The sequence below is a fragment of the Leucoraja erinacea genome, chromosome 23, assembly GCF_028641065.1.
Source record: "Leucoraja erinacea ecotype New England chromosome 23, Leri_hhj_1, whole genome shotgun sequence".
NCBI classification, from domain to species: Eukaryota; Metazoa; Chordata; class Chondrichthyes; order Rajiformes; family Rajidae; genus Leucoraja; species Leucoraja erinaceus.
Window position 1 is genome coordinate 20,338,596 of NC_073399.1, and position 143,838 is coordinate 20,482,433.

The window sequence follows — 143,838 nt, forward strand, 5'->3', positions numbered from 1 at the left end:
AAAGGGCCATGCCATGCCAAGAAGTCGGGATGGGAGACAGGGCACCGACCCTCTCCCACAAGTGCAGCAGCACCGAGGACGACGGTTCCCCGGCCTCCGCGTAAAACGATCTACCACTGTCAGTAGATGCGACACAACGTGGGATGGCGGCAGCGGCCCCACAATGTTCACATGCACATGATCGAACCGCCGGTGTGGCACCAAGAAATCTTGTATCGGTGCATGGCCGTGCCGAAGTATCTTGGACGACTGGCATGGGATGCACGCCTGTGCCCAGCGACAGTGCCAGATGAGCCTTGCTGCCACCATGGCAACCGTCGCCCAAACGACGTGTGGGCCAGACCGTGGATCACCTCAAAAACACGACGGCGCCAGGCCCAGGCCGCCGGGATAACCGGCCGCGGCTGCCCCATGGACACGTCGCATAAAACGGAACCACCCGAGGGACGCATGGCACATCTTCCAGCACCAAATCGGTGATCGCGGTGCGGTAACCTGGCATTCCCTTGTCCGTCAGCTGCGCCGCCGCCAAGGCGGAGTAGTCTATCCCGACGGCCGGGTTGAGTAGTTGCGATCTCCGAGCGGGACAAGGCGTCCGTCACCAGGTTGCATTTACCGGCGATGTGCCGGACGTCGGTAGTGTATTCCGATATGGCTGTTAGCTGGCGCTGCTGGCGGGCGGACCAAGGATCCTAGATATTCGCGAACGAGATGTAAGGGGCTTATGGTCCGTGAAGGCCACGAAGTGCCGGCCCTCCAAGAAGTACCTGAAATGTTGCACCGCGAGATGCAAGGCGAGCAACTCCCGGTCAAAGGCATTGTAGCGACACTCCACTGGGTTCAGCTGTCGGCTGAAGAAGGCGAGAGGCCGCCATTGACCGTCGAAGCACTGCTCCAGGACCCCACTGACCACGGAGTCCGAGGCATCCATGGTAAGAGCTATGGGGGCCTCAGTTCACGGGTGCCCCAGCATAACCGCCCGAGCCAGGGCATCGCTTGCCCCTTTGAACGCTACCACATCGACGATTTCAACAGAATGCTATATGGCAAGCATAGATCTCCAAGATGCACATTATTCTGTTGCGGTGCATGTGCAACATCGCAGATATTTGAAATTTGTCTGGATGTCTCAAATGTGGCAGTTTAAAGCATTACTAAATGGATTGACGTCCAGGCCTAGATTGTTTACAAAACTGTTGAAGTCAATTTTAGCATTGTTAAGAGCTCAAGGCCATTTTATAATGGCTTATTTGGATGACATTTTAATTGTGGGAGATACTGAAGCCATGGCAACAGCTTCAGATGTCCAAATGTGGCAGTTTTTTTAAAATGGATTGACGTCCAGGCCTAGATTGTTTACAAAACTGTTGAAGTCAATTTTAGCATTGTTAAGAGCTCAAGGCCATTTTATAATGGCTTATTTGGATGACATTTTAATTGTGGGAGATACTGAAGCCATGGCAACAGCTTCAGTTTTAAAAGTAAAGCTCACATTTCAAAGAATGGGATTTGTCATTCATTCAGAGAAATCCAGACTGATACCTAACAAAATAATTAATTACTTGGGGTTCACTATTAATTCACACCATATGACAGTGAGCTTACCCGAGGAAAAGAAGTTGCAATTGATTGAGGGTTGTAAGGGACTAATTGCAGGCAAACAACCATCAATCAGTCAAGTGGCTAGTTTGCTGGGCAAGTTAATTGCTTCGTTTCCAGCTGTCCAGCTGGGGCCACTACACTATCAGCAATTGCAGAGAGCTAAAATTGCAGCATTAAAAAGACATGCTGGACATTTTGATAGACCTATGCAATTACCGAGCACAGCAATTGAGGATATAAAATGGTGGATTAAAAATGTGGCTTGTTCCTACAGGAAAATAATGATTGAATCACCAGCTACCATTTTACAAACAGATGCAAGTGCACTGGGATGGGGAGCTGCGGATGCCAACTCAAGCAGTGGAGATAGATGGAATGCAGAGGAAGAACCTTTGCTCGAGACACATTGCATTAATTATCTTGAACTGCATGTACAGGTTCAAATTGACAACACTACGGCAGTGGCATATGTCAATCACATGGGTGGAATCAAGTCAGAGGCATGTGACAGATTGGCAAATAGTGTTTTATGGGAGCCAGATCCAGGTGTGACAAGGGGTAGATGCGTTTACGTTAAATTGGGGTGGAATGTTTTTGTATGCATTTCCTCCCTTTTGTCTGATCAGTAGGTGTCAAACAGAAGATCAAACAAGATTATGCTTCACGATTGTTGGTGGTTCCAGATGGCCCACACAAATATGGTATCCATTGGTGTTAAAAATGGTGACTGAACCCATTATGAATGTCTTTAGACAAGAACACCTACTTGTGCACCCTGTAACTGGTGAATTTCATCCTTTACATGATCATATTGATTTGCAGATTCTAAAAAGACCATATGTTGGAAGAAGACTATCAGATCACTCTATGGATGCAATTACAGGATCATGCAGGGATAGTACATTACATTAAGAAATGGGAACAGTTTGATCAACACAAAATATTTCTTACGACACTGCAGACACTTCAGATGTTATAGAATTTGTGTCAAAATTACATTTTGATGATAACTTAAGCTATAATACGATCAATACAGCAAGGAGTGCTTTGCCGGCATATTTATCAAGACCATCGGAACGTGAAGTTCTAGGATCACACCCTTTGATTTGTAGATACACGAAAGGCATCTTTAATGCTAAACCTCCCAGACCGAGATATACGGAAATCTGGAATGTGAGGGATATACTATCGCTACTTAGGGACTGGGATCCCATCTCAAATTTGTCGTTAGACAAAATTATGATGAAAGTAGTCATGTTAATGGCTTTAGTCTCAGCCCAAAGAGTACAAACATTACACAAGTTAAGGATAGACAGAATGGGAATGAAATCAGAGGAAATTACATTCATTCTATGACCTGCTAAAACAGAGCAGACCAGGAGTCTCGGGGTGTAAATTGATTTTCAGCATATCCTGCAGATCAAAGACTTTGTGTAGTTGCATATATAAAATACTACATTGAAACTACCAAACATCTGAGAGGTGTAGAATCTGGATTATTCATCAGCCATTAAAAGCCACACAAAAAAAGTGACAACACAAACAATTGCAAGATGGCTGAAGAAGGTGCTATTGGATGCAGGAATTGATACTGACAAATTTAAATCTCATTCCACAAGGGCAGCGGCAATATCGGCGGCCAAGGATTTGGACGTGCCAATAGACCATATCCTCATGGCCGCAGGATGGGCAAGTGAAAGGATGTTTCACAAGTATTCTCACAAAGAAATTGCAGACCGTGGTGTATTTGATGGTACTAGTTTGAATTCAGTATTAGATGTCCCTAGTGATTAAAATAGGACACATAATGTTTATCATAATATAAACCATTAATTAATTAAACATGTGTGATGGTTTTGCATGTTATTGACTGTGTTCACTCATAGAGTCAAGCAAAATGCAGTGATACGCTGCCTGCCAATCACAGAAACTTTAAAATCTTCACGTAGTCACTCACGTGACTCTGAAGTAAAATAGTAAGATTAAACGTGAACTTACCAGTTTGAAGTTTTATCTTTATTTTATGAGGAGTTACGTCGAGGGACTACGTGCCCTCCGCTCCCACCCTAATAAGATCAAAGGTAAGTTACTTAGCTTACTATTATGCTTCGGAGTATATCATCTGTGATTTCATACAGCTGCTTTGATGTTTGACGTGCATGCTCCTGGACGGCCTTCTTCACTAGTCCCTCGACGTAACTCCTCACAAAATAAAGATCAAACTTCAAACTGGTAAGTTCTCGTTTAATCTTACTATTCTACCTGACGGAACCATACCCCCTGCTGCAAGGTCCAAAAGGTAGGCAGCTTCAGGGATACCGCTTTGAGCTCAGTGTTGTAGGCGGCTGCGGCGGGTTGAGCACTGTACATTTTTCCGTGAACTTTGTCCAGGATTCCACTCCTGGTCGTCGGCGTCACCAGTGTAGCGGGGACTCGCAGGAGTCCAGATAAGAATGAGGCGAAAACAAAGTTATGAGAACGAAATGTGTTTTTATTACTTACCGTGCTGCTTCCAACTTCAACCCTGTGACCGGGCGTTACCCAACCTTAAATACCCCGGGTCAGACCCCATGACCAAACGCCTCCCACTCCGGGACGCTGAACTCCTCCTTCCTGAGCAGAGGGTTCGCTGTGCCCATGGTTATCCACCAGGTGCCGCCACAACGTCATCTATTCCTTCACTCCATAGATGCTGCCTCACCCGCTGAATTTATCCGGCATTTTTGTCTACCTTTGATTTTTCCAGCATCTGCAGTTCTTTCTTAAACATCTCAAATGAACATCGGTCAACGAACTGCATTTGGAAAATACACCAGACATTCACGTGAAACATAGAACAATACAGCACACCAACTGGCCCTTCGACCCACAATGTCCATGCCAAACTACATTAATCTCCTTTGTCACCAGGTTACCCATCTATATATAACTAAAAGTCTCATCTTGACCACTTCCTGTCTGCGCTGTATATTGATTTTAGAAAAAACGCTACCCTATATCGCTATGATCTTTGGCCATCTTACTCACAGTCCTCCTCCGCTGAGGCAGCCCCGAGGATTTTTCTGTTTGATGAAAATAAAAGTTATGAGTGTTTAAAAAATCTTGAGATCAGCTGATTGGTCCTCTCACCTGTCAATCACCACGATGAAGGTAATGCCCCTTCCATATAAAACCCTGAATGCCTGGACGCGAGTCACTCTGGAAGATTGCAAGGCAGAGACCACGACTGTCATTCTAAGCTGTGAATCAACTGAACTGTGAGTCTGCAATGCACTTGCAATAAATTATTTGTCATCCCTTAATGACAATGCAATGAGGTCCAGCTGTGTTTGGAAGGAATAAATGTTTTGTTAGGTCCAACTGTGTTTGGAAGGAATATATGCTTTATTAGGTCCGACTGTTTTTGGAAGGAATAAATGCTTTATTAGTTCAGACTGTATTTAGCCCGAAGGTCCCGCTCATTCCTTGACTTCCGCGTAGTGGACAGGTCGCGCTGATTGCGTCATTTTCGGTGAATGCAGAGGTCATGCTGATTGCGTAATTTGTGGTAAGTGCAGCGGTCACACTGATTGCGGAAGTGCTGCTGACTGTGGAAGCCCCACAGTGGAGAGGCAGCACTCAGCCATGTGAGTAAATTCAAGAAAGTTTACTGTCATATATATGGTGTGTGTGTGTGTGTGTTAGATTTACTGGCCTGCACTCTGCTTGAGGCGCTGTGAAATTGGATTTGCTGGCCTGCACTCTCCTTGAAATTGGATTGGATGGCCTGCACTCTGCTGGAAATGCTGTGAAATTGGATTTGCTGGCCTGCACTTTGCTTGAAATGCTGTGAAATTGGATTTGCTGGCTTGCACTCTGCTTGAAATGCTGTGAGATTGGATTTGCTGGCCTGCACTCTGCTTGAAATGCTGTGAAATTGGATTTGCTGGCCTGCACTCTGCTTGAAATGCTGTGAAATTGGATTTGCTGGTCTGCACTCTGCTTGAAATGCTGTGAAATTGGATTTGCTGGCCTACACTCTGCTTGAATTGCTGTGAAATTGAAAGTGAGTCAGTCAGTGAGTCCACAAGCTGTGGACTCAGTCAGTCCAGAGGCCATGAGTGCGTCAGTCAGTCCAGAGGCCATGAGTTAGTCCAGAGGCCGTGAGTCAGTGAGTGAGTCCAGAGGCCATGAGTAGGTCGCTCAATGCCCCCCCCCCCCACCTGAAGGCGCTGCCCTCCGTCCGGCTGTAGGACGCTCCCCTTCCGGCCCCCTACTGACGCCGCCCCCATCCCCGCTGCAGAACACCCCCCTTCCTCATCAGCCCACGACAGTCCCCACCTGAAGCCGTCCCCCTCCATCGGCTGCAGGATATATGGTCAAGCAAGCACGTAAAGGGACTTCGAGAAGCAGCCAGAATCAGAAAGGAACAAGAGACACAAGAAGAAATATCTTAACGTCTCGCAGATGACCGGGAAAGACTAAGAAGAAAGCATCAAGAGGTGCAACCAAAAAGAACTGAACGTTTTGAGGATCAACGAGAAAGAACTCAAAGCACAAGGGATGAAGAGATGCCACGAAGAAGAAGTGAGCATCTCGATCGACAAGAAAGAACACAAAGAAGGGATGAAGAGACACAACCAAAAAGAACTGAATGTATCAATGGTCAACAAGAAAGACCACGAAGCAGTAGGGATGAAGACACACCACAAAGACAAAGTGAGCGTCTCGAGGAACAATGAGAAAGATCGCAAAGAAGAAGGGTTCAAGAGACAGGAGATGAAAAATCAAAAATACTTATTTTGTGTGGCGTGCACAGTCTAAAGTTGTTGCACAACTTGTTCTATTTGATCTTCCGTTTGTGCACGTCGAGTTGATTGCTTGTCGAAACAGGGCGGACCACGTGAAGTTTGCAATATTCCACCCCAGTAAAAGACTAGCTGACAGCAGGCCAGAGATACAAGACAAAATGCACAACTGGGAAGGGGAAATCTTTTTGCTGATGCATTAAAAGACAATGATAATTTGGAAAACATCGGAAAGCGCATCATCTTCTCCTCGACATTTGTCGGTGGACCAAGATACATGATGAAACGATGCCAGGACACCATGATGTACGTTCGGAAGTATGGCAATGCTTCATTCTTCATTACGTTGACTTGGAATCCAAACTGGAGTGACATCCGACAGTCCCTCTTTCACAATCAGCAGCCGTGTGATAGACCAGACTTGATTGCAAGAGTATTCGATCTGAAAAGGAAGCTATTCATCAAGTACATCACTGGACCAAATGGGCTCTTTGGCAACTGTATAGCTTTTGTCTCCACTGTGGAATATCAGAAGAGAGGCCTGCCTAAATTGCACTGTCTGCTGTGGCTTGACAAAACAACTAAGCCATAACCAAATGATGTTGACACATTTGTGTAAGCTGAAATACCAGACCCGCAAGTAGATCCTGAGCTGCATAAATTGGTACTCAAGCACCTGATTCATGGACCATTCTGCAACCACACCTCTCCATGTTGGAAGAAAGGAACATGCAGTAAGAGATCCCCAAAGCCATTTATAGCGAGTACAAGGTGTGCACATAATTCATATGCTCTATACAGGAGAAGATCTCCAGACCTGGGAGGCATTCGGGGACATCAAGAGGAACGCATACATCAACCTATCATTTCTGATTGGGTGGTGCCCTATAATGTTCAACTATTGAAGATGTTCAAATGTCACATCAATGTAGAGATATGCTCCTCTATAAAATCAGTCAAATACGTCATCAAGTACACCATGAAGGGAAGTGATCAAGCATCTTTTAAAGTTAATAGGGATGACGAAATTTCACAGTACTTGACTGGCAGATACATTGGTCCATCAGAAGCAGTGGCATTAATCCTGGGATTTCCGACTCATGAGAGACACCCTGTTGTCTTTCGACTCCAGGTACATCTACCAGAACAACGAGTTTTTATCAGACCCGATGCTGCTGAACAAGGGACCAATGATGCTATGACAAGAACGACTTTAACTGAATTCATGGCATTGTGTTCTCAAGAGCCATTTCCAAGAACACTCTGCAACTCTGACGTTCCCCGCTTTTACACATGGAACAATAAGAGACGGCAAAGAAGGAAGGTTGGCAAGAGAGTGCAAGATCATCCAGGTACTTTTGAATCCAACGTCCTGGGACAAGTGTATACCATGTCTCCAAAATGTGGTGACCTTTACAGCTTCAGACTGCTTCTCCATCACATAAAAGGTCAGTATCCTTTGATTCATTGAAGCCACATGATGGAGAAATTCATCCTTCCTTCAAAGACGTCTGCAGATGTAGAGGTTTGTTGCGGACTGACGACCTCAACCTTGCTTAGATTAAATTCCATCTGCCATTTCTCTGCCCATTTCCCTAGCTGATCTATGATCCTGTTATATATACAATACAATAATACTTTATTAGCCAAGTATGTTTTGCAACATACGAGGCATTTAATTTGTCAAATAAAAAGCAACAGAAGGCGCAAATTACATTTTACCATAAACGTCCACCACAGTGACTCCTCCACATTCCTCACTGTGATGGAAGGCGAAATAAAATTAAATCTCTTCCCTTCTTTGTTCTCCCGCGGTCGAGGGCCTTGAGCCTTCCGTTGACGGGGCGATCTTACTCCTGTAGCCGACATTCCTGCCCTCCGTGTTGGGGCAATTAAGCTCCTGCACCGGGGGGAATCTCAGCTCCCCCGCGCCAGCGATCGGACAAGTGGGAGGGGGCTTGTCAAACCTTCTGCGTCGTTGGAGCTCCTGACATCGACGGTCTCTACCTGGGACTGCGAGCTCTCGATGGTAAAGTCCGCAGGCCGCGGTTGGAGCGATCCAAGGCAAGGGATTGACTCCGATGGTATGTTCACACCGCCGCGGTGGGGCCCAAAGTTAGTTCCGATCAAGGCCTCCAGCTCCACGATGTTAGGCCGCAGAGCGACTGGAGGTACGACCCGGAAAACAATCTCCGGCAGGGTAAGAAATTGAAAAAAAATATCCCCGACCCCCTCCCCTCCCCCACATGAAACAAACCAGCAAACATTTACACGTACTTTTAAAACACTAAAAATAACAAAAAAAAGTCGAAAAAACAGATTGTTGATGAGGCTTCTCCCCTGCCTATCTTACAGGTCATGGTGATTTGTCCACAATGCTGTTCTAGAGCCTCAAGACCACCTCCTTTTTGATCTCAAACTCCTCAACATATTAGTATTCTCCACATCAATTTCACTCTGGAGTGTCCACCCTGCACTGGACCACTTGGACAACAAAAACACATACATCAGACTGTTTTTTATAGACTACAACTCAGCGTTCCAACACCGTTCCGACGCCCAAGTCGGGGCGGCCTGATCCGGGGGAGGTTCGGCGCCCAAGTCGGGGCGGCCCGGTCCGGGGGAGGTTCGGCGCCCAAGTCGGGGCGGCCCGGTCCGGGGGAGGTTCGGCGCCCAAGGTTCGGCGCCCAAGTCGGGGCGGCCCGGTCCGGGGGAGGTTCGGCGCCCAAGTCGAGGCGGCCCAGCCCGAGGCTGAAGACGGCACAGTACTCGCGTGAGGGTGGCTGGGACGGTGTTCTGGCGGCGGTGGCCTGAGTCCGGGGTTCAGCCGCGGGCCAGCAGCTGCTTCTGCAGAACTGGTGGGCGGCAGCTTCAACCACCCCGGGCCGCGGTGTTTGAGCCGCGGGACTGTTCTTAACATCGCCCGGGGGGGGGGGGGGGGCATCGCCCCAGCGCAGAGGGAGAAGAGGAGGGAAGAGACTGCGACCTAAGACTTTTGCCTCCATCACAGTGAGGAGATGCTGGGTGGACTCACTGTGGTGGATGTTAATGTGTGTTTATTGTTGTTTTATTGTATGGTATTATATGTATGACTGCTGCAATTTCGTTCAGATTTCTGAATGACAATAAAAAAGGCTATCTATCATCATCCCCTCTAAGTTCACGAAACTGGGTCTCTGTGCATCCCTCTGGAATTGGATCCTCGACTTCCTCATCAACAGACCACAGTCTGTTTGAATTGGCAGAAACATTTCTTCCTTAATAACAATCAGTACGAGAGCACCTCAAGGCTGTGTGCTCAGCCCCCTGCTCTAATCACTCTATACTCATGACGGTATAGCTGGACAGTGCGAACTCCATCTTCAAGTTCGCCGACAACACCACTGTTATTGGACAAATTACAGATGGTCATGAGTCATAATATAGAAGTGAGACCGATCGATTGACCAAATGGTGCCAGCACAACCTGGCTCTAATATCAGTAAGGCCAATGAACTGATTGTGGACTTTGGAAAAGGAAAGATGAGGACCCACAATCCTGTTTAAATCAATGGTGAAGAGAGTAAAAAACTTCAATTCCTAGGCGAGCATATTTCCGAAGATCTTTCCTGAATTCAGCACACTGAGGCAATTATAAAGAAAGCACATCAACGCCTCTACTTCCTGAGAAGATTTTGTTATGTCAGAGAGGATTCTCTGGAACTTCTACAGATTTACAATAGAGAGCATATTGACTGGTTGCATTGCGGCCTGATTTGGCAACTTGAATGTCCAGGAGTGAAGAAGTCTGCAAAAAGTTGTGAACACTGCCTAGTTCATCATCGGCTCTGGCCTCCCCACCATTGAAGGGATTACTGGAATCACTGCCTCAAAAAAAGCAGCCAGCATCATCAGAGACCCACACCATCCTGGCCACACACATTTCACCTCTGCAATCGCGAAGGTACAGGATCCTGAAAACTGCAACGTCCAGGTTCAGGAACAGCTTCTTCCTTTCAGCCATTCGGCTATTAGAATTTCATTATTCTATCTGGGACATGTGACAATAAAACACTCTTGACTCTCTCTCTCTTGACTGTCTTCCGTGTCCTTCTCCGACATGGAGAAGTACTCATTTGGTATCTCAATTACATCCTCTGACTCCTAGCATAAATTCCCTCCTTTATCCTTAAGCTGTGGTCTCGAAATGAAAGAGAGGAGTCAGGTATTTCGAGAGGCACCTTTATTTGTGTTCCTCCCGGTTGTAGGGAAGTCCACACGAGAGAAAGATGCCACCCAAACCCCTGCCTTTAAACCCTCTGGTTAAGGGCCGCCTCCGGACTGAACCACTCCCATGCCGAGGGGTTGGACAGTTACGATGGCCCGACCCTTGGGAGCAGCCACAGGACCCCCCCCCCAGAACCCGAGGCACGAAACGCACCGGTGGGCCGCATGCGGAAGTCAGCCAATCATGGGGCTGGCGGAGGCATAGGTGGAGGGACAGGTCGAGGGACCGGCATCTTCCCGCGGTGGAGTGACAGGCGGAGGGAGCCGTGAAGGGGGTCGCCCTCGAGGCCGAGGTTGGGCAACCAGCTGGACAATGTCCAGGTGTGCCGGCTTCAACCAGTCAATCGACACGGCCTCTGGCCGGCCCCCCATGTCCAGCACAAAGGTCGTCTGCCCGTGTTCCAGCACTTGGAACGGGCCCTTGTACGGCCTCTGGAGTGGCGTCCGGTGGGCATCACGGCGCAGGAAAACATATGGGCAGTCCCGGAGGGCTGATGGCACATGTGGGCAAAATGTCCCATGGCGGGACGTCGGGACGGGTGCGAGCCTGCCAACTTGCTCGCGAAGGCTCTTTAAGGTGGATAAGGGCGTTCCCTGCTGCCCCGGCGCCGACGGCACGAACTCCCCGGGCACCATGAGTGGCGACCCGTACACGAGCTCCGCTGATGATGAGGCCAAGTCCTCTTTAGGAGCAGTCCGAATGCCCAGCTTGACCCACGGCAACTCGTCCATCCGGTCCAGGCCGGAGAGTCGCGCCTTCAGCGCTGCCTTGAGCTGCCGGTGGAACCGCTCCACCAGACCGTTAGCTTGCGGGTGATAAGCCGTGGTGTGGTGAAGCCACACCCTGAGCAAACGAGCCATGGCCGACCACAGCTTGGAGGTGAACTGTGGCTCCCGGTCCGAGGAGATGTGCGGCGGCACCTCGAAACGCACAATCCAGTGCGCGGACAACGCACGAGCGCACATAGCTGTTGAAGTGTCGGCCAGCGGAATAGCCTCTGGCCACCGCGTGAAGCGGTCCACCATCGTGAGGAGGTGGGCGATGCCCCGGGATGGCGGAGGAGGCCCACAATGTCCACGTGGAGATGGTCAAATCGCCGGTGAGGTAGACCGAACTGGAGAGACACACGGACATGGCGCTGGATCTTCACTGTCTGGCACGGAATGCAGGTGCGAGCCCAGTGGCCAACCTGCTTGTGCAGACCGTGCCACATGAAACGAGCGGCCACTAGTGCCGGTGTCGCCCGGATTGATGGGTGAGACAGTCCGTGGATAACCTCGAAAACCCTCCAGCGCCAGGCGGCAGGGCCGATGGGGCGCGGCTGACCGGACGATATATCGTACAGGATCATCGCTCCTCCAGGACCGAGAGGGACATCCTCGAGGCGGAGGCCGGAGGTGGCAGTCCGGTAGGCGGGCATCTCACTGTCCGTGAGCTGTGCCTCCGCCAGGGCAGAATAGTCAATTCCGGGCGCCACCTCGAAAACGGCGTAGATAGCGGGGCGGGACAATGCGTCGGCCACCCGGTTTTCTTTCCCCTCGACGTAGCGGATAGATGTGGTATATTCAGAAATGTAGGCCAATTGCCGCTGCTGTCATGCGGACCAGGGGTCGGAAATCTTCGCCAGGGTGAAAGTGAGCGGCTTGTGGTCCGTGTAGGTGGTGAACGGGTGGCCCTCAGGAAGTAGCAGAAATGGCGCAAGGCCAGGCACAGAGCCAGGAGGTCGCGATCGAACGCGCTGTATTTGGTCTGCGCGCGGTTGAGGTGCCGGCTGAAGAAGGCCAGGAGCCGCCAACCTCCGTCCGGCGGTTGCTCCAGCACGGTACCAACCGTCGACTCCAAGGCGTCCACCGTGAGAGCAGTCGGGGCATCTTCCCGCGGGTGTACCAGAAGTACGGCCCGAGCAAGGAGCTCCTTCGCGCCGCCAAATGCTGCCACTGCCTCGTGGTTCCACTCAACGCTCTTATGCTGCCCTCCCGCCAGAAGTTGATTCAGTGGCCGCATGATGTGCCACCATCTCGACAAACTCCTGCAGGCCGTGCACCGTGCGTGGGTGGGGAAACCGACGGATGGCGTCGACCCTGTCCGGCAAGGGAACCGCGCCTTGCAAAGTCAAGCGGTGGCCGAGGAAGTCGATCTCAGTTACCCCACAACGGCACTTGGCGAGGTTGATAGCCAAGCCATGCTCGCTGAGCCGCTGACAGAGCTGCCGGAGGTGGGCGCAGTGCTCCTGCTGCGAGCGGCTGGCCATCAGGATGTCGTCCAGGTAAACAAACACAAAATCGAGGTCGCGACACACCCCGTCCATTAAGCGTTGAAAAGCCTGTGCAGCGTTCTTGAGGCCGAACGGCATCCGCGTGAATTCATACAGTCCGAACGGCGTGATGATCGCCGTCTTGGGTACATCCTCCGGGTGGACTGGGATCTGGTTATAACCCCGTACCAGATCCACTTTGGAAAATATTGTAGCCCCAGCCAAATGGGCGGTGAAGTCCTGGATGTGGGGTACGGGGTATCGATCCGCGGTTGTTGCGGCATTCAGCCGCCGGTAATCCCCACAAAGTCGCCAGCCCCCGCTTGCCTTAGGGATCATGTGGAGTGGAGACGCCCATGGGCTGCTTGAAGGGCGGATGATCCCCAAGGACTCCATCGTGCAGAATTCCTGCGTGCCAGACGCAGTTTATCTGGCGACAGGCGGCATGCTCGTGCATGGATAGGTGGGCCGGTAGTCTGTATAAAATGTACCACTCCGTGACTGGGGATCGATGACCGAAACTGTGGGGTCAGGATATCCGGGAACGCGGCCAAGATCCGAGCAAAGTGGGAATCCACGGATGACAGGGGGCGTCCCACCGGCTGATCCAAACATAACGTGATCGGCTCCATCGTAGCGGCGTTGACCAAGCGCTGAAGCCTGACGTCCACCAGGAGGGAATGCGCCCGGAGGAAGTCGGCCCCGAGCAACGGCTGGGAGACATCAGCAATGGTGAACCGTCATGAGAAATGGCAGGAGCCGAACATGATCGGGACCATGCGCGCTCCATGCGTGCGGATGGGGCTGCCATTTGCCGCGGTGAGGACGGGCCCCCGCTAACCGGAACGATTGTTGGCCAGCGAAGGGGGCAGAACGGTGAGCTAAGCTCCAGTATCAACGAGGAAGCGGGTCCCGGAGCGCCGATCGCAGACGAAGAGACGGTGAATTTGGCCGGCCGCGCGGGGACTATTGGCAGCTGGCCCAGGCTTTTCCCGGGAAAGTGCACGGCTGGCGGCATTGTCGTGCTGCAGCACCCCAGCACTGATGGTAGTAGCACCAGTGCCTCCTGTTGGTGGTACTTGGAGCTTGCTGGCTCCTGTTGGTGGCACTTGCAGCTTGCTGGCGCTGGACTGCAGGTGCAGTACCCGACACGCCCACGATCTTACAGTAGCAATGTTACAAAATTTTGAGATTTAAAAAATCAAGTCTGCAATTTATCCCATCAGATAAAGCATAACAATAAGTTTAATTTGACACATAATTCACTTTCATATCTCAAGTAATAAAAAAGTTATGGCCATTTTCATACTCGGAAATTAGCATCTTGTTCCCTATTGATTTTCTATGGACATAACAAAAAAGCTGTGATCATGGACAGTCAAAAGCCCATAACCTTCTTAAAAATTAAGAGAAGTGAATGAAATTTTCAGTTATCATAGATTGAAGCATTCTGAAACAAATATAAAATAATCTTACTTGGATGACCTGAAATTAAAGCATATAATTAGTTAGTTACCCAATTGTAGCTAATTTCAAACTTCAATTACTAGATCTAAACATCTATCCATTTCTTAATAAATGATTAACAGTTTTAAATAGCCCAAGTTTCCAAATAATATTCACAAATAATTCACAATAAAACATGATTTTTAAATCTCATTTACATCAATTTATAGGCCAAATGGAAGGAATTTAGTGTTCAATTGCTGTAAATTAAAGTCAATTTAAATCAGCTTTAGAGTGGGTTCCTGTGAACGCGCTGGTTTAGAACGTTCACATTGCAGTGGATTTGTGCCCTCAAGTGCCCAGAAAAATACTGTGGGATATAAAGAGTCCAAAATGAACTACTCGCTATAGAAAACTTTATATACAGGGTTCTTAAGAAGCCCCATTTAATGTAAAAATAAGGTACATACCTTTAATTGTTTGCTTTATAAAACCTGGGGCTGAGAGGTTGCGAGTTTAGAGAGTGATTTTGAAACTACTATAACTATTATACAAGGCCATAAAAACTAATAATACCTTTTGCGACGGGGTCTTTCAACGATTTTCCGTTAATGATTTACTAGGCTGAACATTTTCGATTGCAACAGCCTAGTAAAAATCGCGTTTTAAACCCGCCCCCTCTAAACAGCGCCAAAATCGCACACACGGGGTAGGGCAGATGCTCAGCCACGATTCAGGTAGGTTTTGTAACATACCTACTTACAGGCCGCCGGGCTGGAGCTGTCATTCCTTCCACAAATCCCCCGCCCCACCGGAGGAAATCGGGAGCTGCCGGGGTGACGTCATCAGTGCGCCTGCCGGGGGCCAGCGCGTCATCAGGGCGCGTCATCCTCAGCGCGTCCCCGTGTCTGCTGATGGCCAGCGCTTTGACGTCATCAAGGCACGCCATCCACAGCGCGTCGGCGCGCCTCCCGAGGGCACTGATGTTGGCGAAGGAGGCGTCCGTGAGCTGAAGACGGATGTAGGCTGGCAGCAGATGGAGGTAAGTATACTCAAACAATAGGCACTGTGTGCCCATCCAGGAGAGCAACCATCTCCTTTAGGAGGCTTGATGGCCGTCGGTCGCCTAGGCCCTCCATATGAAGGAGCCTAGCAGCACGCTCCATCCTGCTGAGTCCATAAATCTGGAGCAGGGGCTCCTTAAGGCCGAGGTATTTATCGGTGGCCGGGGGGGCTGCGAGGAAGTCCGTGACCTCTTCAACCGTGTCCTGGTCGAGGGCCCCCCACTAGATAATAGAAGCGGGTGGCATCGACTGTGATGCCCCGCAGGTTGAATTGGGCCTCCGCCTGCTGGAACCAGATGTGCGGCCCGGTGGTCCAGAAGGTGGGCAATTTTACAGAGACCGCGTCCAGAGACAGGGCCGGGCCGGCCTGTGAAGTGGTAGGGTTTTCTCCTTTCTCCATCATGACGACAATGGAGCGTTGGGGTCACCAATGTGGTGCGTAGGTCTCAAAACGAAAGAGAGGAGTTAAGTATTTCGAAAGGCACCTTTATGTGTGTTCCTCCCAGTTGTAGGGAAGTCCACACAAGAGAAAGATGGCACCCAAACCCCTGCCTTTAAACCCTCTGGTCAAGGGCCGCCTCCGGACGGAACAACTCCCGTGCTCAGGGGTTCGACAGTTAGGATGGCCCGACCCCTGAGATCCTACCTTCTCCGTGTTACTTTCTTGTTCTTAATGTTCGTATAAAAAGCTACCGCACTTTCTTTAATCTGACTTACAAATAATATTTCTTAGCCCCTTTCGGACATTCTAATTGCCCACTCAAGTTCTTTCTCGCTTGCATTATAATCCTCAAAGACCGCATCTGATTTAATATTTCTAAACCTTACATACACTTTTCTTTTTCTTTCTGGCCGAATTTATAACCTCTTTGGTCATCCAATGTTCCCTTACCTTGCCATCCTGATCCTTCTTCTTAACCAGAACAAGCCAGTCTTGCAGTGGCCTTTAAATGACTCCCACAGTCAGATGTGCACTTACCCATTAACAATTGCTCCCAATTTCCTCTCACTAGCGCTTGCCTAATAATGCTGCTGTACCCTAATTTAGTCATTTTCCCCCAAGGAATAGACATCCTTAGTCATAACTATGTTAAGACCTAAGGAGTTGTGATCACTGTTCCCAGACGTGCGCACAAAGAGGCAGGAGATGAAGGCTCAAGAGAGGGTTTGTACCGCAATACTGCTGGGTAACCGGGATTAGTATAGATGAAGACCAATGGTCGGCATAGACAGAGTGGGCTGAAGGGCTTGTTTCTGTGCTGACAGTCCCCACCAGTAGTGTACCTCAGGAATATACATTTTATTCTTACAGATTCTCACCAACTCCTCCCAGATTGCACCAATCAACTACACACTAGAGACAAATTAAATTAACTTGCCAGCTCGCACATCTTTGGGATGTTGGCGGAAACCAGGGTGTGCAGAGGAAACCTACATGGTCATAGGGAGACCATGACCTCACAACATCCAAAGTCAGGATTGAACTAATGCCTCTGGTGCTGTCAGGTAGCAGGTCTACCAGCTGTGTTACTGTGCTGACTGTGCATCATGCATTAGGATCCCAGATCCATCTGCATGTCAGAGATTCGTAATAATCCACTAGTTGGACAATAGATATTTTGATTATTAATTTAATTTAGAGATATAGCGTGGAAAAGAAGCCTTTCAGCCCACCAAGTCCACACCGTCCGTCAATCACCTATTCACATTAGTTCTATCTTATCTTACTATCTCATCCACTCCCTACACACGAGGGGCAAGATACAGCAGCTCACCAGCGTCCACTCCACCCTTGTATTCAGGTTAATTTTTTCAAAGACACAAAATGTTGGAGTAAGTCAGCAGGACAGGCAGTATCTCTGGAGAGAAGGAATGGGTGATGTTTCGGGTCGAGACCCTTCTTCACACTGAGAGTCAGGGGTGAGGGAAACTAAAGATATGGAAGGGAAAGGTGTGGAAAATGACAGATCAAAGCAGATGGTGATAAAGGAAATGTAGAATGGCTCATTGTTGGCTGAGTGGAAGGTGACAACAAGGCATACAAACTTAATCAGATGGACAGTGAAACTAGTCAGAGAACTAGGATGGGGAGGGACGATGAGAGAGAGAAAGAAAGGGTTACAAAGTTAGAGAAATCAATATTCACACCACTGGGTTGTAAACTGCCCAAGCAAAATATGAAGTGAAATGTCTTGCATAATGGCGCTCAACACACGAAAGTAAACATTGCAAGCACTTAAAAAACTGCGGGCAAATGTGATTAGTGTGATTTAGTTGGACCAAATGTGATTTAGTTGGACAAATGTTTCATGTGGATCAAAGGAGCCATTTCTCTGCTGAACCTTTATGACCATGTTTTTTAATGTCGAAGATATTCCTTGCAGGACACCACTGCACCACTTCCAGTTTGGAAGATGTCTATACCCCAACCCAATTGCAAATCCACTCTATCACTTTAGCCACTTTACGAATAAACAAACCATAACAATGGCTTGGAAATTACATCTTGAAAATAGGCTCTTTAGCCCCACTAGTTCAGCCTTCTTCCTTCACATTGGATGAATGCAAAACTTTGAACCCACAGGATTCTTGGATGCTCCATACCCTTCTTCGCTAACATGCAGGAAAGGTCTCTGCTTCCAGCATTGACGCATCAAATTTGATGGCATCACTTCTCCCCTCCGTAGGCTCCCTCTGAAAGCTCCTCTTCTCTGTTCTGAATGATGGAATTGGCAGCAGGAAACCAGCTTTGGACCTTAGCCTAATTAAAAATTTCAAAAATAATGTATCTGTGTTGCATTCTATTCGTTCAACATCATTATATATCGATCGTTATATTATAACATTTTATTTGATGAACCTGCTTTACAAAGTAATATTCCATTATTTCAATGGGATTAACCATTTGAGGTGCTGCTTTAACAATCTGTAGAGTATTAACAACTTGGTTCTTCCACATGAAGCAACTCAATTCCACTGAGTGACAATGTTCTCCCCATGTACCTATGAATATTGCATTTTCATTGCTGAAACAGTGCAGTGCTTTCAATGGCAGAGCAGCAAAGAAATGTCTATAGCAGATCAATCACATATTTTAACAATGTATTCATATATTCCAGATGATGAGGGTTAACACTGATGCAAGAAAGCTACAGTCGAGGCTTCAAAGAGCAGTATCAGTTAAAAAATGTCTTATAAAGAAATTAAATGACAAAAGATATTCTATCAAGAGACTTAAATAACTTCATTTCTGGCCTATACGAACAGTAGAGGAAGGGCTGATATGCAGTGTCCATAGTTCCACCCTGGGGTTCAGAGCTGATGTTGCACGTCTCCTTTTAGTCTATTATCACCCGCCGATCCTGTTTGATGCTGGACTGGATCTTCTTCTGCCGCAGTCGCTCCCGGTGCATGGTCTCCACCCTGGAATTGCCACAATTCAGTAAAGTCTCAGTGTTTGTCCTCAAGACATTCCCACCTTTCTCAACAAGTAACTACCCTCTAGCTACCCTGCTCAGCACCTGTTAAGCCATGCATGGCCATTGCACACAGACATTCCAGTGCTGAAGTGGGCTCTGAGTCATGGCTGGTTAATTGAGGGTGGGCTGCAATGTGGAATGACTCTGTTCCCTTTCCCACAGAGCCCAATGGGCAGGTGGGAGCAGGCTGCGGGTTCATTGATCATCACCCACACCCTGAGATCAGGAACACTGAGGCCAAACCATGAAGCAATGTTGGTTCCAGATGAGCCAGAAAATGATCAGTCAATGCCATTACATGTTGAGAAAGTATAACCCTTCTCTGAAATGGCCATCTCTGCAATTGATTCTCTTTAAAACTCAGCGACCCATCACCTTTCACCACCACAGCATTTTATAGCCAAAGACACTGGCTGTAAAGTAATATTACAATGCAAACTCCCACAAACAGCAACTAATTTTAGCCAAGAAACGAGGCAAGATCTCCATCACTGTGAAATGACAGCGTCTCAGTTAAAAATCTCATCCTAAAGTTGACACCAGCAACAGAGCTGCAGGTCCCGCGGTGAGGTGACGGGCTCTGTCTCTGCAACGAGGGTTCTGATCCAGAGGTAAGAGTTTTGCCACTGAGCCAAATGGACAAATAAAAGTTCCTGCTGCAGGATACATCCAGCCTCCTCATAGACCCCCCCCCCCCCCCCCCTCCTTCTCCCTGTGCTTTGCAGCATTACCGCATTCGACGGATTTCAGCGGACTCTTTGGATGGTTGCTTGGGCGTCTCACTCGCTGCTGTCACCATGTCCCGAATCTTCCGCAGACAGTCCGCCAGGTTTCTCATCTGGTACCTGCTGACCTCCGACGTAACGATCAACTGGCCAGCCCGATTGATGCGGTTCTGGTACTGAGGGAGTGAGGGAGCAGATGTTAGGTACAATCGTTCAGTGTTATCACAGTTTACCTTCAGATGGAGCAGTCTTAAATTCAATAGGACAGAAGCAGCATGTCTCGTGTCACCCCGTGTCCAATGAAAAGACTCGCTGAAAAAGTTTGTACTTTCACTCGCTTTTCCTTTCTCAGTAACTCTGCCTGTTCTTTATACTTATCTTATTCCCTCCTGAAATCTATTGTTGAATGTAGTTCCAACTCTCTCTCAATCTTCCAAACATCAGATAATAATGATCTTAGGCAGTGAGTGACCTACGGCTGCTCCTAACTGGTGTGCAACTCAAAGACAATCAAGGCGTACATTTAATGTCGAGAAGAAACTGAAAAAGGAAATAAGGACAAAGAATAGGTAGACTGGCACACAACTCACCTTGGCAGTGATCACATTTTGCACGTCTTTCGAGAGCCAGTCTGCAGTCGCCACGTGGAACCTCACCTCCGCTTTCGTGTTCACTGGCAAAACATCCAACACAGCAACAGGGGAGCGTTAAACATGAACTCATACTCGCAGTATCAAAAAAACTTGACAGTACGGTTACTACCAACCCCACCCCCTGCCTGGTCCAACGAAGCTCGGCATTGAGCCGGCGTGGCAAACGCAGATTACCTGGCACTGACAGGGCCTGCACCAGGAGACTTCCCTCACACAGACTGGCTGCATCCTATTAACAAAATGAGGCAACTGGTTGGATGCCTGTCTGCACAGGTCAGTAAAGGTCTTTGCCACACAAACATGAAGTGGACAAAATCAACCAGAAATCAAGCTCCTCATCACAAATAATTTGTCCTCCACTCTAAGACGTGTGGCGTCGACAGACGAGAAGCCAAAGCAAAGAAGTGAAAGCCATGGAAACTAATGGAAACTAAGCCAAAACGCCAAATAACCGAATGGAAACGAAGCCGAAACGCCAACTAACCGAAAGGGTGGGACGTCTAAATGCAAACTAACTGAAAGGGCTGGACGCCTAAAAGCCAACTAACCGAAAGACTGCGTCGCCTAAAAGCAATCTCACTTAATGGCGGCTCTGCCGAAACGTCACCTACCCGAAAGGCGGCGTCGCCTACAAGCCAACGAACTGAATGCCGCTCAACAGAAAACTCAACCAATAGACATGACGTGCCGGGGGGGACTTGTCAGCGATTGGTCCAGACCCCCGTGTCCATCACATCACTGTGGAGGGATGAACATTGTTTCACACCTCCGCTCCACCCGACCCACAGCCCGCAGAGGGTGGCCGTGGGAAAGTGGGGGATGTCCCGAGGGATGCGCACCTTTGGCCGCTTTCAACTTGGTGCTTGGGTTCAGATTGCCCAGTCACGCTTTCGGTTAGTTGGCGTTTCGGCTTTGTTTCAATTCGGTTATTTGCCGTTTTGGCTTTGTTTCCATTTGGTTAATTGGCTTCCACTTCTTTGCTTCGGCTTCTCGTCCGTCGGCGCCACGTCCGGGTACCGTCAAAAACAACCATCCCAGAACAAAGGGCAGCTGGATTTTCAGTCTGTACCAATATTTGGAAGTTGTCACATGCTTTAGTTTAGTTTTTTTAGTTTTGTTTAGTGATACAGCGCAGAAACAGGCCTTTCGGCCCACCGAGTCCACGTCAATCAGCGATCCCCGTACACTAGCACTATCCTACACACTATGGACAATTTACAGAAGCAACTTAACCTGCAAACCTTTCATTTTTTTGGAGTGTGGGAGGAAACTGGAGCACCCGACAAAAACCCACATATGGTTATTTTTTTGGAGTGTGGGGGGAAACGGGGAGAACGTACAACCTCCTTAGATATAGCAACAGGCAGCAACTTTACTGCTGCACTACCGTGCTGTCCATACAAGAACAGGCAATGGTCTGGGAAGTCCTCTGGGACTGTTAAGAGAATAAAAGAATATGTTGAGAATATATTAAGATGGTGCAGTTAAGAGAAGTCTGAGAATGTATAAAGATGAATAATTCCCTAGGCACGATGAGGTCCATTGCAGAATGCTATGGGATAAAAGGGAAGAGATTGCCCTGCTCCAAAACATAAGCAAATTAGTTAGAAAGGACTTTGAGCCCCGATCTTTGCATCTCTGTTAGCCACAGGCATGTATCAAGAAGACTGGAGGATAGCTTATGATATACTTTTATTTAAGAACAGCAAGGATGTCAGGTAATGAAAGGCCAGTGATCCTTACTTCAATGGTAGGGAAATTACTGGAGAACATTTTAAGGGATAAGATTTATGTACATTTGGAAAGCCAGGGACTGATTAAGAGAGTTAGCATGACTTTGTAAGTGAGAGGTCCTTTCTCACTAATTTGCTTACGTTTTTGAGGCGGTTACCAAGGAGATTGATGAAGGAAGCAAAGTTGATATTTGACAAGGTTCCACACGGTAGGCTGGACTAGGCGTTTAAGGCACATGCAATTCGTGGTGAGCTGGTGGAGTGAGGCGGAGGAAAGTAGTGGAATATTTTTTTCTGATTGCAGGTCTGTGGCCAGTGGGGAACTGCAGAGATGGTTGCTAGGACTTTTGCTGTTTGATTAATAGAGGTCAGCATGGCTTTGTGCAAGGGGAAATCCTGTCTCACCAATTTGATCGAATTATTTTATTGTGACTTGACTGCGAATGCAGGAGGAATTGTTAGTAAGTTTATGGATGACATGAAAGTTGCTGGTATTGTGAACAGTGAGGCTGGTTGTCAAAGTCTGTAGCAGAATACGATAAACTTTATTCATCTCCGGAGGGAAATTGGTCTACCAACAGTAACAACACACAAGGTACACAAAAACTTGAAATTAAAAGTGAAAAAAAGAAAAGGACAGGCGACTGTTGGCTGGCTGCCGTGTGCACAACGACTAAACCGGAACGAACGAACAAACAAACAAATGAACGTTGACTTATCCCCTGGGCTGAGGATTCCAAAACTACAGTGCCTCTCCCCCCACCGGGTCCCCCGTTGTTCTCCCACTGTCCCTCACGGTGGTCCCCCCATGCCGGGGCCTCCATTGTCCTTCATGCTGGCCCCCCATGTTGGGTCCCCATTGTCTCCCCCCCCACCCCCCTCATGCTCCACCACCACCGAGGTTCCCGCCGCCGCTTCAGCTCCGTTGCCGCCTCGACTCGCATTACCATCGAGGCTCCTTCGGCCCAGATAGGCCTCGCCGCTCGGCTTCTCCGCAGTTCCCTGGGAGGCATGTGGGCGAGTCCGGGGCGCATTCCAGTCGTCGGTTGTCACCGCAGGTGTTTGGCGGGTGGATCTGGCCCACGCGGCTCTCTCCGGGACACTCCCGTTACGCGCGCAGCTCCCCGAGATTTGTTAGATCACGTAAAGCTGAAGTTACACAGCACCTGCTTTCCTTACCTTTGTTGACGTTCTGTCCCCCAGGCCCACTGCTCCGACTGTACGTCACTGTGAGACGGTCTGAGGACAGCACAACACAGCAATCACAACTCTTGCTACAAACCAACTGCAAACACATCTGACAATAGCTCTGCTTACAATCGCACTCTACTGACTTTGTTTTCCAGATGTTGCATTGCCAGCAAAACTAACATTAATTGTTCACCTTAACCTGCCCTGGGGAAGGTGGTGGTAGCACCCACTGCAGTCCTCGATAATAAATAGTCAGATTATTTTTGCCAGGGTGGAAATGTCAAAAATGAGAGGGCATAGCTTTAAGGCTTAGTTTAGTTTAGAGATACAACAATGAAACTGGCCCATCAGCCCACTAAATATAAGACTCAGTGCTGTAGTACCTCAGTGGGTCAGACAGCATCTCTGGAGAAAAAGGATGGGTGATGCTTTGGGTCGGAACCCTTCTACACACAGGAACAATGTGTGATAGTAGCATCAGCGGATGGTCCAGTTAACACACACAGGCCATGAACCAGAGGCCCTGAATCCAGACACACAGCTGCGGCTATATCTTTTTCTACATTGTCCTGTTAGAATCTTGTCCTTTTCAATATAGTCACTAATTGTTTTTCTAAACTCCACACATGGGAGATGCCACCTATGTTCTACTCACTCCACCACGAAACATAACTCTCTGTTTCTCGTTCCACAAATGCTAGCCAAAAGTCTGAATGTTTCCAGCAGTGAATGTTGTTAACTATCAATGATTTGCTTATAAAAATGCATAGCTCCTGAAATAAATATTTTTTCAATCTCTCATTTCGAAAATACTATGGACCTTGAACATACAAGCCTCTAACGAGTGGCGAGGTATCTAACCAGGGAAGCATTGAGAGGTGGTGGAATTTGCCACCATGGAGGTAGCAGTGGTGGGGGCAGGCTGGGATAGAAAGGAGAAGATAAAGATCAACTGGGGAAAAAAAGTTAGAACAAATGAAACGAGAGGTGGATCATAGAAATATACTCTAGCACAAGGATGAACATTGATGTATTTGACAGGATTCAGAACAATCCATTATTTGATCCACTATACTAATGCAGACACAGCTCAGGTAGAGTCCTGCTGATCCTGGAAGCATTCCTCAGGACTTGACTATACCTTTCTAACTTGGCATCAACACCTGGTGCTGAACACTGCTTAAAGATGAAACTTCCCCTAACATCATCCCAAAATTTTACTGTTACAGTTTCCAACTGTTGGCTCCCGATTTAACATTTCATTAATTTATACAACTCTCTAATATATTCTGCCTTGGACTCAACAGTACAACACAATTATATTTTCATATTTCCTTATGACACATCAAGTCTGTGCCAGCTCACAGCCCATGTCAGGTTGAGGTTGTCATGTGAGGTTGTAAGGAATTAGTGTTGTACTTTAAGAGAGGAACACCCCTGTCCCCTGTCTCCATCAATGGTGCAGATGTGCAGTTTACCAGGGAGTACAAATACCTTGGGGTGCACCTGGACAGTAATCTGGACTGGTCCAGGAACATTGAGGCCCTGTACAAGAAGGGGCAGATCCAGCTGTACTTTTTGAGCAAGCTGCACTCTTTCAACGTCTGCAGTAAGATGCTGCAGATGTTCTACCAATCGGTGGTAGCCAGTGCCATCTTCTTCGCTGTCATGTGCTGGGGCAGCAGGGCGAAGGCTGCGGACACCAATAGGATTAACAAACTCATCAGGAAGGCTGGCTCATGGATTCATGGGAGGCGGTCATGGAGGGGAGGATGCTTCTCAAACTGCAGAGCATCTTGGACAATACAGCTCACCCCCTTCATGACACTCTGGTCAACCTGAGGAGTACCTTCACTAACAGACTGGTTCCACCAAGATGCAGTACAGAACGTCACAGGAGATCCTTCTTCCCAATTGCTATCAAACTGTCCAACTCCTCTCCCTTCCGTCATGGGGTAGACCGACTCCCCTCCCCCATATTTGCACACCCCCAATCATTTTGACTCGTCACTTCAATTTCATGTTTCATATATTTTGTGTTTTATGACTGGCAGCAGATCAATTTCCCGCCTGCGATAAATAAAGTTCTATTGTATCGTATGCACAATTACAGTGAAGGGCAGGTAGAATAAAATTCACACAGGCGTACATACCAATGGGGATATCTATGTTACTTGGATTTGACGATGGTTCATCCTGTCCAAATAAAACAAAGACACAGTTAGCCAATGAGGAGCGCCATGACCCATGGTATCAGTGTATCGCAAAATGCACTTGATTAGTCAACACAAAGCAGAGACACAAAGTGCTAAGTAACTCAACATGTCAGGCTGCATCTCTGGAGAACATGGATAGGTGGCGTTTCGGGTCAGGATCCATCTTCACTCTGAAAATGTCTCCAGCACTTTGTGTCTTCTTTTGTAAACCCGCATCTGCGCTTCCTTGTGTCTGCAAAGCAGAAATAAACCATCCGACTGCATTTACCTACTGTCATCGTCCCATCTGAATACGTGCTCAGCAACAAGTGGGAAGGTCTGATGAGAGCTGAGGGGAAACCTTTCAGAGTGGTTGAAACTTTTGAAAGCAATGACTGGAGATTGGTGCAGGCACGTCCTGACAGCATTTAAAAAGCCTCTGGATGAGCCCTTAGATGGCCATGGTATGGAAGGCAATGGACCACATGTTAGTAAATGGGATTGGCAAGACTAAGATATATCGGTTTGAGATATACACAAAATGCTGGAGTAACTCGTTGGGACAGGCAGCATCTCTGGATAGAAGGAATAAGTGATGTTTTGGGTCAATAGACAATAGGTGCACGGCCATTCAATGTGATCATGGCTGATCATTCACAATCAGTACCCCATTAGTCGATGAGGAGTACCCCAACAATACCCTGTTGACACTCTTCTTCAGACTGTCAGAGGAGAGGGAGACTGAGATATGGAAGGGTAAGTTGTGAAAACGAGACATCAAAGGGGACAAAGTTCAAGGAAAATGTAAAATAGATCATCGTTAGCTAGGGGAAGCATACAAATATAACATTTAATCAGGAGGACAGGCAGACTGGTCAGAGAACTAGGATGGAGAGGGATGGAGAGAGAGGGAAAGCAAGAGTTACTTGAAGTTAGAGATGTCAATATTCATACCGCTGGGTTGTAAGCTGCCCAAGCAAAATCTGAGGTGCTGTTCTTCCATTTTGCTTTGGGCCTCACTCTGATAGTGGAGGAGGCCCATGGCAGGCAGATGATCAGTATGGAAATGGGAGGGGAGTTAAAGAACTGGGAGATCATGTAGGTTTAGGTGGACTGAGCAGAGGTGTTCAGCAAAATGATCGCCGAGCTTGGTCTCGCTGATATATAGGAGTCTACACCTGGAACAGTGGATACAGTGCAGATGGTTGAAAGGGGTGCAAGTGAACCGGTCCTTTGACGGAGTTGAGGGAGGATGTTTGAGATCCTGCATCAGGAAGGAAGAAGAGATTGGCAGCAAATGGCAATAGGGTGATTTCACTAAAGGTCACTGGAGCGTGGATCCGCACCCACGTGACCAAAATTCTCAGGTGGAGGACATGCTATCCATCCGGTACATGTTAGTGGATGGGAAAAATCGCATTTTCCCACCCGTTAAAAACATAGAAAACGGCGAGGTTGAGAGCTGCAATTTACTGTGCCAGTCGGGGTGACTGTGAGGCACAGCTACCTAGATTTACAGGGAAAAAAAAAGATAGCAAGTAAGGTAAATTCAAGAGGGAACTGAAGGTGCCTATCCACCGGAAGTCAGGAGCCGACAATTGCCGAGGATATTTAAAGGTCCAAAATATCGGGAAATATCGCGTTTTCCCGCTGAATTTCATCAAAAGTAAGGCATTATATACTTTTTTATCTTTATTCATTTGTTAGATGAGAATTTTTAAAAGTGAAAAATCACTCAGTAAAAGTTCAAAATCGGCCATGGTTCTCAGGTTGGTTTTAACATGCAAAATCAAAACGCCTCTGAAGCTGCATTTACCATTTAAATAATGATAAACTATCAATGCATTTTTAAATAAATTTCACTCAGATGCAAGCTAAGGAATGTGATAATTATCAGCTGTCAGTTGGACAAAATTAGGACATTTTATTATTTGCCAAAATATATTTCTCAATGTTTCTTGTTTAAAGCCTGCACATTCACCCAAACAACTTATGTATTAATTGGGTGAATGTGCAGGCTTTAAACAAGAAACATTGAGAAATATATTTTGGCAAATAATAAAATGTCCTAATTTTGTCCAACTGACAGCTGATAATTATCACATTCCTTAGCTTGCATCTGAGTGAAATTTATTTAAAAATGCATTGATAGTTTATCATTATTTAAATGGTAAATGCAGCTTCAGAGGCGTTTTGATTTTGCATGTTAAAACCAACCTGAGAACCATGGCCGATTTTGAACTTTTACTGAGTGATTTTTCACTTTTAAAAATTCTCATCTAACAAATGAATAAAGATAAAAAAGTATATAATGCCTTACTTTTGATGAAATTCAGCGGGAAAACGCGATATTTCCCGATATTTTGGACCTTTAAATATCCTCGGCAATTGTCGGCTCCTGACTTCCGGTGGATAGGCACCTTCAGTTCCCTCTTGAATTTACCTTACTTGCTATCTTTTTTTTCCCCTGTAAATCTAGGTAGCTGTGCCTCACAGTCACCCCGACTGGCACAGTAAATTGCAGCTCTCAACCTCGCCGTTTTCTATGTTTTTAACGGGTGGGAAAATGCGATTTTTCCCATCCACTAACATGTACCGGATGGATAGCATGTCCTCCACCTGAGAATTTTGGTCACGTGGGTGCGGATCCACGCTCCAGTGACCTTTAGTGAAATCACCCTATAAGAGGGAAAGAATAGATGTTGGTGGGTGATAGGTGGAGCCAGATATGGAGAGGATAATGGGCAGATGGAACCAGCTGGAGAAGGGGGAGGGAAAAGTAAACAAGGGAGAAGTTCAAGTTCAAGTGAGTTTATTGTCATGTGTCCCTGTATAGGACAATGAAATTCTTGCTTTGCTTCAGCACACAGAACATAGTAGGCATTTACTACAAAACAGATAAGTGTGTCCATATACCATGATATAAATATATACACACATGAATAAATAAACTGATAAAGTGCAAATAACAGAAAATGGTTATTAATAATTAGAGTTTTGCCCGAGCCAGGTTTGATGGCTGTGGGGAAGTAGCTATTCCTGAACCTAGTTGTTGCAGTCTTCAGGCTCCTGTGCCTTCTACCTGCAGGTAGCAGGGAGATGAATGTGTGGCCAGGATGGTGTGGGTCTTTGATGATACTGCCAGCCTTTTTGAGGCAGCGACTGCGATAAATCCCCTCAATGGAAGGAAGGTCAGAGCCGATGATGGACTGGGCAGTGTTTACTACTTTTTGTAGTCTTTTCCTCTCCAGGGCGCTCAAATTGCCGAACCAAGCCACGATGCAACCGGTCAGCGTGCTCTCTACTGTGCAGAAGAAATATTGGTGCTATATCTAAAATTGGTGAATTCAATGTTCATGCCATTGGGTTGTGGATCATCCAGGTTGAATACAATGTGTTGTTCTTCCAGTTGGTGTGGGGGGGAGGGTCCGACGGAGACGAGCGGAGGTGGACTGGTGACAGGAACGGTTGGGTCTGGTGGGAATGGGGACCTGAGGGTTGTGATGAGGACAGGATGTTCTTACGGTGACATGGGTGTGTCCCCGCCAGTGCTCCCAAGCGGTGCATCCCGGTGAACCATTTTATGGCACCCCCTTCACCTTCACCCCCACCGGTCCCCAGCAGTGCAAACCTGGTCCTGGCTGCGGGTTGTGCCTCCGCTGTCCGGGTACAGCCGGTCCAGGCTGTAGACGCTGCGGTATTGCCGCCGCAGGAGCGCGGTCACAAGGCGTAGATCACCGACCGCAGCCCCCAGTAACCGGAATCCGCGCTGCATCATGACTCCCGCACCGGGCCGCACGACCTCCACAAAATGGCCGTTACCAAAGATGCTTGACCGTTACGGCCGCACGACCTCCACAAAATGGCGCCTGTACGGCCGAGCGACCTCCACAACATGGCGCCCGACGTCCTTCAAAACATGGCGCACGAATCAAAATGGCATCGGCTCCGGCCAAAATAATTCACGACAGGGCGTTCTGCACAACATGGTCCGGCCGATAACCTCTATAATCATGGCGGCCTACACAACACGACGCTTGCCCCGGACCGATTGTTCTTCACAACACGGTATACACCCCAAGAGCCTTTCACATTATTGCGCTGCCCCTGTCCCAGATGTCCTTCACAACATGGCGTTCGGCTTTACTTCTGCCTGTATAGCAGCATTCGGAGTTTTACTTTGGATCAGGGTGGTCCGTTAGCCCGAGGGCATCACTTATTGGGAAATATTCAGGATTGTGGGTATTTTGTTCATTTAAATGTTATCATTGGCCCCGGCGTACCCTCTTTTTGACACTTGTCATTGTCCACAGCGAGCCCTGTCTTTGGACATTCAATCACAGCCATGTCAACGACGGTGGGACAATACGGTTCTTCATAGAGTCCCCACTAGAGACGTCAATTATTCCATGTTCTCCAGTGATGCTGCCTGACCTGCTGAGTTATTCCAGTTGTGCAAGCAATTACCCGGCCAACATGGACTGGCTTTGCGACAGTCATGCACAAGTAAACGCGTGCTGGGGCATCTAAAAAAATCGTTTTCTCACACCCCCAGTGTCCACGAGGGTCTTCAGTCTGAAAAGTTAACTTTATTTCTTTCCCCACAGACGCTGCTTGACCAGCTAAGTGTTTTGGCAACGGTTCCGCCAAGGCTCTGTAAGGAAAAAGCAAAGATCATAGAGCTCTTTGGGGAAAAAAGGACAGCAATCCAGGGCAAAGATACTAGAGTAGTATCTTTGATCTAGGGTCCTTCCGCTGCTGGATATTGAGGGGCAGAGTCGGTGGAGGCATCCCATTGGGTGAGTTTTCAAAGTGTAACTGACGGATTTACAGGCTACTTCTCCGAACACATAGGGAAACAGGCATTAGGTACTGTACCCAATGAAAGTTAGATATCTGCTCCCTTCCAAAATTCTAAGGGGACCTACACATACGCTCCCCATCTCACGGAACCTTCCTGCAGAGCACTGACTAAGTCTGCAGGAATGACCCCAAGGTTCCAGAACCATATCACTTTATTTCCCATCGCTCACACGTTGTGACTGTTTGTCTCAATTTGGGGGGTTTCTGTCTAAAAGATAGTTTCTAAAGTAACTGTTACCTCTACAAATTCGGGCTATCCAAATCAAACATTTCTTTCTGCTCTCTACAACTTAAAACTTGCTTGTGATCTGACTCGCTCTGATGAAGGATCTTAGACCTGAAGCCATTCAGCACCTCTTTTGTGATGCTGCCTGACCTGTGGATACTTCCTGTTCCCTTCGTTTTATTCTGGTGATAAAACCCAGAACATGCAACTGCAATTGTCGAGTACCTCTAGGTAAGGACGGCATGCTCCTGCATTGTTATATTTAAAATCACCGATGCAATTGTATTCAAATCAGCTTCTTCAGCATCACATTTCAAGGTCATAAGAAACAGTTCTAGTAACTTAATCAGTGCTGCAATAGCAAATTGGTGCGATTGGACCAATTCTGAAGGAACCTCACCATCTCCTGTGATGAGACTCTGGGATGGTGCAGCACCTAGCACTTTTCTTATGTGATCCTTCAGTATCAAGGTGACTTGCTTCCACTTTAAGAAGAGGCAGCATGATCGAGCAACAAGTAGAGCTGCTGCCTCAGCTCATGATCCAGGTTCAATCCAGTGCTGCTTGGTGAATTTGCACATTCTTCCCAAGATCACGTGGGTTTCCTGGAAGTGCTTGCTTCCTTCCACATCTAAAAGATATGCTGTTTGGCCATTAATTGCATCTTGGCTTGCAGGTGAGTGTCAAATGAACCAACCTTGGGGGCATACGAGAAAGAAATTGTTGCAGGGCCACAGCAAAATGGCAGGGACTGATTGCATTGATAGCATGCATCCAATGGACTGAATGGTCTTGTGTGTTACAGTTAAACAGGTAATCTGGAAATAGGGGTGGAGTAAAGGCACAAGAGAGGAAACATATTAGCTGGAAAAAAAACAGAAGTTGTTTTGGATGAGCTCAATATTAAGAGGGGCAGAAAGCATTGGAGGGATAAGTTCTTAGCCCGTTTCAGATGGTGATCCAGACACACAGGACCCATCAAGAAATTAGAGGTGCACACAACTCAGAACATAATGTACATATTGAACAGGAAAGCAAACTGAGCAGTAATAATAATGAGTAAAATTCATGGTGTTTATGAGAGATTGTTTACCAAACCAGTACATCAAGGGACCAGACTATTTTAGACTTAATATTCAGAAATAATTAATCTAGTCGGTAAAAGGGATTGCAGGAAAAAGCTATCATAATATGACAAACTCAAGTTATTTAGTTCATTCTGAACCTGGGCATTGAATGCAAAATAAAATGATCCACGAAGGCATGATTATGTTAGGCTGGGAAACTACTTGAAAATTACAACAGTGGATAAACTATAGTGAATATCTGAAGTATAGTTTACAAATAATGTATTTCCTTTTCAATGGGAAAATGAGAAATATCATCTAGCTATGAGCATCAAAATATATGAGACTGTTTTAAATAAGGCTAATGTTGTTTCCAAAATGCAGGAAGTCCTGCATTATAATTATGTAGGTAAAAGATTAGTTAAAATTAATGTGGATAAGAGATGAGGAAAGAGCAGAGAGAAAATATTTTGTCTGTCTTCACAGAAGGTGCCAAACTTGGATATATTGGTGAAAAGCATGTATACAATGAATGAGGATCCGAATTAGCTTTAGTAAAAATATTAAGATTAATAAATAAATACTGATCCTGACTTACCACCAATTTAAGAGAAAGAAAAAATAATGGGAAATACAGCCTAGTTCTGGACATTAGAAAGTAAAATTCTAGAATTTGTGACTAAGGAAGTCATGTGAACCATGAGATAATCTTAATGAGATACGTCTTAACGGGTCATAAGTAACAGAAGTGGAATTAGGTCATTCAGCCCATTGTCTACTCCGCCATTCAATCATGGCTGATCTATCTCTCCCCCTAACCCTATTTCCTGCCTACTCTCCATAACCTCTAACACCTGTACTAATCAAGAATCTATCTATCTCTGCCTTGAAAATATCCACTGACTTGGCCACCCTCTGACTAAATAAATTTCTTCTCATCTCCTTCCTAAAAGAACGTCCTTTAATTCTAAGCCTATGACCTCTAGTCCTAGACTCTCCCACTGGTGGAAACATCCTCTCAACATCCAATGGGACGAACTAGTTGAAGTGGTGAATTTGAAATGTTCGAAAGTCTTTGTCAAGGTTCTACACAAGAGATTATCCAACAAAGTTAGAGGACACGAGTTTTCTGAATCTTTTGTGAATACAGACAAAACATTTGTTTCATTTCTCTTGTCATTTCCAACCCAGGGTCGTGGGGGGGGGGGGGGGAGACGGGGAAAGATGAAACTGGTCCTAGATACCCGATTGCACAGAGGCATTGGCTGGTGGTTGTGGAGAACGTGTTCAGTAGAGGAAGTGGAGAAACTGGTGCGCTGTTACACGTGTGTGCGCACGCATGCATGCAGCCAAGAGTGGAACTCACTATCAAAACATGGAGGGGACGAGGGACACAATTTTTTGACGGCCGCGCGCGCATTCGCACTCACAGACGCGTGCGAGGCTTCGGAGGCTCAATCCAGCGCTAAATGCAGCTCAACTCTGCCTGTCTCACCCGGTTAACTACAGCCCTGGCTGGACTGACGGGATACCAGCGCTGCTTCTCCGCGCTGGCCATATTTTCCGCAAGCCTAGGCAGGTTAATCTGGCGGGGATGTCGTCCACCTCTCAAAACATGTGGGGGACATGTCCCCTCTGCCCCCCCCGGGTTTTCCGCCCCTGCATGCAGCTGCTTACAGTCCTTGAATCCATTCAACAAGTGTCCGGCCCAAAGATACAAGTGAGAGCACACCAAGCAGTAACAGTAACATTGTTTTTTAATGTCCAAATGACAAAAGGAAAAGTTTAGTATCTCATTTGAAAATTACATTTTTTTAAGTTAAAAAATGCATACATTTTGGCACTTCTCATTTAGAATATGGAGAGGAAGCAGTATTGGTGACAGGGATCCATAACAATCCCAACTCCCATCATCAGCTGATTGGGTTCCATCTGATCAATTCCCAACCCCTCAACAATCCCAATTCAGACCAAGTGTTTTTCAATCTGGGTACATCACAGTCAACTATACAGATCTCCTACTACCCAGCAGAAACGAGAACCTTGGAATGAAGAAGACACAGACCCTGGGACTATCTCTGCCCTTAGCCTTTCCCTTCATTTTGTTCTGCATTATATAGCCATCAGCATAGTTACAGAAAATATGTTTTGTTCTTCAACCTGTGGTCCACTGAGAATTAAGGCCCTGGACTCCATTACATACCCGATGTCACCCACCATCTCCCCATTGAGGAGAAGAAACCAATATTCCTTTAAGAATTATGTTGAGAGATGCCAGTCCAGCGAATGGGTCCATCCAAGTTTCAGAACCTCTATCGTGCCTCATGTGGGTGAAGTCACCAGATATCACCACAGGCTCAGAACAGAGAAAATGAGATACTCCCTGACATCTGGGATATCCAATTCCATGAAACTAATGCAGGCTTGTGGATCTGAAACTGTAGTTGGTAGCACCACACAGCAGAATAGTTAGTTGAGCTCTGAAGACAAATTATACAGGAGTTTCCACAACCAACACAGATGAAGTACTGTGAAACAAGAGGTCAGCAGTTGGTTAGGCTCCGTTTTAGTGCAGGCCTTCTCCAAAGATAGCACACCAATCCCTCAGGCAGAGATAGGCAGCACATTAATATAATACTGACTATTTAACTATTGCACATTAAGCAAAATAGAAACCCCAGCAGCAGCAACACTGGCCCAGATGGAGAGGGCAGTAGCAGGATCTCTGGCCGATTTACTTCAAGGTCAAACACTCAATCTGGGCTCATCCAGAGGCATCACCCAGAGGAATGGCTGCATTTCAGCAACTTCAGGAGGGGAAATACAAGACTGGAGAGAGGTGATGGGCCATGACATCTCATTATATAAAAGTCTGGTAAAGCACATCTGAAAACAAATATCTATGTATCAGGAGTGGGCAAGAATCTCGTCAAACGCCATTTTAGTGCTTATCTCTCCCATATCAACAGATACTTACATTTCTTAAAGCAATTACATTATTGCATATTGTCCCTAACACCCCAGCCCAATAAGAGTCATTTATGAGGAGGCCTGGTCTAACAAATGCACCACCACCCATCGTACCCCTGGCCCCAGGACGCAGTCAGTCCGCTTGCGCAGTCTTGCCTTGGTGTTGTCAACCCCAACAGCAACAGAATACGGTGTAAAGTGTCATTGAACCTGTGGTACGTTTCAATGAAGTTCTCTCCAGCCTCCCGGCTCAACTTTAGAACATAAGACAAGCGTGTGCCGCGGTGGATCAGCCACAGTCCGGGGGAGCAGCCAGTGAAGGGGACCCAGGAGAACAACAAGCCATCGACCCCTCGGCCTGGCTGCAAAGAATGGATATCTCATTTGCACAAAGACCCAGAGAGATCCGTCAGCGCTCCTCCCACTGACGGCGCTGGGCGAGCAGCTCAGTCCGAGGCCTTGACCTTGCACTTGGAGGCGCTGATGTCAGCCTTGGTCTTCTGGATGCGGGAGAAGATCTCTTTGAAGAGGGCCTTGTACTCGGGTTGGGAATGTCCCAGCCGCTTGTCCGCCGCCTCCACCTGCTGGCTGAGGCTGAGGCTCTTCTCGGGCGCCTTCACCTCGGCCTCCAGGCACTCAAGCAGGAAGTCGCGGCACGAGGTGTCGCGCGAGACGGGCCGCGACGTCTGCACGGCGGCATGACGCAGGCCCTCGTCGTGGCGCCGGCACTTTCCCAGCAGCTCCTCATACTTCTCCAGCAGTGCGTGGTACTGCTCGTCCACCTCGCGCAGGATCGACATGCCGCGCTTGCGCACGCTGTTGGCGTGCAGGGTATAGTTGCCCTCGTGCCGGCTGACGTCATCGCGCGTGATGATGGCGCTCAGTGCTGTGTCGCTGCAGCTCTTGCGCACGCGCGACACGCCGACCTCGAGCTCGGCAGCAGTCGCATCCGAGGGCGCGTCGTCCGTCTCCGGGGCCGAGGTGAGCGGCTGGAGCAGCGCCTCGGTCAGGCCCTCGTCGCCGCTGATCAGATACCTCCTCGCCTGCTTTAGCTGCTGCAGCTCCCGCAGCTCGGCCTCCAGTTCCTGCACCCGTAGCTTGCAGCTCTCCAGCTGGCCCAACCGCCGCTCCAGCTCGCCGTACTCGCCCAGCACGACCGTGCACTCGCGCTCCGCCGTCTCCCGACGCTGCCGCTCCTGGCCCAGCTGCAAGCGCAGGGCGTTGGCGCTCAAACGCAGCCGCTCGTTCTCTTTCTCCAGCCGCTCAGGGCTGGCCAGGCTGCCCGACCCAGGCGTCGCGTCGTCCAGGGAACTACACCTGTGAGACAAGAGAGAGATTACGTCATGGACACCCGTGGTCCTCGCCACATCGCGTGCTCCACCCCATATACCAGACCCTTCGGACCAACACTTCCTTGCAGACCATGAGTTTCCGTTTACCAGCACTTGTTCGATACCCCGGATCATCTGGACCCAATAAGCCCCTGCCTCCATCTTGGGGAGCACACCTCAAACTTCCCTACGAGTACAATTCACCCGCAAAACTTCCGATCCCTTACCTTGTGCTCTCTAGTTGTAAACATCAACAATTAATCAATCTATGCCTGTCATATTTTCTTGCCTGTGCGAAGAAAACAACCCAGTCTATCCATTCTCTCCTCATAACAGAAACACTGTATTCCATTGACACTCGTGTGAATCTCCTCTGCACTCTCTCCAAATGCAACTACATCCTTCCTATAGTGGAGTGATCAGAACTGTTTACAACACTCCTGTAAAGCAATGCTTTAGGTAATTGTATTATAACCCCCCACGCTTAATTTACGACCTTATTAATGAGGTAAGTATCGTGCATGCCTTCTTCGCCAACTTATTGACATGCACTGCCACTTTCAACAATCCTTAGACAAGTTTACCTATCTTATCCACCTACTTAACTTCATCTTGTAACCCAAGACTTTGCTCCTCACTGTCAACACAGCACCATTTGTCATTTGTAACGTCCTAATATATTTTACGTTCACATCAATGTACATAACATGTGACGAATAAACCCGTATTGTATTGTATTGTACATAACAAACTGGAAGGGTGCCAGCACTGATCCCTTTGGCACTAAACTGGTCACTGGTTTCTAATCACAGAAACAATACTTCATTATCATATTTTGCCTCCTACTACAAAGTCAATTTTACATCAATTTGCCAACTCATCTTCGAACCCATGGGCTCTAACTTTTTGCACCAGTCTCGCATCTGGGAACACATCAAAGCAGTTTTCATAACGGCTTTCATCAAAATACACAAAATATCGAACACAAAGTGCTGTACTAACTCAGCGGGACAGGCAGCATCTCTAGAGGACATAAAGGCAAACTTCAGTTTGGGACTTCTTCAGAGTTTGATGTCCTCCAAAGAAGCTGCCTGACCTGCTGAGTTAGTCCAGCACTGTTCTGCACAAGATTCCAGCATCTGCAGTTCCATGTGTCTACAGTTTTTTTTACCTCCTCAAAATCCCCGTCTAAGCGGTCAGATTAATATTAACCACTTGTGCCGAATTTATTCCTCATTTGGGTTGTCTTTGCCAATAAACTCATATCCTTTTTCTTGAAGACCACAATCAGGTTGGTCAGGTATAATTTAGGCTCAACTAATTCATGCTTACTGCCTCTTTTCAACTGATGCTTCTAATTATCCTTGATAATGGTGTCTTGTAATTTTCCCAGCACTGGTATTAAACTAACTGGCCTCCAGTTACCATGTTATTCATTTTTTCTTTTTTGAAAAGGTATAAATTTGCATAACTCAAATTCTCCGACGGCAAGCCCAGATTAAGAGAGAACTGAGAGATGGTTCAGAGTTTTGTCCATTTCTATTCTCAACAATGCAGCTCACTTGGAAAGGTTAATTTTGAGTGTTGCTTTTCTATTATCACCGGTTTGCTTTCTTATCCATACAACACCTTGTCACACCTTCACTGCAACATTAACTTTACTCTCATTTGTGAATACACGCACAAGATTTAGTTTAGTTTAGACACAGCACGGAAACAGGCCCTTCGGCCCACCGAGTTGACACCAACCAGCGATCCCAGCACATCAACTCTGTCCTACACACATTTGGGACAATTCACACTTATACCAAGCCAATTAACTTACAAACCTGTACGTCTTTGGAGTGTGGGAGAAAACCGGAGATCTCTGAGAAAACCCATGTGGTCATGGGGAGAACATACAAACACCGCACAGACAACATCCGTAGTCACGATCGGACCCGGGTCTCTGGCGCTCCAATCGCTGTAAGGCAGCAACTCTACTGCTGCACCACCGTGCCGCATATGCTCAATCTACAGGTTTTCTGGCTTTGGTTCTTATAAGCACCACCATTCCTTAAAAAAATCCAACTTTTTTTGTTAATGATTAGCAGCTAATGTAAATCGCCAAATCTCTGGTTGAACTTGTTATATTTATTTTCTATTCCCCCATTCTCCCTGCACTGCTTAATTTTCTCTCGTATTCCTTGGTTAATCTTTCCTCCAAACCTTCACGTTTTTCTTATTAGTTGGGTAATGTAGCTCAATGTCCAACACTAGGCCGTGTCTGGAAAACTAGCTTTGAGGAAAGACTGGATAAATTTGGATTGTTTTCTAGCAGTGGAGACGACTGAGAGGAGACATATATATAATTATATAAAGATATACATATAATTATGCGCATAATTAGTAGGAAAGAAAAGGGTTTAAAAAAAACCGGGGTATTAATAGGATTAGAGTAAATGATTTGTGCGGACTTGAAGGACCACGTGCAAAACTTGCTGCCTGAACGAGCAGATGCAGAGGCTATCATATTTAAGCAGTACTGGGTGGATACATGAAAAGCCATGACAGGATTGTTAAACTTGGAGGGCACTTTGTTGACATGAACCAAATGGGCTTCTGTGTCCCAAAATTTTAGATGTTTCTCTGACATTTGAGTGTTTTTGGAAAGTGGTTACAGGACAGGCACCAAAGAGTTTACTTTGTCCATCCTCACACCATCTTTACCTCGCTCCCCCACTTCCATAACCATTAATACTCTCCATGCCTCTCAACATTTATAGTATCCTACTCAAATAGCAATTATTTCTTTAAATAGCCCTTGAGTAGTGACAGCTATTCAACTACGTTAGACTCACTTTCCTATTTATTTCTCTTCCTCACATTACAAAATTGTCTCAGGAGGAGAGATAGGGAGGGATCATTACTGGCAAAGATCCAGAGATGAATCCTTGGCAATAGTTTCTTGCTACTCCCATCTCTCAACCAAATTGTCTTGCTCAGCGTCATGAAAGCGAGCATGGCTTCGGTTTGTAGGCAGGTTTAGGAAGCGCAGAAGTAACCCACTGAGCAGTTCTTTACAGAGCTCCTTTTTACAGAAGTTCACTTGTAGATTTTAGAATAAAGAACCATAGAACTGTTCATTTGTGTGCTCGTGTGTAGGTCTACCTAAGCTTGCTTCGATTTACACATGAAGTAATTCGTCACTCCGATATTGCAACAATCTTAAAACATTTGATAGACGTGATACATTACCAATAGGAATGCCAGGATTCACTGAAACTGTATTGAAAATCCTAGTCACAAACTCAGGCCCAAAGATGTAACTTCAGTTTAATCCGATTTAGAACTGTTTCTAGTAATCTCAGTTCTTGTTCCTCCAGTTTACATTTCATAGTTCATTTACAGTTAATTTAGATTGTCAAGTCCCAGCATTGGACCACTGCCTGTACAACACATTCTTGAGAGTTCTGTCTGTAGGTATTTGAGCAGAGTGGGAATCACATTGGAGACTTATTCTGTCACACAGTATCCATAGACCGCCAGCTTCCAACTGCTTCTGATCAACAGAATGTACATCCGGCTGCCTGTATAACCTTGAGCCCATTGTGCCTATGCTGACCATCAAATTCCCATTTATGCGTCTAAACAAAGGGGTGCTAATGCCGATCATTTGCCTCTCTAAAGTATCCCAGAAACCGATCCTGGAACCAAGTAAATCAATTACTGCCTCTACTATATTGCCTTCATCAGAACGTTACCTGGGCTTAGCACAAAGCTCCTTCAAGCAGGGAAAAGTGTGGATAGTTTTCCGGCGTTCCCGTTTATCCCTGCGAACGCGCAGCTGATCCATATTCCTCATTTCATGCACTTGGCTATGAAGCATGTCCACTTGGTTCTGTAGACCTTCAATCGTCTCCGTCAACCTATATCAAATCACAGGGCACAAGATGCGGTTACTAAGCCCATCCACAAATTATCGCCAGTGCAGGTCAGGTGCAAGGTAAAGCTTCCTTTACAATGTCGTACCACCCAATTCTGGGGTGAGAACAACACTTGCATTCTCCACTTGTTTGCTCTCATCTGACATTTAGATATGACATGCAGTTCACGCTGCCATCTGGTGGCAACAAAGGGTCTCTGAATGTCACTACACAATAAGTCTTTACCCTTTACCTAGGAGACTTGAGGTGGAGTGTGATACGCAGCAGTGCCGTGCAATAAGTATGTGCAATAGGCTCATTCATGGATTACTTATGTGTCCTGGAGGATTCTCAGCTCCACGTATATAATGGATATGGACGTGAGAGGGTATCTGAAGCGGCTGCTCCTCAGGTTCTGGTTGCACTTCAGCCCCACGCTCCTGATCTTTGGGCAGTGTACAGAGGGGACATCCTCGGTTTGCTCCAGGGATGACCAAGATGGCCATTCACTTGTCCAGGAAGCACATTGGTGATGTGGTATGCCTGAGCCAATTGCCTGTTCCTGAGTTTAGATCCATGCCAGGATGAATTTTGAGTGACAAAGCTAGTGTCCAATGGCTTTCTGAAACTATGGGCATTGCAAGGGCTGGAGTACATTCTGGATAATGACAACAGTGGTTTAAATTAACTAAACTGTAATTTAAGTTATTTCAAAACAAACAAACCCCCACAAGAAAAAGATTAGACAGAGTAAAGTTCTACACTCCCATTAACATTCTCAGGACAGGCTGTCTGGGACTGCCTTTACCTTAAACCTGGGCCTTGCTCTTGATCTCTGGCCTTGCCTCAGGATCCTGCTGTGTTCATAGTCCCCTAGATGTTAGGAGATTATGGGGGGGGGGGGGGGGGGGCGGGGGATGAGGGGAACGCTTTCATCCTCTCAGGTTTTGTGGGTCCCGTTTATATGGGAGTTGCAACTGTTCCCATGGCCTCATAATTATTTAGACATTACATCAAAATATGAGGTCATTGGAATGTTAGAGGTCAGGGTTATGGCATTAGCCGAGGTGGGGACCCACTGTAACAACCTCCAAAATGAACAGAAAGTCTGTCTTCCTTAGGCACCAATGGGCTTAATTCCTGGCTCATAGTTATTTTCCTGCTGTTCAACCACTTTGAGGACATTATGCAGCAGTCGGGTTCATTCAGTGCCCCAGCCTTCAATCCTAGCGAGCTAGTCTACCCCAACCTGCTAAGTCTGGGGAAGATAGGGTTCCAATCATGCTCAGTCTTCAGTGAAGAAACTCTATGTCTTCTCCACCCACCACCAGCTTTGCATATGACTGTCATTAAACGAACAGTAACTGCCATGTCCAGTTCCAGGGCATGGCCTCCCATCGTGGACAGAGCATGGTGACATACATGCAAGGCGGTGGGGCACGTTTACAAAAGATATCTCGACCTAAAGGATGCCAATGCCATCACAGCAACCCAGAATGGCGCTGCTGTCCCACCCCTTTACCCCACGGCAGTAGATCCTCCTGCAGAGTTCAGGCAAATAAAATATGCAGAGGAAATCCAAACTTCCCAAGGCACATTCCATGGTCACTAAGGAGTAGCCCAAGATCAAGCTCAGCCTTAGCCTTAGGCCTGACCCTTGGGAGCCCAATGTTCCAAGGTAGTCAGTGGAAGAACAGGTTTGAGGAGGTTGAGAATTTGTCTGTGATGGCAGGGCTCTGAATCCCCAGGTAGAGGGCCTGTCAGTGTAGGGGCCACCTGATGAAGGCAGGTGATGTTCTGATGTGGATCCCTGGCCATCCACCACATTATCATGAGCTCCAGAGGCAGTTTTGATTGTATGGGGAATGCAGAAATCACCATGAATCCATCCCCTCCTGCGGGATGAAGCACGGCTGCTCCGGTGGCGGGAAGTCTGTGAATCCCTCAAGGCTGTTTCCTTCTGCCGTTGATTCGGCTGCTCCAAGTGAAGGGAAGGACGTGTCTGGAAGGATGAGTCCCAATAGTTGAATACTGTGCACGTACTGTCCAATCCAGCAGAAGCTAAATCAAACAAAAATAATGTATCTAGTTTCCTGACTGCTGGAATGTTGGTGCCGTAGTATGGAGAGGGTTGACCTTCTCCAAGTCTTAGAACATAGAAATAGGCCCTTCAGCCCAAGCCAACCATCAACCCCTCATTTACTCTAATCCCACTTTATTTCCTCCACGTTCTCATGAACACCTTCCAAATTCTCCCATTCACCTATACACTCAGGGCAATTTACAACAGCCAATTAACCGGTCAACCAGAAATCTTTGGGAGATTACTGGTTAACTAGCAAGTTCTCAGGTACATAGTGACACAGACAGTTCCTGTAATTTTTACATGGTGAAACCAAAATGTATAAAAATGGCCTTTATCATAATCTGACAATGTGCACTTTAACCACATGCGATTTTTTTTCTATTGTAAATCTCAAATTGTGGAGTAGAGGCAAATAAATAAATGATGGGTCTTGGTCCCAAACATTATGGAGGTCAGTGTAGATACATCACAAACAGAATTCTCCATCTCTCTTCCCCCCCCAACCCCCCCTTGTTCCAATTTCCCTCAATACCCTATCAACCAGATGGCTTGATCAACAAGGCTATCCTGATCTGGCCACAGAGACAGAGACATTCTCTTTGTTTTATCCAAACAGTCTTCATCCACTCTGCAAGTTGTTTTCTCTCTTTTTTAGTCCTGCCAAAGGGACTCCCACTTGAAACTCTGCTTCTCGTTTCACAGATGCTGACTGAGTGGTTCAATTTTTATTGCACCAGAGGGTTTTGTGAGGTTCAGATGAATGATGTTGGAGGAACTGACTGGATGTCCTACGAGAGTCAGGTACTAGGGACACTCGGGATGGTCGCACAGCTTTCTGAGACATTGCAGGGTGACTGCAGAGGTTCTTTGGAAACCCGAGAGATTGGAGAGCGGTCTCACTCATGATACAGGAGGTCACCATTCTACTGCTTAATAGAAGAGGGTCACCCTTCTCCGCATGGTTTGCAAGATGTTTAGCTGGTCCATCCACCTTTGCTTTTGGAGAGGAGGATGTCAGGGGTGTCCACTAATCAGCTATTTGCATGGATCTGGTCCTGTGACCTCTCATTTTGAGACTGACAGTTTTAGCTCCATGCTGAGCACACATGTTGGCCTCCCAGCTTATACCAATTGCACGCTTATGATCTCCTTGACATACCAAGGGTGCATGAGTGCCAAGTCTTTCTTTGCGGCATTTTCTGCAAGGATCAGTGCGGAGAAATGTTTCAGATTCCCAATAAGTAAGTGGCTGGTTGACTCCATACCAAAGGAAGGGAGACTTCCTGTGGGACCAACTTCCTGGTTGCAAAGAATTTCACTGTGACTTGTCACATGTGACAATAAAGCATTCATTCACTCATAATATTCACTTACTTTCCTTTATTAATGGAGAAGATGTTTCTTTAATAGACAGTGAAAGTCTTTTCTGCAAGTGGGATGAGCTATGCCTGGTTGTTCCTGTGCCAAGATACATACCGCTCTACCTTCTGTTGTGAAGCCTTGCTGTCTACCACCAGCCTCTGGTTGTTAAGCTCCAGGTCACGTGCCGTTACATCCAACTGCTCGTATACCTTGGCATGCTGCTCGTTCATTTGTCGCAACATCTCCAGTTGTTTGCTGAGGTACTACGAGACAAAAGTGACATGCAACAAACTAAATTCAACAGCAGAACTAGCTTGAGCCACTGGATGCACAGTTGTGTTCTGAAGGAATTCCCAACCTGATTTGATCAAAAACTACAGTCGGGCACGGATCTGGAGAATTTTGCCCCTCTCACTAGCTCAGGAACCCAGGCTAATTATTGAACCTCATGCTACAGGCCAAGATCACTGGGCCCAGTGCACGAAAGTCAATCTGGGCAGCAGTGTATTATCTTTTACAGCCTAAAACAATGGTAGACAGATCTTTGTTGTCAGAGAATGGTTGTTTGGTTACAGAAATTATCCAATGTGGGTTCACCATGAGCAGGTGACAGAATGTGGATATCTTCATCCCCAAGGGTACTGCAGCCAAACCAATGAAAAACGAATAATAAAACACCAAAAGCCCCACCTATGTGACTTCTGACTATGTTCGGTTCTTGATCGAACCTGCAAATTGTTCTGTTTCATGCCTATATCCAATTCCATGGTGGATTGCTATAAACTCTGTTTCCAGCAATCTTTCAAATTGTGCATACTCTACCAGAATGACATTCTAACCTTCAAGAGTAGCCTATCAAGCAGGACTTTATCAAAGGCCTTGCTAAAGTCGATACGATAAAACTTTATTCATCCCCAGAGGGAAATTGGCCTGCCAACAGTCATGACTCACAAGGTACACAAAAACTTGAAATTAAAAGTGAAAACAAAAGAAAAAGACAAGTGACTGGTGACTGGCTGCCATGTGCACAGCGCCTTCACCGGAACAAATGAAGAAACAAACAAACACAGATCCACCCCCCCCCCCCCCCCCCCCCACCATGCTGGGTTCCCCAGCATGCTTCACGGCAGTCCCCCCACGTCCATATAGACAACATCACTGCCCTGCCCTCATCAATCCTCTCACGTCTTTTAAACGGTGTAATTGTAATCGCTTCTATAGCTTTCTCTGGCAACTCACTCTAGACTAACCCCCGAGTACAAAATCTGCCTGAGTGAAAATCTCTTACCTTAAACATATGCTCTCTTGTTTTAGAATCCTCTACTCTGAGAAAAAGACTAAACATTTATTTTATCTTTGGACCTCGTGATTTGTACATCTCAATATGGTTACCCTTTAGTCCCCTACGATGAAAAGAGAAAAGTCCCAATTTATCCAGCTTCTCCCTACAACTGAAGCCTAAGATAGTGAATCTCTTCCTTTCGGCTTGTTGACATCTTTCCTATAGCTGTGCGATCAGAATTGCACACTACTTCAAGTGTGGTCTTACCAACAACTTACACGGCTGCATTATGATGTGCCAACATTTGTACTCAATAGCCTTCCTAATGAAGGCAGGCACATTCCTTCTTCACCACACTGTTTACCCAACTCACCACTTTCAAGGAACCATACACCTCTACTCCCAGATCTCTCTGTTCTGCAACACTCTCCATGGGCCTACCATTTACTGTGCACATCCTGTCCTGGTTTGACATACCAACGTGCAACATCTCATACTTGTCAGCATAGATTCCATTTGCCATTTCATGAATCACCTTCCAATTGATCTAGATCCTATTGTAAACTTAGATATCCTTCCTCACGTTGAAGAGGATTCACCTAAACATCTACAGGTGCACGGTAGAGAGCATTCTGACTGGTTGCATGGCCTGGTTCGGCCACGATGCAACGGTTCAGGAGCGAAAAAGACTACAAACAGTTGTGACCACTACCCAGTTCATCACCGGCTTTGACCTCCCCACCATCGAAGGGATCTATCGTAGTCACTGCCTCAAAAAGGCAGCCAAAACCCACACCATCCTGGCCACACACTCATCTCACCATTGCCATCAGGAAAAAGGTAGAGGAGCCTGAAAACTGTAACGTCCAGGTTCAGGAACAGCTGCTTCCCTTCAACCATCAGGCTATTAAACATACCAACAAATAAGCTCTGAATTGCAAAAGACTATTATTATTGCACTACATTTGTTATTTATTGAACTTTTTCTTTTTTTTCTCTTTCCCCTATTATGTACTATGTTTACATATTCACGTATTCTGTTGTGCTGCAGCAAGTAAGAATTTAATTGTCCCATCCGGGACCTATGACAATAAAACACTCTTGACTTGACTCTTGACTCACTGTCTACTATACCACCAATGTTGGGTTCATCTGCAGGTTTACTTACATTGTAAACAATATTGTCATCCAAATCAGTAATGTAGATAACAAACAGTAGTAGACCCAGTACCAAATCCTACAGCACTCCACTGGTCACAAGTCTCCAATAACAAAAAAAACAACCCCCCACAACTGTACTTTGAATCCAATTGGCTAGATCACCTTGATGTGTAAAACTTTGCAGAGTAGTCCTGATACAACATTCACTGCCCTGCCCTCATCAATCTTCATGGTGACCTCTCTCATTTTCAAATATCATGGGTTCTTCTCTACCCACTTCACGAGGCCGACTTTGCTTCCGTTTAATATTTCAGTCAGTCACACAACATAAACATACCCTTCAGCCCACCATGCTGACCATTAACTATACTTTCTGTTACCAATCCCATTTTTCAGACCTGGTCTGCAGTCTTCTGTTATGACAATTTATGTGCTCATCTGGATAGTTAAATGTTCAGTACTTGCTTTTACCACCCACTCCAACTGCAATTCAAATTCTAACCAGTTTCCAGATAAAAAAAATAAATGATTCCTTAACTGTCCTGTACATTTCCTACCCCTTAAACCAACACTCTCTCGTTATCGTAATCTAGACTATGGGGAATAATTTCCTCCCTCAAAATATCAGTCTTATAATTTTGTATAATCGGGTCCTCAATCAGCCTCCTCTGCTCCAGTCTCTCATTACTGAAATACTCCATCCCAGGAACATTCTCCTTCACAACTTCTCTGGTGCAATCAAATGCTTCTTAAAATGTTGTCCTGAGAACTATATACAGTGCTTTGGCTGTGGCCTAACCAATGTTTTATAAAATTCTTAGCCTCACATTCTATGCTTGGCTAATGAAGGCAAGTATCCCATATGCCTTCTTCATCAGTTTATCCACCTTCAGGGATTGTTAGACTTATACACCAAGATCACTCTATTCTTCAGTACTTCCAAGGCTAGACCATTCACTATTTATGTCTTAAAAATCCTCACAAAATGCATGACATACACTGTTAAAGTTTAGGTTCCATGTGCTATGACCTAGTCCATTGTATCCACTCATTAATATTATTCTATAAATTACCATAAATCAACCACCACTATTTGTGTTCATCTGCAAACTTACAAAACATGCCTCATAAGGTCATAAGGAATAGTAGTAGGATTAGGCCATTCAGCCCATCAAGTCTAATCTGCCATTCAATCGTGGCTGATCTATCTCTCCCTCCTAACCCCATTCTCCTGCCTTTCCCCCATAACCTCTGACAACTGTACTGATCAAGAATCTATCTTTGCCTTAAAAATATCCACTGACAGCCTCCACAGCCTTTTATAATGAAGAATTCCACAGATTCACCACCCTCTGACTAAAGAGATTTCTCCACATCTCTGTCCTAAAAGAACATCCTTTAATTCTGAGGCAATGACCTCTAGTCCTAGACTCTCCCCCCCCCCCCCCCCCCCGACTCCATCCAAGGACCCAAACAGTCTGTCCAGGTGAGGCAGAGGTTCACCTGCACCTCCTCCAACCTCATCCACTGCTCTAGGTGTCAACTGCTCTACATCGGTGAGACCAAGCGCAGGCTTGGCGATCACTTCGCCCAACACCTCCACACAGTTCGCATTAACCAACCTGATCTCCCGGTGGCTCAGCACTTCAACTCCCCCTCCCATTCCGAAACCGACCTTTCTGTCCTGAGCCACCTCCATGGCCAGAGTGAGTCCCACGGCACATTGGAGGAGCAGCACCTCCTATTTCGCTTGGGTAGTTTACACCCCAGCGGTATGAACATTGACTTCTCCAATTTCAGGTAGTCCTTGCTTTCTCCCTCCTTCCCCTCCCAGCTCTCCCACAGCCCACTGTCTCCGCCTCTTCCTTTCTTCTTCCCGCCCCCCCCACTCCCACATCAGTCTGAAGAAGGGTCTCGACCCGAAACGTAACCTATTCCTTCGCTCCATAGATGCTGCCTCACCCGCTGAGTTTCACCAGCATTTTTGTCTACCTTCATACTTACATCAGGAACGTTCACATAAATAAACGGGGCATAATATGGATAGTGCAAAAATGCTGCAGACCCTTGGGATTGTTCTGGAGTACGAGTCGAGATTTATTTTTGTTTAAGACTGGATTGGGACTTTCAACCTACAATCTACTAACAGAGGTGATTAAGTACCTTAAATTTGCAGCATCATCCTTGGCACTCTGAGGTTTAAGGCAGCAATCAGCAGTGCTCAGCATTTAGCCCCGACTCATGCCAAAGGAGTTGCTCAGAGGAATGATAGCAATTGATCGTTCAGAATCTTTCCCCCAACACCAATTTGGGAAATTGAAGGAATGTTTGGGTGGGGGTGTAGTGGGATCAATTGTTCCAGCTCAAGTTTACCTGAACGCGCCACCACACGCTTCCCTATTGTCAAAAAGTGTCAGTATTTGCAGTGCTAATTGGTATATTTTGAGCTTGTGGAGCAAGCACCGTGGAACCAGTCCCCTCCACTCTGCTTTAGCAGAGTGATAGTAAGTGTTCGGCACGGACTAGAAGGGCCAAGATGGCCTGTTTCCGTGCTGTAATTGTTATATGGTTATATATGATGACAACGAAAAGATAATTCAAGTTATGGTTGGACAAGCATAATAATGGAGGAGAGTTAAACACAGATTACATAACAGAAGATCAGAGGAGGGCCAAAGCCAGCATGGACTAGTTGGGACAAAAGCCTGCTTCTGTGCTGTATATATGAGCTAAAGCATTTAAAATATATATTTACTCACTAATTTCGGGCTTGGTTTCAAAATTGAACAGGTCCAGCAAAGTCTGCTTTCACCAGAATATTGTAGTAAAATAGATCAGCTACTGGGTGAGAGGAGCAACAAACAACTGGAATGGAAAACATCTGCAGGATGATTCTGACAACAGAATATCTTGAGCAATTCAGTTGGACAGACCCTTTCATTGTTAACAATCAAGTTGCAGAACTGGTGGGAGTGGGACTCCAGCAGCACAAACTAGCAAAACAGCCAGTTGGCATCAGTTCAATATGTGATGCATTCTTTCTGCTTCTCAAATTCTCTTTGTATTCTTGGGTTCAGACCCACCATTACTCAATGCTAAAAGCATCAAGCCCCTGTGCAATGGATCAGGAGCAGACTCGCACTAAGCTCACTCCTGCATTGCTACATTTGTCAGCATCCAGCCACAGACACAAAATGAAGAGTGTCAAAGGCCCAGTCTTCACAGCTGCCTGCCTTCTCATTGATAACCATGTGCAGTATCTTGCTCATGGGCCTGTCCCACTGTACAAGGTAATTCAAGAGTTCTCCCACGTTCTCCCCATATTCAAGCTTGTGTAATGTACGTAGTGGGTATGTAGGGGCTCGTACGAGTAAAAAGTAACCATTTTTTTCATCACGAGTATTTTCTTTGCTCGTGGACATTTTTCAGTATTGAAAAAACGTCACGAGTTTACTGGATTTCCCGAGTACCTACCGTTACTCGTACGAGCCGCTACGTGACATCCACAAACACCTACGTACCCGCTATGTACATTACCGGAGCTCGAATCAGGGGAGAACTCGGGAAAACTCTTGAATTACCTCGTACAGTGGGACAGGCCCTTTAGCATGGGGGCTTCTTGCTAAACTGAAGATATCATTTGTACAAATAAATGACAGGATGGAGGAAGTCTTGGCAAATCTCTTATTCCTCTCTATTGATGACCAATTTTCATGTCTATCAACAAGATGATTTCAATAGCTTATCCCCAGCGCAACCATTGCCTCACCCTATGAGGAGATGGAGACTATAGATGCTACCAGATCAGCTAATCCTTTCTAGTATTCTGTTATTAATTGCAGATTTCCACTAGCTACAGATCTTTTGATTTTCAAATAGAAGTGAATTGTGATTTGGAATCTGTTACCAAAAAGGCAGCAGTAAGTAAATGTTATGGTAAACCCAAGACCAATTGGATATGGAGCCAAAAGGGAAGACAATGCTGTAGTTGGGACATGAGACTAGTTAGACAGCTCTTTCAGAGATCTAGAATGGACACAATGAGCAGAATGGCCTGCTGAGCTGTAAAGTTGTATGGTTGCTCTTTGTGCAAAGCCTTTACTGGAAGAATTTGCGTTACTCGTGGATTCTCCTCATTCACTGTTGATAACTCCATGAAAGAGAAGATAAAGTTGCCAGCCCTCCAGAACATCTGCAGATGTTTGATTAATTTCCTGTACACAGGGAAACTCAGCCTCATCCCACAAAAGCTATCCAGCTCGACACAGTTAGGGGTTCTGGCTGACGCATCCATCTTCATCCCTCCATCCAAACACTACCTTCTATCCAATTCAGGGGTACCGAGACAATGCAGGTAATTACCAGCAGGGTCCAATTAGGCTCATTATAACCATATAACAATTACAGCACGGAAACAGGCCATCTCGGCCCTACAAGTCCGTGCCGAACAATTTCTTTTTCCCCTTAGTCCCACCTGCCTGCCTGATAGTGTCCCATCTCCATACAGACAAGAAACAGAGACTCCCTACCCCTCCTGGTAACTGAACTTGTGTCTTGCAGCCTGAACCCCCCTCACCTCTATCTCCTGGACCTGCTCCTGGTTGGTTGTGTACATTTGTTGCAGTGAATCTTCCAGTTCCTTGTTGCGTTCGAGAAGAGTCTTCCCCAACTCTGCTGCCAGGTGCAGATCTGCCGGAAAGAAAAATACTTGTATTTGCATGGCACCTTTCTTCCCTCAATGCGTCCCAAGGTACCTTACTGCAGCACTGCATTCACTGCTTGAGGCAGGGAACAGGTGCGCACAGTAAAACACTGCGGACAGATCAGCAACTATGGGGAGGTGCAGCCAGATGGAATACTGCGTTGAATAAACTCTCTCAAGAACAATTCAGGATGGACAAGAGTCCAGGCTTTGCCAACAAAATCTACATCCCAACATGAATAACACTGGGCAAGGCCAATGTTTGAGCCAAGTAACTCCAAAGTTGTAGCACTCCAACGCTGCAGCTCTCCAGTTTTTTGTACTTATCTTCGGTTTCAACCAGCATCTGCAGTTCCTTCCTCCACATTTCGTACTACTTATACCAAATACTGACATGACTGAAATCAGCATTCTCCTTTTGCTTACCTACCTTTAAACTTTCAGTGATATGGTCACCATCTCCAAAATGTTTGTCCACTGACACTCCAACCACTTTCCTGATGTCATTCCCTACAATTAAGTCCAGTACGGCCCCCTCTTTAAAAATTCCACCTGAACCACACTAAAGCGAACCCAGTAAACATTGGGGAAGCTGAAATCCCCTAATGCTATAAACTTATTACTCTTACATCTCCCTGAAATTTATCTACAAATCTGCTTCTCTTATCGTTAGAGAATGGGTAAGGTACAGCAAGGGCAGGTTGGTAGAAGCCTTTCCCTAGTGGGTGTTCAGTGCATGGCTCAACCCCTTCTAAGGTTCATTGAGCGAGCTGACAATGACCTGGAGAATGGCCTTACAAAGCTCCACGTAAGCAGCCCCATGACTGAAATTGGGGACACCTCAATACTGGAGAATATTTTCTGGGGTGCATTTTCACCTCTATTACTCAATTCCAAACAGATTTTGTCCGCAGTGGTTCCAGGACATCTCCAGTAATTTTCTCTTCAGCCAATGCTGACAATCTTCCATTTCTTTTGTGAAATCAGGCCTATTTAGAACTTGTTCCTGCCTATTTTTATCCAGGTCTGTAATATTGCAACATCATCAAAATCCCAACTGTTCTTACAGTTGAGTCACTGTTTAAAACACTTCTGTTCACACATATGCAGTGTAAATCTTAGACCTTCTTAGTATATTCCTGTTTAAACATATTTGTTCCCCTTTTGATGTTAGTTAACATAGAACTAGTGTGAATAGGTGATCTGACGTATGACATGGACAGTGGGCCAAACAGCCTGTTTCCATGCTGCATCTCTAAACTAACTTAGGTTGTGAGTTGAACAGACTGCATTGATATTGGTAGGGAAAGGAATGAGATCCGTGTGGTCAATTTGAAATAATTGGAAAAGAGTTTAAGAAGTGGGACCTCAGACACAATCCTCACCAGATTATTCTGAGCCACATGCTAGTGAGTACGGAAGGCACCTGACAAATGTGTGGAAGGAGAGATGGTGCCAGTGGAAGAGCTGTAAAATGCTGGGGTGCAGTACTAGTTCTGTCAAGCCATATTGGTGGAAGTTGCTCTATCACACTGGTGGGGACAATTCTTTCACGATGGCACCAGCGTACAGTACTGGTACGGAGCGGTACTGGTATGGGAGTGCGGATGAATTTGTCACTCTAGGATATTGGGCCTCAGTACTCGTGTACTCAGTACGTCTTTGCATAACACTAATATACAGTAGTAATCGGGGCTGCCACTGTATATCATGAGCAGGGTAATTAATGGTGATGGATCCATAACTGTGTAACACTGGGGTAGAGTACTGGTCAAGAGAAGCCTATAATCCACTGCAGCAATGTCAAACACACTGGTGATACAGATCTGTCCACACCAGTACTGTACCCCAGTATTGTACAGTGACAAACCATCCCCAACCAGTATTGCAACCAATTGTTAAACATGACAGACCCATCCCCACCTGCACATAACCTGTTCCCGGGTGCTATATGGCTACCAGCAAACCTCAGTGTTTTACTTTGATGGACCCATGCCCACGATTTCTGGGACTGTGGCATGCTGGGAAGAAATTTCAGGGTCCGTGGCAGAGATACTCATATCATGGAAAATCATGGTTGAAGTGTTGGAAGACTGGAAGGTGGCAAATGTTGTGTTTCTATTTATGAAAGTCTGTAAGGATAAACGGGAACTACAGGTAAGCCTAGTAGTAGTTGTGTTATTGAAGACATTTCTGGGGCACAAGATTTATGCTTTGGCAAGGAGTGATCAGGGAGAATCAGCATGGCTTTGTGCATACGAGATAGTTATGAATTTGACTGTGGTTTCTTTTTTTTTTAATTTAAGATTGATGAGAGCAGTGCGGTAGACATTATCTACATGGACAAGGCCTTAGACAAGTAGTCTGGTTTGGAAGGTTAGATCATGTGGGATCCTTGCAAGCTAGCCAATTGGATGCAAAATTGGCTGGAAACTTGGATCAGAGAGTAGGGGATTATTTTTCAGCCTGTAATAAATGGTAGCAGATGGTGTTCAGATAATGTGATGTGTTGCTTTTTCAGTAGGACAACCCAGGGCAGAACTTTCACAGTAAATGATAGGGTCCTGGGGTGTGTTGTGGAACAGAGATCAAGGTTCATAGTTCCATGAAAATTGTGGCACAGGTAGTGAATAAAGCACTAAGCCTTTATCAATTAGTGGATTGAGTATAGGAGTTGGAATATCATGTTACAGCGATACAAGATATTGGTAAGGCCATAGTTGGAATACGATGCACAGACCAGGTCGCCCTGCAACTTGAAGGATGTCATTAAGCCTGAAAGGGTGCAAAAAAGATTTATGAGAATATAATCGGGTCTAGATTATTTGAGGTTTAAGTAGAGGATTGATAGACTGGGACTGTCTTCCAGGAAGATGTGTCGGGTAATGGGATGACATTGCAGCCGTCGGAAATGTTGGGAGAATCATGTACCGGATGCGAATGCAGGTGGGATGAAAGGTGAGGACCAAGGAAAGTCTGTCCTTGTTCTATCTGAAGAGAGGCGGGGCGATAGTAGATGTGCGGGAAATGGCGGAGATGCGATTGAGGCCTCCATCGACCATAGTGTTGGGGGGGGGGGGGGGGGGGGGAGCCCGTTTCCTGAAGGAGGACATTTCTGAAACCCTGGAATGGGAAAACTGACCTGCAGAACAGATACAGCAGAGGTGGAGGAACTGAGAGAAAATGCTAGCATCCTCACAGGGCCATCGCTAGTACGTAGTTTACTGTCATCGAGTTATTTTATTATCCGTTATGTGTGACAGGATTTGAACGGCATGCAGAGACGCCGGCCTCAGTTTTGCATAAATACTACACGAAAATCCTTTGCCTTTTCTTTGTACACATCATGTGACTTTTGGAAAAGCGGATTGTATGTTAAGAAGCGCTGGGCGGATTTGTACACATGAATAACTGGATTATGAAGGTCAAGTGTGTTCTACTTGAAAAGTGTCGGCGAGTGTGACATCGCCAGGTCCCGTTTGATCCCTGTAGCTTGAGTGAGCGTTTGAGCAGAACCCAGCACAAATAAAGCATTAGGAGTAGCGGTCAAATGGACCTCTCCACACAATATCACCGAAACTAAATTCTGGGGAGTGTTTAAACCGCTTCATGCTCAAGAACGTTAACAATAATCCACTCACTACAACCCGTCGCTTTACAAGCACAATGAGTGAAACAAGCCTTAACCTACAATCCGCATTTTACTGCCCGTCGCAACATCCTCCGGTCCAAACTGACCCGTTCCCTTTACGGTGTCCCTTGTCGCCAGAGAGCCGACCGGTGTGAATGCGGCAGATCCTCTCCCGCCGCCTCTTAAAACGGCTTGCCGGGTCTCCTCGCCGGACTCCTTCCCTCCTCCCTCTACCACTGCCTCACCGCACCTCAGAGTTCCTCTCCCCACATTGTCCTCCATGGGGAACAAAAGCAGATCATGGTCCTCTCCCTCGCCTCCATTCCTTTTGTCCCTTCCTCGCCTCCCTTTATTCAACTTCCCATCCCGTCGTCACAGCCTCTCCCGTCTCTCCAACACGCATACTAGTTACTGGACCCGGGTCTCGGCATAAATCACTCCTGCCCCCTTTCACCTCATCTTCAAACCTTGCCCACTCCCTCTTTTCCATTCTCTCCTCTCCCCTCGCCCCAGCCACCCCCAATGTTCACACTCCCCCCCCCCACCCCAGCCCCGTCACCCCCAACGTTCACACTGTCCCCCCCCACCTTGCTGCAGGTCCTGTTGGTCATACCACGGCTCGTCATCTTCTGTCTCGTAGTCCTCCATGCTGCGCTTCATCGGGCGGCCCGAAGCCGGCGGCGGCCCGCTGTGGTGTGGTGTGCCGGCCGGGTGCCGAGCGCTGTCTGCCTCCGACGTGGCGGGCGCTATCAGCGCGGGATGACCCGGGCCGGCACGGCTCGGTCTGGCTGCAGCTTCGCTTAACCCTTCAGCGGCCACACCCCGCCTCCCAGCTCCTCCAGTGACAGCAGCGAGGGGCTCCTGCCCATCAACCGCACTTGCAAAGACTGCTTCCTATCGGCGGAACTCAGGGCCGGATGTTTATCGGATTATCCAAAATGGAAGGAGCCAGGGATGTGGCATATTTGTGTAGTGAAATCATTCAACCTGCTTGTGAAAACCTCAGATTCACAAGTCCCGTTGGGCTATGCAATTTGTTCAATAAATAGTCTGAAGGGTCCAGACAAGAAACATCACCTAAGGGTCCAGACCAGAAACATCACCTATACATTTTCTCCATAGCCTGGAGATAGACATAAAAAGCTGGAGTAACTCAGCGGGACAGGCAGCATCTCTGGAGAGAAGGAATGGGTGACGTTTCAGGTCGAGACCCTGTCCCGCTGAGCTATTCCAGCATTTTGTGCCTTCGTTTTGTAAACCAGCGTCTGTTATTCCTTATGTCTCCACTTTACCGACTACAATCGGTGCGCAGTTAATAAGTGAAAACAGGCCTCACGACAGAGGCCTGTAAGATGATGTCGTCGTTTCTGGAGACTCCCCAGAACCAGCAACAGAAAAAGAATGAATATTCACTTCGTTCACAACCCGAAACATCCCGATGTTCAAACCCGATGACATTCGTCAAACATCAACAAATTTGCATCACAGACCTGATTGAGTTTTGTGATTAATGACGATAGGAGAGTGGGTGTTGTACAAGTGGACTTTAGTAAAGCTTTCCACAAGGTCCCTCATGGTAGGTTGAACCAGAAGATTAAGGCACATGGGGTCCACACAACACACAGGTCTCCCCACCAATTTTCCAGCAATTGGTGGTCCGCCCTCCTTTAATCCTGACAAAATGGATAATCCAGAAAGGATCTGGAACCCAGAATGCTGGAAAATCAGTGGTGGACCTGTACATAATTTGCCCAAAATTCTGAGTGGTCTGACTAGTAAGTTTGCAGGCAATACAAACATGAATAGAGAGAAGGGTCGTCAAAGGATAGAGGAGAGTATAGATCTGTTGAACCATTTTGGTGGGAAATAGTAATCAGGGAAGCAATTAGCAAAATAGGGAAATTTATTTTGAGGAGAGAAACTGGCAGGACCCTTCAGAGAATTGTTGTACAGAGAGATTGTGACCTCATAGCAACTGTGGCCTCATTCTGTTAGAAATATTCCATCTGTCCTATCCATCCCTGCCCACCCGCTCTGCAGCTTCCAACTAACCTGTTTTCTCTCTTTTCCAGTTCTCTGGGCGGATCTCCAACCCGAATTGTTAACCCTGTCCTCTCTCTGCATATGCTGCCTAACCTACTGAGTGTTTTCAACATTTTCAGATTTAATTTTTTGATCAAAGTAGTCTTGCCACGTCCAGCCAGAAGTAGCTATTAGATTATTAAGTGGATATCCGAGGAGGGGCTCCAAGAACGTGCCTCTCTGTAAACATGCACATGGCAGAAACATTCAGCAAAATACAATCGGGTGTGCTGGAGAAACACAGTGGATCTGTCTGTGGAGGGAATGGATAGATGATTCACCACCAAGGTCAACAAGAAGTAGCAAGTAATGATTCATCCTGACTCCACCTGATGCCCACACCATCACGGCAGACAGTCTCCCGCCAATTCAATTCACTCCAAGCGAAATCAGTGAACAGCTGAGAGCACTGGATACAGTAAAGGCTACAGGACCAGACAACGATATTGGTTTAATATTGTCACATGTACTGAGGTACAGTGAAAAGCTTTTGTTTGTGTGCTATCCAATTAAATCAGATCATACCATACATGTGTACAATCAAGCCATACACTGGTACAATGGGTAGTACAAAGATAAAAATACCAGAGTACAGAATATAGTTTACAGTAGTGCAGTGTCGCAGTTCCAGAGGAAAAAGTCCAATGTCTGCAGTGAGGTAGGTTAGAAGATCAGGACTTCACCCTTGCTTATGGGAGGACTGGTCAATAGTTCGATAACAGAAAAAAAAACCTCCCAGCAGGTCCAGAATAAACTAAGACATCAAATAAATTAATATCTAATAAAAACAATATTGGAGAAATTAATAGATCTGAATGCTGATAAATCCGAAAGCCATTCAGAACCGAAATAAGGAGACACTTGCTCATCCAGAATAGCTGGAGAAGGCTACCTGGCCAATCAAGCTGCTCTCTGCCTGGCCTCAAGCCCTCCTCTGTGCCAAATCCCCAGAGCTCACAATCCCCCAATCATTCAAAAATTGATCTGCCTCCACATTACATACTTCGAATGATCCAGCCTTCACAACTCTCTGTGACAGAGAATTCCAGAACTACTTTCTGCAAGAAGAGAGTATCTAAGTTTTAGGGTGAGGGTGGTGCAGTGGGGTTGTGTTGCTGCCTCACTGCATCAGAAACCCGTGTTCGACCGTAACCTCTGGTGCTGTCTGTGTGGAGTTTGTACGTTCTGCCTGTGACCATGTTGGCTTCCATCAAGTATTCCGGTTTCCCAAATCCCACATCCCATGCTAGTTAGTGGCTATAAATTGTTTACAGTGTGGAGTGTGTGGTGCGGTCTGGGGGGGGCAGACGGCTGTAGTATGGGGAGAATAAAGAATGGTATTAACATAGAATACACAGAGTACCTCAGCAGGTCAGGTAGCATTTGAGGAGAACTGTTGTCCGCCATGCACCGGCAGGCCCTCGCTCTGTATGTATCGCAGCTCCGGGCCTCACTCACCCAGACCTGCAAAGGACCTCAACTTTACTTTTCATGCTTCATTAAACGCTTCCTCTCTTACCTGACCAATCGAGGATTGGTGCATATGGGTGAATTTATAATCGGCATAGATATGATGCACTAAAGGTGATTCTGTTTTGTTTCTATCACTCTCTGACTAAATGAACAGTCCCTTATTTTGAAACTGTCTCCTCATTTGCGATTCACCCACTCGTTTCCAGTCAGGAGCAGTGGAAGTAAAACCTACATTTTCAGGAGCAGGGCTGGAAGCTCATTAGCCAAATAAAGGAAAGCAATTGAGAACAGAGTGTTTTTTTAAGGGGGTAGCTTCGGCTTGTGAGGTTATTGCGAGGAAGTTGAGCAGAGGTATAGGTTAGCACCTATACATCCCTTTAATGGTGGGGAGGTAAGTACCTGTGATGGTCTGGGCTGTGTTACCACTCTGTAATCTCTTTCATTCCTGGGTATTCGAGTTGCCAAACCAGGCTGTGATGTAATCAGTCCTCATGCTCTCTAACATACACCATAGAAGTTCAATAGCGTATTTGTCAACATACCAAATCACAGGCGTCACAGATAGACAGAGTGGAGAATAAGTCTTTTGGTACACTGGTCCTCAGCAGTACGTTTTGCTGCAATTGTACAAGATGTTGGTGAGGTTGCACTTGGAGTAGTGTGTACCACTTTGGTTACCCTGCTGAAGGAAAAACATCATTAAGCTGGAAAGTGTAGAGATAAGTTTTATGAGTATGTTGCCAGGATCCAAGGGCCCGAACTATAGGGAAAGGTTGGTCAGGCTGGGACTTTGTTCCTTGGAGTAATGAAGATGGGGTGTGGGTGGGGGGTGATCTTAAAGAGGTGCAGAAAATTATGAGTGGAATAGATAGTGTGTGAATGCATTTTTGGAGTGAAGTGGAATCACAGACTAAAGGGCATGGATTTAAGGTGATAGGGTAAAAGATAAAAGGGAGCAGCAGGGCGAATTCAACATAAATGGGAATAGTTGACAGAGATATGAGTAAATCACAGGCAAATGTGCAACATAGATGGGCATCTAAATCAGCATGGATCGGTTGAGCTGCAGGGTCTTTTTCTGCGCTTAAGGCAAGTTTCCTCGTGAAAACATCTTGACTACTACGTTAAGCCCCCTTATGATCTTACATGATTCAATAACAATGCCTCTCAATATTTTAAACTCCAGGATTACTCAACCTATTGTATTTAGCTTCTCTTGATAAGGCAATACTCTTGTTCCAGGAATGAACCCTGCGATATCCTTTATTAGGTAATGATACTTAGACTGGAGGTGTGGCTACACTATCAATTGATGCTGGATCTTCGGAATTTTCTATCTGAAGGTTATGGAGGCTTATTGCTGAATAGAATCAAGACAGAGGGATATTGAGGTAGTCAAAGGACTTCGGGTTGGTGCAGGAAGTTGGCACAGAGGAAAAAAATAACTATGAACTTGCTGCATGGTGGAGCAGACATGCGGGACTGAATGCCCTTGTCCTGCTTCTAGTTCTTATGTTCTTATCTTCATTGTTGAGCAGTTGCAGCCTGAGCTTCACCCTGCACGATGCTGTCCAACTGCACACAAATGACTACATAGTTTTGGAAAGGAGAGAGAAAGAAAAAGTAAAAAACTAGTGACATGTCATCTAATGTCAGTTCTAGGGCAAATACTGGAAATTAAATAAAAGGATACAATAACAGTACACCTGGAAAAGATAGTCACATGGAGTATAAATGCATAGAAACAAGCCATTTGGCCCACCACCACTGCACTGACCATCAGGTCTTATCTATTCTGATCCCATTGATCAGCCACTTAATCCCATTTTTTTGTTCTCCTTACCTACCCATCAACTCCACCAGATTCTACAAGACCCAATATACAAGGAACAATTGATGAGAGTCCAGTTAACTATCAACCCAGATGTGGGATCAAACTGGAGCACCGATAGGAAACCCGTATGGTCACAGGTTAAACGTGCAAACTCCTCATATATAGCACCTGAAGTCAGGAACCTGGATCACTGAAGCTGTGCTGCCCTTTTATTTTTAATCTTCATTGGGTAAAGACAATGTTGAACAGGATCCGCTTGCAGTGAAGTTCAGCAAAACAAACTGTTTTTGTTTTCCCCAGTGTGGAAGAGATTGAAATGTAAGCTGTAAATGCAAGATTCCAAGTTGAAATAAATAGAAATTATCTTTCAGGAGTGTTTAGGAAACACCTTAACTTGTGATATTGATTTGGGTTTTTTTTCTGGGGAACTGTCCAATAAGGAGTTAGTGAGCAGATTAAGCCTCGGGTCCCTTGAGCTGTTGAGAAATGAGAGGACATCTCATTGAAAACTATAAGACTCTCGTGAGGCTTTATTGGGCTGATGTGGAAAATATGTTTCCCTGGCTGGGTTGTCCAGTACCATGTATCACTGACTCAAAGTAAGGGGCCAGATATTTAGGATTAATATGCAAAGAGATTTGGCAAAGAGGAAGGCAATGAATCTTTGGAATCATCCAAAGAAGATGAGGAACTAAGTCACTGTACATGTTCAAGACAGATATTGATAGATCTTTGGGGAATCAAGGGATCCTGGTTCAGTGCAGGGAAATTATGCTCCTTTGCCAGGCCATTACTGCTTTTGACTTTTTGATTTAATTTTAGAGAGACAGTATGGAAGCAGGTCCTTCGGCCTGTCGATCTGTGTCAAATAATGATCACCCATACTGTAGTTCTATTTTATCCAGGTTTTGGATCCTACATACTGGGGACAATTTACAGAAACCTACAAACTTACATATCTTTGGAATGCGGGAGGAAACCGGAGCGCCGAAGGCGGTGCAAACTCGACACAGGCAGTACCCTAGGCTAAAGATGAGAGGGAGGGAAGAGATTTAAGAGGGATCTCAGGAGCAACCTTTTCATTCAGAATGCAGTTCGCATCTGGAATGAGTTGCCAGAGGAAGTTATAGAGGCGGATACAATTACGGCTTTCAAAAGACATTTGGATAGAAATATGTTCAAGAAGGAACAGCAGATGCTGGAAAATCGAAGGAAGACAAAAGTGCTGGAGAAACTCAGCGGGTACGGCAGCATCTATGGAGCGAAGGAAATAGGCAACGTTTCGGGCCGAAACCCTTTTTCAGACTGAAATAGAACAGGAAGGGTTTAGAGGAATATGAACTAAATGCGGGCAATGAGTCGAGGCCAGAATGTCATTTTTGTCAGCATGGACAAGGTGGGCCAAAGGGCACGTCCTTAGTCCATCCAAAACAAAAACCGTCAGGGTAATTGGGGGGGAGAGGAGTTGGAGGGGGGTACTAGTCAGGCACTGTTGGACACGCCGATGTTGGTTTGCACAAAACGCTGAATGACTCACCGAGTCAGGCAGCATGACCAGGTGATGTTTCGAGTCGGGATCCTTCTTCAGACCGTGGGAAGATCCGCAATGGTCCGTGAGGTTGGAAGGCGGTTGTCGCCCCTCCTTGGGCGGGCGGTGGACGGGACCGGGCTCGCGCTGGGCGGGGAAGTGGGCGGGACCGGGCTCGCGCTGGGCGGGGAAGTGGGCGGGACCGGGCTCGCGTTGGGCGGGGCAGTGGGCGGGACCGGGCTCGCGTTGGGCGGGGCAGTGGGCGGGACCGGGCTCGCGCTGGGCGGGGAAGTGGGCGGGACCGATTTCGTGATGGACGAGGCGACAGTATAATGGGCGTGGTCCAACCACCATAGTGGATGGGCGTGGTCATGCAGTGGGCGTGGCGGCCTCGGGGTGGGCGGGGCAGCGCTGTGTCAGTCAGTCGAGCGGCCGAGCGCTGGCGGAAGGATGGGGAGCGCTGACTCCAAGCTGCACTTCAGGAAGGCGGTGATCCAACTCACCACCCGGACTCAGGTGGGTGAGGGGAGCGGGAGGTAGCGAGGGCTGGAGCGAGCGGTCGGTATCATCGGCTTGGCTCCCGTCTCCGGGCCTTCGACTGGCGGCAGCAGGTGTCCGGAAAGGCCTTCAGGGACGGCGGCGCCGAGCGGCTGTCCATCCCGCCGCGGTCGGTACCACCTTCCCACTGCGCACTACCTTGCTGCCCCTCTGGTCTTCGCCTTGCCCGGTTCTCCTCTCTCTCTCTCACCTCACACACAGCCCGCTTCATCCTCTACCGGGATGACAGCTTCCAAGCGGGATAACGCAAGGTGGATACAAAAACCATCGGGCCCAGAGCCAACCAGAACCATTCTCGATTAAACCTCTGAAACTCGTTTACTGAAAATATTGTGCGAATTTGCTGCGTTTTGCATACACCTCTGGCAGTAAAATATTTAAGATTAGTCTGAGCAATCTTAGTTGCCGGAGGTTCTTCCTGCTGATTTCTACCGCGGCTTGCTTTTCTTTTTATTCTATTACATATATTGAATAGCCTTTTCACTTTTGTTTTCCTAGTCGGTTTGGCAACTGTGGACATTATCTATACTAGGATCCGTCAGGACAGAGCATCTGTCAGGGTACATTGTCCATCAGCAGAGAACAGGCGCTGCCGTTTTACACCTGCCACGTAGATTTTTAGTTTGTCACCAAATCGTAAACAAACTGTTCACTGTGTACTTAATTGCTTTGTAACAAGGTTATCACTGGGATTTCTGTGGCTATGTAAATAGTGAAGAGCAACTCACTGCAGGTATTGATAATGATCAAGAAACTTGGGTTTTGCCCACTGAGAGGATTTCTAGATGTGTGTATATTGTGTTAATGGTTGTCACTGTGTAACTTGCTGGTACAGTTTTGCTAGGGATGGCTCCTTCACCAGTACTGGTGGGGTTGGGTCTGTCACTTTACAACATTGAGCAGCAGCACTGGTGAGGGTGGGACTGTCCTTGGAGCACATTTATGGTTGGGACATGTCTATCAGTGTAAATATTGGCATAGTATGTTGGAGATGGATCTTTTCACTGTAATACTGGGATACAGTACTGGTTGGGACAGATCTGTCACTATTTAACATTTGGTGCTCAGTACTGGTGGGGTCCAATCTGCCATTGTAAAAGACTGGGGTCTGCTACTGCTTTGGATGGTTAGTTAATGTTTTAGACTGGGATCCAGTACTGATGGAGATGTCTGCATCTGTATAGCACTGGGTCCAGTACCGGTGAGGATGTTTCTGTCACTTAAACACTGGTGTGTAGCACTAGTTGTTCAAGTCCGTCATTGTACAACATGGGTATAATATATGGGACATGATATAGTACACTGTGGAACCTACCTAGGAAGAGGTATTTTGGATTTGGACGTGAAATGACGAAGGATTAATAGGCAATCTTGTGGTTTCGAGATCTCTTGGGAGTGGTGTGCACTGTATGAAAGAATTCCAAAGGCAGTTTTAAGATGATCACCATTGTCCGTAACCTGTTTCAATTTAGAATGAGGGCAATTATAATGGTATAAGTGAGTAGTTGTCCTAGGTGGTGCAGGTAAACAAGCTTAGAGACACAGTAAGCAAGAGATATTACAACTGTTGATCTGGGAATTTTCCAGCAGCAGAAGACTATAAGGTTTATAACATGGGAGAAAATGAATTTTGAGAGGAAACTGGCATGTATTATAAAAACAGTTGACCTTTCTCTAGATATATAAATAGAAAGAGGATGGCTAAGGCAAATGTCTCTGGCGAATGAGACTGGCAAATTAATAACAGCAAAAAAAAGAAATGGACGATGTATTGAAAATTTGCTTCAGTCTTCACCATGGAAGACATCGCTGATATGTCTTGTCTCGAATAACATCGCTAAAATAATTATGTAAAAGGATGGGACTAGTTCAAAAGTTGAAGTCCTAGTCCAGTGACATGAGACAGGACCATTCAAAAGTTGATTGAGGGAGGCTGCTTGCTGGTAATGGGACATGTGGCAAATGGGAGGGCCAGCATGTTCATATTGGAGTGAATGACAAGGCTGGCAGAAGTAGAAACTCCTGGATGATGAGATATTGAGTCACAGGTCAAGGAAAAGAAGGGGCTATATGTTCGGTTGTGGTAGTTGGAATCAAGTGAATCCCTTAATTGAAGGGTGGGGGTATAGTAGTGTACAAGAGGGAAATCAGAATGGCATAAAAGGGACACAAGATGGCATTGACAGGTAAGATAACGGAAAATTCAAAAAAGATTCTACAACTATATTTAGAGCGAAAAAAGTAGGGAGAGAGTATAGGACCCTTAAAGGTTAATGCAGTTGACTATGTGAAACTGTTGGAGATGTACGGTGGATTTTTATTGTCTGTATTTACTGCAGTGAAAGACATGGATGCTGGGGATCTCTAGGAAGTTATGTGATGTCTTGAAGAGAGGCTAAATTACGGAAGAGGAGGGCCTGGAACTTAAATTACATAAAAATAGATAAATCCAGAGACCTGATCAAGCATATCCTAGGACATTGTAAGGAAACTGGGGAATAATTTGCAGAGCCCCTGGCAGAGATATTTCTATCATCGATAGCCAAGGGCAAGGTGTCAAATGACTGGAGGGTGGCTAATGTGCCCCCATTTAAGAAGGCTCAAGGAAAAGTCAGGGAACTACAGACTGGTGATCCTAATATCGTGATGGGAAAGTTATTGGAGGAGATTCTGAGAGACATGTCCTACATACATTTAGAAAGGTGAGGACCAATTGGGGATTTGTGCATGGAAAATTATATCTCATGAATTTGATTTTCTTTTAAAAAGGTGATCAAGACGATTGAGGACAGTATGTACAATTTAGATGTGAATGTTGGTGGCATGTTGATAAGTTTGCTAATGGCACTAAAACCTGTGGTGTAGTGGATAGTGAAGGAGACTATTTAGGATTATAACTGGGTCTTGATTAATTGGGCCAATGTGGAAAGGAAGTGTCCCATGATACAGGGCTGTGCTTTTCACAGTCTGATGTATTTGTATATTTTGTATATTTGTGACTCTCTTGTATATTTGATAGAGCTTGTCCACCTTCCTCTGTCCCAAACATGCCGGGCGAAAAATGACATTGTTTCAAAAACAAATATGCACCTGCAAAAGTAGCAATAAGTGTTTTGATAAGCAGGGGAAAAAAGTGCTTCCACTCATGAATATTGTGGTTAGTATTGGGAAGGGAATGTGAGGGAATTTTTTTTCATCTTTAGTGGCATCTGGAATGCTGTGCCTAAAAGTGTGGTGGTAACATACCCAGTGGTATATTTCAAGAAGAAAGCATGAAGGTTTGTAAGATAGATTATGACTACCAACCGGTAGCACTAATGCCTGTGGCGATGAAGTGGTTTGAGAGGTTGGTTACGGCGTATCTCAACTCCTACCTCAGCAAGAACCTGGACCAAATACAATTTGCCTATTGCCACAATGGATCAATGGGGGATACAATCTTGCTGGCTCTTCATTCTGCGCTGGATCACTTGGACAATAAAAACATACGTCTGGCTGTTGTTCACAGACTATACGGCGTTCAACACCATCATTCCCTTCAAACTGGTTACCAACCTCATGGAACTGGGTCTCTGTGCATCCCTCTGCAACTGAATCCTCGACCTCCTCATCAACAGACCACATCTGCACAAATTGGTAGTAGCACTTCCTCCTTGATGACCATCAGCACAGGAGCACCTTAATGGCACCACAATTCCATCCTTGCCTACGTTGGATGAATTAAAGATGACAAGGAGTCAGCGTATAGGAGGGAGATTGATCGACCGAATGGTGCTAGAACAACAGCCTTGCTCTCAACATCAGTAAAACCAAGGAACTGATTGTTGACTTTAGAAGGGGAAGGTCAAGGATCCACAAACCTGTGACAGACACAAAGCTGTCTTCATTGATGGTCAAGAGACAGACGGTGGAGAGAGCCAAAAACTTCAAATTTCTGGGCATGTATATTTCTGAAGATCTGTTCTGGACCCACCTTATTAATGGAATCATAAAGAAAGCCCTTCAACGCCTCTACTTCCTTAGACTGAGGACATTCTGTATGTTGACGAATACTCTCTTGCACTTTTACAGATGTAGGTAGAGAGCATTACTGGTTGTATCACGGCCTGGAATGCATGAGATTTCCCAAAGTTGTGAATACTGCCCAGTCCATCGCGGGTACTGACCTCCCCATCATCGAAGGGATCCATAAGAGGTGCTGTCCCTAAAAAGCAGCCATCATCATCAAGGACCCATGCCACCTTGGCCACCCTCGAATTTCACTCCTGCCATCAGGAAGAAAGTATACAGTGCATTGAAAAAGTATTCAGACCCCTTCACTTTTTCCACATTTTGTTACATTACAGCCTTATTCTAAAATTGGTCACAGTCATTTTTTTTAATCGTCAATCTACGCACAATACCTCATAATATAAAAGTGAAAACTGGTGTTTAGTAATTATTGCAAAATAAATAACTGAAAAAGCACATTTATGTAAGTATTCAGACCCTTTGCTGTGACTCTCTCAAAATTGAGCTTTGGTGTATCGTGTTTCCATTGATTATCCTTGAGATGTTTCTACAACTTGATAGGAGTCTACAAGTGGTAAATTAAATTGATTGTACATGATTTGGAAAGGCACACACCTGTCTATATAAGGTCCCACAGTTGACAGTGCATGTCAGAGCAAAAAACAAGCCATGAAGATGAAGGAATTGTCTGTAGACCTCCGAGACAGGATTGTGTTGAGACACAGATCTGGGGAAGGGTATAAAACATTTTTTGGAGGTCCCGAAGAGCTCAGTGGCCTCCGTCATTCTTAAATAAAACTTTGAAACCACCAGGACTCTTCATAGAGCCTGGTCAAACTGAGCAATCGGGGGAGAAGGGCCTTAGGATAGAGACTTACTAACATATTCAGGGAGGTGACCAAGAACCCGATGGTCACTCTGACAGAGCTCCAGAGTTCCTCTGTGGAGATGGGAGAAACTTCCAGAAGGACAAGCAGCACTCCACCAATCAGGCTTTTATTGTAGAGTGGCCTGACAGCAGCCACTCCTCAGTTAAAGGCACATGACAGCCCGCTTGGAGTTTGCCAAAAGGCACCTAAACAAAATTCCCTGGCCTGATGAAACCAAGATTGAACTCTTTGGCCTGAATGCCAAGTGTCACGTCTGGAGGAAAACAGGCACCGCTCATCACCTGGCCAATACCATATCTATGGTGAAGCATGGTAGTGGCAGCATCATGCTGTAGGGATGTTTTTCAGCGGTAGGAACTGGGAGACCAGTCAGGATCGAGGTAAAGATGAACGGAGCAAAGTATAGAGAGATCCTTGATGAAAACCTGCTCCAGAGCGTTCAGGACCTCGGACTGGGGCAGACGTTCACCTTCCAACAGGACAACGACCTAAAGCTCACGTCCAAGACAACGCAGGAGTGGCTTTGTGACAAGTCTGTGAATGTCCATAAGTGGCCCGGCTAGAGCCCGGACTTGAACCTGATCGAACATCTTTGGAGGGACCTGAAAATAGCTGTGCATCAACACTCCCCATCCAACCTGACAGAGCTGGAGAGGATCTGCAGAGAAGAATGGGATAAATTACCCAAATACAGGTGTGCCAAGCTTGTAGTGTGATACCCAAGAAGACTTGAGGTTGTAATCACTGCCAAAGGTGCCTCAATAAAGTACTGAGTAAAGGGTCTGAATACTTATGTAAATGTGATATTTCAGTTATTTATTTTTAATTATTTTGCAAAAATTTCTAAACACCTGTTTTCACTTATTTTATTGTGGGCTATTGTGTGTAGATTACTGATTTAAAAAAAAAAAAAAGAATTTAATCCATTTTAGGATAAGGCTGTAACGTAACAAAATGTGGAAAACGTGAAGGGGTCTGAATACTTTCTGAATGCACTGTAAGTCTGAAATCTGTAATGTGCAGGTTTAGGAATAGATTAGTAGGTTTGATAAATGGGCTGAGCAAATGCACATCTATTTGAGCGTGAGCTGAGAGAACAATTGCACGTTTTAACCATCTCCAAGCCCCCTGTCTTCCACCTCTATAATGTGGCAGGTCTTTGTCCCTGCCTTATTATTTTTTTTGTTGAGGCTCTAGGCAATATCTCTGGTGTCTGTCTTAATTATTTTAATAATCTGACTAGCTTTCTACCTACACTCTTTGTAAACTTGAACTCGTCCAATAATGTGGTCCCTGTTGATTTTCAAGCTTGCCTCTTATTCCCACAGCTCGAGAGTGTTGACTTGTGGCTACCTCTGGTCCACTCATGCCTATGTTTTCAAATCCCATTGTGTCCCCACCTTTGCTTATCTTTCTCCAACTCTACAACCCAGTGAGATCTCTTCATTCTGTCCCTTGACACAATCAAAAATATTCCAAGATTAACAGTCAGCCCTTCTTTCTCCAGTGTCCTAGGTTCTGAAATTATCTCCCAAAATTCTATCTCTCAAACTATTCCTCCATTTTAAATAATTCCTTTAAACCATCTGACTAAGCTCTCGGTCATTATGCCAATGCTTTCTCATGATGTTAGGTGACTCTGCCCCTCTCTTCCCCAATGATACATTCCAGCGTTAGAATCCTTCAAGATATCTACCTGTTGCCTGTTATGGATTTGATTGTCATTCTACCATGGACTTTAACTGCTGAGGTATTAAACTTTCTAATTCTTCTCATAAATCTTCCAACTTTCTGTTCTTTAAAATGCTTCATCCAGCTTACTGCTTTGAGCAAGGGTTTGGTTATTTGTCTTTGAATCAAATTATTTTGGTTGATAATGTTTGTGTAAAATGCCTTGGGGTAGTTTATCATGTTAATTGTTTAAGGGAAGTGTTTGTGGTATGAAAAGTATTTTAATCAAGCAGATCTAAAAGCCTAATTCAATGACGTGTGTGATTTGATTTGCCTCTGTAACCCATGCTGCTTGTGATTTGTAGCCAGTTGAAGCCACTGATGATGCTTTCTGGGACCAATTTTGGGCTGACACAGCCACATCCATCCAGGATGTGTTCACTTTGGTGCCAGCAGCCGAGATAAGAGCGGTCAGAGAGGAATCGCCCTCCAACTTAGCTACCCTGTGCTACAAGGTAAGCACTCCATCTGGTCTCTTGGAATAAAAGTGTATAGATACATAGAAAATAAGTGCATGAGTAGGCCATATGGCCCTTTGAGTCAGCACTACCATTCAATGTAATCACGGCTGATCATCCACAGTCAGTACTCCGTTCCTTCCTTATCCCCATATCCCTTGATTCCGCTAGCCCTAAGAGCTCTAGTTAATTCTCTTTGAATGCATCCAGTGAATCGACTTCCTGAGGCAGAGAATTCCACAAATTCACAACTCTGGGTGAAAACGTTTTTCCTCATCTCAGTTCTAAATGGCCTATGCCTTATTCATAAACTGTGGCCCCTGGTTCTGGACTCCCCCCAACATCGGGAACACGTTTCCTGCATCTAGCGTGTCCAATCCTTTAATAATTTTATAACAGTGTTAGTTGGAATGTTTGTGTAAAATGCCTTGGGGCTGTTTGATTTGTGCTCAAGGTTCCAGCAGCTGTAGTCTTAATCCCACAGTATCAAGGTGCTGTGAGCTGCTGCTTGGATATATTGAAAGGCTCCCACAATACTGTTCCATCCATCTAATTCTTTCCAAGGAAGGTACAGCATAGGTTAGATGCCATCTGAAATTTTCTGTTCACTGACCATTTGCTAATGTACGCAAGGATTCAAGAATTTATGTTCTGGAAAACATTGTGCAGCAAACCCAATAGAATGTTGGAACATGTGCTGGTGAAAAGTTTCTTGTGCTCAGTCCTTGTTGATCGCATACATCTAAGACTAAGGTTGTCAACTGCTCCTCCAGTGAAGAGAATGAGGTATCAAAGTGCAGATTGACCACAAAGCGTTTATTGGCAGTTGTCGAAGCCTTGGGGCTGTTCATGAAATCCTGAATCAGAATAAGGACTAATACAACATACAACAGTTGTCAAATACTCTCTAAATATTAGTTTACAGCTTCCCATTTGTATTACTGATCCAGGATGCAACTAGAGAACATTAGACATTAGAGACCATTCGGCCCCTTGCACTGCTGAACCGTTTAGTATGGCTGATCTCTTACTTTAGCCACCCTTTCAAAGGCCAGTTTATCGTTACATGTACCAATGAAGGTATAGTGAAACTCGAATTGTTGCACCAATCCTATATTCCAAGATTCCCGTAATGTTCAAAAACCTACCGATCTTTGCGTTGGATATGTGGTGTCTGAGCCTGTGGAAGGAATTCCAAAGATTCACTAACCCCCGGTGATGGAATTTCTCCTCTTCATATCAGTGCTGAGTGGTATATGCTTTTCTGGAGACTGTGAACCCTGGAAGAATATAACATCAAATTTAATCATGAATTGAACCTTTTTATTCTAGCACAATGCTAACACCTTGCCCAGTAAATCAGGTGACAGCATCAACTTGTTCAAAAGCATGAGTATAAAACTACCCTCCTGTAGACCAAGATTTTTGGATGAAAATAAATGTGAGGAACACTGCTACAGGTAAAGGAGCTACAGGTTATGTGCTTGCCAAGCACTCTCCCTCCTCTCCAATCTTCCATATATCCCCCGGAGAACAGTGGACTGAGGATGCCACTCCTTATTACTGTTAATTTTTGTTCATTGGCTTTATAATCATATTACAAAGAATTAGACCCAACAGACTATGCTGATTCTTAAACATCTATTCCAATGATCAATCCTTTGCATTTTACCCAAAACTCTGCAATTATTCCCCTGCAAGTATTTATAAAATTCCTTTTTGAAATTCCCTCATGGCCATTTTGCTTGTTATCTTCAAACGTCCTTTCCCTCAGACAGCCAAAGACTTAAGGTAATGGTGATTATCAATATGGCTGTGAGGGCAGCTTTTCCTTATTCACTCTATCAAATCATTTAGTGATTTGAATATCTTTCTTTATCTTCTCTGCTCTAAGGGTAACTATTTCATCTTCTTTAGTCTCATTCTTTAGTCATAGTACAAGTCTCATTCCCTGGAAGGGAACCAGTAAATCTCCCTGCACACTCTCTCTACTTTCTTTGCTGTGCCGGTGTTCCAATTGCTGCTCTTGTTAGTTGCAGTGTTTGCAGTTCCACAATCCGTGGTGTGGGAAACCCCCTGCCTTTCAGTAATCGGAAACGTGGTGAGTTTCCTTCATGGACTTCAGCTTTTGTGGTGCACTGTGGTTCTCAGGCAACCACTTGAACTGAATAATGTGGTCAAGTTTCCTTTGAAGAAACCAGTACTACAGCCCCATAAAAGACAGGTATTGTGTCGCTTTATCTCAGACAGCCTCAGTCTGTGTTGGAATTCTGAAGGCAGAAATAAGTATCATTATCAATGACAGCCTCTGCTGAGATTGACTCCAGAGATATGCCGACCTCTGGACCGGGTGTTTGAGCCGGCCCGTTTGCAGGGTACGGTGAGCCGCGGGAATGTTTGTGCCATCGCCCCGTGGGGAATCGCCTCAGCGCAGAGGGAGAAGAGGAGGGAAGAGACTGCAGCCCTAAGATTTTTGCCTCCACCACAGTGAGGAGGTGCTTGGAGGATACACTGTGGTGGATGTTAATTTGTGTTTAGTGTTGTTTATTATTGTTTGATTGTATGTATGACTGCAGGCACGAAATTACGTTCAGACCATAAGGTCTGAATGACAATAAAGGAATTCAATTCAATGGGAAGTGGTCCACATTGGCAATGAACTGTCATTGTTAGATGACAGTGCTCTTCAGCAGAGCAGTTTGTCAGAGACTTTGTTTTGCGGGGTTTTAACACAAGACCCATTCTCCCGCATGTTTAACTGACCGAGTAGACAATGGCAGAGCTGTGCTACTGACTGCGCACAGGCACAAACAATGGCTGTGTATGACAGCTCAACCACCAGGGTTCAGATTCTGCAATGGAAACAACATTGGTGCAAGATTCCTATTCGCTGTACCCCATGTATTAGCTGTAGTCCCGTGGATAGCTTGGTAACTCAACCACTTTTGACTTTTTCACCTCATGGCTGATTGAGATGCTGTATAAATGCTACATCTGTGCAATGGCAGTGTTGGCTATGTGAATCACTAACACGCTTACTCCAGTGTTCCAGTCAGATAGACAAGAACAGCATTTTGCACTGAATTCAAATTCTTAAATGAAAATGTCAGTCATGTAAGGTCAGGATTCCAAATTAAGTTACAGAAATCACTTGATCTCTGTGTGGACTACTTCCCATATCCCTCGAGTCAATCTCAGCAAAGGCTGACATTGATGATGAATATGATTACTACTGCCTTCAGAGTTACAACACAGCCTGAGGCTGTCTGAGAGAAAGGGGCACAATAGGGGCGGCACAGTGGCGCAGCGGTAGAGTTGCTGCCTTACAGCGTTTGCACTGCCGGAGACCCAGGTTCGATCCCAACTACGGGTGTGGTCTGTAGGGAGTTTGTACGTTCTCCCCGTGACCGCGTGGGTTTTCTCCGAGATCTTCGGTGTCCTCCCACACTCCAAAGACGTACAGATTTGTAAGTTAATTGGCTTGGTGGATAGGCTGTATGTGCAAATTGTCCCTAGTGTGTGTAGGATAGTGTTAATGTGCGGTGGATCGCTGGTCGTCGCGGTCTCGGTGGGCCAAAGGGCTGTATCTTTCCGTGCTGTATCTCTAAACTAAACCTGCCTTTTATGGGGCACTTGTAATCCCTGTATGCTTTTGATCTTTTGACTACTCACAGCAGATACTTCAAATCAGTGGAAAAATACCACAAATAGTCTCTGCAAATTTCTCCAAATCCACCAGCATAACAATAATCTTCTCCCAATCTGATATTCCCAGTGTTGAGGGCCCAAATGCACTTGGCAATGTTGCTTTCATGCTGATATTGATGCTCTTTTCCAGTAAAATAAGTCCCTGCTCGAGTTTAACTTATAGAATACAATACTTTGTACTTCTTGGAGTTAAATTTTGTTCCTTGGCCCATTTTTTCCAGTTGATCCAGATCTACTATGGGGAAATGTTTCCTCAAATCTACACTTTTCACAAAATTGTGTACCTCTATCCGTCCCTCCAGAACCAAACTCTGCTCTAAGCAAAACAAATGTAGACTTGAGGGGCTCTTGTGTCTGTGTGTATAAAATAAATGCAGACTGTCCTGTCTCTCCTTCATCGGTGTGTGTGTGTGAAAATATAAATAATTGATCGTTTATTGCTCTTCCAGGCTGTTGAAAAGTTGGTGCAAGGAGCAGAATCAGGCTGTACAAGTGAGAAGGAGAAGCAAGTTATGATAAACTGCACCCAGCTGATGACCCGCATCTTGCCGTACATCTTTGAGGACCCAGACTGGAGAGGCTTCTTTTGGTCGACAGTCCCTGGTGCAGGGCGTGGAGGGGTAGGTGTATGCTGTACCTTTCCCTCGGGCTGCATGGATTCATGGAATGACGCCTTTATGGTTTGGTTGTGGACTCGTGAATCGGAAGCCACTGTTCAAAAGTTAAATAGAATGCAGGCCAATAGTGTAACATCTGTCAGGCTATGGGCACTTGGGTCAGCATGGACAAGTTGGACCAAAGGGCCTATTTCTGTGCTGTATGGCTACATCTGTTATTGGGGGAAAAGATCCATTATTAAGGAGATAATGGCAGAAATTCATGAAATGTAGGATATAGAGGCTTTGGAGCATAGGGTGTCATTTTAATGCTAATTTATCAGAATGTTGTCTGGATTGGCTATATTTAGAGGTTGAATTGCTTTTTCTGGATTGTGGAGGTTGAAGGGGACTTGATAGTAATATATAAAATTCAGAGGCACAAATAGGGTAGACAGTCGGAGCCCTTTTCCTAGGGTGGAAATGTCAGTCTAGAGTGCCTAGCTTTAAGGTCAGAGGAGGAACGTTTAAAGGAGATGTGCAGGACACGATTTTTACACAGAAAGTAGTGAGTGCATGGAACACACTGCCACAGGTAGTGATGGAAGCAGATATGATAGAGGCTTTTGAATTGGCACATGGATATGAAGGGAATGGAGGGATATGAATCACATGCAGGCAGAGGAGATTAATTTAACTTGGTAGAGACAATGTGGACTAAAGGGCCAGTTCTTTGTGCTGTAAGATTCAACTATCTGTTATTTTGTAAGGTGTATGGAATATAGAAGTAGGGCTGTTTTGATGCAGATGCAAAAGGCTACTGGAATCTAGAGCAAAAAAACAAATGACTGGAGGAACTCAGTGGGGCAGGCAGCATCAGTGGAGGATGTTTGGGGTCAGGACCCTTATAATAATTCTGAGAAGGGACCTGATCCAAAATGTTGCCTCTCTATTTCCCTCCACTGATGCTACCTGATCTTCTGAGTTCCACCAGCAGTTTAGATGCAACTTGGCAAGAGTTATTGTGGAATACTGTGTGTTGTTATGGTCTCTATGCAAGGCAAATGTGCTTACGTTAACAAGAAGGTTCACTGGGCTGATTCCTGCGTGAAGGGTTTGACATTGTAGAGCTGGCCTTTGCACCCATATTCCAAAGGAGTGCAGAAAAACATAAGGTGAATTGTTGAAATGTAAAAGAATGAATGGGATTGACTGTGTGGGCCCTGAGAAGATACTACTTTGAGTTGGGGTACCCAGAATTATCTGACACCATATCAGAATTAAGGATGCCCTTTTCAGACAGATTAGGAGGAAGTTGTTTTAGTGGGTTATGAATCTTTGGAATTCTTTACTCCAAAGAGCTGAATATAATCAAGGCGGAGATTGATGAATATTTGAACAAGGGAGTCAAGGGGTATGGGGAGAGTGTCGAAGAGTGGCGTTGAGGCTAAGATTATTTCAGCCATAATCTTGTGTGGTGGAGGACCAGACCAGGGAGGCATCTGGGCATCGAAAAATTAATGAATTAATTTGTATTTAAAATTTGTTTTTAAAAAGATTATGCCAGTAACATGGTCATGAAATTAGCGCCAATGACCCTGGTTCAACCTCTGGTGCAATCAGTCTGTAGTTTGCACATTCTCCCTGTTAGTCCATGGGGTTTCTCCAGGTGCTTTGGTTTCCTTCCATGTCCCAAAGGCTTGTGAGTTGGTAGGCAAATTGGCTGACGTATATTGCCCGTAGTCTAGATGAGAAGGGATGATCAGTGGGGGGCAGTTAATGTTTAGGTTGGTGAACGTTGGATTGGTGTATTGGAAGACTTCACATCCCAATATTGGCTGGAGTAACATTGGAATGAGGGCCATAGGGCTAGGAACTTGATGGGGTAATTGATAAGAAACTAATTTCAGTGGATGAAAAAGTATCTGGTCTGGACAAAGGTGAAGTAAATATTGGTTGGCAAAATTGTCATGGGATCATGGATGACCTTTAAGGAAGAGAGCCCAAAAAATATGTTGGTACTTTTTAATTGTAGTATAGCAACATTGGCTTTCTAACATAGCAAATTATTTTCTTGGCTCTCTTCTGTCTATGAACTTTTATTCCTTAAGTCTTTGTTGAACCTCATTATAACGATTTGGGAGGTGAGGAATAGACAGGTCATAGTAGGATGGAGAATTAAGATGACAGATAACAGGAAGTTCAGGGACTGAAAGGGGGTGGATGCTTCTCCAAGAGCAAAGTTCCCAAACTACATTTAGTTTATCAAGTATGGAGAAGAAATTCATTGTGAACACCAAATGCAGTAGACTAGATTGAGAGAGGTGCAAATGAATTGCAGCTTCATCTGGAAGGGTTTGTTGGTGGGAAGGGAAATAGTTCCAGGTCAAAGGTGCATGTGAAAAATGCCACAAAATAGGGAGTGAGTAGAAGAGTGGACCAGGGAGTTGTTCAGGGAGCAGTCCCTTCAAAATACTGAAATAAATGGGGAGAATAATGTGTGTTTGGTTCAATCTATTTGTCCTTGCATTGACCAACTTCTCCTTAAACTTCACCCATTGTCTTTCGATCAGAGGAGAAACAAAACACAGATTGGGTGGTGGCTTTGTAGAGCCCCTGCGCTCAGTCCACAGGGGAGACCATCAGCTTCCTGATGCCCACCACTTTAATTGGCCCCCCCCCCCCCCCCCCCCCTCCCCCCCCCCTCTTCTTTCAGAACTCTGTCTGTGACTTCCTGAATACTTCCAATGAAGCCTGTCCAAACTTGAGGGACAGCACCTCGCCTTCTTTCTGGGCACATTGCAGCCATCCAGACTGTTGAGTTCCACAACTTTAGGCGACTTGCACTTTATGTCTGTATCAGAATTGATCATCATTGCCAATCAGCCATATGTGGCTCAGTTTTTCTCTCTGCATTACTCCAATTTGATTAGCTGGGCATGTTCGCAACATAGAACCTACTTAAAAAGCATAATTATCATCTAACTGTCCCACTTTCCTATTAGACTTGGTATCACCCTGTCACAGATATCCCTGTTGTCGTATTCATTCCTGTTGCCCTCATTTTGTAACATAATATTGCCTTCTCTCTCTTTCCTCAGTTCTGCCAAAAAGACAGTGACCTTAAACGCTAGATCCGTTTCTCTTTCCGCAGATGGTTCCTGACTTGCTGAATGTTTTCGGCATTTCCTGTTTTGATTCTTGAGTCGGTTTAATTTCAAGATTTCACCCTTTGTTCTTCTTCCATTACCAGAGAGAATATTTTCCTACCCTATTGAGTGTCATTGTGAGCACCTCAATCATCATCGATTGTTAAATTTTAAATTTTCATATTTAAAATTTTCATATTACCTAATTACCTTAAAATAAAGGTAAATGATCACATTGAATGGCAGTGCTGGCTCGAAGGACCGAATGGCATACTCCTGCACCTATTGTCTATTGTCTAAAGGTGGCAGTTCCAAATTGTAATGTTAGTCATTTGTCATTTTCCCTGGTGCTATAGTTGCTGTTTCAAACAAACAGATCCAGCTGAGGTGCTGATATTATTCATGGGCAGCTGCTGTTCAAATTGAGATTACATAAAGCAATCTTAAAATTAAGAACATGTTTGATTTTTGATCTAGAATTATAGAGAGATACACCAACTCCCCACATAACATACCACTCGGCTACATGCGAGGGACAATTCATAATAGCCTACTAATTTATCAAATGGAATATTGTGTGGATATGGGAGGAAACCCAATGTGGAGTTGCCTTGCTTTCCTTCCTTCCTCACACTACCGGTTCAGAGGGAAAACATACATCTCCACACAGGTCAGGATTGAACCCAGGTTCTCCAACATTACAAGGCATCACTGCTTCAGTCTTTGCAGTCAAGCTTATGTCAGAATGTATATAGACATTTCCCAATAATTCTGTCTAACTACAAAAAAAAACAAATTTAAAATGTTCAAATTGTTTTGCTTCCATTAAGGCACCATTTTCACAAACAGGACTTGAAAGTCATGGTTGTACACATGAGAAACGGGCCCATGCTGATCTTTTTGCCCATCTACACTAATCCCATTTGACTGTACTCCTGTGCCTTGCCTGTCTTAGTGATTGCATCTGATTTCACCAGTTTTCTGAATGTTTCAGATATCAAACATGTTTTGTGAAAAACCCCCCACCTTTCCTCAATCCCTTTTAAAACTCTTTCCTCTCACATGACATCTATATCACTTGTTTTTAAAACCCTTATCATAGGGAAAATATTTTTATTATCTACCATATCTATGCTTCTCCTGATTTTATGTACTTCTACCTTCTATAATGTCATGCCTCAGCCTCCTTTACTCCAGGGAAAATTCTATTCCACCTGTGTTACCACTTTCAAGGAACCATGAATTGCTCTTGCGCTCGTAGATGCTTCCGCTATACAACACTCACAGAGGTCTGCCATTTACTGTGTTGTTTGAGCCTTAGTTAGACTTCCCTATATGCAACACCTCAGTTATCAATTAACGATTTCTCCAACTACTTGCCCAAGTGATCAAGATCCTGCTGTAACCTTTGATAACCATCTTTGCTATCTACAAAACCACCCACTTTAGTGTCATCTGCAAATTTGCTAATCACGCCTTGTAGTTCTTGTCCAAATCATTGATATAAACCACAAACAGTAATATGTCCAGCACCGATCCTTAAGGTCACACCTTTAATCACAGGCCTCAATTAGCAAACATCCTTCCATGGAGCCAATTTTCTACCCTGTTGGCTAGCTTTCCTGAGATGCCATGCCATTCAATCTTCCAGAGCAGCCTACCATGCGGAACCTTGTTGTTGAAATAAGGTTGCTGAAATCCATATGAACAAAGTCAGCAGCTCTGCCCTCATCAACCCTTTTTGTTACATCTTGAAATAATTCAATCAAATTCATCAGACACAATCTCTTATGTACAAAACTGTGCTGACTATCCCTAAACAGCCCTTTTCTATCTAGAAACATAGAAAACAAGTGCAGGAGTTGACCATTCAGCCCTTCAAGCCAGCACTGCCATTCAATATGATCATGGCTGATCATCCAGAACCAGTTCCTGCTTTCTCCCCATATCTCTTTATTCCGTTGGCCCCAAGAGCTCTATCTAACTCTCTCTTGAATACATCCAGTGAATTGGCCTCCACTGCCTTCTGTGGCAGAGAATTCTGCAGATTCACAACTAAATGCATGTATATTTATCTTATTCCTCAGAATATTCTCCAGTAACTTTCCCACCACAGATGTTCATAAGTCATGAGCAGTAGTAGGCCATTCGGCCTTCCTTCTCCTTTCTAAAGACGTGTCCTTTTATTCTAAGGCTATGCCCTCTGGTTCTAGACTCCCACGAGTGGAAACATCTTTCCCCCTCGTTCCCCACTTTATCCAGGCCTTTCACTATTCGGTAATTTTCTGAGGTCTCCCCTCATCTTTCTAAATTCCAGTGAGTACAGGCCCAGTGCCGTCAAACTCTCATCATATGTTTACCCAATCATCCCCGGATCATTCTTGTAAACCTCCTCTGGACCAGCATTATATCCCTGTTTATATACTCTGGCCCTCTTGAAATAAATGTTAACATTACATTTGCCTTCTTTACTACCGATTCAACTTGCAAATTAACCTTTTGAGAGTCCTGCACCAGCACACCCAAGTCCCTTTGCATCTCTGATTTCTGAATCCTCTCTCCTTTTAGAAAACAGTCTACATCTTTATTCCTACTAACAAAATGCATGACTGCACACTTTGCTGCACTGTATTCCATCTGCCACTTCTCAGCCCACTCTCCCAACCTGTCCAAGTCCTCCTGCAGAGTCCCTGCTTTCTCTACACTACCTGCCCCTCCACCTATCTTCGTATCATCTGCAAACTTGGCCACAAAGCCTTCAATCCTCTCATCTAAATCATTAAATTACAACGTGAAGAGCATGGGCTCCAGAACTGACCCTTGTGGAGCACCACTAGTCACTGGCAGCCAACCAGAAAAAGCCCCTTTTATTCCCACACTTTGCCTTCTGCCATTCAGCCAATCTTCTATCCATGAGCATCTGCCCTCTAATACCATGGGCTCTCATCGTCTTTAGCAGCCTCATGTGTGACACGTTATCAAATATGTTAAATATGGCCTTATAGTTCCCGTACTTTTCCTTTCTTAAATAGATGCACAGCATTTGCCACCCTCCAATTTTCCAGCAGCTCATGTGCATTTAATGATGACTCATACAGCTCAGCCAGAGCACCTGCAGTTTCTTCTCTAGCTTCCGACAGTTTCCTTGGATATACCTGATTGGGCCCGGGAGATTTGGCTATCTTGATGTGCGTTAGGACATTCAGAACTTCCTCGACTGCAACACTGACTGCCTTTAAAACACTTCCCAAGTTTCCTCAGTACTCGTGTCTTACTACATGGTAAAAAAACAGCAGATAAATACTCATTGAGGACCTTACCCACCTCCTGTGGCTCCACGGGAGATGACTGCTTTGAGTCCTCTGTGGTCCCATTCCTCTCTGGTTACCTATTTTTCCTTAATGTACTTATAAACTCTCTTTGTGTTATCCTTAGTATTATTTGCCAGTACTTCTGGGCAGCACATCTTAGCCCATAGATTGCGATGGCAGGAGAGGGACTGTTCCCAAAGACGTGCACACGCATCCGATACTCAACAATGTCCTTTGACATATCGTTGTCCCTGTGCCATAAAAACCTTAGGTAATTCCTGTGGTCTTGTCTCACTACAAAACAATAGAACATCTGCTGAATGTCAAGAGTGTTTCATTGTTATATGTATTGACAATGGACAATGGACAATGAAGTTCTTGTATGCAGCAGCATAACATGCTTGTAACATATACAAAATGTAATAAATTAAAAATTCAATTAATTAATAACCCCTAGAAAGTGCAAAACAAAACCCATAGTCCTTAGTGAAACCAAAGACATAGTTCATTGGTTAGTGTTATGTCGGGTTCAGTGGTTGTTGGGTGGATCTTTAAACTGGCGGTCATGGTTTTCAGACTCCTATACCTTCGTCCCGATGGTAGGAGTGAAATGAGAGTATGATTATCTTGGCATCATGATCGGCATAGATATTGTTGGCCATAGGGCCTGTTCCTGTGTGGTACCTCTCTGCGTTCCATGTTATTTGTTCTAGATGGCAATGGGAAAAGGTTTTGGTGCTCTCTGCTAATGGCTGTTTTTCTCTTTGCATTTTCAGGCCTGTGAAGGAAATGACGAGAATGCTCGGCCTCTTGCTGAATCGTTGTTGCTCGCTATCGCTGACCTGCTTTTCTGTCCTGACTTCACTGTCCAGAGTCACAGGAAGCCTGGACCGGTATGTCACTCGAAACTTCCAACTACTTTCTGGTCAGAGCCATTTTTATGTTTGTGAAGTTGAGGAAAGTTTGTGTAGAAGGATAAGATATTCTGCACTTTAGGCACCCAGTGTCAGCCCTGAATTCTTCCAGCACTGCGTCAGCAAAACGCAAGGGGAATAAAAGACAGTTGGACACAAAGCAATACTCCCTGCAGTCAATCTTGTGATAGCCAGAGCATGAGTTGGAGTCCCAATGACCACTCCATTATTACCGGTGGTGGGGCATCTATGACCATCTCCTGGACTTCATCATTATTAAGGAATGGTGTGGGATGCAATGTGCACCCCAACATTGGCATTGGCTAAGATATCACCAGATATCTTGGGCATGGCTCCTTAGGCATTGCCATGGCATCTAAATGAACTGAAAGTCTGTCTTTCCTGAAGACTGAGTGGGTGACATTGGGCATGTACAAATCATTTTTCTTTGGAACATGTTCTTTCTCAAACCATTTTATTGTTGGTCTTTTCCCCATTTGGCAATATTCTTTTTTAAAACATTATTTACATATTTATAGTGTTTTTAAATTATAATACAGCATAATGGCGCAGCTGCCTCAGTGCCAGAGATCCTGTTTTGATCCTGATCCTGTCCTCGGGTACTGTTTGTGTGGAATTTGCACGGTTTCCTCCCACATCCTCAAAACGTGCCGGTTTCTAGGTTTGTTGATGCAAGTTGTTGTTGCAGAGTGCAGCAATTTCAATCAAAGTATTGTTTAGTGTGGAGTTGTTGTACCTGATGGATATTTCCCTAAAACACACTCTAATCATAAAATTGCACTTGTACATTGTCATTGACAGTGCAAGACAAAGAATTCAACCTGCTGATAAGATTCCCTTAACCCAGCAGACCTTCCATTTTATGTAGGAAGAAACTGCAGAGGCTGGTTTAAACCAAAGATAAACATGAAAACGTTGAGTAACTCAGCGGGACAGGCAGCATCTCTGGAGAGAAGGGATGGGTGCCGTTTCGGGTTGAGACCCTTCTTCAGACTGAAAGTCATGAGACCTTCCCTTTTCCTTGAAACTGAAGGGAGCACACACGCAAGACTCACACACACACACACACACACACACACACACACACACACACACACACACACACACACACACACACACACACACACACACACACACACACACACACACACACACACACACACACACACACACACACACACACACACACACACACACACACACACACACACCACCATCAGCAACCCCCCCCAGAGGGTCCAACCTCATAGTGTGCATTTGGAAGAATGAGGGTGGCGATGGGAGAAAGTGAGGGAGGGGGGGAGACCCTCCATCTCTCATCCTTATTTTCATGCAATTCCTCCCCCACCTCTTCTTCCCCCTTTCTGTACCTTTCCTTAAGCCCTTTTCCAGTTTATGTAATCCTAATTCATCAGACTGGTCTGCAAACCTTATTTCCTTTCATCATAGACTACACTTTAAAACAATTATGTGCTTTGAGGTTCCAGATATTGGAAGGCAGTATATTAATGCATTTTGTGGCTGCTAATGTAATTCTGGCTGCTAATCGAAGCTGGATATTCAAGCGGGTCAAAAAATGACATGTCCTCTGGTCAGCTGAGGCTTTTCTCTCTTTTAAATAAATTGACAGCTGATCACTCAGTATGGTGTTAGGTGAGAGAGAGAGGTTCACCTGCATCTCCTCTACCCTCGGTCACTACATCAGGTGTTCCTGATGTGGCCTCTTGTACATTAGTGAGACCGAGCGCAGACTTGACGACTGTTTCCCTGAATACTCGAACTTGATCCTCCAAGGCCTAATCGATCTCCTGGGGGCTAACTATTTTAACTCCCTTGCCATTCCCATACTGACCTTTTCTGTTTTGGGCCTCCATTGCCAGAGTGAGACCACACATACCCTGGAGGAACAGAACCCCATATTCCGCTTGGGTGGCTAACAATCCAATGGTATGAACATTGAATTCTTCAATTTTAGGTAACCTCTAAATAACCCCTACCCTCCTGCAAAATACACCCTTCCCCCTCCCCCCACCCCCATAACTCCCAGCACACAACCTGGACTCCCATCTATTGTTCCCCTCCATCCCTGTTTTCCTCCTGCAAATTTCCTCCGTCAGGCTTCACAATCCCCAACTCTTCAATCCTGTCCCACATTTTTTGTTTTTATTTCTGGCCTTTGTCGCAATAATCTGCCTATTTAAAAAGCCCCTTTTGCTTTGTTCACCTGTTACCTGCCATGCTTTGGTAACAGCATGGCAGGTAACATGCTGTTACCAAAGTATTTGTACTGCCTCTCCCCCTTTCCAGCTTTCTTTTGCCCCCCCCCCCCCCCCCCAATCAGTTTGAAAAAGGGTCTCGACCCGAAACTTCACCTATCCATGTTCTCCAGAGAGGCTGTCTGACCTGCTGAGTTACTCCAGCACCTTATGTCCTTTTGCGTATTAAACCAGCATCTATTGTTCTTTGTTTTTACTGGTGTTGGGTTTTGCTGCCTCCTACTGTTTGATCAAAGCTAATGGTGAATGTGACAAGTTGTTAAAATAAACCTGGTCATGCAAGATAGGATTGTTATGAAAATCCACCAGGATTCTTTGGGTAACTTCAGACCATTTGATTCTAAACACCTTTCAGAACTGGGAATCAATAACCCCAGCGGAAAAAAAGCATTAAGCTGGATAACTTTTAGCTGGTTAGTCTGGCGATGTTTTAGGTCGAGTCCCCTATGATCAGTCTGAAGAAGCGTTGTTTGTCCATTCCCTCTACAGATGTTGCTGAACCTGCTGAGATCCTCTAGCACTGTTTCTTGCTCAAGATTCCAGCATCTGCAGTTCTTTGTGTCTCCATTCTACCAGTGGAGTTCTTAAAGATCTATTTCAAAAGAATAAGGGGATGTTTTATTTGACCTGCCATTGAACAGAAATGATGAACAATAATCAGTTGCACTCACTACTTTCACCACGGGTATTCTTGATGTTATTTTGTACCCAAAGTAAATTTTGATCAATTTTTTTTAAGGTATGAAAATCTTTGACAGGTGAAGTATTTATGTAGTTTGGTTATTAAGGAACAAAATGTGGAGTAAAGATAGACACAAAATGCTGGAGTAACTCAGCGGGACAGGCAGCATCTCTGGATAGAAGGAATGGGTGACGTTTCGGGTCGAGACCCATCTTCAGACTGAGAGTCAGGGGAGAGGGAGACAGAGAAAAGGAAGGTTAATGTTAATTCAAATGCTCTTGCATGGCATCTTATTGAAGGTCTTTTGACAGTCCAAATACATCATAATAAATGATTTGCCCAAAGCTAACCTGTTAATTATAACTTCAAACAACTAGAGATTTGTCAGGAATGATTTTGCTTTTGCACATCATGTTGACTATGCATATCATATTTATATTTTCTAAGTGTCTCCAACTTCATGATAGATTCTAGGATTTTCCCTACTGCTAAAGTTGGTTTAATTGAACTGTGGTTCATTGATTTCCCCAACCTTTCTTGGATAGTAGGATATTCAGTGATGCTGAACTAAATGAATGATCATTTATCTAGTTCAATTGCCAGCTGATATTGGGCTCTGAGGCATAAGGGATTACAGTGCCACTTATTGCTGCTACCCATCCATCAGTATCGTATCCCGAGGACACTGATCTGTGCTGGCTGATGTACGTAGCCTTGTAATTCCCACCAAAAAAACCCACATTGGTGAAGTGCATGCTATTTTATTCTTAGGCTTTGAAGGAAAAACCTGACCAAAAGAAAATAAACTTGCAACTAAATCAACTTAAACTAAACTAATGGTGATGTACAAAGTAAATCTGCCAAATGTATTTTGAATAAAAATCTGTATTCTATTCTTGAGTCTTTCAACTGAAGGTTATGGTCCAAACGTGGACAGGTAGGATTAGTGTTGGTTGGCATGGTGAAAGTTGGGCCACTGGGCCTGTTTCCACGCTGTATGACTCCATGAAAGAGGTGAGCAATAGCTGTTTAGGCTGTAAAAGGCAATGTAATTAACTTGGACACCAAGATGGCAATCAGCATCCTGATAAGATGTATCTTCCCTAAAAATGGAGTTCATATTTCAGTAATAACACGAGCTTCCATCTTCTTGCTATTTTATCAGTTGCAATCAGGAGCACAAACTGCTGAGTTCTTCCTTCTCCAGCTCGAAGGTTCTGAGGTGAAGTTTAGGCTCCTGTTTGAAGCTTGCTAACTTAATGCGTACATGACAGAGGGCTCTATTCTGACTTAGCCAACTGACTTTTGTTTCCAAAAGGCATTTAATGAAGTATTCAGTTGGATAGTTTTTGATGCAATTAAGTTTTTCACTATTAAGAGGCATGCAGTCCCATAGACAGAAGTAAGTTTAAAGACTAGGAAGTAGCATCCACCAGTTAACGGGCAAATGGTGTTATCCTTCAGGGTTTAGTTTGGATATCAGTGATCTTTATTCAAAATATATTTTTACATTGTACTTCACCATTAGTTTACGGGTATCTTAAGTTGCAAGTTTCTTTTCTTTTAGTCGGGTTTTTCCTTCAAAGTCTAGGTATAAAGGATGTTGGATCTCCCCAACATACATATGATGTAAAAAAAAAAGTGCAAATAAAGCAAAGTAAAAGCTTCTTGTTAAGTGAAAAGGTATTTAGGATGTTAATTATAATTAAGGACAGGATGCACAAACAGAAGTAGTGATCAGCCTGCACAAATAATTGGTTGGATTCCAGTTACTATACTAAATCATTTAAATAATTAAAAAAAAAAAGAATATTGGACGTTCTCAGCAAATCAGGCAGCATTTATGGAGTGAGAAGCAGCATCAACATTACTGGTTGATGACATGTTGGTACAGCAAATTTTATGTAGGATGTCAACGCTGCAGAAAAATGTCAGCGGTGAATCAGTAAGAGGCGGTGTACAAGTTGTAATTGGCAACAAAGAAAGGGAATTTCATAGAAGGAGAAGTTGCAAAGGATCTTTAACTGCAGCATTGAAGATTGCAAGGATAGGATATTAAACAGAGATGTGGGAAGAAGAATTCTCACAGCTTTTAACCATGCATGGATTTAAAGAAGAATGGGAATGGAGAACTCTACCAGTGATCAGTATGAGGTTGACAACCTGAATTGATACCTCTGGTGTGTGCCACGTAACACAGCATTGAAGATGTCCTGCAATCTCTTCGATGTTCAACTGTGAATCATACTTTGCCTGTGGGCAGATTGTAGGTTCATGACATGCGCTTCCATTTTCTTCATGACCACGTTCACAACCTCCTTAGTTAGCCAGGGTTCCCTTGCCTTGCCAACCTTATCTCTCCTCCTTACTTGAACATGCTGATCCTGCACTTTGATCAGCTGGGCTTTAAACGACTCCCACATGTCATCTGTGGACTTGCCCATTAACAACTGCTTCCAGTCTATCCTCCCAAGCTCCTGCCTAATGACTGTAATCTGCCTTGTCCCAATTAAGTCATCTGCAAACTTATTAATTATGATTTGTAAACTCTCATCCAAATTGTTGATAAGGATGATAAACTGCAATGGGCCCAGCACCGATTCCTGAGGCTCACCACTAGTCACGGGCCTCCAGTCCGAGAAACATTATTTCACCACCACCCTCAGTTTTTCTGCCATTAAGCCATGACTGTTCTTAATCTAAGGGTGATTAATAAGCTACTGTAGTAACATTTTACTCTGCATCTAAATCCATGATGGGAATAATAATAATAAGCATGCTGGCACTCGTTGCTTGTCCCCATTCCCAGCACACAAAACCTCACTGAAGAACACAGTTTAGTGGACATTGGAAGGGTGGGGATGGAGGATGATGGTGTGGGAACGTGACAGGATGATGTGTGGGTAAGGGGATGAAGGAGAGATGGGAGGATAGTGTGCCGGAGAGGCTGTGGGTGTGAATATGTGGGTATTGGATGTGGGTGGAGGAGGCTGGGAACTGTGGCATTGAAGGTGGGGTTGTGGTGATTGAAGGAGGCTGCAAATGTGTGATGTATGGAGAGTGATTGTCGTGGAACTTCTCATTGACTCTATGATCCTATTCACACCCCTACAGGAGATTGCTGAGGACCTTCACTCTATTGACAGCTGCGAGTACATCTGGGAGGCAGGGGTGGGCTTTGCTCATTCACCTCCTCACAGCCACATCCATGACCTGAACAGGTGAGGACATAGCTGCAACGCGACTCAGTGCTACAAAGGTTGCAGCTTTGGTTTGAATTTAGCCCTTCCTGCTCGCTGTAATCTCCTCGGACATTGCTGGAGTTGGCAGAGGGAGAGAAGACAGAGGCTGGAGTGGCCGAGGGAAGAGAGAGACTGGAATGTCCGACGGAGGGAGGACGGAGGCTGCAGTGGTTGAGGGAGGAAAGCTGTAGTGGCTGTGGGAGAAAGGAGAGATGCTGGATCTGTCAGTGAGGGAAGTGGCATCCAAACAAGTTGTCAAATTGGATTCAAAATTGTCCTGATAATACAAAGCTGAGAGCAGGTGATGGTGGAGGGTTGGGGTAGTTGAGTTTTTTGAGATTGGAAGCCTGTGACCAGTACTGCAGGATTTGGTGTTGGGAACTTCAGCTGTTTTTATGTTTATTAACAGTTTAGGTGTGAATATAAGAACAATGATTGTAGGTTTTCCAGATAACACGAATGTTGGTGGTGTTCTTTAAAAAACAGAGGGCAATCTTAAACTGCAGAATAATATTGGTCATCTCGTAATTTGGGCAAAGCAGTGGCAGGTGGAATTTAATCCGGATAAGTGGAAGGTGATAGTATTTGAGAAGGGGGTCAAATACCTACAGGATATACACCATATGGGTGAATGCATGGTGTTAATGAATCATTAAGCTGCGCCTGAGGTGGGTTTTAAGGTAGAAACGAGTGCAACGTTCTGAGAGCTCACAATTACAAGATAAGGGGATGGGGTTGTAATTGAGGGAAGCGGCTATGTTTGCTTTTTGTCGTCAGGAGAGCAGCATTATAATGGCGCCGGAAATTTTTTCCAAGATTGGAAATGTCCAACACTAGAGGACATAACAATAAGGTGAGAGGGTGAATGTTGAATGGAGATGTGTGGGCCAAGTTTTTTTACTCAGTGGTGGGTGCCTGGAACGCATTATATGGGGTGGTGAAGGAAACTGATACGATAGTGGCATTTAAGAGGCCTCTACTGTTTATCGGCACATGGTAGTGCAGGGAATAAAGGGATATGGATCGTGTGCAGGGTAATGAGATCAGTTCAATTGGCATCACGTTCGGTACAAGAGGGTGGTATTTACTTTTTTTTTAAAGCACTGTGTAACTCCCTCATCAAAGCTTTTTCTTGTTCCCTCAGGACAGAGCTGCTGAAACTGTTGTTGACGTGCTTCTCTGAGGCCGTGTACCTTCCACCCACATCTGAGGGGAACGTTCTCAATCCCTGGGTCCAGTTCTTCTGCTCCACAGAGAACAGGTCAGGCCCATCAAATGGTGCAATGTTCCTGGTCAAGGTGTCACTTGGTATCGCTTTCAAGATTCAATTTATTTGTCATTTGGACTCCTTGAGGTCCAAACGAAATGATATTTCTGCAGCCATACATTACAAACAAATAGACCCAAGACACAATATAATTTACATAAACATCCATCACATCGCTGTGATGGAAGGCCAAAAAAACTTATCTCTCCACTGCACTCTCCCCCCCCCCGATGTCAGAGTCAAAGTCAAAGCCCCCGGCTGGCGATGGCGATTGTCCTGCGGCCATTAAAGCCACGCCGGGTGGTGCAAGGTCGCGCACCGGGTCTTGGTGTTGGAGCCCCCGGCGTGCGCTCGTAGAGTCCTGCGGCCATTCCAAGCCGCGCGGGGCAGTGCTGTAAGGCCCCGCTCCAGGAGCTCTTCGACCCCGCAACTCGGGCGGGAGAAGTCGCCGTTGTGGGAGCCCTGAAAAGCAGTCTCCCTCCAGGGACCCGCGGGCTCCCGGTGCCGCCGTCCGCCAGACCCGCAGTAGCAGCCTCCGAATCTCCGGAGGTCGGGCCGCAGCAGCGCTCCACCACCGCTCCACCCACTCCGGACTGGGCCAGTTCCGTGACGGTGAGGTGAGTCGTCGGCACCAGAGCCCCCGGTCTTCCTGTTGGAGGCCGCTCCTCGTTGCAGCCCCAACTACAACGGAGACCCGACAAAGAAAAGGTCGGGTCTCCCGTGCAGGGAGAGATTAAAAGTTACCCCCTCCCTCCCACCCCCCCCACACACACACACCCCAACAAAAAATAACAAAAACTACATAAAAACATAGACAAAAAATAATAAAAACGCAGACGGGCTGCAGAGGCCGCTGCTGACGAGAGTCGCGCCGTCTCCCCTCAGCTTCTGTTGCTCCACTTCTCCATCTCCATTCCTCGTTTCATGCTGGTCCTGAAATGGATGGTGATTACTTTCCCAGATTAGTAGGTGTGATTGATCCTTTCTCCTGTCTTCAACGAATGAAAAGCTACCAACCTGAAAACATTAGCTGTGTTGTAACAATCCATCCACCTGAATCGTCTGAGTATTTCTAGCATGTTTTGTTTTTATTTCACTTGAGCTATCAGTTGATGCTTAGCCCCTAATATCCACCACTTAACCATTTCTCTCTCTGAACTGTGCAGTCGTAGTCCGATCATTGACCTGGCTGAACTTTATGCAGTGTGAACCGAAAAATCTGTTCCCATTTAGATGCTGTACTCTATGTTGTCACTGTTTGATCACCTACTTACCTGGACAGTATGATCACTGTTTGACCCTATCCCACACAGACTTCGTGTTTTGTGGTTTCTGCATCTTTGCTTCTCAATGGGGTGGGGTTTTGTTGGGTGATGCACACTCCACGCAATGAGTCGCCGTGTCTAACTCTGCCTGTGGTTGACTCCTTTGTTTCAGGCATGCACTACCGCTGTTTACGTCCCTGTTGAACATTGTCTGTGCCTACGATCCTGTAGGGTATGGGTTCCCATACAACCACCTACTCTTCTCTGACTATCGGGAGCCCCTGGTTGAGGTGGCCGCCCAGGTTCTCATTGCTACCCTGGAGTATGATGCCTCCACCAGCCAGAGCCCTTCAGTTGATGGGACCACAACAAGCACAGCCATGGATGACACTGAGGTGAGCTCTCATCTCACACAATGATGATCCCCCTCACTGCTTCCAGCAAGCACCTCATGTTTAGAGAATCAGATATTCCAAAATAGAGTTGAGGCCAAGATCTGACCAGATCACTGATCACAGATGCATTGTAAATGGGGGAGTGGGCTCAATGAACTATGCAGTCCATTACTCTCTACCCTGCTCCCCTTCAACCCCCATGTCAGAAAAAGAAGAGGATGTGGATGTATGAGGATGTTGTGCAGAACGGCAGTTTAATTATTCATTTTGCAGCATTGCTGGTAGGGCCAGTATTGCCAATGAGCAGGGGGTGGTGAGCTATCCCCTCGAACCACTGCAGCCATCCTGGTGAAAGGGATCTAGTGATATAATTCTGAGTCAGGATGGTGCATGGCTTGGAAAATAATTTGGCAGTTTTCCCCAAGTTCCTGCCTTGTCCACCGTGGTGTGGAGGTTACAGATTTGGGAGTTGCTGTTGGAGTAACTTTGAGTAACTACAGCACATTTTAGACTTGGTACACAACAGCAGTGATGGAACAGAGTTGTAGGGAATCAATGTTTAGAGTGATCAGTGGGGTGCCATTCAAGTGGGATGCTTTATCGATGGATTATATTAAGTTTTCCTGTTATTTTCAGCTGGACTCGTGCATGCAAATAGAGGGTGTTCCATCACACTCCTGGCTTATGCCTTGTAGATGGAGACAAGGGTTTTAAGTGTCTGGAGGTGAAACATGTGCTGCTGAATCCATGGTCTGTGAACTGCTTTTGTAGCCACTGTATTTATTTGATTGATCTGACTGTTATAGATCATACCCAGGATGTTGATTGTGGAGGATTTGGCGATGACAATCTAATTGAATGCCGAGAGTGGGTGGTTGGAACACAGAACCGTACAGCACAGGAACAGGCCTCTTGGCCCATGATGTCTGTGATGACAATGATACCAATCTACCTAACCCCATCTGCCTGCACATGTTCTATATCCCTCCATTTCCTGTCTGTTCTTGTGCCCTTATAAAAGTGTTTTAAACAATGTTCTCGTATCTGCTGCTTACTACCCCTCCTGGCAGTGTGTTCATGGTACTTACCATTGCCTCTGTAAAAAAAAAAAAAAAAAAAAACAATACTTGCTTCACACATCTCCCTTAAACCGTCCCCTAAACACCTTAAGTTATACCCTCTGGTTTTTGACATTATTATCCTGGGAAAAAACTCTAACCTATCTATCCATTTCATAATTTTATAAACTTCCTCCTCTGTTTATGATATTACTATCCCAGCCCAGACAAGGGGTCCCAACCTGAAAAGTCTACTGTCCATTTCCCTTCCCAGATGCTACTCAACCTGCTTGGTTCCTCCAGCAGATTGTTTGATACTCCAGTCTTATTTAGATAGTTTTGGTCTCCTATTAACTCAACTTTTTTGGCTTTGCAATTTTATTTCAAATGCTCTCCCGAGCATCTTCCCCAATAGTTGCCAACCTATAAATAGTCTGGTTTAACTTGTATTTCTGTTGTTTCTTGTTTCTTAAGAACTAGCTTCTCCCTTTGGTCATTTCTGGATATTCTTAGTCTCGGACTGCAATGCCCTCTTTAATCAGTGCTGCTGCTCCTCTTCCCTTCTTCCCTTTTGCCCCTTTGCAGAAATGGAAAGGTTTTAGAGAGGAATTGCAGAAGAAGGTTTTTACCCTGAACATGGTGGGTGCCTGGAACTCACTGTCTGACAATGTGATTGTAGCAGAAGCTCGCAACACATCTAAAAGTGCCTGTCTGAGCGGAAGTCTTGTTGTTTGAGCCGGAAAGTGAACTAGTCTTGACTGGCAAGTGAGCAGGGTGGCTTCCTTTCATGCCTCCATCTCAACAGCAGCTTTATTGAAAGCAGTTGTGCGCCTCAGCTCCAGTTACTGTGGCCACCTGGTCTAGATTTATTCAACATTGTGCCGGCTGTGGCTTCACGTATGGCCGGCCTTTCACCTGTGGCTGGCCGGCTATGAGGTGATCAGGGAAGGTCAGTGAAATGCTGGAACTGTCCCAGTCTGCAGGTTCTCGGTTCAAAACTTTGCCTTTTTGTCCCTTCCAGCCTCCTGGTCCTGAGAATCTGTTTGTCAACTACCTTTCCCGAATCCACAGAGAAGAGGTAAGAATCCTTATTTTACAGCATTTTTGTGAAGATCTGCAGAATTCTCACTGCAGGTGTGACAAGAGACTGAAATCCTGATGTAACTGTTGACTGAAGATGGGAAGGATAAACCAGTTAATAGAAGATCAAATCTGATGTTTCCATTGACCTGGCAGAATGTTCCCTGGAGCATAGGTGGCTGAGGGGTGACTGTTTTGAAGTATATAAAATTATGAAGAGATTAGATAATGTGAATAGCCAGAATCTTTTCCCCAGGGCAGCTGAGCCGAAAATTAGAGTTCATAAGTTTAAAGTGAGAGGGAAAAGTCTTAAGAAAGACCTGATGGCAAATGTTTTCCCAGAGTAATGGGTTCATCCATTGAACTGCTGGAGGAAGTGCAATGAAAAGCACAGTTCTGATATTTAAGGTCATAGGTGATAGGAGTAGAATTAGGCCATTCAGCCCATCATCTACTTTGCCATTCAATCGTGGCAAATCTATCGCTTCCCCCCTAACTCCATTCTCCTGCCTTCTCCCCATAACCTCTGACACCTATTTAATAGAGAGAGCGAGATGGGATAAGCACAGGCAAATGGGATTAGCTTGTTTAGGCAGGTTCGTCAGCATGAATGAGTTGGGTTGAAGGGCTTGTTTCTGCGCCATATAGCACTGTCTATAACAATGCTTTTCAGAAACACTGTAGTTAAATTGTCCCTATAAATGCAATTCATCATTGCTATGACTATGAGTTGACAGGTGGGTGGGGTGGGGGGGGGGGGGGGGGGGGGGGGGCTAGAGGAGAGCAGCTTAGATGTCCAAGGATACAACCCAGGTGAGCACCAGAGATAACAATACCGGGGGTGGAAGGGAATATAGAACGGGATATCCTCTGACTCACTGGATGGATACAACAGGTGTTTCATATATTAGTGGTAATGTTAAAGGTGGATTCATCAGGCTGATACTGTTAAAGGATGTTTCATTTTAGCTGAAGCTTGAACTTTCAGATGAGGAAGTAAACAAGGCACTTGAGAGGAGATTGCTCCTTGTAGTTTCAGTTGTGAACTTGTCACAATGGATGAAGCAGTGCGGTGGTCTCAGTGTGAGGGGACTTCAGTGAGAAGAGCGTGAGGCATCTTCTCATTGCTGGTCTTGGTTGGGCAATGTGACATTGGTACCAGCCACTGAGAGGGGTGGGGGAATTTCACTTTTTAAAGTTCCAATAAAATGTGACAATGATTCAGTACTTTGAAGACACTTTCTGAATTAGAAGTTTGGCAGGTGAGCTCAATCTGGGGTGTCGTACAGTCTGCGGCAGTGGGAATTGTGAGACACTCCTTGGGGTCAGGGTGACCATATCATCGGGAGCTGCCTCCTGTTTTGGAAGATTAAGTGAGGTTTCGGAGTTTGAGTGTTGATTGGAGGCACGCCTGTACACACGTGAGGTGGGAGATGCGTGAATATCACAATTTCGGAGATTGCCCCGCAGCTCAGTGGGAGGTGGTCAGAAGGAATGGATGATTGTCATGTGGTGGATGCGAGAGGGGCAGGGTGTCGGGGGAATCTTCAAGAGCATTGCATGCAAAAGCTATTTTTGTATTTCTGGAAAAAATAGTCTGCCCTTTGATATTTAGGATTTTTATTATTTCTGACTGCTTTGTTTTGTTGCCAGGGAGGTTGAGCCGGTCTGTGGCACTGCTCCAAGGTAGAGCTTTGATCTTGTGTCGCCCATTGATTGAGATCTGTCGGGAAGCTTTCTGACTGCTGCAATAATAATATTTTGGACAAAACATAAGTGATAACTGTTTGTGATTTTTGCTGCACAGGATTTTCAGTTCATTCTGAAGGGCCTTGCTCGCTTGCTCAACAACCCGCTGCTGCAGACTTACCTGCCAAACTCCACCAAAAAGATTCAGTTCCACCAGGAGCTGCTGGTCCTCTTCTGGAAACTCTGTGACTTCAACAAAGTAAGAAGTTTATTAATGTACTGACCTTTGCACAGATTGGTAAATCAGTAAAGCAAAGCGGGATAGCCTAGGACTAAATTGCCAGAGGTAGGTTAGCACAATAATAGCCAGTGAGAGTCACTGTGATATCCAGTATATCTGGAGAGTCTGGGGAGGGATGTGTGGGGCTACTCTGCTATTTGTGTTTCGGGGATTGACCTCTTGTCCATGAAGAATCCCTAATACTTGCTATGACAGAGCTTTTAATTTTGGTGGTGTGGATTCTAACGTGCTTAATATTGATGGTTTGTGGACTGGGATTTGCAAAGTCAGCAACCTTTCAGGTTCTGGTGAATAATAGTGAAATGTAGTTTCGGAAATGTTGTTGCATGACTTGTCTGATCTTCTCTTCCAGAAATTTTTATTCTTTGCACTGAAGAGCAGTGATGTCCTGGATGTCTTGGTCCCCATCCTGTACTACTTGAATGATGCCCGAGCTGACCAGTGTAAGCTCCACTCTTGTCGGCATTGACTTTCCTTACAGTGTCCTGGTGAGGTTACAGGGGTGGAACTCAGTAATTAGTGGGTGATTATTTTGATGGAATTATGCTACAAGCTTCCCAATAGTTGGTTGGAAATGGATATCTAGGGAAATCAGAGATAGCTGTAGGAATAATGGGGTTGAAATAAAGGATGATTTTACCTTCTCTAATATTGACTGGGACTGCAACAGACCTAAGGATATGGAATTTGTTAAATGTGTTTCAGAAAAAGTTGCTCAAGCAATATGGAGATAGGTTAACATTTGACTTCCTGTTGGAAAATGGGGCTAGGAAAGAGGCTGCAGTGTCAGTGGGGGACCACCTTGAGCACCCGTTAATGTCAGCTTTATAAAAAGTTATGGAAAAAAGGTAGAACGGGTCATAGGGTAAAGTCTGAAATTGGAGCAAGGTTGATTTTGATGTTATTGGGCAGGAACTTACAAAGGTTGATTAAGACAGACTGTTTGCAGGTAAAAGGACATCTGGCAAGTGGGAGGCCTTTAGGCATGAAATAGTGAAAGTTCAGGGCCAACATGTTCCTATTAGAGTGAAGTGCCAGATTGACAGGAATACGGAACACATGTTGACGATGGATATTGAGGCTCTGGTCAGGAAAAAGGAAGCATATGTCAGGTGTGGACAGCTAGGATCAAGCAAATCCCTTGGGGAGTGTAAAAAATGCATGAGTACAGGTAATATGGGAATCAGGAGCGCAAGAAGGGGACATGAGATAGCTTTGACAGAAAAAATAAAAGGTAACCAGGGAGAGAATAGGTCCCCCTAAATAGGTTCTGTGTGATTATTGTTGTGTGGCTACACAGAAGGCGTCTCAAATTAACACTTCTATGTATTTACAATGGAAAAGGTCGTGGGAGGTAGAGAATTTGGGGAAGAGAACACTGATGTCCTGAATATATCAACATGATGAGTGAGGAAGTATTGGCAGTCTTGAGTGCATAAAGGGAGTTAAATCCTCGGGGCCTGATCAGGTATCTTTGTTAGTCATAGGTGAGGTACCAGAAGACTGAAGGGTGACTAATCCAATCCAGGTAACATTCGTGTGAGTCTTCTCAGCATCCTCTCTATCTTAATCACGTCCTTTGTGTTGCATGGGGGCCAGAACTGGACACAATACTCCATGTGCCATTAAACCAAATCTTATACTCAGCACTTCGGCTGATGAAGGCATGTTTACAGTATGCCTTCTTTACTGTTTTGTCCAACTGTGTCTCCAGCTAATTATATGCTTGTACCCCAGTGTTTCGTTGTTCAGTTACACTCTCCAGGACACTGTCATTTACTGTGTATGTCCTCCACTGGTTTAATTTCCCAAAATGCATTACTTTGTCATGGTCGGAGTTAAATTCCATCTGCCATTCCTTTGTTCATTGACCTGTTGTAAACAGACAAATGTCTTCTCTGTCCACAACCCCATTAGACTGGAGCATATGAATCTTCTGCTGGAGGAATTCAGCAGGTTGGTTTAGAATCAGATCAGAATCATCTGGGGAGGGAATGGACAGGTGACATTTTGGGTTAGGACCCTTCTTCAAACTGATTAAGACTGATCAAAACTTGTCTCCACAATTTCTGCTGCTCTTTGAGAAATGTGCTGGACTGTACTGATTACCTGTGAATGGTTATTTTATATAAACTGTTGGAGAATTCTTCAGTGGGCTGGCATGGTTTCCCCAGTAAAGAGGGTATACAGAAGCGATTTGATGAAAATCTGCCATATTTGAAGTTAAATATTAGAGGGGAATGGCCATAGACGTTGGGACCTCGGGAGAGGTAACACCCTTATTGCCATGTGTCTGACTTTGGCTGGATTGGTCCTGACTACGTACCCTCGGTGCTCGGAAGCTCTGCTGGCAATGCTCAGACGTGAAGTGTGAAAATGCCAGCATCACACTGGGTGAAGCAGTCACCCTGCAGCTGCTGGTACTTTAATGGCGAGTGGTGTCATTCTAACTAGTGGAAACAAAGTGGAACAGAGTGATACATCTCAACATTTTTAAATATCTTTTCTCTTGTAGCCCGAGTGGGTTTGATGCACATCGGGGTCTTCATCCTCTTGCTTCTCAGTGGAGAACGCAACTTTGGCGTCCGGCTGAACAAACCCTACTCGGTCCGTGTGCCCATGGACATCCCAGTCTTCACAGGGACGCATGCCGACCTTCTGATCGTTGTATGTATCAGAGATACCTAGTGCCACTAGCAATCGGAAAATCCCAAACAATGAATTGATAATGTGATTAGAGTTTAAACCATTGTAAAAGAAAGGCAGAATTTTTATTAAACATTATTTTTCAACACTTTAAAATCTCTGAAAGCCTGTTGTAAGGCGTTGGGTACTTGAGAAGGTGCTGAAGTAGTTAGTTTGCCTACTGCAGGAAGACATTAAATGCAGTGTGACGTAGGGTTAGATTTACTGTCTTGCAGCACCAGAGACCCAGGTTCGATCTTGACCTCGGGTGTTATCCATTGGTAGTTTGTACGTTTTCACTGTGACTCCAACATTACAAGGACGTAGAGATTTGTAGGTTAATTGGCTTCTGTACATTGCCCCTAGTGTGTGGGATGCACAAATGGGATAACATGGAACTAGAGTATGGGTGATCATTGGGTGGCATTGAAGGGCCTTTTTCCCATGCTGCATCTCTAAACCAAACTAAACTAAACTAAATCTGTTTATATTTATTTGGCTGCAAAATAAATTTGTCCAAGACACAAGTGAGCACCCTTCACTGCAGTCCTCTGTAACTCTCAGTCCTGTCACTGAGTTAACAGCAACACCAATTAAGGACATTTCAGTCAATTCTGGCAAAGTTTTTTTCTTTTAGATGGGCTATTGAGCCATCCAAATGTAGACGGTCCGTGCCACTATTTCAGAGAAGACCAGGAATTCACCCATGTCTGGGTGAAGATTTATCTTGTTAGATCATCAATACTAGATTTTAATTTTTAATTCATTGATGTATGAGTAATACATGGCTTATGCACAATATGTCTTATGCACAAATTGGCAGGAACGTTTCCTACATCGCTGCACTTTAAAGATATTCTGTTGAGTGTAACATAGCTCAGGAACTCCTGGGATTTTTCATGGTAAAATACAGTTACTCACATCGGGTATTAATAATATTTTACATAAAACAAACCATTTCAATTGTTTCTGCTCTGTAGGATCTTTCTCCCAAATTAATTATCTCGTCTAGCTCTGTCTTCTTTCCCTGGCTATACTTGGGAGGAGGAGATTGAAAGTTGAACAGGCAGTAGTGGTGAACTTGGGAAGAATAGATTTGTATACAGGAGAGTAAATGTGCAAGCCACTGCTAACAGAGGGACAAAGGCAGGAGCCCGTATAATGGTGGCCGGGGGGGGGGGGTTCTGGGGTGGAAAGAGATGTGATGTGGGGCGGGTAAAGCAAGTGTAAAATGGGAAGAGAAGGACTGTACTGGAGTGCAAATCAAGGGAATGGCTGTGCTAATGGGCTCCGCATTGGGGCAAAGGAAGGTAATGCCAGGCATGAATTCTCTGCTCTGAACCTGGACTTATTGTCATTTTGTGACAGGTGTTTCACAAGATCATCACAAGCGGACACCAGCGTTTGCAGCCGCTTTTCGATTGCCTGCTCACTATTGTTGTTAACGGTATGTCTCAGGAACTTCTCACTGGAGTTTCTCACTGTGGTGTGAAAGGTTTTCTTTCATGGAATTGAACTGATTTATTTTACCAATTTGCTGATTTAACCATCCATGGCACTGGCTAGACTCTTGCCTCCGAACCAGTAAAATGATAGACCTTGCAATTCAGTCCTGAACACAGGGCTACAGTACTGAGGGACTACTGCTGCACGTGTCCCTCGGTACTATTTGTTTGTGTTTCGCCCATATTCCTTTCAATTTCTTGTAATCATGTACTTATCTAAACGTTCTTTAAATATTCCATTTGTACTTGACTCAAACCACTTCCTCTAACAGCTCGTTCCATATACACACCAACCTCTGTGTGGAAAAGTTCCTTTAAAATCGTTCCCCTCTCACCTTAAAGCTATGGCCTCTAGTTTTAGACTTCTCTACCCTGGGGAAAAGATTGTGACTATCTATTCTATCTACGTCCATCATGATTTTAAGCCACCCCTCAACCTCCTGTGCTCCAGGGATAAAAAGTCTCAGCTCTTCTGTCCCTCTCGGAATCTCAAGCCCCCCCCCCAATGCTGGTAGCATCTTTGTCCGTCATCTGCGACCTCCACACCCTGAGGTTGGATGAGTGTAAAGGGCTGTAAATGGATTACACAGGCAATAACTAATATGTTTTTTATTATAGTTTCTCCTTATCTGAAGAGTTTGTCCATGGTTGCTGCCAATAAACTTCTGCACTTACTGGAAGCCTTCTCTACAACATGGTTCCTGTTTTCCGCATCCCAGAACCACCACCTGGTCTTCTTCCTTCTTGAAGTCTTTAATAACATCATCCAGTACCAGTTTGATGGTAAGTGCGTAGTTGGTGTCTGAAAATTATATTGCCATCTACTTTGAATGTCAAAAGCTATTACATTGGAAATGAAATAGACCTTTGACGGTGTAAGGTGACTGAATAAATCATCTGTAGGTTAGGCTAATAATCATGGAGAGACCATGTGAGTGATGACGTTGGAAATGTGATTCAATCACTGAGAAGTAAGCTTGTGATGTTGGGAGTTGAACAGCTTTAGTAGAATCCTCGTGGAGGAAACTTAACTCTGCTTTTAGTTTATAAACTGAATCATTCCATCCCAGGCAATGTATTGGTGAATCTTCTCTGCACTCTCTCAGTTTAATCAGATCCTTTCGATAGTCTGGTGACCAGAAATGGACATAATGTTCCAGCTATTGCTTAACCAATACATTTTATTTTATGTAGCGAGACCACCCTGCTCTGGTACATTAGGCCCATGCTGAGTTAAGCATTCTGTATGCCTTCATCATCATCCCATCTACCTGTGCTGCCACCATTATGAATCGGCAAACGTGTGCATTAAGGTCCCTTTGTTCCTCAATATTATCCAGGGCCCCAGCATTCATTGTAAATGTCCTACCTTTGTTAAACTCCACGGAAAGTACAATGCTGCCATGGGCTTCCAATCACAGCTGGGAACTGTATTGTGTTGAGTGGATCTCAGTGAATGAGCAGTGATAGACGAGGAGCTGGTGGAAGTATTCCCAGCTGTGACTGTGGCTGGGTGGGATTGTGTTCGCTGCCCTGTGTCAGACCAATCTTTCCGCAGGATGAAACAGTTGCTTCTTGTTGCAGGGAATTCAAACCTGGTCTATGCCATCATTCGGAAGCGCAATGTCTTCCACCAGCTCGCCAATCTCCCGACTGACCCTACTGCCATCCAGAAAGCTTTACAGAGGAAGAAAAAATCAGCTGAGCCCATCTCGCGGACGAACTCCCAGGAGGGCATGTCCATGGAAGGATCGCGGCCGGCAGCTCCGGCAGAACCTGGCACACTGAAGGCCAGCCTCATCGCAACCCCAGGTATGGTCTGCTCAACATCTGTCCCTCCAGCCACCCCTGGACACAGCAGTCCCAACTATGCAAGACCACCACCTCCCCGTCACACCTCACACTGCTGGGCTTTACACAGCACCCATTACCTCTCAGCACTGAGCTCACTCTGGTCACCAGTTACCACCTTGGCTTGCGACACTGGTTAATACTGTACAATGCACGGGTCACCAGCTAATACTGAGCTAGGCACTGGTCACCAGTCAATACCAAGCATAGCTTTAGTCATTGATTAGTACTAATCTGTGAATGGTCACTGGTTAGTACAGAGCGTAGCTCTGGTCATTGGTTAACACTGAGCTATGTACTAACCACTTGTTAGTATTGAGCTATACATTGATCACTGGTTAGTACTAACATGATTGGCCACCATTTAATACCGAGCATGGTGTTGGTCATTGATTAGTACTGATCTCTGGCCACTGCTTAGTATATACCTGTAGAACATCAAACAGGACAGCATGGAACAGGCCCAGTGGCCCACTATGTTTGTGCTGAACATGATACATTCCAGGTTAGTACTGAGGTACGCTCTGGTTAGTACAGGTGCACAACCTTTTATCCGAAAGCCTTGGGACCAGACACTTGTCGGATTTCGGACATTTTCGGATTTCAGAATGGAAGATTTTTAGCGTAGATTAGGTAGGTAGCGCGGGCGGCTTGAAAAGTCTGGAGCAGCTGCCTCCTCCCCGGAGACCGGGAGAATCATTGCATAAATGTTAGTCAGTTAGTTTGGAGGGATTTTATGTGGTGGTGGTGGTGTAGGGGTGAAGGGGGAAACTTTAATTCTTAGTCCCCTACCTACCTGGTCGGCGACTCCCAACCTCGCGGAGCTGGGGGCTCCGTCCGGCCGCGGGCAGCGCCGGTTGGAGCTCCGACACCGGCAACTCTACCCCTGGCTGCGAGGCGCTCCAAATCCAGCGCGGCCCGCGGCCAGACGTCCCAGCTCCGAGAATGTCGGGAGTCGGCGGCGTCGCGAGCAATGCCTTATCGGGTCGCCGTGCGGCAAGCTCCGGAACGCTGTGGCCGCCGACACACAACATCACGGAGCGTCGCTGGATTTTGGAGCCGCGGAGTTGGGGGCTCCGTCCGGCCGCGGGCGGCGCCGGTTGGAGCTCCCGACCCCGGCAACTCTACCCCTGGCTGCGCGGCTCCACATCCAGCGACGCTCCGCGATGTTGTGTGTCGGCGGCTACAGCGCTCCGGAGCTTGCCGCACGGCGACCCGGTAAGGCATTGCTCGCGACGCCGCCGACTCCCGACATTCTCGGAGCTGGGACGTCCGGCCGCGGGCCGCGCTGGATTTGGAGCGCCTCGCAGCCAGGGGTAGAGTTGCCGGGGTCGGAGCTACAACCGGTGCCGCCCGCGGCCAGACCGGCCACAGCGCTGCGGAGCTTACTGCACAGCGACCCGGTAAGGCATTGACTGCTCCCCGCCTCTCCGACCAGGTAGGGGACTAAGAATTAAAGTTTACCCCCTTCACCCCCCTTCACATAAAAGCCCTCCAAACTAACTGACTAACATTTAAGCAATGATTTACAGATGTTTAAGCGTCTCCCGGTCTCCAGGGAGGAGGCAGCCGCTACAGTAGTACAGACCTGGGTTGACCGTGGGTCATTTTGGGTCAAGTTTGGCGCCAAACGCGAGCTTTGGTGCGCAGACGACATCTGGAAAAAATGGCCGGTTTTCGGAGCTTTTCGGTTTCTGGAACACCGGATAAAAGGTTGTGCACCTGTACTGAACTCATCTCTGGTGGTTGGTTAGTACCAAGTTTGCTCAGATCACCGATTAGCACTGAAGTCGTTCTGGTCATGGATTAGTACTGAGCTTGCTCTAGTCACTGGTTAGCACTAAGGTCTGCTCTGTTCACCGACTCCCTGATCTCTGCTCTGGTCACTGGTTATCATTGAGGTTGCTCTCCTCACTTTGTGTTCAGATATCGAAAAACTTACAGAGAAATCGCAGGTGTCCGAGGATGGAACACTGAGTCGGGTGGATCAGGATCAGGTTCAGACCGACACCCCTCCTGAGGACTGTGCTCCGACAGTGACCAGTGACACAGAATCTACCAGCGGGACATGTGGTGTTCAGGTATTGCTCCGATATTACTCCCATCCTGTCTCGACTGAAGGTGAGGCCTTTCTTGTTGAGTTAGTCCTAGAGAACTGCTGAACCTCCTGAGAAAGAAAGAAAATGTTGAGTCACATTGCTATTTTTGTGACTTCGAGAGGTACTGATGTATTTTTAAACCGATGGAGCGTTCATATAAATTGAGTTAATGTAGTGGGAAAGGCCATTCTTTACCATTTTAATTAGATTCTACCAGCAAGGTCATCAGTTATCTTATGTCAAAATGATAAGATAACACAGTGAGAAATTGACTGGGAACGTGACTATATAATGACTGCCCCATCTCACAGTGAGTACTGTCTCATTACATATAATATAACTGCTGATACCTTGATACACCCGCTATTAATCAATCACACACTGGTGTGAGACTGGAGGCACACACAAATCAATGTGGGGGAGGACTGCAGGCTGATATTTTTCTGTCATGCCTTCTGGCGGTGCAGCTTTTGAGCTGTTGACGTTTATCCTGGAGCCACTGGATCGTAGTGCAATGGGGAGGGGGTTAAATCACTGTTTGTGCCTCTGCTTCCCTCTGAGTAGCTGACAGCAACCATCTGCAGCTTCATTAAATTTATAAAGCAATCTACTCGTATGAATAGTTCCAAAATCAATGGTCTAGAGTAACATAAAACACAAAGATATGGCGGGTGTCTTTGAAATCACAGTGATCTGTGGATCGGAGCTGGGTCCCCTGAGTGATTTTGGCAGGTAGAGAATTGTGAAGTCTGTGTGTTATGTTTTGAGCTGCATATTGTGAAGAAATCCAGCTTTGGAATCATGAAACTAAAAATGATAGAAGTGGCTGGTCAGGTAGGATTGTGGGGCGGGAAGCGGTTATGGGATCAGAGTGATGAAGCATATGTTGAGTTGCAGTGGGGAGGACAGGGAGAGCAAAAGTGAAGTCAATGATGGGAAGGCAGGGGAGATCAAATGACAGATACTGTAGGCAATGATGCAAGACAGGAGGAAATGGCAGTAGCTCAGTTGTAGTGTTTAAGAAGGAACTGCAGATGCTGGAAAATCGAAGGTCTGTTATAGAAACAGGATTTGGATCTGCAGGAGGAGAGATCCCATTTATTAATCCTCTAAACCCACCTTTAGCTTTTAACCAGACAGAACCCCTCTGTTTTCCCTTTGATCATGCCTGCCTTCTTCCTGCACACAGACCTATTTTGGTTGTTTGTCCCCTCCCCACTTTAAATCTGTTTAATTTTATATGCAGTGCTGCTAAAGTCATTCACCACAAGTGTCAAGTCTTTCTCCACTGATTCTGCTAAGTATTTGCAAGATGTTGTGTTTTTATTTCACATTGCCTGCTGCTTGAGGTTTGTATTCATGTGTTTTCTCTTCTGCCACCAGGAAAATGCGGTTGTTTGCCAAGCTGTCTGGGTAAGCCTGATCACTCTGTGGGCAGCTGTTGCATGTGTCTCTCTGTCTTTCAATTACTTTGTGTCAGCCATGCATTTCTGATATGGTTAGGGTTGCCAACTTTCTCACTCCCAAATAAGGAATAAATAAATAAATAAGGTCAAAATAAATTCCTGACGGCAATTCGTTGACCGACTCAGCCGTGGCTGGGTGGATGTTGAGTTGGCCCAGGTGCTGGACTGCACACAAAGCCCAGCCGGCGGGCTTTGTGTTCTGCTGCACGTAAAATCCGGCACCCCATCCAACTCTTGAACCGATAATCGGCCATGAGAAGGAGGGGTGGTGATGTCGGCAGTAAGCGAAGGTCCAAAGGTTGAAGAGCTGGCCGGGCTGCCGAACGACAGAGCCACGGGCGAGGTGCTGCTGCTGCACTCCAAGGGCTGCACTATGTCGGGATGGGTGAGGTGGTTAATCCAAACCTAGATGTGGTTGCTCCAAGCTGTGAACTGCTTGCCTGCAGTTTTGGTTGCAGTGCTGGTGTGGATGGATCCGGGCCTTTGTCCACACTGCCTCAGGGTAGGGGATGGCACATTGGGCTCCCACACTGCTGATGGCAGCTGTTACACCGTGGATGCAATGTCCCAAGGTCTAGAATGTGCTGTAGGTGACTGACGGATGGTTCTTAAATAACAAAGATCAGCAGATTGCTGATGCTGTAATTTCCCAATTTAAGAGATGCTTCTTGCCTTGTTTCACTAATTCTTAATCTTATCCCAATACCATCTCCATCCGCCCCATCATCCCCAGTCCATCTTCCTTCCACCCTTTGTCTCCTGGTCCTGTTTTCAGCTCTGTTTCTAGCACTGTCTCTGTCCCCTGCATGTCTCTTCTGTCACCATTCCCTACATCTCTGGACCCCAGTCTGACTCTCAGTCTGTAACTCCGCCCCCAACTCTATCTCACCAAATCTCAAGCCCCTCCATCTGACCCCTGTCCCCAGTGCCCTCTGGATTTTCTCACCCCACCTCCCCTAGTCTTGGCCTATGGCCCACCCACTCTCTGGCCTCACTCTCTGGCCTGCGCTCTCTAGCTCCCTGTTTATTCTCTACCCCTATTCTCCATCATCTATTCCACCATCCACTAACAAATACTGTGGATTACTGAGAGGCTGAGTTCAGGCATGCCTGATCTGCTAACTATTTGCAGCATTGACCCTTTTTCATCTGGACATGTCTCTGAGTGACCCAGCTTCATTCTCTGGATCCCCCACCATACATCTGGTAATGTCGGACCTGAAGCAATTAATTTCTGCAAGCCCCCATACACAAACCGAGCTAATAGCTAGTGAGTCGTTCCTTTATACATGTTGGTTTAGTATTAAATATTACTCACAATAGTGCCAATGATTGCTCTATACTGAGTATTCAGACCTGAATGCAGATGATGTTTAGATTGAGCATTTTAGCTCAGACATCATTTCAAACTCCCTCGATATAGTGTTGCAGTGTCCAGGCACTGTTCCATTTGTTGTTGATACGTGATGAACTCCAGCACCTTGACTGTGTACCTGGCCTAACTCGGGCTCAGCACAGTGCTGAACAAAACCAGTTGAGTTAATTTAATTAATCAAAGAGTGGATTCATTTTGACGGTTAGATTTGCTCACACTTTAACTCGGTTACTGACTCAGGAGATTTGGGTTTGATAATGGTTCATGAAAGTAAAAATCTTTCTTTATCACAAGGCATGTAAAATTCAGATTGCCCATTTTATTGTTCGGATGCTTTTTGTCTGCTCCGGTCTTTTTCTTCAACATACTTATTCAGTTATTTTTACCCTTGAACAGAAGACAATTCCGCAGAACTCGGAGAGGAGAAGGAAGCCATCCGGCTTTTCGACAAGCAATCACTGGTCACCAAGCCCTGACTGGGTGAGTAGAGGTGTACACCAGGTGCTTATTCTTCAAAGAAGTAAGAGAACACAAGGACTTAGATTTATTTCCAAATAAATCCATCATTGGTTCTTCATCAGTGCTGGATCTGGAGCCTGGGCCTTCTCCCCAGCAGAATCATCCTGGCTCGCTGATCAGTTTTTCTAATATTCATGGATGAGTCCGAGATATAATTCATTATTTTACCAGGAGAACAAACTAAGAGGAGGGGCGGGGGATATGAAACATTCAATTCGAAAAGACATGCATGAACAGGATGATCCATCCACGCTTTGTTAAAAGTCCAAGGCAGTTTAAGAAAATGGTTAAAAAATACATACCACAGTTGGAGTGAGGTATCCATTCTGGGCACCACGCTGTATAAATGATGTGAAGATTTACTTCAGAGGCACATCACGGAAACGGGCACATCGGCCCACCATGTCTGCGCCGACCAGCGATCACCCCGTACACTAGCACTATCCTACACCCTAGGAACAATTTATACATTTATTGTAGCCTTTTCACCTACAAACCTATACGTCTTTCAAGTGTGGGAGGAAACCGGAGCACCCGGAGAAAACACGCGCTGTCACAGGGTGAACATACAAACTCCATACAGACAGCAGCCGTAGTCAGGATCAAACCCAGGTCTCTGGTGCTGTATGGCAGCAACTCTACCTCTGCGACACTGTGCCACACTTGTTTGATGTTGAAGATAGTGCAGAAGAGATTTTCTAAAATGATTCCAGAGATGAGAAATTTGAATTATGTGGATGGACTGGAGAAGTATATAAATAGAGGAGGTAGGGAGAAACTGCTCCCATTAATGGAAAGGTCAAGAACCACAGGAGAGAGAATGAAGGTGATTGGTAAAATAACCAAAAGTGACATAAATAAAGACATGCAGCAAGCTATTAGGATCTGTAATGTGATGGCAGTAGTCTATGTGGAGGTGAATTCAATGTAGAATTCAGAAGGGAGCCGGTAAGTATTTGGTGCAGGGCTCCAGAGATACGGCTGAGAAATGAGATTTGTTGGATTACACTTACAAATAACTCTTGAGAAATAGCTGTCTTCTAAGCCGTAACCCTTTCAGTGATCATGTTTTGTCATGGAAAAGATCTTCTAATTATCATTATTTAAAATCACCATGGAGTCTGACTGTTATGGGCAGCAATGACATTGTTGGCTCTGTTGAGCAGAGTCTGTAGTGAGGAGGGGAAAATTACTGGGAAATGCTTGGCAAAGAACATGGGGGGGGGGGGGGGGGGGGGGGGCTGCATGAGGAAATGTGGCTGTTTTTGTTTGTGCTTGCAATTTGTGCCAGGCATTAACTTTCCATTAAGTAGTGATGTGTGGCCAGCATACCTTGTTAATAATTGACTTGGTTTATATGTGAATGAGGTTGTTTGTGTTTTTTGTTGCAACACATTCTTGACAAGTATATTAGCCTATCAATTAGACAGATACTGTTCAGATACAGTAAAGGCCACATGACTTAGTAGGCAATCTAATCCTCTCTGGGAGCTCAAGATTTCAGAACCATTGTAACGCGGCTTATTGCCTGGGGCCGTGGGAGAGTCAGTCGTCAATGCAGGCTGGATCCCATGTCCTCATCAATGCAATCAGTGAAAAGGACAGAGGGCAACAAACATTGGTTACACAAAAAAGCTGGAGAAACTCAGCGGGTGCAGCAGCATCTATGGAGCGAAGGAAATAGGCAACGTTTCGGGCCGAAACCCTTCTTCAGACTGATCGGGGGCGGGGGTGGGTGGGGACAAGAAAGGGAAAAGGAGGAGTAGCCCGAAGGCTGGGGGATGGGAGGAGACAGCAGGGGGCCTGAGGGAGGGTAGGAGACAGCAAGGACTAACAAAATTGGGAGAATTGGGCAACAAACATTGCTGTGCTCACAGCTGGGCTGTGCTGTGCAGGCAGCCAGCATCATCATCATCATCATCACCCTCACCACACTCTATTTACTCCTGCCATCGGGAAGATATAGGAGTCTTAAAACCATGAAGAAGATACAGGAGTCTGGAAACTTTGACTACCAGGTTCAGGAATAACTGCTTCCCCAACACCACCAAACACTAACTTGTGTATTCTGGTCACTGGTTTATTTTATTTTTTTTGTTTATTACTAGAAATGTTATTGTATTATATGTATTGTGTTCACAGACCTATTAAGCTGCTGCAAGAAAGAATGTCATTGTTCTATTGACAGTACATGGTCTGTTGTCAGTGCTTATGACAATGAAACACTCTTGACTCTCTTGACTCCAAAGAATGGAACCCAGCAGCATGGAGAGTCAATCCAATTCTGTGCCAGAATTAGTTGCTGGCTTGGGCAATGGGCTAGATCTGTGCTATGTAACTCCGATTTTAGGATTCCCAATGATCCTCTGTTAAATTGAATTCTGTTTTGCCACTGTAATTTTAGAGCAGAGGAATCTGGTGGGAAAGAGTGGAGGGGGTTTTCCTGCCAGTGTAATCTTATTTTGGACTGTTTCGGCTGGCAAATCTCTTTCACCATCCCCTGAAGATGTATGATCCAGATGGTGTCCGAGTGCGAACGTGTCATAGTCCGGTCCGGAATGCTGAACTTCCCGCTTTGGGTGCTAACAAACACAATAGCATTGGCCTTGATGTTGACGGACTGCCCTGGAGTGCAGCCATTGGACTGACAGCAGGGGCTTGGGCTGGCTGTGTTTCTAATTGTTTGTGCATGACTGGCTTTGCATGGGACTAACCCTGCCTTTACTGTGTGACGTTTGACCCGCAGGTGATATCATGGAAAACAAAGCTCCCCCTACAAACAATCATGCGCCTGCTACAGGTTCTGGTTCCACAAGTGGAGAAGATCTGCATTGACAAGTAAGCACTCACACGGACTGTCATCAGCCAGCAGCTCATGGTGGTTCTCAGAGAATCGCTGCTGGAGGAGTGGCGGCTCCAGGGTGTCCCTTCCAGTGGGTGCCAGGATTGATGCCTGGATGTTGCTGCTAATGTTATGTTATCTTGCTAATGGCACCGACAAACTTGTGGTGAAATATTGGAAAGCTTGCTGCTGGGAAACTTGAGTGCAGTGAGAATACATTGCATGAGAGGCCGAGAAGGAGCTGATTAAATAACAATGCTCTCCGCAGGTTGGAGGATAGGACCCCAGCTGCTAGAACCAGGATTGCTTGTCTATCCATCTCGTGCTCTGCAGAGCGGTCTCTGAATCCTCAGTGAGGGTACCTTGCAAGTCACGAGGGGTGTGGAGTGCTGATTCTGTTCACCAGCAGAGCTTCCTGCAGAGAGCCCTGGGAAAGGATTGGACTGACACAGCAGATAGTCCAGTCCTCCATCATTCAAACCCGTACGGTGCTGGGACTCACCTGCATAAGGTCCGTGTGAGCCTGGTACGGTACGCAGCAGGCACTGACACGTTCAAGTCAAGCAGCACCATGTATCACTCAGTGCAACAAAATCTGCATTCAATTATCTTGCTTTTGTCAGAAGATCATATTCATTAAGATATATTAAGGATTGAACCGAGATAGACCCGGGGTGGGGCGGGGGATTAACCCTGCTGTAAACCTGTGGATGGCATCTAACCTGAAGCCTGTTTCGGTTGAATGCAGAGGTCTGACGGATGAATCGGAGATCCTAAAGTTCCTGCAACATGGCACGCTGGTAGGATTACTCCCAGTGCCACATCCGATCCTCATTCGCAAATACCAGGCCAACGCGGGCACGGCAATGTGGTTCCGTACATACATGTGGGGTGTCATTTACCTGAGGTAAGCAGTCCTTCGCTGTGCAGTGTGAGTTGTTGCTAGAGAACATTGTGTGTGCTCTCGACTGTGCAATGTGAGTAATCTTGGCATGTGCTGTGAGCACTCTACAGTGTGTTACGGAGTGGACTATCTCTACAGCATGATAATGTGTGGACAACCTGCAGTGTGATGAGGTGTGGACAGTCTCTGCAGTGTGATGAGGAGTAGACGCTACAGTGTGGCGTGAGCAGTCCACGAGTGTTTTTTGCCCAAAAACAAATGTAATCAATTATTACAAGAATAATATGTACAATACAAAACAATACCAACAAACCCACCACCATAGATCAAAGTAAAACAAATATTTGTAAATATCAAATATATTGAGTATTAAACGGTTCCAATCCTTGTCAAGGATACATTCCACCCCCCCAGTGGTCCTGGAAATGCCCCAAGGTGTCTGTGGACAGTGCGCTGTCCCTCTCGAGTACCACCCAGGTGTGGACGTAACTCCAGGAAAGGGGCAGGCAGCCAAATCTTTACATTCGCTGTGAACACTTGACAGTGTGTTGTGGGGTGAACAATCTCTAGCATGATGGGGTGTGAGTAGGCTCTGCATAGCGGTGTGATGATGGACTTAATCATTCATCCGCTCTCCCACTCCCCTGTGCGGTGGATGATTTAAGAATTTGCATTTTTCAAGGCTTGCGGCCAGTGAGGAGCATCTGAAATATTATCAGACTTGAAATAAAGATGGCAGCTAATATGCACAAAACAAAATGCTATTGACAGATATGAAACTAATTGGTAGTTTCTGTTCTCCTTGATGTTGTCAGGATGGGTGTTGGGCACGGGTACATACCTACTCTTCAGATATTGGAGAGAGGTCTTTTACTTCCTGCAGAGGGCTTATGTAATGGTCATTAACACTGTAGCCATCCTCTGGTCTTGTACTAAAATGCCCAACAAAGATAATTCAGAATATTATAGACCTCGCGGCCTACCAGCGGGCCTGAAGCGGCGTTTCCTGTCGGGGGACCGCCCAGAACCTCGGCTTCGGCGGCGGCACAGCGCTGGAGCGCTATTGCAGAGCGGGCGTTGCCTTGCCCAGGTCGCCGCGCTGGAACTCCGGTGAGCTGAGACCACCAATAAAAACATCGCGGAGCTGCGGGTCTGAGGAGCGGCCAGCTGCGGGCGGCGGCGCTGACTTTAACATCGGGAGCCTGGGATCTCTCAGCGAGATCGCCAGTTGTGGAGCTCCATCCAGCGTGGCCTTGTTGGCTGAGTACGGAAGCGGCCGTTCCAGGTGTCCCATGCCGCTGTGAGGATTCTCCCGACGCCGGAGTACCATCACCCGGCGAGAACGGCCTGGAACATCGGGCCTCCGTTGAGGCAACTGTGGAGGCCTCAATAGGCCCGACTATGGGTGAACTGGGGATGGGGACTGGACATTGTGCCTTCCCCCACAGTGGGAACCATTGTGGGGGGATGTTTTTATGTTTAAATTTGTTTATTACTGTTATGTCTGTATTCTTTCTTTATTTGCTGCATGGCAAGAAGCATTTCACTACACCTAGGTGTATGTGACCAATAAAATAACCTTTGAACTTTGCATCAGTAAAAGGGAAGATAGCGGAGAGAAGTAATTACTCTCATTTGGAAGATAATGGGATATTTAGGAACAGTCAGTATGGTTTGTCTACAGCAGGTTATGTCTTACAAAATTGATTGGCTTTTTTGAGGAGGTGATCGATGATGACAGTAGTACATTGGTGATGTCTACATGGAATTTAACAATGCATTTGATAAAGTCCTTTGTGGTAGGCTGATCGAGAGGATTAAGCTGCCTGGGATCCACAGTAATTTGGTATTTTGGATTCAGAACTATCTTACCCACAGAAAGCAGAGCAGTGGAAGTGTGTTATTCTAACTGGAGATCTGTGGCCTGCAGTGTTCTGCAGGGATTTGTGATCAGATCTCTGGTATTTGTGGTAAAAGTAAATGACGGACATAAACGAAGATGGGTTGGTTAATATGTTTTCAGATGACACCAAAATGCATTGAGTTACAGACAGAGGAAGGTTATCAAAGGGTTGAACAGGATTTAGATCAGTTACAAATATGGGCAAAGAAGTAACAGATGGAGTTCAATTGGAACAAATGTGTTTTTGTCATGATTTAGGAGGCGGAATTAAGGGCAAGGAAGAATGTGGACATTTTGGAGAGGGTGCAGAAGAGAGTTACCTCAATGCTGAGGGGAAAAAATGAACTTCAGATGCTGGGTTATGTAAAAGGACACAAAGTGCTGGTGTAACTTAGCGGCTCAGGCAGCATCTCTGAAGAGCGTTGTGTTTCCACTAGAATGCTGTCTCTATTAGAGGGTTTTAGTTATAAGAAGTGATTGGGCAAACTTGGGTTGTTTTCTTGAGAGTGTTGGACGTTGCGGGGAGACTTGATAGAAATATATTTGAGGAAGAACGTGTCAGAAAGAACTGCAGATGCTGGTTTTAATCGAAGGTAGACACAAAATGCTGGAGTATCCCAGCGGATAAGGCAGCATCACTGGAGAGAAGGAATGGACGATGGTCGGGTTGCGACCCTTCTTCATTCCTTCTCTCCAGAAATGCTGCCTCACCCGCTGAGTTAGTCCAGCATTTGTGTCTAGCTTCAATATATTTGAGGATGTTGGCAGGACTCGAGGGCATGCGCTATAGGGAGAGGTTGAGCAGCCTATAACTTTATTCCTTGGAGCTCAGGTTGAAGGTTGATCTTAGAGAGTGTATAAGATTATGAGAGGAATAAATAGGGTAAATGCAGTCTTTTATCCAGAGTGGGGGAATTAAGAACTAGAGCGCCTAGGTTTAAGGCGAGAGGAGAAAGATTTAATAGGAACCTGAGTACCAACTTTTTCACACAGGTATATGGGTGTATGGAACAAGCTGCTAGAGGAAGTAACTGAGGCAGGCACTATCACAACATTTAAAAGACCTTTGGACAGATACACGGATACAAGGTTTAAAAGGATATGGGCCAGGTAGGTGGGACTAGTGTAGATGGGGCATCTTGGTCTGTGTGGGCAAGTTAAGTCAAAGGACTCTGTTTACATGCTGTATGACAATATAAAATGATGAAAGGCATAGATGGGGTTTACAGCCCCTTTTTTACGAGGAGGAAATTTCAAAGACTAAAGAGCACAGTTTTGAGGTTAAAGGGTGAATGTTTGAAGGGGATGTGCGGGACAGGTTTTTTACACAGAGCAGTGGATGCAGATATGACAGTGGCTTTCAAGGGATCTGTAGATGGGCACATGGATAGCAGGGAATGGAGGGATATGTATGGATCAGGTGTATGGATCAGGGATATGGAACATGGAGGTGATTAGGTTAACTTGGCATCATTTTTGTTCCAGATGTTGTGGGCTGAATGGCCTATTCCTTTGTTGTACGTTTCTTTGTTCTAGCATCAACCTATCAGTCTCTTCAGATGTTCCTGTAAGCTGACAATCCCAGGCCTCTTGTGTGGCAGTCTGTGTGAAAGCCTTGCTCATATCTGGTGGGGGATGGGGAGGGGGGGGGGGGGGGGAAGGTGAGGTGATCAGCTGATTTTGCCGTGATCAAGACCGTGCAGTACAAGTAGAAACTGACCAAAGTCATTGTGTCCCGTGCAATCTACTCCCAAACCTCTCTTCCTTTCTCATTGAACAGAATCATATGAGGCCATTTGGCCCAGCTGTGTGCTGGTTGTGGAAGAGCTCTCCAGCCTAATGCCTCGCAGCCGAGGTGCAGCCTCAGTGCTGTGAGAATGGGGTGAAAGTCTCTGTCTCTCCCACACTTTGGAAGGGGATACCAGGCACCAGTACTTCTGGGAGGAATATCTCTCTTCATCTCCCCTCAGATCTTTCTACCACTAAACTGATGACATTAAATCTCTACTCTCCTTCCCCTACTGAGTTTGGTCCTTCGGCCAAAGGTTTCAAAGGTCTTTTATTGTCACTTGTACCAATTAAGGTACAGTGACATTTGAATTACCATACAGCCATACTAAATGCTAAAACGAAGCAACAAGACACACAACTACATAAAAGTTAACATAAACATCCACCACAGCAGATTTCCCACATTCCTCACTGTGATGGAAGGCAATAAAGTCCAATCTTCTTCCTCATTATTCTCCCGCGGGTGGGGGCGATCGAAGCTCCTGCAGCCGACGGCGAAACCCCCGCGTCAGGGCGATCGAACCTCCCACGTCAGGGCGGTCGAAGCTCTTGCGGCTTGGTGCTGCTGAAGTCGATCGCTAACCAGGGACCGCGAGCTCCATGATGTTAAAGTCCACAGGCCCCCGTGGTTGGAGCTCAGAGGTCGATCCCTGTCAAAGGGATCGCGAGCTCCACGATGGCAGATCGCAGGCTGTCGCGGTTGGAGCTCCCCAAGTTGGCCTCCAGCAGAGCCGGCAGCTCCTCCATATAACCATATAACAATTACAGCACGGAAACAGGCCATCTCGGCCCTACAAGTCCGTGCCGAACAAATTTTTTTCCCCTTAGTCCCACCTGCCTGCACTCATACCATAACCCTCCATTCCCTTCTCATCCATATGCCTATCCAATTTATTTTTAAAAGATACCAATGAACCTGCCTCCACCACTTCCACTGGAAGCTCATTCCACACCGCTACCACTCTCTGAGTAAAGAAGTTCCCCCTCATATTACCCCTAAACTTCTGTCCCTTAATTCTGAAGTCGTGTCCTCTTGTTTGAATCTTCCCTATTCTCAAAGGGAAAAGCTTGTCCACATCAACTCTGTCTATCCCTCTCATCATTTTAAAGACCTCTATCAGGTCCCCCCCTTAACCTTCTGCGCTCCAGAGAATAAAGACCTAACTTATTCAACCTATCTCTGTAACTTAGTTGTTGAAACCCAGGCAACATTCTAGTAAATCTCCTCTGTACTCTCTCTATTTTGTTGACATCCTTCCTATAATTGGGCGACCAAAATTGTACACCATACTCCAGATTTGGTCTCACCAATGCCTTGTACAATTTTAACATTACATCCCAGCTTCTATACTCAATGCTCTGATTTATAAAGGCTAGCATACCAAAAGCTTTCTTTACCATCCTATCTATATGAGATTCCACCTTCAAGGAACTATGCACGGTTATACCCAGATCCCTCTGTTCAACTGTATTCTTCAATTCCCTACCATTTACCATGTACCATCCTCGGAGATACGATATGGAAAAAAACGCATCTCCGACGAGGTAAGAGATTAAAAATAGTTTTACCCCAACACCCCCCCCCCCCCCCACCCCCCCCCCCCCCCCCCCCCCCCCCCCCAATAAAACAATCTAAAGAACACTAAAACATACATTTAACACATACTATAAGACAACAAAGACAGACTGTTGGCGAGGCAGCCATTGCTGGGTCACCCGGTGGTCAGAAGCTTATAGTAGTCCTTCCTATATATGCTAACGAGGAACAACATAATGCCAAACCTCAATGAAGGCTGCCTGTTGCGTCCTTTGCTCTTTCTACAACAGTCCCCGCTATGTTTTGGTGAATCTCCTCTGCACATGGTCTTGCATAGTCACATATTTCCCACCATGTGGTGACCAGAACCCTAACCAGTGCTTCAACTATTACGCACAGTTCCATCAAAGCCTCCCCCCCCCCACCCCCCGCCCTTGCCTCTCCTTTGTAAAATGCTGCTTTAACCCACCCTTCAGTTTGGATACCTGTCTTTGTACATGCCTCAAGATTTTCTTTGGGGCATTTACCTTATAAATGTAAGCTACTGTTGCTGTTTCTTTGTGTCTTTACGATGTGAGCAGTGAACATGTGAGTGTCACACTGACCTTTCTTTCTCTTTATTCCCACAGGAATGTCGACCCACCCATCTGGTATGACACAGACGTAAAGCTCTTTGAAATTCAGCGGGTTTAAGGAACCAAAATGGATTTGTGCAAATATTTTGACCAAATATCTTCATTTTAATTCTCAATTCACTGGCTGGTTTCTGCCTTCTTTACCTACACTATTTGTTCCTACTTTTCATGTTTACTGCTGATGCTAACTGTGTGCTGGATCAGAGTGGTGGATCCCTGCTCCATCAGTGATCAAAGATGCCACCAGCCCAAGACAGCCCTCCAGCCCGAGTTACCCCCTCTCCACGCGAACGGTAGTCCGACAGCACTGGGCAGCCCCGTGCGAGTGACCAAGCTGGATCCTCGTCTGCCATTGCCCTTTGCTGTTCACAGTTCTCCCTGGACAATAGTTTTGTCACTACAGTTCATGAATGGCAGCAATTCAATGTCAAGAGTCAATAGACAATAGGTGCAGGAGTAGGTTATTCGGCCCTTCGAGCCAACATCACCATTCAATGTGATCATGGCTGATCATCCCCAATCAGTACCCCGTTCCTGCCTTCTCCCCATATCCCCTGACTCCGCTATATTTAAGAGCCCTATCTAGCTCTCTTGAAAGTATCCAGAGAACCGGCCTCCACCACCCTCTGAGGCAGAGAATTCCACAGACTCGCAGCTCTCTGTGAGAAAAAGCGTTTCCTCGTCTCCGTTTGAAATGGCTTAACCCTTATTCTTAAACTGTGGCCCCTGGTTCTGGACTACCCCAATATCAGGAACATGTTTCCTGCCTCTGGCGTGTCCAAACCCTTAACAATCTTATATGTTTCAATAAGATATTCTCTCATCCTTCTAAACTCCAGTGTACGAGCCAGGGTGTTTAACTGTCATATGTATCGAAATGGAACAGTTACATTCTTACTTGCAGCAGCACAACAGGTTTGTAAACAGTACTCAAAAGGCAGCATAAAAAAGAAAAAGTTCTATAAATAAAATAAACCCAACATCGTACAAAACAAAACAAAGGTCAAAGTCCCTTGTGCAACCAGGGCAGTTCAAATTTTGGTTGGAGTTTGCAGTGTTCAATAGCCTGATGGTTAGTGGGAAGAAGCTGCACCCGAACCCGGAAGTCACAGTTTTCAAACTACTATACCTTCTTCCCGATGTCAGGAGTGAGATTAGAGTGTGCTGCTGCATTGTCCCTTGTTTCATTTAGCCTTATCACCACCGAAGCTCATGTCACTAGTGGCTGACCTGAACTGTGAGATGAAAACTCCACCAATTCCACACCACCAGTGTTTAAGAAGGAACTGCAGATGCTGGAAAATTGAAGGTACACAAAAAAGCTGGAGAAACTCATCGGGTGCAGCAGCATCTATGGAGCGAAGAAAATAGGCAACGTTTCGGGCCGAAACGTTGCCTATTTCCTTCGCTCCATAGATGCTGCTGCACCCGCTGAGTTTCTCCAGCTTTTTTGTGTACCACACCACCAGTGGCTTTCCTCACATTACTGTGCCCAACCGTTGGAAGGGCACAGGCAATGACTGGTGCATTCCATGGCCCTTTCTTCCCCTTTCCCCTGTGCCCCACCTGGATTTGCACATATTTTTCCCTCCCCCTTGTCTTCCACCTATATTCCTTCCTCTAGATTAATAATTTTCAACTGTTCAATTCTTTTGTCTCACACCTTCTGTCTTTTCATCCCTGGCCTTTGTCCAACCATCTTCCCATCAACCCCCCCCCCCCTCACCTGTATCCACATATTACTTGTCAGGCTTTGCCCCGTCCCTCCTCTCTTCCAGCTTTCTGCCTCCCACCTCACAATCAATCTGAAGAAGGGTTCTGACTCAATGTCACCTATCCATGTTTTCCAGTGATGCTGCCTGGCCTGCTGAGTTACTTCAGTGATGTATCTTTTTTTTGTAAACCAGCATCTGCAATTTCTTGTTTCTGAGAGGAACACATTGTTTGGATGTTTGCATAGCTCAAGTGGATGTGGAACAGTTCCTCACAGACAGAGCCCACTCAAACCATTGAACCTTGGCTACGTGGCCCTGTTTTTTACCTTGAAGATAGACACAAAATACTAACAGGCAGCATCTCTGGACGACTTCTTCAGACTGGTCTCGACTTGAAACGTCACCCATTCCTTCTCTCCAGAGATGCTGCCTGTCTCGCTGAGTTACTTCAACATTTTGTTCCTATCTTTGGTGTAAACCAGCATCTGCAGTTCCTTCCTAAACATTTCACCTGCATTTTCCCTGTTGTTTCACAGCTTTCTTCCTTTTGAATTGTATTATTGTCTATCCCTCAACAGCCTTTCAATGTCGCATCTTTTGCGTAAAAGTCTCCTAATTTTCTGTTCGGTTTATTACCAATGATCTCAACATTGATGTTACGTATTTAACCTGTTTCTCTGTGAGTGAGATCCAAGTGACGACACTGCCTCTTAATTTCAATGCTGTATCCTGTTGTTCCATGTGAAATAGACAAACACTAACTACAATGTTAACACAAATGCTGAGACTGTTCTGAAATGCATTTATTGAAACCACTGTGTTCTATCTCTGGGCATATTGCATGTTACATTTTCAGACCAGTCCCAGCTTACTCTTTCACAAAACATTTAGATTATCTAAATGTAGTTTTCGGTAAATTGTTGCAGGAACTGTTCCAACCAGCCATGTGCCTGCCTAGCGTGAGCAGGATAATACATGGTTGGAAGGTCCTTAGTTTCATTACTAGTTTATGTTGTCTGTTGGGTGTGATCCTCAGCTAGTGAGGCGAGGAACTGGTTCTGATTTGTGTTCAGTAATTGGGTGCCACACTGGGTGTACATAATCGCTGCTGCACAGCACCTTGAGGGTCCCAGCCCCAGGAACGTGTGATTGGGGAGAGTAGAGGGAGCTTCACTCTGTGTGTAACCCGTGCCCTGGGACTGTGTGATGGCACAGTGCAGAGGGAACTCCACTCTGTCTAACCCATCTGTCCCTGCCCTGGGAAGTTTGAGAACACAAACAGCTGGAGTAACTCAGCAAGTCAGGCAGCATCTCTGGAGAAAAGGAATCGACCCCTCTCGACCAGCTATTCCTTTTCTCCAGAGATGCTGCCTGACACGCTAAGTTACTCCTACTTCTTGTCTATACCTTCGGTGTAAACCAGCATCTGCAGTTCCTTCCTGCACACTGGGAAGTTTAAATGCAGTCTCTGGCTGTCTAAAATGGAAAGTGCTCCATTCGTTGACATTAACATCCATTATGACACTATGATTTAAATGATTTTATTATGTTTCTACTTGGGAATTAGTTCATACATTGCACAGGAACTTTAACTGTGTTGTGTGTGTCTTTGTATTTAAAACTACTGAGTTATCTGAGTCTGGGCCTAATGATGTGATAGCACTTTAGAAAGTACTTTGTTATTATAATGTCAGGGATCTTAAAGGGGAAGGGTTCTCTACAGGTAACCACATTGAATTTACTTGCTTATAGAATTGCTTTTCTCTTTAAGGACCTAATATTGATCTATCTGTCTATTTTTGTTTGCTGTTTACACAGTCTTATTTATATTGTCTCTAAGTGGTGATTTATGTTCTCTTTATGTGAATCGTTTGCCAACTTGGTAATGTTTAAAACAATAAATTCTTCTGAGTGCATTGGAGTCAAAGAGTTCCTCTCGCTTGATTCTGTGCTCAGTACATTGACACTTATTGCCACTGAAGGACATGCCATGTGGGCTGACCCACACTCCCAATTTTTCCACATGTTCTTTTCTGTCCTGTCTTTATTGACATCCAGAACTGCTGGCAGAGGGGAAAGTACCAATGGTTAAGACTGAGCTGCATCTTATCCTGGATCTCCATCCTGAAATCATGCTGGCAGAGGTCTCGCTCTTCTATCTGACAATTGAGCTAACTCTCCAGGTTGCTTTTGCAATATTATTCAAGGGTTGGCTTGGTCAGTGTTGCTGATATGCCTATTCATTTTTACATACTAACTTGTAAAGCATTAGACAACATTTTAATGGCATTTAAAAGAAGAACCAGTGCAATTGGACACATAAAACTATCTCCTTCCCACCCCAAGCACTAAATAGGCACTTTCAGCAAAGTATATTTAGGAGTGATCTGGTAGAGGTTTCAGTTTCAGTTTAGTTTATTGTCACGTGTACCGAGGTACAGTGAAATACTTGTTGCGTGTTATCCTGTCAGCAGAAAGACAATACATGATTACAATCAATCCATTTTCAGTATATAGATACATGATAAGGGAATAATGTTTAGTGCAAGGTAAAGCTCGCAGTCCAGTCAAGGATAGACTGAGCGACATCAAAGAGGTAGATAGTAGTTCAGCACTGCTCTCTGGTTGTGAGGTAGGATGATTCAGTTGCCTGATAACAGCTGGGAAGAAACTGTTCCTGAATCTGGTGGTGTGCGTTTTCTTGTGGACAGAGAAGGAAAACGTTCATCATTGTTGTATCTTTAGGACTTTCTCGCTAAGTCGGGACCTTGGAGGTTTGGTCACTCTACATTAAAGGTGCAGTAATTTTTTTGGTATTAAGAGGATAAAGAGATATAAGGTCAATGCAGATTACTGAAAGCGATCATCTTTTCACTGGACAGTGAGGAATTAGCCTGATCCACTCCTGCGAAGAATCAGGTAGAGATTTACTGCAGCGAGGAATTGGTTAGTGATCGACTCCAGCGAGGAATGCAACAGTGATTTACTGTGCTGTGGAATCCAACAGTGGCCTCCTCTGGTGGGGAATCAGGTAGAGATATACTCAGTAGTGAGGGATCATGCAGCAATTCACTCTTTGGTGAGGAGCCAGACTATTCTTCAGTGAGCAATCTTCTCTGTTGAGGAATCAGACAGTGATCAATTCTTCAAGGCTGAAGAATGAGTTTATTTCCAAAAATGGACATGATGTATTTGTGGAATTGAGATATACCCTTCAATAATCAAGATTGAAGAATCAAGCTGCAGTTTAGCCTTGCCTGAGGTGAAGAAAGGGAATGGAGCAATGACTTACTTTTAGGTGATAAAATGTCGGATGGTGAGTGGGCAATCAGAATGTGATGCAGTTTCCACCAGGAGAGAATAGGCTCCAGGTGTTAAGTTTCTCTTCAATAACTGGTCATCCACGTACAGTCGTAGAAATCAGGCAGAGAGGTAGATTTCCAGGAGATTGCCAGCAGAATGCATCCGATAAAAGACTCCCAAAGGCAGTCCAAAGTTTAGAATGGCAAACCAGACAGAAAACCCGTAGAACCGTTTCTCCAATCCATTTTCAAACTGGGGCTGTGCTCCAAATGCTGGCATAACCCATAGCTGCAGAGGAAATGAAATAATATTACTCGGCCTGTTGGGTGACCTGGGTCGGCTAATGCCAGTCAGGGCAAATGAGTAAAGTCTGATTGTTGCAGTAAAACTGAATGTGAACAAGCTGAGCCGTAACAGCACTTTAGTTTAGTTTAGAGATACAGCGCGGAAACACGCCCTTCAGCCCACTGGGTCCGCGCCGACCAGCGATCCCCGCATATTAACACTATCCGAAACCCACTAGGGACAATTTTGACATTTACCTTGCCAATTAACCTCAAAACCTGTACATCTTTGGAGTGTGGGAGGAAACTGAAGATCTCGGAGAAAACCCACGCAAGTCAAGAGAACGTACAAACTCCGTACAGACAGCACCCGTAGGATCGAACCCGGGCCTCCAGCGCTGCGCTACTGTGCAGCCATTGGATCAAGACAGTGTAATCAAGACTGATTTGAATTGTGTGATCAGGGAATGTATGTCGGCACAGCGTAAAAGTAACTGTTTAATGCATGCTGGCTTTATAATGATGATTCAGTGGGATGATGTTTGAGAACAATGCAGCTGATTCCATTGCATGCCGTGGAATGATAGAGAAAGATTTGCTCTGTGTCCAAGCCACATTAACTGCTTCTGTTACATTTGGTGGGGCACCATAGATGAAGATTTACAGTGAAACTGCCAGGTTGTTAGGTGTTACAAGAGTTGAAAGATTATTTTCAAGCGAGAGTTAGATTTAGCACATGGGGCTAAAGGAATCAAGGGATATTGGGGAAGGCAGGAACGGGGTACTGATTTTAGATGATCAGCCATATTGAATGCACCTGGCCCGACGGGTCGAATGGCCTACTGCTCATATTTTCTATGTTACCAGGATTGCAGGTTAATTAGAACATTTGAGAATCGGAGGCTGAGGGAAGACCTGATAGAAATATAGCAAATTATGAGGCATGGATAGGGTAGTCACAACCTTTTCCCCAGGATGGAAATGGTATATACTAGTGGGCATCGCTTTCAAGTCAGAGGAGGACAGATTTAAGGGTACGTACAGGGTAAGTTTTTTTGTTTTATTTGCGCAAGAGTATTAGGTGCCTGGAATGTGCTGCCAGCAGTCGGGGTGGAATCACATATAATAGTGATGTTTAAGAGGCTTTTAAATAGACAGATGGACGTGTGGGGATGGGAGGGATATGGATCCTGTGCAAGAAGAAGAGTGGTGCAATTTGACATCATGGCCGACAGACATTGTGGGGTGAGGGGGTCTGTTCTGTTCCATGTTCAAAAACATTCAAAAATATAATTACAGACTTAGCCAAAGGACATGGAACAGAAGTGATAAATTGAATTGAGTCTAGTGACATTAATAAAATCAGATATTACATTTAAGATCCCACATGGCAGAAGCTGTCTATGTAAATTGCTTGGGTTAGGCGATAGCTGGATGGACTTGACTGTGTGGAGAGTTAAATTAATTCGGTAATTTTCAACTCCTAGCGATTTGATTGCTTGAAAGAGCCCTTTGGCCCACCACACCGACCATCGATCAGAGACACAAAATTCTGGAGTAACGGAGGGTCAGGCAGCACCTCTGGAGAGAATTGATAGGTGAAGTTTCGGGTCAGAACCCTTCTGATCTAAACAGGGGTAAGTGCTGGCCAAGACTGTTGGGGGAATCCTTCCCTTCAAAGTAATGCAATTGGATGTTTACACACAGTCAAGAGACCAGTTAAAGGCAGCACTTGAAGGGGAACCTCTGGGGAAAATGCCAGAAATGAGGAAAGGAGATCAGACTAACTTACGATAAGGTTGGACATGATCATAAACATCGAGATCTCCTTCAGGAATTTTCGTTTCCAGTTGAGCGTGTTGGTGGATTGTGGGGCTGGGGGAGCGAGCTTTCTGGAGTTTAGGTCAGATGAGCCATCTGGTGGGTCATCTGTATCATTCTGCTCAGCGGACACATCCGCCTGATCATTTACTGTTGCTTCCGTTTCTGAGGACAGAGATCCTTGCTCCTTGAGGTTCTGAAGGTTGATGGTGGAATCTTTACCACAAGCCCCGACAAAGCTTAAACAAAGCTCCTCCGCAGCACTCTGCCGGTGCAAGCCCTCAATGATGAAGAGGTTCTGCAGCATGTGTTCGATGATTATGAGTAAGGAGTAGACAAGGTTGAGGAGATCCATTGACCGCCCGGAGCGGGTGGACACAATGGCCACGATGGAGAAGTACGAGATGCACAGCTGTCCGAGCGCAGCGACCTGCAGCAAAACCACATCCAGGCTGCGGCTTGGGTTCTCCCTGCAGTCGACCTCTCTCTCTTCCCACCTGTGAACAGCTAATGCAGCCAGAGAGCAGAGAGACATGATGGAGAGCAAGACGATGTGGAAACTGTAGAACTGGATGAAGGGGGCGGGCTGCGTGGGGTCCCTGGAAACCTCAATCTGATAAAGGATGAAGATAAACAAGCCGATGATTATCGCCACTACACCCAGCAGAGGTCCCAGAACAAGCCCGTAACCTCTGAACCTGTGGCTTGTATATGATCCATGGTGGTTGATGGTCCTTCCGACATTGGTCCACATGATGTAAAGCATTGTAGAAGAAATGAGGCAATACTCTATGGAAAAGGGGTACATGATAACAATGCCCCTCTGAAAAATGGTGCAGAGTTCCCCCTGGCACTGGAAATCCGAGATATTCTCGATACCTGCAGAGACAAAGTGCATGTGCCGAACATTATATGGTTTTTATTACTTTCATCATGCAAAGACAATGCTGAGAATAACACAGACCCGTCCTGTTCACTGATACGTACACTCGATCTGACCCATGCGGTGATCCATACACTGATCAGAACACTGTGGTTGACAGAATCATTGGTGGTTATGAGTTGGTGAGCAGCAGTGAGATAGAACACCTGACTGAGTGGCGTCACAACGTCTCGCTTAATGTCAACAAGACTAGGGAAGCGATTATTAACTCCAAAAAAGGGGAAATTGGAAGCCCCCCGCACCAGTTTTTACTGGTGAGTCATGGTGGAGAGAGTTAGCAGCCTATTCACAGGCATTAATATCTCAGACCCCAGCATACAGATGCAATCGTGAAGTAGAATTGCAATACCTCTATAGGGTGATTTCACTAAAGGTCACTGGAGCGTAGATCCGCACCCACGTGACCAAAAATCTCAAGTGGAGGACATTCTAGAGTTCCGGTACATGTTAGTGGATGGGAAAACACGCACTTTCCCACCCGTTAAAAACATAGAAAACGGCCAGGTTTTGATCTGCAATTTATTGTGCCAGTCGGGGTGACCGTGAGGCACAGCTACCTAGATTTACAGGGGAAAAAAAGATAGAAACTAAGGTAAATTAAAGAGGGAGCTGAAGGTGCCAATCCAGCGGAAGTGAACAGCCGACATTTGCCGTGGAGATTTAAAGGTCCAAAATATCGGGAATTATCGCGTTTGCTCGCTGAATTTCATCAAAAGTAAGGCATTATTGACTTACTTTTGATGAAATTCAGCGAGCAAACGCGATAATTCCCGATATTTTGGACCTTTAAATCTCCACGGCAAATGTCGGCTGTTCACTTCCGCTGGATTGGAACCTTCAGCTCCCTCTTTAATTTATCTTAGTTTCTATTTATTGGCAATGTAGCCTGGTTGGTAAACAACGGCCAGAGTTGCCGGTGATCCTGTTCTGCACTGGGATGAGTAATTCTGAGATTGCTGTGGTCTGGAACTTTAATTATCAATTCCATTCCGAGTCTAACCTTATGGTCTCTGGCCTCTCACTCTGCCTGAACAAGCCCACTGTAAGATCAAGCAGCTGCACCACATTTTGACTAAGCACACAACAACCCTTGGGACTCCACACTGAACTCAATGATAGTAGTCTTTTCCACTTTATATCAGACTATGCTGCTATAATGATAGGCCACCAACCTTAAACATTAAAAAACACAAAGTGCCGGAGTAACTCAGCAGATCAGGCAGCATCTCTGGAGAACATAGACAGGGGTGGTGTTTTAGGTCGGGGCACAGTCTAAAGAGGATACTGACCCGAAATGTCACCGATCCATGTTTTCCAGATGCCACCAGACCCGCTGCGTTACTACTTTGTGTCCTTTTGTGTAAACCAACATCTGCAGTTCCTTATTTCTCTGCAGTTCCTTATTTCTGCAGCCTGAAACATTAACTCTGTTTCCCCCACCCCCCAAGATGCTGCTTGACATGTGGAGCAGCCTTACCGGGTCGCTGTGCAGTAAGCTCCAACATCTGCACGGCCGGACGCCCGCAGCCCCAGCTTTTACTTGTCGCGGAGCTGGGGCTGCGGGCGTCCGGCGCTGGATTTGGAGCGCCTCGCAGCCAAACTTTGAGGCTCTCTGGAGGTGTGAAGGCCTTATATAAATGTACATAACTGCCTTCAGAGTGTGAACTCCAGATTCGGTACATGCATCACTGCGAACTATGGAGTGAAGATATGAACGGAAGCAACTCTCTTGAACGGAAGCAACTCTCTTCATCATCCCCCCCCCCCCCCCCCGAAACAGAGCACTGGGATTTACAATCTGCACCTTTCACATGAGTTCCCGACTGGGTCACATAATAAGTAAGCGGATTATTTGTGCTGTTCTGCATAAAACCCAAGCTGTGAAGGAAGAGGTGGGTGTACATAGGGAAAGGTGCTGCCCAGCAGCATGATTTGGTACCTGTGAGCTGTGAGCTGCTCCCATTGTGCGGGGCCTGCTGTTCAACCTCTAATTCCCTGTGAACAGAGTCATCAGTGACTGCAGTCATCCACATTACCAGGTTGGTGGCCAAGGTCACCATCAGTCCACACCTAGGCAGGAGAGGGAAAGCAAGACAGAGACGGTACACCTAAGATTTTACAAAGGCACCTGCAACCTTTTGTTAGCTGAAGGCTGAGGGCACTGTAGAATGGTGCATGAATCCCTGGGATTGTAAAGTAATCTCACTAACTCTTGCATCAGATGGCAGAAAATTCATATGGGCACTTACAGAAAAATGGTAGGTGTACTTAACTGTAACAAAGCTGTGTATAAGCTTCCAAAACCCAATCCCACGCATTTTAATATGTTACTGACAATTGATTTTAATTCAATACATTTTGGTTTGATACCTTCTAAACTAGGTGTAGTTCACTGTAGATGACCTTGCATGGATATTGGCGGCCAGGGACTGAAGTCCCAGAGGGAAGAGGGATTCCTCCCCTGGGAACCTGGTGATACATTTGAGAATTTTTGCATGGAGTCAGAAGATGTGGGCGATGTACTCAGCTAATATTCTGGGAGTGATTTGAGATCAAGAAGGAGATGATTTGGATCTCATGAAAAATGTTAAAGTGGATAAATCCCCAGGGTCTGGGGGATCTATCCAGGTTGTTAAGGGAGGCAAGAGAGAAGATTTTGGATCTAGGTAGGGTCTAGCGAGGGGTGGGTGCCTGGAACACACTGCTTCGGGTTGTTGAAGCAAATACAAAAAATGGAATTTAAGAGGCAGAGGAGATTAACTTGGCACTGTGTTCGACATGAGGATTATTGGCTGTTCCTGAGCTGCATTGTTTACATTGTTTAACTGCAAGTGACTGTTATTAACCAATGCTTAGCGTCACTAGTTGAACCTACATAAACTCAGAGGAAGTATTGCGCTGCTCCAGTCCCAGGTCTATGTTAACCTGCTTGGACTTCCTGTCTTCCCTTGAAATATTAATCATCAAATGACGTTGTTCCAACCTACCTGGTGGCATCTCGGTGCACGTGGAGGCAGTCTCTCGAGTGAAACCATAATAAGAATGTCTGAAAGCAATGAGATTATTGGAAAGTTCATATTCCCCGTCGACCTTTAGAGTGACATTGAACAAATTGATAAATTTTTCTTTAACTTCTCAAGATTGACCCTGATCTTTCTGTGACTGTGGCACGCTTCAGATTCGTACTGTACACGGAGGTGCTCAATTGGATGATGAGAGCGATGGGATTGAGATTAGTTGTCTTGTGGGTACAGAAAACGAACCTTTACTGCCATGTATGCACCTATCTCCTCTGTGCCGAGGATGGTGCTCCTTTGGACTTAGAGGGAATGTGCACCTGTAAGGGGGGGTCCCAGCGTTTTTAAAATGATGAGAGGGATGACAGAGTTGACGTAAAAGCTTTTCCCACTCTAGTAATGTGTCCACTCAGACATTGGTGAGGTAACATGAACTTCACCAAAGTTACTGAATGCAGGTTCGTTTTTATCATTTAAAAATAAATTGGATAGTTATATGGATGGGAAGGGAATGGAGGGTTATGGTCTGAGCACAGGTATATGGGACTAGGGGAGATTATGTGTTCGGCACGGACTAGAAGGGTCGGATTCAGACATTGGTGAGAACTTCACCAAATTACTGAATGGGATTCACACTCAGGACTGGTCTATTCACTCTCCTGGCACTTGGGTGGGATCAGGGGCTGGGAACGTCAGGAGAGGGCAGTGAGTTATAATGTTCACATAACTTATTCAGGTTTTTTCAGAAGAGATTAGGCATCCTGCCCTGCTTGGCCTCTGCTTGACTTCAGTCTCAGCAATGTGGTTGACTCTCAGCCAGCCCCCAATGCAGCCCACAGGTCTCTCAGTTCTGGGCCTTCTGGGATGGGCAATAAATGCTGGTCATTAGTCAGACCATTGGAATATTGCCAGGATTAGAGGCTATTAGTATAAGAAGTGGTTGGACAACCTTGTTTTTATTTCTCTGGAGTTTTGGATGTTAACGGGAGACTTGATAGAAGTATGTTGCGAGGACTCGAGGGCCTGAGTTATAAGGAGAGGTTGTGCAGGCTAGGACTTGTTTCCTTCGAGTGCAGGAGGATGAGTGGTGATGTTGTAGAGGTGGACAAGTTCATGAGGGGTATATATAGGGTATATGCACAGACTATTTTACTACTTAGGGGAATCAAGAACCAGAGGACAAAAGCTTAAGAGGAGAGAGAAGAAAGATTTAATAGGAACCTAAAGGGCAACTTTTTCATACAAAGGGTGGTAGGTATATGGAATGAGCTGCCAGAGGAGGTATTTGAGTCGGGTACTATCACAACATTTAAATTACATTTGGACAGGAACATGAATAGGAAAGGTGTAGAAAGGATATGGGCCATACACAGGCAGGTGGGCTGGTGTAGATGGGGCATCTTAGTGGGCATGGGCTTGTTGGACCAAAGAGCGTATTTCTATGCTGTAAGACTACATAACTGGAAGCCTGCGCTGTTACACTGACTGAAGTGCCAGAGGTCTCACCTGAGTGCTGATGAAGATCGCTTCCACAATGGGGTAAACAACCTTCACGGTGCGGGCACCACCCTTGAACTGAAGGTAATATCCCACCTTGAAAGCATCAAGCAGAATAGTGCAGACTCCAAACAGCAGCACCGCCCCTGAAGTCAAACGCAGAACATGACGTTATTTGGAGCAAAGCGGAAGATGCTTCAAATCGGAAACAAAATCAGAAAATGCTGAAGCATTCAGCAGGTCAGGCAGCTGCTTTGGAGAGAGAACCAGCGATAACATAATATATAGTTGGGCAGGCGGAATATTCTGCTCACAAAGCGAATATGAGTGAGATCCAAACATTCCCTGCTTCGGAAGCAATTTAATTTAAGGACTGGACTGACGACATTGTTCAGATTGCTTTCCCATTTGATAGATGAATGGGTTGGACAGGTTGGTGTGTGATTGGATTACGCATCGAGTCAAACAATAGCAAGTGTTAATGATTTTGCCCAGACCGCTCTTCCAATCTCACCAAGAGATATTTTGCATCGACTGGAGAACCGGCAGGTTTCAGTTCCACGGCTCATTTGAAGCTGGCGTCTCCAGCAGCGCTCGCTGGGAGTGATAGCCCAGGTTGTGCGTTGGAGCCTTGGAAATAGAAATACCTTCGGGCTAAACAGAGAGACCTAACGAGTTACTGGTTGAGGACAGTCATTGAGTACGCCAGTCACAGCTACTCATTCAGACTTGAGGACAGGGCAAAGATGAAGACTGCTCCTGAACAAATTAATTGAAGGGACTTTCCATCCACAGAGTAAAGTCCGCGCCGTTACACTACAGGAAGGATGCGGTTGTGATGGAGAGAGGGAGAGCCGAGGAGATTCACCAGGATGCATTGGCTGGGCTTATTTTTCCTAGTGCGAAGATGGCTTGATGTAACATGATGAGGGGTGCAGTTAGGATCGATAATCAGAATCCCCCCACCCCCCGTGTACTGGTATCAAAAACACAAAGGCACTGGTTTAAGGTGAGAGGGCGGAGTTTTAAAGGTGATCGGAGGTGTAAGAATTGTGGTTGAACAAGTTTGTAGTGTAAAAATTGTCCAGTATCAATACAGCGGTTGCATCTGAACTCGCTTCCAGAGGAGGTGCTGGAATCAGATACAACCACAATTTAGACATTTAAACGGGGAAAGAAAAGAAGGATATGCAGCTCGTGTACGCAAAGGGGATTAGTGTAGATGGGTAGAAAGGGCGCGGTGGGCCGAAGGGCCTGTGTCAGCCCTGTGCCGCTCTGACCGTGTTCGCGGTTTTGGATGCACTGACCTCGGAGCCAGATGGCGCCGGCGTGCAGGTCTCGGTGAGGGACGAGGGGGACGGCCAGCCGGTGGAAGGTCATCCAGCCCACGGCCACAGCACTCAGCGCCATGAGCAGGAGCAGCACGTTGGTGCCCGACACGGACTCTCGGTTGAAGATGGAACTGAGGACCAGGGCAGATCCCAGGAAGAGGATATTCACAGCCAGCAGCCCGGACAGCAGCCGCCCGCGTTTCTCCATGGGCCCCTCGCTGGCCGTTCCCGCACCCGCCAGCGGCAGCTTCTCCGGCCCGCTCGCCTCCACCTCGTCTGCGTTCACCATCCTCCCGGACCAGCCTTCCTCTTCCTGGCGCCTGAAACAAACCCGCTCACATCAGTCCCCAGATTCCTCCACTCCCGCCCCCGGGCTCTGCAGCCGATTGCAGGAGAGAGTCCCCGCTCCCCCGGCTGAGCGGCTTCTTGCCCCTCCTTACCCCGCTGCCCCGAGCTCCCCCTCGGCCTGTGAACCCCGGGCCGGACGGCTCAGTACCGTCACCGCCCAGGGACCTTTCCTGCAATGGGGACAGCGGGAGGGATCTAAGGAGACCGGAGGAGAGGAGAGGAGAGGGAGCTGGGTGAAGAGTGTGGGGTGGCGAGAACAAAAGAGTCCACCCTTTACCCCACCTCATCCAACCCCCTTTGTTGAACGTTCCTCGCTACCTTTGCTTATTGATACTGAATCAAGGGAAGGAACTCTGCTTCACGGTGTATAGTCCATGTCGCCACCACTCTATATTCTGCGAGGCCTTGCTTCGTGTCCCCCCCCCCGCTTTCCCCACACTACTCGGCGAGTCCTCTTCCCCGGGTCCTGGGGGCCGGAGCTACTCAACTCAAGCAAGGGGGAGAGCGGAATCCAACCCAGCACCTCATTGATAGGGGGGCGACTGCGGATTCTAGTTTGTACCGAAAAAAGTCACAAAGTTCTGGAGTAACCCAGCGGGTCAGGAATCATCTCTGGAGAAAAAGGATGTCGCACTGACGGGAGAGTGGGTTGGACCTGCCATGGCCAACATGTACAATCAGGGACATGTTGCAGGTCCTTTCCTCCAGAGATTCTGCCTGACCCGCTGAGATACTCCAGTACTTTGTCTATCTTTAGCACCTCCTTGAGATACGCCGAGCCCGGAGCAGAGATGGGACCAACACAGAGACCGTCAGACGGAAACCACATCGACAGAACACCTGCGAAACACAACACATGTCAAACTTCACCGAGAGTCGAGGCGCATGGCGTCGGGCAATGAGGCAGCGCGGCTGTGAATGCCATGTCTTTACCCGCTCGGTGGAAAATCACGTCTATTCACTCCACTGGGATCCAACTGCTTGTTGCTAGCTGATTGTAATGGTCCCTGTGAACGGGGGTTGGAGAGTCGCCAGGGACCGCACCTCGCCTCTGCTCAGATCAACGAGTCCAAGCGGCAGTTATCGATCTGTGAATCCGAGCGCAAAAACCCGGAGTCAGCATCAAAGTGAGTTTCCACAGCGGTGGCCGCGCCCTCTCCCAGCCTCTCAATTATCACTGAACTGCTTTAGGCAACCAGCCAGATTGATGGAATTAATAAAGCAAATCTTGTGATTTTACATCGCGGAACACTGGAAGCGGGAACGGCGCAGGCTCCCTGCACGGTGCAGGGATGTGTCAGTGGGCCGAGTGGCCCGAGTCTCATCCGTTCCCAACGTGAACCAGCCGGCGGCCTCCTCCTTGGTCAGGTCCAGTGCAGGCCGCGGGGAGTGGGGAAGAACCCCACATTTATCCCAATATCTGCATGCAAAGCCTGCCCCAGAGTGGCCTGTTACTGGGTTTGAGCTCATGTGCCTTTGTACCGCCCTGCTCTCCACTTCTACCCACTCTCCACTACAGAGGGAGGGTCTCATCGGTTTTCCTTCAGGACCTGGTGGGAGGTTGTTCCACAGCAGAGTCCACGTGGGATGGGGTTCGCTGTGGACATCGGCCAGTGGTCGTGAATTACAGGACACGAAGCAGATCACCAACACAAATACATATGGTAAATGTGACAGAGGTTGATCAGAGCAGTCTGTGAATAATTAGTCGGAGCTGTTTGTTTATAAATTAATTTTTAATATCTGTATCCATTTGAAAGGACAATAAAGTAATTTAGAGTATCGGGGACAGCGAATGCAGCTGGAATAAGCGCCAAGAAACCTGCAAAAGGTCAACAGAAAACTGTCACTTCGTCCAGGGCCAAGCCTCTCCCCGGCTAAGTCTGGTGTGTGCAGATACCGGCGCGATAAACCCCAGACAACTTGGCTCCATGCATTTTGCGTCACATTTGGTCATTTCATGGTGGCTGTACTGAGAGATTTGAGTGTGGGTGGGGATGACATGGGTAGGGAGCGGGGAGGGTGTGGAGCAGTAGGGAGTGGTTTTATTGGAGGGATGTAGGTGAGGAGGGGTGTGTGGGAGAAGGTGTAGAGTGGAGGGCACTGATAAGTGGTATGGGTGGGTGGAGAGTGGTCTGGGGGTGGTGTGTGAGTGGGGAGGGGAGGGGTTGGGTGGGGAGTGGTGGAGGAGTGGTATGGGTGTGGTATAGATTTGGGAGCCATTCAGGGACCTGACTGTTGCCCTGGGTGATGCCTGGCAGTCCGTTGCCCCTCAGGTGGTGAGGGGCAGCTGTGACTTGCCACCACACCCCCCCCCCCCCCCTCAGCAGGCAGGCTGCCCTCAGCCACGCTCTACCCTGCTCCGTGTCCCTACATGAGCTGTGTCCCAGCCGACCCAGTTGCCAGGGTTGCTGCTCATCTGCCTCACCACAACCAGGAGCCTTCCTTCCTCAGGCACCCACACTGGTGGCACCATCGGCCTGCCACCTCCCTTTGGAGCATGAAGGACCTGTTTTCCGCGCTGCATCTCTAAAGTCTAAAGGCCAGACCATAGAGATTGACAATGGGCTGAATAGACATGAGAAACATCTAAGATGCAAGTTTAATAAGTTTTATTCAACAAATACAAGCTTGTATCTCAAATACAAACCCCTTTGCATTACTTGGCATATTTAGATAATAGACAATAGGTGCAGGAGTAGGCCATTTGGCCCTTCGAGCTAGCACCGCAATTCAATGTGATCATGGCTGATCATCCACAATCAGTACCCCGTTCCTGCCTTCTCCCCATACCTCCCCTGACTCCGCTATCTTTTATTTGTCATTCATGTTCTATCATCCACCTCTTTGGCCATCCAGCAGTGAATAGTTTACCTGCAGTTTGGCCGGAGCTGGATCACAGAGTGCAGGCTCTCAACTGCCGACCTTTCCCTGGGTATGATGACATGCGTCATCAAAGTGATGTGGAAACCGTGGCAAAGGAGGTGGTGCAGGCACTTGAAGATTCACTTGAAGAGTATAAGAGATGTAGGGATACAGGTGTTACTGGTGAGATAGAGGAGGAAGAATTTGCTGTATTGATTAACAAGAACGTCATGGCTGTAGCCTGAGATAACGTTACTGACAGATTGTCCAGTGAGGCTATATGGATGGAGCTGAAAAATAAAAAGGGGATGATCGCCTTGTTGGGAGTGCACTTTAGTCCCCCAAATAATCAATGAGAATTAGACGAATAAATATGCTTTGAGATTGTGGACAGCTACAAGACTTATAGGATTGTCATAGTGGATTTTAATTTGCCTAATACAGACTGGAACTGCCAAACTGCCAAGTGCTTAGATGGGGTGGAATTTGTCAAATGTGTGCTGGAAGTTTTCATCACACAATATGTGAAGGACCATCATGGACAAGGGAGAGGGCAATGATTGATTAACTTTTGCAAAAATATGAAGGGCAAGTGACTGAAGTAATGATGGTCAAACCTTTCAGGAGCAGCAACCACAGTTCCATTAGCTTCATCAGCGGATAAAGTCAGGGCTTCCCACAAAGTTCTGAAATGGAGCAAGGCCAACTTTGATGGTACTGAGGCAGGACCTTTCTAAAGCTGTTTGGAGTAGGTTGTTTGTAGGCAAGTGGACATCCAGAAAGTGAGATGGCTTTAAAAGTGTGATAGTGAGAGATCAAGGAATGCATGTTCCTGTTAGAGTGAAGGGCAAGGTAGGTAGGAGTAAGCAAACCTAGAGGGTAAGGTGTCATTGGGGTAAGGGGATGACGGCTTGTTAGGGCGAGGGGGTTTGGTGGGAATTCAGAGGCGGTTCTACCTACATGAAAGATCCCGTTCACATACTATTTGGTGACAAACAAATGGCCCCAAGGTTTGACTGAAGGTGGAAGGTCATTTCAGGAGAGGGTCTGAGTTGTACTTCAGGATGTGAGGTAGATCTCCAATAGATTGGCAGCTGAGTGCATCCTGTAAAAGATTCCCAAGGGCAGGCCCGTGTTGACGATGGCGGCCCACGTCTGGAAGCCGTAGAACTTCTCCTCAATGTCGTTGGCAAAGTGTGGCCGAGCACCAAATGCAGACACAGCCCAAAACTGTGGAAGGAAAAGCAAGAGTTCACAACCTCCGTCATCTCTTTGGGAAACCAACTCAATGAAGGACAATTGCCAAATGAAAGCCACTGCTACTGATCCCCTTGAATCTCATGTAACGCCTCACACTGTCACGAATCACCCCACCCCACAGGTCATGGGCTCCTGGGATCGGGCAGCTGACAGGGTGACTGGACTTCCGAAACAACCGAGTGTGAATTAATGTGTTTAAGAAGGGACTGCAGATGCTGGAAAATCGAAGGTACACAAAAATGCTGGAGAAACTCAGCGGGTGCAGCAGCATCTATGGAGCGAAGAAAATAGGCAACGATTCGGGCCGAAACCCTTGGGTGCTGCTCCAATGGTGAACGTGAAGGTGATGAAGGTACAGGCAGCTCAACGGCAGGACAGGGGAGGAGGGGGAGGGGATGATTATAGTGAATGGGGCAAGACCAAGAGAGGGGCTTCAGGTGGTGAGGCCACGTTGCTATTAAGGCTGAACCCAGGGTTAAAGAGCTTGGGAGCAGAGGGTAGGGACGGGGTGGTTAGTGAGAAATAGAGCACATCTGCCTTCTCAATGTTGACTGATTCCTTTCAGTATTTCACAGCGTTCTGGTTTCTGAAGCCAGTGGCACTTGCAGGATTGTTGAGAGCGAGATAGGAAAGGAGTGCCAGGTAGCGTGGGAGCGGCCATCTTGGGAGGGGCCAAGTGAAAACGGCTGTGCAGTCAAAGTGCTACCGTTGAGGTCAAAGTGCAGGTATTGGTGAGAGTTGTGACTGGGGAGGGTTTTTTTAAATCTTTCTTCATAGAAGGGACGGGGATAAGGGATATGGAATGCAGGGCAGAGGGTAAATACAGGAGTGGAAACAATTACGACTTTCAAAACACATTTGGACACATATATGCATATAGATAGGAAAGGTTTAGAGGGATGTGGGCCAGATGCGAGTCCAGTATACCAACTTGGTCGACATGCATAAGATGAGCCAAAGGCAGACAGGTATTTGCATTGCTGTGAAGCACCATGACACCTTGACTACTACAGGATGTGGAAGATCAGGAATATTTCTACTGTTTCTGTTGACTACACCTGCAGAACAAATGCCCGGCCACAGCTCCTGTCAGACAGCACCGAGCAGCTGGAGCTGTGCATGGAGTCGCCATGGAATGAACGGCGTGTGGCAAATGTTGTAGACAGTTTGTAGGCTAATTGGCTTGGTATATTTGTAAATTATCCCTGGTGTGTGTAGAATATTGTTACTGTGCAGGGATCACTGGTCGGCACGGATTAGGTGAGCCAAAAGCCCTGTATCTCTAAACTAAAAACTAAAGGAAGTAATTTCTGCACACTGTACCATTCATTATCAATCCAAAGAAGATTGTAGAGCCCTGCCATTGTTTCTTCCCCATGCTTATTCCTCTGTCTAAATTTCTCCATGCAATTTAACATACTCTGAGTTTCTCTTCACATATATCTGGGCACGGAGCCATACTTTCATGACCTGCACAAGTGCCTACACGGAATCATGTTTATCAATCCCTGACTGGCTGTCTCAATTATTATGCAGATATCAGTACCGCAGACCACCAGAGGTTATATCCAGCGTTAAAAGCCCTGAAGCCAAATGGAAGTTAATAAAACGCATATCGAGTAAACAGTGGATCAATAGCAACAAGAAGTGGAAATGGAACCTCTCGATTACATTTACAGCTTCTCGCAGTCCACTTAAAAGCAAAAGTTAACCCATAAAAATATTCATGTTATGGCTTTGTTAAAACTAAAACATAAGTAACTCTATTAGAATGGTTAAATGATAATTGAAACAGAGACTGCACTTGCATTTAAACCCATAAGTGCATTGAATTAAAAAAGGTTTTACAGCACAGCATTTGGGTTTGCCTGTGAACATTTAACTAAGTGGACAATATGGTGGGCATTCTGGGCCTGGTGTTTAACAGTTTGTGTTCCTTACAAATCTGAAGATATGCAATTTAACACCTTAAAATTCATAACAACAGTGCTCAGACAGAATATTCTTGAGGAATCAATTAGTGAGGCTATATGGGTAGAAGTTAGAAACAGGAAGTGAATGATGGCAGGCAAGGTGAAGAAAAGTTCTGAGATTCTACAGGTATATGAAGAGTGAAATGATGGCAAGGAAAATAATAGTCACCTTAAAGATCAGTATGGCTTGCTTTGTGTGGAACCATATGAGATGAGAAAGATATTAAATGAATATCTCCCATCCATTTTTATTGAGGAAATGATCATGGAAGCTAAGGAATTGACATAAGAGGTGTCATGTCTTAGATCGTATACAGATTACCAAAGAGGACGTATTGGCAGTTTTATAGCACACTAGACCAAGTGCAGACCCGTTGGGTCTGTTTCTCCTGGGCTGCGGCCTCACACTCACATTAACCACCCCCCAAACACACAGGGGGGGATGAGAAGAGGGGAGGGAGGGGAGAGGAGGATGAGGAAACAGGACAGATTTGGGAGGGAAAGGAGAGCGGGGTAGGGGGTGAGAGATGGGGAGAGAGATGTGGGGGAGGAGGGGATGGGGAGGGAGGGGAGGACGGAGGGAGGGGGAGAGGGGTGGGGGGGAGAGAGGGGAAAGAGTGGGGGGGGGAGAGTGGAGGGGGAAGGGGGGAGAGAAGTGGAAGAGTGGGGAGGTAGGGGTAGGGGAGTGGTGGAAGAGGGACAGAGGGGTAGGGAAAAGGGGGCGGGGGAGAGGGAAGGGGGTGGGGTAGAGAGTGAAGGGGGGGGGTGGGGGAGAGAGAGGGATGGGTGGGAGAGGGAGAGGGGTGAGTAGAGGGAAACATAGAAACATAAGATTCTATAAGATCCCCCCTCAATCTTCTAAATTCTAGCGAGTACAAACCGAGTCTATCCAGTCTTTCTTCATATGAAAGTCCTGACATCCAAGGAATCAGTCTGGTTAACCTTCTCTGTACTCCCTCTATGGCAAGAATGCAGCGTCACACACACTAACTATCCCCCTCCCCCCCCCCCCCCCCGCACTCACGCTAATTACCCCCCTTGATATTATATTAATATTATTAATTTGCTCCTTTTACCCCATAACCACCCCCCTCACCCCCTCTCAGCACCCCCTCTCTCTCCCCTCACTCTCACCCTCTCTCCTCCCCTCTCTCTCTGTCTCTGCCCCTTCTCTCTCTGCCCTCACTCTCTACTCCCACCCCACCCCCTCTCTAGATGTGACGCATAGCCCCCAACTTGCAGTCACATCTAGAGAGGGGGGGGGGTGGGGGTAGAGAGTGAGGGCAGAGAGAGAAGGGGCAGAGACAGAGAGAGAGGGGAGGAGAGAGGGTGAGAGTGAGGGGAGAGGAGGGGGTGCTGAGAGAGGGGGGGTGAGGGGGAGAGAGGTGGGAGAGAGAGGGGGGGGAGGGAGGGAGGGGGGGGAAGGAGGAGGGGGGGGGGGGGGGGAGGGGAGGGGGGTTTAGGGGAGGGGGGGGAGGGAGGGGAGAAGAGAGAGGGGGAGAGGAGAGGGGGGGGAGAGGAGGGGGTGAGAGACGAGAGGGGAGAAGGGGAGAGAGAGGAGGGGGGAAGAGAGAGGGGGGGAAGAGGAGAGGGGGGGAAGAGAGGGGGGGAGAGGAGAGGGGGGGAAGAGGAGAGGGGGGGGAGAGGAGAGGGGGGAGAGGAGAGGAGGGGGGGGGGGAGAGGGGGGGAGAGGGAGAGGGGGGGAGAGGGGAAGGTGAGGGGGAGGGAGGAGGGGGGAGGGGAGGGGGCGAGAGAGAGGGGGGGGGAGGAGAGAGAGGGAGGGAGAGGAGAGAGGGGGAGAGAGGAGAGAGGGAGAGAGAGGGAGGAGGAGAGGGGAGAGGAGGGGGGAGAGGAGTGGAGAGGGGGGAGAGGAGAGGAGAGGGGAGAGGGGAGCGGACGAGAGCTGCGAAGTGCAGACGGGGAGGGAGGGAGGGGGGGGAGAGGAGGAGAGAGGGGGAGAGGAGGAGGGAGAGAGGGGGGGGGGAGGGGAGGGGGGGGGGGGGGGGAGAGAGAGAGAACCCAAACCCCCCAAACAACCATTTGCAGGCAGTGCTTTTTTCCTTCAAACTAACCATAACCATATTTTCATTTTCAAACCAAATTAAGGGTACTTACTCACAGCTGCGTAGACATTTGTTCAGTCATTCAGAGCTCAGACCTCCATGTTGTAGAGACTGATTGGGGCACACCATTTCCTGGTTTTATAGTCCCTCCCCCATCCCACTAGCAGGAGCAGCACAGAGAATGGGGAATTTTGTAAAAACATTAATATCTCTGTCATATTTCATCGACGGGAAAAATCCTCAGCACACATGCGGCGGAGGGGGGCTCTGAGCGAGGTGGCCAAAAATGACGGCCGTAGGTGGCGGCGTTCTCTCGGAACTCGCAGCACAGATCGCCAAAAGCGGTCAAGAACAGAGTTTTAGTAATAGATAGATAGATAGATAGATAGATAGATAGATAGATAGATAGATAGATAGATAGATAGATAGATAGATAGATAGATAGATAGATAGATAGATAGATAGATAGATAGATAGATAGATAGATAGATAGATAGATAGATAGATATATAGATAGATAGATAGATAGATAGATAGATAGATAGATGAAGATGCATGTGTGTCCCCAGAGCCTGACCAAGTACATCCTTGGAACTTGAGGGAAGCTAAGGAGGATATTATGGAGGTCCTTGTAGCATTACTTGCTTCGTATTTAGCCACAGGTGCAGTGCCAGAAGACTGGAGGGCGACTGATGTCGTATCGGTATTTAAGAAAGTCAGCATGAACAAGCTAAGGAACTGCAGGCTGGTGAGCCTGACATCAGTCGTGGAAAAATTGTTGGATGCAATTTTTAGGGATCTGGTCTACCAGCGATTGGACAGACATGGACTGATTAGGGATAGTCAGCATGTCTTTGTGCGTGGGAAACATACAATTCTTAAGGGATTGTACAGGCTAGATTCAAGAAATTTTTTCCTGATGTTGGGGGTGTTCAGAACCAGGGATCACGGTTTAAGAATAAGGGGTAGGGCATTTAGGACTAAAATTAGGAAAATATTTTTCACCCAGAGAGTTGTGAATCTGTGGAATTCTCTGCCACAGAAGGCAGTGGAGGCCAATTCACTGAATGTTTTCAAGAGAGTTAGGTATAGCTATTAGAGCTAATAGGATCAAGGGATAATGGGGAGAAAGCAGTAATGGGGTACTGATTTAGAATGATCAGCCATGATCATATTGAATGGCGGTGCTGTTTCGAAGGGTCGAATGGCCTACTTTCTATGTTTCGATGTTTAGCAAGTTGGTCACATGGCAGATATGGAACAGAGAGAGGATGGATGGCCACCTGGAAGGGCAGTCGGTACAGGCAGGGCGTGAGGAGTCCCTTCTATCATTCCCCTTTCAAACAGGGATACGGTGTTGGATCCTGTTGGCCGCTCAGGGGATAGTGGTGAAGCAGCCACGTTATTCTGAAGACGGAGGGAGAACAGCCAGAGATCATCAGCACATGTTGACTCCTATACATATAGAAGAGGGATGAGGACCGCTGAGTGAATATAGCGAGTTAAGCAGAAGGTTAAAGAGCAGGACCCTTTGGATCTGGATTATTGCCTGTTTCAGGTGTTGGCTGGGGTAAAAGTAGGGGGACAGGACAGGTGAATGTGTGCCTGAGGAGCTGGTGCAGGACAGAGAGTTTAAGGTCCTTGGGTAACTAGGACCATTTCTAGGCCACGTGGGAGTTGTACAAGAAGGATGGGAATTAATATCCTTGCAGGCTGGGTTGCTCACAATACTCGGGCAAATTTGGTCTAATTTGGCCTGAGTTGGGCAATTCAGTAGCAGTGCGGCAGTTGGGGATGTGGAGAGGATGGATCAGCCAAGTGCAGTGGACAGAGCAGACAGGGGCAGATGATGGAGCGGGGGCACGGACAGACTCATTACATTTACTGTAATGCAAGGATACTCGTGGGTCAGTCAGATGAGCTGAGAGCGTGGACTGGCACCTGGCGTTACAATGTTACGGCAATCACTGAATGAAGCGTTGTTGAATGAAGGGCAAGACTGGCAGCTCAATGTTGCCGGGGAAGGAAGTTTCTCGGGGTTGTCCCGCGGTGGCTGCGAGACCCCGTTCTACACGTAAACAGCGCGACACACACAGTGGAACTTTCACAACTTACAAGGATGTTGCAGAGCAGCAGAAACGAGGAGACCTCCCTCAGCAGCCGGCGGCGGGCGCCCAGCGGTGGGTGTGGACGCTGCCGGCTCTCGGGGCTGCTGGCGGCGACGGTCCCCGGGACACTGACACCGCCGGCCGGGTCCCGGGGAGTCGGGGCTGAAGTCCTCGGGAGGGAAGGTCCCGGCGCAGTCTGTGGGGAGGGGTGGGAGGTAGAGGCGGGTAGAGAGGCCGAGGCGAGGGGGAATCCGTCGCTCAGCGAGGCCTGGGGGAAGGATAGAGAGGCCGAGGCGGGACGGGGAGGGGGTCCGGCATCCAGCGCCGCTTCTAGGGAAGGGGGGGGGGCAGAGTTGGGACGGGGAGGGGGTCCAGCATCCAGCGCCGCCGGCCAGCGCAGAGCCCCGAGGATGAAGAGGTTCTGGAGCGAGTGTTGGGCGACACTCAGCAGCGAGAAGACCAGGCTGAGTGCGTGTAACGGCCCAGGCCGCCGGCTCCACACCACCGCCACCAGGCTGAAGTAGCAGGTGAGCAGCGGGCCCGCGGCCGCCCCCAGCAACAGCCCCTGGTCCAGACTCCCCGCCGGGCCCCGGCCGTGAGAGCCAGTGCCTGCCGCCGGCAACAGAGAAGCCGAGCCCAGCACACAGGCCGCGGACATGAGGGCGAGGGCCGCGCTGTGGAAGGTGTAGTAGGTGAACAGGGCCCGGCTCCGCGTCCTCGCCTCCTTCACTTCCACCTGATACACGATGGAGACCACCAGACCCGCCAGTAGCAGGGCGGCTCCCAGCGCCAGACCCGGGCCCGGACCCGTGCTGCCCCGGGCCGGCTTCAACTCGGCTGCCGCCCGCCCGCCGCCCGCTCTGCCCACGTTCCTCCACATCACGAAGCAGAGCGCGGAGGACAGCAAGCTGTACTCGATGTTGAAAGGGTACAAGTAGGGAGAGGCGGCCTGGAGGATGCGGCAGACACGGGTAGAGCACACACAACCATCGCCGGCAGCATCTGCGGGAGAAGAACACAGTCTATTCAGTGCCCGAGCCTGCTCGTGTCCCGGGCTACCACCAGACACAACACCAGGGTGGCAATGTTTCACGGCCCCGTGGGTCTCCTTCCAATGGAAGAAGAGCCTTTCAGCATTCACCTCACAACCATTGTGTACCCAATGGCAACAACACGGAGATACAGTACTGGTCTCTGGATCAGGATGTAATACGCTGAAAAGCTCTAGATAGAGCAGATCTCAGCACTGGTGAGGACGGGTATTATACAGGGTACAGTACTGATGGCGACGGGTCTGTCTCAGTATAACACCGGGGTACAGTATTGGTGGGGACAGGTCTATATTGTACAGTACCGGTGGGGGCCGGTCTTTTACTGTATAACACTGGGGTACAGTTTTACACTGGGACAGGTTTGTGACTATGACACTGAGGTATAGTGTCGATGGGGCGCCTGTCGATGTAACACTCGGGTACAGCACTGGTGGGTTGGGTCTGGGTCCAATACTCCAGAGGAAAATAGACTGACCATTCACGCTATTTATTATAAACCTCTGGAAGGCCACCCTTGGCTTCCAACACTCTAGGGAATAAACCACCAATCATTCAGCCTTTCCTTATAATCCAAGATCCCCAGACCCAGTAACATCCTTGTGAATCTTTTTCTCCATGCAGTCCAGTTTAATGTCATCCTTTATGTTACAATTGTCTCATCGTTGCCTTGTATGAGTATAACAACATATCTCAACTCTTGTTCTTAAGATATTCTTCATAGCTAAAGGTATCTCATGGCCTCTTTTTTGAGCTCATTGGTGAGTCTAGATTAGTTTCATAGAGCTGTCCATATTTACCTGTGAGGGCTCGACTTTGGTCTTCAGGGACTTCACCTGGTACCCCTGTATGATGGAGTGACTCTTCTGCTGCAGCTGACATCCACAGCATTAGGTTAGTGACCAAGGAAATGGCCAGCCCACACCTGCAAACAAGGGATCAGCCTGTGGGTCACAGCAAACCAGCTGGGAAACCACAGTGCACTCTGACTATGAGGCACATGTGCTAACAGTGTGGCTTACACCCGCTTTATATACCCCCCCCCCCCCCCCCCCAGATAGATCCACAAAGAAATCAATGGAGATGGAAGATACAAATCAGATAATCCAAAACTAGCAATATTGCACATTATGGAAATTGGAAATAAAAACTGAAGATGATTGAAATATGCAGCAGGCCAGACAGCATATGTCGGGAGAGAAGTAGTTAATGATCTTCAGTCAGAATTTAATCAAGTTACTGTCAAGCAGGTTTTAAGATGTTTTGAGAGGGGGAGAGGACAAAAGGGAGAATATGTGTGAAGAGGGGAGTCAACAAAATGGGATGTTAGTGCAGTTTAAGATCGCACTGGGAGAATGAGTGGGTGGCTGCAGGAAGTTGTGAATATAAGGAGAATTGTCCTCTGAACTGACTAAAGGAGAATGGAATTACTGAGGATCTGAAATTGGAGAATTCAATGTTAATTGAAATCTGTGCATGTACATACAAGGTTAGTTGGGACCAAGAATGTGGAAATTGTTGAATCGTCAGAGGACAATAGAGGTGGATCAGGGGATAAAAGGTGAAGGAAAAGCAGGAAGAAATAACGTTGGTGGGCAACAGAGCTGGCTGAAACAGTGGGTCTGCTTGGGGGTCCTGTCTGTGGATCCAGGGCAGGAAGTTAAAGTGGGCTGTGTGGGGCTGGGGAATTGAGGCTGAAGGTGTGGAGGGAAGATCTGAGGAAATGAAGCCCATGAGTGTGTGGGAGACGATGGTCTGATGGGCAGTAATGGAATCTCAGTCCAGAGGGAAGTAGGAGGTGAGTTGGTGTTTGGCACTTGAAAGTTCAACGTTGGAACACCATTGCTATCATATTTAGTGATTGTTGGAGGGAAAGCATGCGGAGGGAATGGGGGGGATGGAAAGAGTTGAGGGAATAGTGGAAGAGGTGCAGGTAAAGGGGTGGTTTGGGTAGAAGAGGTGGAGAGGTAGAGGGAATGAAATAGTGTGGGTAGAAGGGGTGGTGGAGGAGGGAGGGGAGGGTGGGCTAGAGAGGTAGAGGGGAGGAGATCTAAGACTAAAATATGCCCTTACCTGGTGAAATGCTGATGTACCTGAGCACAGTCTTTGGAATGGACCCAGAGAAAGTAGGACTAGATTGGGAATAAAACACAGGGAGCGGTTGGTGACATTGTCCATAAACAGGTAGGAGGGACAGGTTCATTTACTGCCCTCCCAGTTGCACTCAACTACCACCTGAATTCAAGTATCTTCACACTACTCACCTGTGTGAACAGAAACAGGATCTCAGCACTGGGGAAGAGGAATTGAATCGGATGCTCACAGCCAGGAAATCCGGCAGCACGGACAAGCTTGAAGATGTCAAGTAGAACGCTGCATGCTCCAAGCACCAGTAGCCCCCCTGTCAGTTAAAACATAGAGCGGGGAGAGATGGATGGGATAAAAATAATATCTCCGAGAAGGTGAGGCCAGGGCACCTTGTGGTGTTCTGAACTTGCAATTGAATTCTCCAAATTGTGACAACTGTCTTCCCCTTTCTGCATCAACAGGCCATGTCTGCTCTGTTATCCATCTGTATCTTAGCTCAGCCTTTCCCCTGTCAATGACTCCACCCTGGTCTGCTACTGTAACTCATCACATTTCCTGATCACATTCCATGTGCTTCTTTAACACTCATCTCCACAGCAACCCCAACTCTCCCTTGTTGTAGATGGTCATTGCCTGGCACTATAATTTTTTTTTAAACAAAAATACATTTATCGCAATAATAATATATACAATACAAAACAACACCAAACAAACCCACCACCATAATACAAAATCACCCAATTATCTAAACAAATATTCTTAAATATCAAATACGTTCTTAAACAACTATTTCCCCATCCTTACTAAGGATTCCTGGCACTATCATGGCAGTAAAGTAACTTGGCAAAGCAGCCTGTGCTTTAATGCTAAAGTAAAAGTAGAAAGTGGTGGAAATACTCAGCAGGTTATATTTTCACACGTGTTGCTGCCCTCATTCACGGGCTGCTGAGGAGTTGTAAATGGGGATTGATCATTGTGCAATCATCAGCAACATCCCAACTTCTGATCTTCTGCTGGTGGGAAGTCATTGGTGAAGCAGCTGAGATGGCTGGGACCGTGAACTCCTGCACTGATGTCCTGGGGCTGGGATGATTGACCTCCAACAACCACAACCATCTTCCTCTGGGTGAGATCTGACTCCAACCACTGGAGTGTTTTACCAGGGCCTCCTGATCCCACTCTTGGTCAAACACTATTTTGGTGTTGTGCCTCGTCACTCTCATTTCACCTCTGGCGTCAGCTCTTTGGTCCATGTTGTGATGAGGTCAAGTGGTTCAGGTGAAGCCCAAACTGGGCTTCAGGGAGCAGGTTATTGGAGAGGAAGTCACAGGAGGCTCCATACTCCAAGACTATTTTAGAAGCACCTCCTGGTCCTGCAAGTTCCATTACCAAGGGTTGTGTACGTCAACAGCTTCAAGTCCTGTACACATCTCTAATGATCAATACTGAGCCTGGCATATTGATGCAACCACACAGAAAGCTCACCAACACCTTGCTCAAAGGTTAAGAGATTCAGCATGTTACTGAATCATCTAACGAACTTCTACAATTGTACAGTGG

At 46.2% G+C, this 143,838-nt stretch overlaps 5 protein-coding genes and 1 long non-coding RNA gene across 11 annotated transcripts in view; 2 read left to right on the forward strand and 4 right to left on the reverse strand.

The window, feature by feature from the left end:
- Positions 1 to 18,252: 18,252 nt before the first annotated feature.
- mrpl58 (mitochondrial ribosomal protein L58) lies at positions 18,253 to 29,239 on the reverse strand. The gene is made up of 6 exons (XM_055654069.1): positions 29,028 to 29,239; positions 25,355 to 25,397; positions 23,190 to 23,249; positions 20,215 to 20,297; positions 19,631 to 19,800; positions 18,253 to 18,843 (listed from the first exon to the last, which is right to left on the reverse strand). Exons 1-6 carry the CDS (start codon positions 29,172 to 29,174, stop codon positions 18,759 to 18,761), a joined length of 588 nt encoding a protein of 195 aa, XP_055510044.1. The 5' UTR covers positions 29,175 to 29,239; the 3' UTR covers positions 18,253 to 18,758.
- An 84-nt stretch (positions 29,240 to 29,323) lies between these two features.
- LOC129708372 (uncharacterized) lies at positions 29,324 to 56,559 on the forward strand. The gene is made up of 3 exons (XR_008725334.1): positions 29,324 to 29,464; positions 30,004 to 30,195; positions 56,055 to 56,559. It is a non-coding gene; the product is annotated as an uncharacterized LOC129708372 (long non-coding RNA).
- Positions 33,292 to 61,055, reverse strand: cdr2l (cerebellar degeneration-related protein 2-like). Of its 6 annotated transcripts, XM_055654065.1 has the most exons (8): positions 60,909 to 61,055; positions 58,080 to 58,219; positions 57,428 to 57,528; positions 50,226 to 50,338; positions 43,321 to 43,469; positions 41,637 to 41,819; positions 39,597 to 39,761; positions 33,292 to 35,839 (listed from the first exon to the last, which is right to left on the reverse strand). In XM_055654065.1, the coding sequence occupies exons 4-8, from the start codon at positions 50,262 to 50,264 to the stop codon at positions 34,969 to 34,971; spliced, it is 1,407 nt and encodes a 468-aa protein (XP_055510040.1). In that variant the 5' UTR covers positions 50,265 to 50,338; positions 57,428 to 57,528; positions 58,080 to 58,219; positions 60,909 to 61,055; the 3' UTR covers positions 33,292 to 34,968. The 6 variants fall into 6 exon arrangements, with proteins under 6 accessions (XP_055510040.1, XP_055510039.1, XP_055510041.1 ...); XM_055654064.1 differs by lacking the exon at positions 57,428 to 57,528; XM_055654066.1 differs by lacking the exons at positions 57,428 to 57,528; positions 58,080 to 58,219 and having other exon boundaries at positions 60,909 to 61,050.
- A 236-nt stretch (positions 61,056 to 61,291) lies between these two features.
- Positions 61,292 to 118,255, forward strand: LOC129708373 (protein HID1). The gene is made up of 20 exons (XM_055654070.1): positions 61,292 to 61,415; positions 68,395 to 68,544; positions 72,705 to 72,875; positions 80,088 to 80,204; positions 86,319 to 86,425; positions 87,591 to 87,707; positions 89,151 to 89,373; positions 91,453 to 91,509; positions 93,319 to 93,459; positions 93,854 to 93,944; positions 96,017 to 96,168; positions 97,555 to 97,633; positions 98,310 to 98,474; positions 99,276 to 99,503; positions 101,469 to 101,623; positions 103,025 to 103,054; positions 104,879 to 104,962; positions 107,748 to 107,839; positions 108,592 to 108,750; positions 114,608 to 118,255. The coding sequence occupies exons 1-20, from the start codon at positions 61,350 to 61,352 to the stop codon at positions 114,669 to 114,671; spliced, it is 2,448 nt and encodes an 815-aa protein (XP_055510045.1). The 5' UTR covers positions 61,292 to 61,349; the 3' UTR covers positions 114,672 to 118,255.
- Positions 118,256 to 121,698: 3,443 nt separating this feature from the next.
- LOC129708254 (proton channel OTOP3-like) lies at positions 121,699 to 130,069 on the reverse strand. Its single transcript, XM_055653898.1, has 6 exons — positions 129,806 to 130,069; positions 128,501 to 128,844; positions 127,203 to 127,339; positions 125,667 to 125,725; positions 124,619 to 124,749; positions 121,699 to 122,615 (listed from the first exon to the last, which is right to left on the reverse strand). The coding sequence occupies exons 2-6, from the start codon at positions 128,811 to 128,813 to the stop codon at positions 121,699 to 121,701; spliced, it is 1,557 nt and encodes a 518-aa protein (XP_055509873.1). The 5' UTR covers positions 128,814 to 128,844; positions 129,806 to 130,069.
- A 1,809-nt stretch (positions 130,070 to 131,878) lies between these two features.
- LOC129708255 (proton channel OTOP2-like) overlaps positions 131,879 to 143,838 on the reverse strand; it is a 13,422-nt gene continuing 1,462 nt past the window's right edge. The window contains exons 2-6 of the mRNA XM_055653900.1: positions 142,455 to 142,591; positions 142,264 to 142,322; positions 140,991 to 141,115; positions 139,149 to 140,365; positions 131,879 to 132,967 (exon numbers count right to left, since the gene is read on the reverse strand). Of these exons, the coding sequence (XP_055509875.1) occupies positions 132,797 to 132,967; positions 139,149 to 140,365; positions 140,991 to 141,115; positions 142,264 to 142,322; positions 142,455 to 142,591 (1,709 nt within the window). The 3' untranslated portion in view covers positions 131,879 to 132,796. The remainder of the gene's footprint in view (positions 132,968 to 139,148; positions 140,366 to 140,990; positions 141,116 to 142,263; positions 142,323 to 142,454; positions 142,592 to 143,838) is intronic.

Coding starts and splice junctions, on each gene's coding strand:
- mrpl58 (XM_055654069.1), bottom strand. CDS start 29,174: ATGATGCAGCGCGGATTCCGGTTACTGGGGGCTGCGGTCGGTGATCTA. Junction 23,250..25,354: donor TAACATAGATATCCCCATTG/GTATGTACGCCT, acceptor TGCTGTCCTCAG/ACCGTCTCACAGTGACGTAC. Junction 19,801..20,214: donor AAAATGTGATCACTGCCAAG/GTGAGTTGTGTG, acceptor TCACTCCCTCAG/TACCAGAACCGCATCAATCG.
- cdr2l (XM_055654062.1), bottom strand. CDS start 54,642: ATGAAGCGCAGCATGGAGGACTACGAGACAGAAGATGACGAGCCGTGG. Junction 39,762..41,636: donor CAGGAGGGGATGGATTCATG/GTGATTTCTGCA, acceptor GATTTGATATAG/GTTGACGGAGACGATTGAAG. Junction 35,840..39,596: donor GAGCTTTGTGCTAAGCCCAG/GTAACGTTCTGA, acceptor CTTGTCTCACAG/GTGTAGTTCCCTGGACGACG.
- LOC129708373 (XM_055654070.1), top strand. CDS start 61,350: ATGGGGAGCGCTGACTCCAAGCTGCACTTCAGGAAGGCGGTGATCCAA. Junction 87,708..89,150: donor TTCTGCTCCACAGAGAACAG/GTCAGGCCCATC, acceptor CCTTTGTTTCAG/GCATGCACTACCGCTGTTTA. Junction 93,460..93,853: donor AACTCTGTGACTTCAACAAA/GTAAGAAGTTTA, acceptor CTTCTCTTCCAG/AAATTTTTATTCTTTGCACT.
- LOC129708254 (XM_055653898.1), bottom strand. CDS start 128,813: ATGGTGAACGCAGACGAGGTGGAGGCGAGCGGGCCGGAGAAGCTGCCG. Junction 127,340..128,500: donor CGGCGCCATCTGGCTCCGAG/GTCAGTGCATCC, acceptor GTTTGACTTCAG/GGGCGGTGCTGCTGTTTGGA. Junction 125,726..127,202: donor CGATCTTCATCAGCACTCAG/GTGAGACCTCTG, acceptor CATTGCTTTCAG/ACATTCTTATTATGGTTTCA.